Here is a 107,497-nt window from a genome sequence, read left to right as displayed (position 1 = left end):
AGTAGCAATGTGGCCTTCCTGGGGTGTTCTTTATTTTGTTGCCTGAATTTTTCTGTGGTGAAGAGCACTCCTTTTTGTTTCTTGGAACGTGCCATCGCCATTTTCCAGTTTCTCCATCACCTTGTTTATCCTGGGCTGATCTCTCCACCACCGTCAGTCCAGAATTCAACAGGTAGAGCTCTCAACGCCTCTCAAACTCCTTCTTCTGAAATGCACCAAACTCCTAACAAGCTAATGATCATGTTCTGCACCACATTGCCTGCAACCCTGTACTTCTTCCAACCACACGTAAACAACGGAAGGCACTTATTTGCTTTTGAGATCTCGCTGTCCCTGCTAAGTTGGCTGCAGTGTTGTTGGACAACGCAACTCCCATCTTCCCTTACCTCCCCCCCCCCCGATGGGGGTGTGGTGGGCATTGATGGAAATGGAAATCCAACATCTAGAAGACCACAGGTTATCCAGCTCTGGAACTAGGGAAAGATCTGCATTCAATTCCTCTGCCTGGAAGCTCACCCTAAACCTATGAATGCTACCATTGAGCTCAGTATCCAACAGGGCAAGCTATGATAGCACGTTGCAGCATCTGAAAGAGGAATGGCTTTATTACGGCATAATCTTTCGCGGCGAAGCATAATCATTTTTTAAAAATCTTCTTTGGTGATCACTCGTAGCCGAGTGAGATTGTCTTCCATGAACACGGTCTTAACAGTGAGTCCGTGACTGTGGAGGCCAATTCTGGACCCACACGTCCTTCCACAATGGGGACATATGTTTCTGGATGTGAGTTGATCACGGTGAGGGTTTGCCAAGAGTGCCTTCCTCTTAGCATGTTTCTCCCTTTTGTCCTGAGTTTGTGCTTTTTCAAAGTCCATGACACCTTTGGTAAAGGCTGTTTGCCAATTGGAGCGCTCGCAGGCCAGTGTTTCCCAGTTGTCAGTGCTTATACTGCATTTTTAAAAGATTTGCCTCAAGAGTGTCTTTATAAACCTCTTTTGTTGTCCACTGGTATTTCGCTTTCCATTCTTTGGAAGATGACAATCAGGCATCTGAACATCATGACCAGTCCAACGAAATTGTTGTTGAAGAATCATTGCTTCGACATGGGTGATCTTTGCTTCTTCCAGTACTCTGGCATTAGTTTGCTTGTCTTCCCAAGTGAATTTGGGGGTCGTGGGAACCTGACGCCGGGTTTCCCAGGGACAGCTCTCTGGGCAAGAGAATATTGTCCAAGCTGCACTTTTGACATAGTTAATTTCCTTTTATTAAAAAACAAATAAATAAAAGGTCACTTATTAACTTCTTGAATGGTAGCAGTCCTGTTTGGAGAAAGATGCCATTTTAATTCCACAGAATCTCTTGTAAGATTCTGATCCAGTTAACAATTGTTCATTGGAATGAATTGCTGCAGCTGGATTTATTTGGGAATAAAATAATAGTAGTAGTTTTATTATTTATATGCCGCTCATCTGACTGAGTTGCCCCAGCCACTCTGGGCGGCTTCCAACAAAAAGACATTTAATAATAAAAATCACACCTTAAAAACTTGGCAGGGGGTTGGACTCGATGGCCCTTGTGGTCTATTCCAACTCTATGATTCTATGAAAACTTCGCTAGACAGGGCTGCCTTCAGATGTCTCCTAAAAGTTTAGTTATTTATCTCTTTGACATCTGAGAAGAGGTCCCACAGGTGGACACCACTACCGAGAAGGCCCTCTGCCTGGTTCCCTGTGACCTCACTTCTTGCAATAAGGGAACCGCCAAAAGGCCCTCAGAGCTGGACCTCAGTATCCGGGCAGAACGATGGGGGTGGAGATGCTCCTTCAGGTACAAAGGGTTGAAGCCCTGTATGTAAATATTAATGATAATATTATCCATGCATCTATCTAATCCCATTTTTAAAGCCATCCCAGTGTGTGACCATCACTACCTCCTGTGAGGGCAACCCCCCCCCCCAGCTCTTTCCATAGTTTATCTGCAGGTAAACAGCTGCAATTCTGATAACGTCAGCAGCAGATGCACAAAAAGGCTTCGCCTGCAGCTCAACCCCAACATCTCCGAAAAGGTGCCAAAGGCAAAGGTTGAAGGACCCCACCATCACACAAAACCCCCCCACCTTTATCTGCTGGAGACACACAGCGAGACGCAGTTGCAATGGTGGGGGCTTGTTTGAGGGTCTTTATTAAAAGCAGGAAGGTCTTAGGAACATGGACTTGGTGATGCCCCTTTTACCCGTCGCCCCTCCCCACATCGACGCTCCCCCGACATCAACAGCCCCCCCTGGAAGGGCATCTGGCGGGAGGGATAGGCAACTGGGTCTCCAACTAGGGAGAGGACAGAAATATATCGGGGGGGGGAATTCCCCAAAGGCAGGAGAGGAGCAGAGGCAGCAGCCCCTCTTCCCCCCATAGCAGGGAATATTTGGCAAAATCCCACCCACCCCACGAACAAGCGCACACTCCCTGAAACAGCTCCCCAAGCACGCCTGCCCCCCCACAGTAGAGGGGTCTCTCATCCCAAAATTATAGCCTCTCCCCAATCCTAATGGCCCACCCTCATAAAAAATATAGCTGCACACAGAAATCCACTCCAGTCCCAGGAAGCACGCACAGGAAGTGCAAGCATCTGACTGCCCCCAATTTGTCTCTCCTTCATCCCAGGCCTTATGGGGCACCAACATGGCACCCTCCCAATCATCTGGACTACAACTCCCATCAGCCCCAGGGCTAGAGAGAACAGGTCCGGGAAAGGCTTTTCCCTCCGCCTGAGGCCTTGGAGTAGGCCAGGCAACGAGGTGCCCTCCAGCGGCTGCCGTACCCCAGCTCCCATCAGCCTCAGCCAGTGTGGCCCGTGGTGAAGGATGATGGGAATTGTAGTTCAGTAATAGCTGAAGGGTGCCACATCAACTACCACCACCACAATTTAATTCCTGCTTGGCCCAATTGGCTAAAGGGCACCAGCCTCATGCCACTAGCCCCCCCTCCATGTTGTGCACCCCTTCCCCCCCAAAAAATTCAGCCTAGTGACCCCGCACCCAAACACTGGTTGCCCTTCCCCAATGCCCTGTCCCAAGACCTCAGCCTTCCTGCCATATTTTGCCTCAGAGGGAGCACACACACGTACCTCCCCTCTGCCCATCTCCGAGACCAAAAAATGAGAGTTTGCAGTGCCCAATGCCTCCAAATGGAACCAGGAAAGCAGGCTGCCACGTTGACGCAGCTTGGATAAGGGCAGGCTTGCTTCCCCCTTCGCAGGGCAGTTAAAATATTTTAACCAACACAAAAGTAACAGGACCAGAGAGGCCGTCAGGAAACGGGCGTCTTCTCACGTTCCTGCTCTCGTTTCCCCCCAAAGTAGCATCCCTAATTTCTGCCCCACATCAATTGGGTCGAGGGCTGGTCCCATAAACTGGGTTCCACAGGGTCAGCCCATATTATTTTAGCCCCCCCCACCTCCCCGTGAGACACACCGCAACCCCCCCTCCCCGCAAAGCTGCTCTTTCGTTCCCTCGTTTCACCCACCGGGTGACTGAAAAGAGCCAATACAGAGTCACATTCTTTCTGTGTCCCCAGCCCCCCCACCCCGCCGCAGTTCCCCCATTCGCCGTGCCCCTTTCACAGAGGGAGGTAGTCTTGTCCACCGTTTTATTAGAGCTGCTGATCAGTCAGAGGCCTGGGTGGGTCGTAGTCCGCACACCTCCCCTCCTTGGGGAGCTCTGGAGTGGTTCGTCGCCGCCTCGCTCCCACCGCAGGCAAGATGTAGCGGATCGATCAATCGTGTCCATTCCCTTATCTCACACGCAAACACATACACACACACCCCTTCGTGAAAGGCCAGCGGGGTGTTTGCAACCAGCTAGCAACCCGGCTTCACATTTTGCAGTGTTCGCACTCAGAACCTGCCCTGCGCCCATCTCGTCCCCCAGAGGAGCGCCGGGATGAATCTTCCCTCTGCAGGGTTCGAGGAGTGGTTCTGTTTATACGTTGCCTGTGGGTCAGCCCACAAAATGCTCCCTGACCCCGGAACAGGGGGCTGGAGTGGTCCAGTCCGAGAAGCTCAAGCGGAACAGTTCACATCGACAGAAACGGTTGAGGGGAAGAAGACCTGGCGGGGAGAGGGCTGCGCCATCTACCTGGTTGTGGGAGGGGAGAATTCTGGTCCGAAAGGTGGAAGCGGGCGTGGCTGGGATCAACTCCGCCCCTGCGGCTCCTTGTGGGCGTGGCCAGGCGAAGCCCACCCCAGCTTGAAAATCTCCGAGTTTGGTTGTAGCGTGGGCCGCTCCCATCACCGCCTCTGCCACTCCTGGTCCTGGCTTGGCCGCTGGGGAGTTAACGCTGCCCTCTTTTGCCGTGGCCCCCGTCCCAGTGGGCGCAAAGCTGTTCCCAGTCCCCACCCCATAAGCTCCTCTCTGTCTCTCTCTAGGGCCGGATGTTGGGAGGGAGGAAGTAGTAAAAGGGGGTCACTGCGGGGCACCCAGCTCCACCGAGAGCCCCTCAAAGGCAATGAGCATGGCATGGCGCACGCGATCTGTCAGTGCCGGCACATCTTCAGCCACCAGCTCCCGCGTAGGCATGGGAGGCAGGATCTGGACCGTGCAGCGCCCTGCGCCGGAGGAGGAGGAGATGGAGGCAGTGGAAAGGGGCCGTGGTGATGTAGCCGGACCAGGCGGGGGGCAGAAAGGGAGAGAGAAGGAAAGAAAAAGAAAAGTGTTAAGTGTGCAGGCTGCAAAGAGGCAGGGCGGGGGGTATTTAATTAGTCATTCCTCGGGTTGAATGTGCTTTGAGATGAGCGTGTTCAAGTTGTGCTCCGCAGCAACCTGGAAGTAATGGAGCGCGTTACTTCCGGGTTTCGCCACTTGCGCATGCGCGGACGCTCAAAATGATGTCACGTGCATGCGCAGAAGTGCCGAAACGTGACCCGCAGATGCGCGGACACGGGTTACGTTTGCTTCTAGATGCAAATGGGGCTCCGGAACGGATCCCGTTCGCATCTAGAGGCACCACTGCATTTTCATTTATTTGCCTGCTAATTTCATATTCCCACTTTCCTCCCAGGTCAGCTCACAACGTAAATTAAAACAGCTGGGGGGGGGGTTAAAATAGGTAAAGCAATCATACATTTTTAGTTGTACAGTCATACCTCGGGTTACAGACGCTTCAGGTTCCGTTTTTTTTGGGTTACGGACCGCTGAAACCCGGAAGTACTGGAACAGGTTACTTCCGGGTTTCAGCAGTCACGCATGCACAGAAGAGCCGAATCGCAACACGCGTGTGCGCAGACGCACTGCTGCGGGTTGCGAACGTGCATCCTGCACGGATCACGTTCGCAACCCGAGCATCCACTGGCCACATGACCTGGAAGCTGTACGCCGGCTCCCTCTGCCAATAAAGCGAGATGAGCGCCGCAACCTCAGAGTCGGCCACGACTGGACCTAATGGTCAGGGGTCCCTTTACCTTTACCTTTAAGAATGTGGCCAGGGAAATAAAGCATATGGGGTCCTGCCCCACAAACTTCACTCTTCACTCTGCCCTCTGCCAGCCCCCACCTGCCTGCCTGCAAGGTCTATCTGGCCCTTGAGAATTTCCGCAGGTCACACCCCTTTTCAACAGGCCACACCCCATTCCAGCTATGTAGCCCTATTGAAAGCAGCACTGAAATCACTCAAAGCCATTTAACCCCCAAAATTACATCACCCATCTTCAGAAGACCCTACCACAACAGCCAGTGAGTGGCCACAGGTTTGTCAGAACCAGCCTCGTCCATGTGGATAAGGGAAGGGGAAGGGAGGGAAAAGGAGCCAGACGGCTGGACTCACCCGTGGTGAAACGCCTTTCCTTCTTACTGTAGAAATCCCGATACGATGAGATCACAACTGGGATGATAGGAACCTGGAAAGGTGGGGAGGGAGGGACAGAGGGAAGAAGACAAAAAGGTAATACACTTCAGGGAGGGCTGTTAAAAAAAAAAAGGTGTCTAAACGTCTTTTAAAAGTTGTTTTGATTTGGTGGCTGTGGTGACATCTTTTGGGAAACGAATCCCAGCGTTTAGCTGTGTTCTGCATGAAAAGGGTTCCAGCATTATGAGAAAAACCTTCCTTCCTTTCTCCCTCCCTCCTTTTCCAGCTCTTTCTTCCCTCTTTCCTCCTTCCTCTCCTGTCATGGTGGTCTAACCTATTAAAGCCTTTGCAAGAACTGGTAAAAGGGCACCCGATTCTCTGAATAGTGCCATAGGATTGCTAAGTTTTTTATTATGAAAACACACCTCTTTGGACTTTTTGACTCCTCAGGGGCTTCACTGAATGGTGCCCAACTCTTTTCCGCCATCGACTCTGTTCCGTTCGACTTGGAGCAGTTTTGTTTTAGAGCAGCACTGGTTTCATCTGCTTTTATAACCATGTGTTGCATGGCTGAGATTCCTGCGTTGCAGGGGGTTGGACCCTGGGGGTCTCTTCCAACTCTGAAATTCTATGAGAGGAAAGGACTCTGCCTCTGAAACCCTGGATACCCACAGTCAGTCCGTTTAGGCCAGTGTTTCCCAAGCTTAGGTCTCCTGCTGTTTATGGACTACAATTCCCATCATCCCTGACCACTGGCCTTGCTAGCCAGGGATAATGGGAGTTGTAGTCCAAAAACAGTTGCGAGACCCAAGCTTGGGACACCCTGGTTTAGGCAATACAGAGTCAGGCAGACCAATATTCTGACTCTTTCTAAGACACCTTTCTTTGGCTTAACAAAAATAAAAGCAGCGCTCCTGGTTCATGCTTTGCATACATCTTCCTGCTAATCTTTGGTGTAGTGGTTAAGAGTGGTAGACTCGTAATCTGGTGAACCAGGTTTGCTTCCCCGCTCCTCCACATGCAGCTGCTGGGTGACCTTGGGCCAGTCACACTTCTCTGAAGTCTCTCAGCCTCACTCACCTCACAGAGTGCTTGTTGTGGGGGAGGAAGGGAAAGGAGAATGTGAGCCGCTTTGAGACTCCTTCGGGTAGTGATAAAGCGGGATATCAAGTCCAAACTACAAAACAGCCCTGCGAAGTACAATTATCCCTGTTGGGAGAGGTCAAGGCCGAAAGAGAGAGGAAGGGGTGTGGCAGACGCGCTTGGAAAGTCAGTGGCGGAGGAGAGACTTGGAGGTGGCTTCCTGGCTCTTAACCTGCTGCTCTGCAACCTTAACAAGACACACACGATGTGCGTTGGGCTCAGAGGTCACCCCCCGCCGGATTTCAGAGGCCAAAACCGCACAGGGGTTTGCAGCTCGAGTCGCCCCCACGACTAAGTAAAGAGGAAAGGACTCCCTACCTGGGCTTGCACAGCCAAATGGAAGGCACCCCGCTTGAAGGGCAGCATGGAGCCGTTGTGGTTCCTGGTGCCCTCGGGGAACACCCAGACCCGAACCTGCAGGGGGGTCAGAGGAGAAAAGGAAGGAGCATAAGTAGCTGCAGGCTGCACAAATACAGCTAAAGGGGTTCCTTTCTGTGCCCTCCATTCCCCAAGCCGAAAAAGCTTTCCCCAGTGGCTGCTAGAGACCCAGCACAAGAACCCACCATATCCGGCCCAGGATATGTTTCCCAAGCAGAAGCACATGGGCAGAACATCCCTCCACTGTCGTTTGGGTCCCAGAAACTTGTATCTGGAGCTACACTGCCTCTAAAAATGGACAATCCGTTCGGCCAAATAGATGTCGCAATCCACACACTCCGCCCTGTGGCGGCGTCGATTTAGCAGACGGCTAAATCGGCACAGAGCAAATCCAAAAAGCCCTTCTCTGTGGAGAGAGCTTGAGGCCGGTTTGTTTTCCCAGAAAAGCGTCTCCCTCCGCCTTGTGCACTCCAAGATGGTGTGTTCCACCCACTGAGGAGACAGTACCAGTACAGTGGTACCTTGGTTCTCAAACTTAATCCGTTCCGGGAGTCCGAAACCATTCGAAAACCAAAGCGCGGCTTCCAATTGGCAGCAGGAGCTTCCTGCACTCAAGCAGAAGCCGCAGCGGACATTCGGCTTCCGAAAAACATTCGCAAACTGGAACACTTACCTCCAGGTTTGGGGCGTTTGGGGGCCGATTTGTTCAACAACTAAGCCGTTCAGGAACCAAGGAACCACTGTGATTAAGAGCTGAACGCTACAATGGCAAACTTCCCTCTCTCCCACTCTCTGCCCAAAAGGGCTGTACCAGCAAGTTAGCATTTAAGCAAGGTGGGAAAGTCCAAGAGGCCAGCACCCAGGCGCACGCCCTTGTGAATTTTGGGGAAAATAGTCAATATTAGCTCTCTTGCTGCATCCTGTACACCCAGCCACGACACAGACACAATCCCACTTCGCAATCCCTCCTACCCCGCCCCCGTGCCTCCAGATCCCCCACAATTCCCCAAAATGTAGGCAGCCCCGCCTCCCGTTCCAGCAACACTCACATCCTCACAGAGCATGGTTTGCGCCGTCTCCGCCATGACGCTAATGGCGTCGTCGGTTTTCTTGCGGTTGATGAAGATGATGCCCCCTAGCCAGCACGCCAGCCCCACCGTGCCCATGTACATCAGCTCCTTCTTGGCGATTGGCACACACCGGTCAGGCAAGACTTCCATCATCCCTGCAGGGCGGGGCGGGGCAGCGGAGAGGGAGGAAAGCGGGAAGGTTAGCCACGGCAACAGATCAAGGCCGCCCAGCCCACTATGTGCCAGAACACCGGTCGGGGGGCGACCATGGCCTGGTGGCACAGCAAAGGCCCAGCCAGAGTACACCAGAGGTGGGGAATCTGTGGCAATTTGTATCTTATTGACTACAACTCCCATCGTCCCTGACCACTGGGCCATGCTGCCTGGAGGCTGTTGGGAGCCTCAGAACCTTCTGCAGGGACACAGCTTCCCCACTGGGATGTAAAAGCAAATTTTTAAAAACGTTTTTGCACTTCCTGGACTCCGTTCCTGTGCAAAATTCTTTCTAAAAAGGTCAACCAAAATTTGAGGCAGCCAATGCAGTCCCCTCTGGATGTAGTTTGACTCTCAGCAGACGGCGGCCAAGAGGAACAGGAGTTATGGTTCAGTCACATCTGGAGGGTTGGGCTATCCCAGACTAGATTACTTTTGATAATCAGGCCTGATTATCGTCTTCCAAAGCAACTCCTCTATTCCGAACTTAAAAATGGAAAGCATAATGCTGGTGGTCAACAAAAAAGGTTCAAGGACTCTCCCAAGGCAAATCTAAAAAATGTAGTATAAACACCAACAACTGGGAAACACTGGCCTGTGAGCGCTCCAGTTGGAGAACAGCCTTTACCAAAGGTGTCATGGGCTTTGGAGACGCTCAAACTCAGGACGAAAGGGGGAAACGTACTAAGAGGAAGACATATTTGGCAAAGCTTCACCGTGATCGACTCCCACCCGGAAACCAATGTCCTCACTGTGGAAGGACGTGTGGATCCAGAATTGGCCTCCATAGTCACTTACGGACTCACTGTTAAAACCGTGTTTATGGCAGACAATCTTACTCGGCTATGTGTGATCGCCAAAGAAGAAGACTTTTGAAGATGCCTTCCCAGCTCTGCAAATCAGGTGTAGGGAACGTTTGGCTCCCCAGAGGTTTTGGGTTGCCAACTGCCACCATCCCTGGCTGCAGGCCACGCTTACTGGGGCTGATGGGAGTTGTTGTAGTTTAGCATGAGACTTTGAACTGCAGGGTCGCAGGTTCGAGCCCCATGATGGTCAAAAGATTCCTGCACTGCAGTGGGGGTTGGGCTAGGTCAATGCTTTTTTTCCTAAAAAAATGTTTAGGGGTACTCTCATTTTCCTTCTCATATTGAAATACTGCCCCTCAATGAGGCCAAACTTAGATGCACAAAATGTTTATGGATATGCGTCCCCCCAGGAAAAAAGCACTGGGCTAGGTGAAGCTCATGGTCACTTCCAACCTTACAATTCTTTGAACATCTAGGGGTCCAAAGTCTCCCCGCACCTGCTTAGAAACCAACGTAAGGTAAAGGTAAAGGGACCCCTGACCATTAGGTCCAGTCGTGGCTGACTCTGGGGTTGTGGCGCTCATCTCGCTTTATTGGACGAGGGAGCCAGCGTACAGCTTCCAGGTCATGTGGCCAGCATGACTAAGCCGCTTCTGGCAAACCAGAGCAGCCCATGGAAATGCCGTTTACCCTCCCGCCGGAGCGGTACCTATTTATCTACTTGCATTTTGGCATGCTTTCGAACTGCTAGGTTAGCAATGAGAGCTCACCCCGTCGTGGGGATTCGAACTGCCGACCTTCTGATCGGCAAGTTCTAGGTTTTGTGGTTTAACCCACAGCGTCACCCGTGTCCCTGGAAACCAATGAAGATTGCTTTAAAGTGGGCAGGAACTCTTAATAATTTGGTGGTATGGTAAAATGGACTGACGGAAGCGGCCACAAGGGGTTTTCTACTCACATTCTGGCCACCTACCCAGACCCCCTTTCCCCCTGCCCAGGCGTACCAAGCAAGTCAAGCGAGCTCTGATGGTTGGACACGATCACATAAGGCTGCTTGATGTTGAAGTTCTCTGTCCCCCGCACGTCAATCTTGATCCCGTACAGGTACTTCACATGAAGCATCATGGACCGGATTATCCTGGAGATGGAAAAGAAAAGAGGAGAAACTTGTTCACCTGCAACTTCCGCACCTCACTGCACCGCAGTCGCTGATGATGACAACAACAGTTTGCCATCTTCCCTTCTCCAAGGTTTACCTAGTGGCTTCATTATACAGTGGCACCTTGGTTTTCGAACGTAATCTGTTCCAGAAGTCCGTTCGACTACTGAAACGTTCAAAAACCAAGGCGTGGCTATTACGGCTATTGGCGCAATAGCCGACAGCAGCATCGGACGTTCGGCTTCCAACAAACATTCGAAAACCGGAATACTTCTGGGTTTCGGGAGCCAAAATGTTCGAGAAACAAGGCATTTGAGAACCAACGTTCCACTGTATATTTTTAGGTGCCAGGCAAAAACATTCCTCTTCAACTGGGCTTTTGGCTGATTAATTTGCCACAACCTTTTAAATACCTTTGTGGGAGCGCGGGTTACTGTTTTGTTGCTGTTGTTTAGCTATTTATTTGTGTTTTTATCTTGTGAACTGCCCTGAGATCTTTTAATGAAGGGTGGTGTAAATATCAAAATAAATACAAATAAAAATAAAATAATAAGCTGTCAGTCATAAATAATTTTTGAGGCACTGAGGTGTCTGGAGTGCTCATGCTCCCTCTAGAGGCCAGTGTTGTTCAATGCAGCTTTCAGTTTTCAAAATACCAAAGCAGCAAGAAGTTGCTTTTATTGGCTCTCCTCTTTCTAGCAATACAGTAAAGGTAAAGTCCACAGGAGGCCAACCTGCATATAACCATGTAAGAAGCAGCTGCCACAAGACATTTTGCTGCCTCAGGTGAAGTCCAAGATGCCTCCCTGTGGCATTCCACTAACCTAAAAGATCGCCTCATCCCCTACTACGCAGTCTCAGATATGTATGTTAATCGTCAAATGGCACCTTAAACCCAGGTTACAGTGGCCACAATGGAATGTCTAGGTACCTCTTTGTTTACAATGAATTTTGGTGTGATGGTGGTTCATTTTATTTTTATACTGCTTTATATATATATTTTTTTAAATCTCGAAGCTTCCTTGGAGGTATTTAAGCAGAGGTTGGATGGCCCTCTGTCATGGATGCTTTGGGTGAAATTCCTGCATTCAAGGGGGGTGGGCTAGATGACCCCTGGGTCCCTTCCAACTCGTGATTCTATGATATCCTCCAAATCTGCCCCTAAGACTCGCCTTCAGTCCTTAAGCCGCACTGCTAGCTAAAACCAAGCCACAGGTCCATGTAGCCTGGCATTCCGTTCAGAGCAAAATTCCAGGAGGCCAAATGTCAGCGGTGGGCAGGGCCAGAGACAAAGTTGGCAAATAAAATTAATGCGAAATTTACCTTTGTGCAGTAGGCTAGTTTACCCTGTTCTATCCTTAATCTAAGGAAAGAGGCATTGTCAGAGTCTGTGGGGACATTCCAGCTAGGCCAAAAGCTATCAAGGAAGGGTGCAGAGCAGAACCGCATTAAACTGATTTTATCTATAGATAATCCAGAAACAATGGAAACGTTTAAATGATTATTTATGTAGACAAAGATTAAATGTAAGGTATTGGTTGTGTTTAGAATAGATTTATGAACGATTTAGAAAACTTATTAATTAGAATATTTGTATGAGATTGTATGGGGAAAATACGGAAAAACAGATACAATGTTGCTTAAAATGTATATAGGAAGTGCAGTGTAAGCGATGGAAGTCAATCAACAAAATTTTATTATTGAGATATTTGTAGAATAAATTTGGAAGAAATTCTTCCAACTTTTCTTCTTTTCCTTATTTTTTCTTTTTCTTTTCTACCTTTTTTCTTTTCTGTTCTTTTTTATATATGTGTACTTATCTGAAGTCAATATGCCAGCAAATTTGGAAAACTCAGCAGTGGCCAGAAGATTGGAGAAGATCAGTCTACATCCCAATCCCAAAGAAGGGCAGTGCCAAAGAATGTTCCAACTACCACACAATTGCACTCATTTCACACGCTAGCAAGGTTATGCTTAAAATTCTACAAGGAAGGCTCAAGCAGTATGTGGATAGAGAACTCCCAGAAGTGCAAGCTGGATTTAGAAGAGGCAGAGGAACCAGAGACCAAATTGCAAACATGCGCTGGATTATGGAGAAAGCTAGAGAGTTCCAGAAAGACATCTACTTCTGCTTCATTGACTATGCAAAAGCCTTTGACTGTGTCGACCACAGCAAACTATGGCAAGTTCTTCAAGAAATGGGAGTGCCTGATCACCTCATCTGTCTCCTGAGAAATCTCTATGTGGGACAAGAAGGTACAGTTAGAACTGGATATGGAACAACTGGTTGGTTCAAAATTGGGAAAGGAGTACGACAAGGCTGTATTTTATCCCTGCTTATTTAATTTATATGCAGAATACATCATGCGAAAGGCTGGGCTGGATGAATCCCAAGCTGGAATTAAGATTGCCGGAAGAAATATCAACAACCTCAGATATGCAGATGACACAACCTTGATGGCAGAAAGTGAGGAGGAATTAAAGAACCTTTTAATGAGGGTGAAAGAGGAGAGCGCAAAATATGGTCTGAAGCTCAACATCAAAAAAACAAAGATCATGGCCACTGGTCCCATCACCTCCTGGCAAATAGAAGGGGAAGAAATGGAGGCAGTGAGAGATTTTACTTTCTTGGGCTCCATGATCACTGCAGATGGTGACAGCAGCCACGAAATTAAAAGACGCCTGCTTCTTGGGAGAAGGGCAATGACAGGCCTAGATAGCATCTTGAGAAGTAGAGACGTCACCTTGACAACAAAGGTCCGTATAGTTAAAGCCATGGTTTTCCCAGTAGTGATGTATGGAAGTGAGAGCTGGACCATAAAGAAGGCTGATCGCCGAAGAATTGATGCTTTTGAATTATGGTGCTGGAGGAGACTCTTGAGAGTCCCATGGACTGCAAGAAGATCAAACGCATCCATTCTTAAGGAAATCAGCCCTGAGTGCTCACTGGAAGGACAGATCGTGAAGCTGAGGCTCCAGTACTTTGGCCACCTCATGAGAAGAGAAGACTCCCTGGAGAAGACCCTGATGTTGGGAAAGATGGAGGGCACAAGGAGAAGGGGATGGCAGAGGACGAGATGGTTGGACAGTGTTCTCGAAGCCACTAAAATGAGTTTGACCAAACTGCGGGAGGTAGTGGAGGACAGAGGTGCCTGGCGTGCTCTGGTCCATGGGGTCACGAAGAGTCGGACACGACTAAACAACAACAACTTATCTGAAATATATGTGCATGTATGTATGTATTTGCAGTATTTTGTTTGTGTTTTGTAATCATTATGTTAAATAAAATAAATAAATAAAAAACAAACAAACTGATTTTATCTATAGATACTCGTAATGGGAAAAGCTTAAACTGCAAATAAAACTCAGTTCTAGAGTAAAGGTAAAGGTACCACTGCCCGTACGGGCCAGTCTTGCCAGACTCTAGGGTTGTGCGCTCATCTCACTCTATACGCCGGGAGCCAGCACTGTCCGGAGACACTTCCGGGTCACGTGGCCAGCGTGACAAGCTGCATCTGGCGAGCCAGCGCAGCACACGGAACGCCGTTTACCTTCCCGCTAGTAAGCGGTCCCTATTTATCTACTTGCACCCGGGGGTGCTTTCGAACTGCTGGTTGGCAGGCGCTGGGACCGAGCGACGGGAGCGCACCCCGCCGCGGGGATTCGAACCGCCGACCTGACGATCGGCAAGTCCTAGGCGCTGAGGCTTTTACCCACAGCGCCACCCGCGTCCCTCAGTTCTAGAGAGTAACACAAATAAGGCAGGAATTATTCTTTACAAAGTGCAAGGAGATAACAAGTGTCAGTATTGTTCTTACTATTTCAAGCAGCACAAAGAACTATAATTTCTACATAGCAACATACTGAGATGGGGGCTATTCTGTCGTGAATTTCCTCGTTCAAATATATTACAAAATCACACCATTCAGATCCAGAGGTTTCACCCCTCCCATTGCAAGAATCTGCTGACAATGTTTCAGAAAGGAGGGGGCGGATTTTGCTCATTGCTGCTTCTGCTCCAGCCTGACTTCAAAGGGAGTCTGAGTGTTATCTGTATATAGATAAGGTGACTGCTCAAGCAGCTGTAACAATCAGTCCAGGTCTCCAATTAGTCGTGAGTTTATGCAGTAGCTGTAGAGAATAAAAGAAGTTATACTTCATTGTTTGTGTGGTTCATACTCTGCTGTGCTCCGCTGACTTTTGGAACTGAGTTTGGTGCTCACAGCTCTGAGTTGTGAGTCCACAGCACTTAGACCTGCTCCCTGCAGTGGAAGGTTCCTGGAAGTGCTTCCCAGCTCACCTGGCTCAGTCCGGGCTGAAGAGGTTGAGCCCAGTCGTTGGCACTGGCTCAAAGGTGAAGCTGACACTCCCCCCCCCCAGCCGCCCTGTCCTCTTAAAATTTATTCCCAAGCTTTTCAACCAAAGCTACATCCCAAACCTTTTTAACATGTGTTTTATTCTGTGTTTGTATTGGTTACAGGTTTGTATTTTGGCGACATGGTTTTTTCCAGATTGCATACCCCTTAAGAGGTTTTTAAAACATTAAGCGGTTCATAAATGCTTTCGGAATAAATCGCTCAGAGATGTACAGTGGTGCCTCGCAAGACGAAATTAATCCGTTCCGCGAGTCTCTTCGTCTTGCAGTTTTTTCGTCTTGCGAAGCACGGCTATTAGCGGCTTAGCGGCTATTAGCGGCTTAGCGGCTATTAGCGGCTTTAAGAAAAAGGAAACAAACTCGCAAGAACTCACAAGACGTTTCGTCTTGCGAAGCAAGCCCATAGGGAAATTCGTCTTGCAGAACGACTCAAAAAACGGAAAAGCCTTTCGTCTAGCGAGTTTTTCATCTTGCGAGGCATTCGTCTTGCGGGGCACCACTGTACCAGTAGAACCCAATTTACCTTCTGCCCATCCCTCCTCCAAAGTATCGTTGTACAAATATGAAAAATGCTCTGTGTAACTTAAGTCACATTATACAGAGATACCAAAGTTATGGAAACTGAAACGAATAGCCGCTTGGAGCTCTTTGACATGCAGAGTGTACATTGTACAACGTGTGAATCTGGTTAGAGAGTAGACGTCACTTGTTGAAATCGCACACAGAGTAGAGTAAGAAAATAGCTTTATTCTGGGAATAAATCAGAACCTGGATAGAAAAGTGTTCTAGCTCTAACCTAACTAATCGAAGACAAAGGAGGCATGCCTGCTTCTCTGTTTTCCGATGATAGATTCAAGGTGACCTCTCACCTTGAGGTCTGAGGAGGAAGCGTTAGAAAGTTGTAAACAGGATGCAACCTAAGACATAGCCGTCTGAATTTTTAAAAGGACAGGGAGGCCAGAAAATAGGTCAGAGGCTACATAAAATCAAAGCGTTGGAAGGGACCCCACGAGTCATCTAATCGGTTTCCTGCCCACAGCCGTCCCTGGGCAGTCTCGAACCACCAACCTTCCGGTTAACAGGCACAGGGATAGTCTGGGAGTCTGGAGGTCCATTGCTCTGCCTGCCTTAAAGGTCCAGTTGTGACCAACTCTGGGGTTGCGGCACTCATCTTGCTTTACTGGCCGAGGGAGCCGGCGTACAGCTTCCGGGTCATGTGGCCAGCATGACTAAGCCGCTTCTGGCGAACCAGAGCAGCGCACGGAAACGCCGTTTACCTTCCCACCGGAGTGGTACCTATTTATCTACTTGCACTTTGACGTGCTTTAGATCTGCTAGGTTGGCAGGAGCTGGGATCAAGCAACGGGAGCTCACCCCGTCATGGGGATTCAAACCGCCGACCTTCTGATTGGCAAGTCCTAGGCTCTGTGGTTTAACCCACAGCGCCACCTGTGTCCCATCTGCCTGCCTTAGCCCCATGCAAAAAAACTATCTCTTTTCTTCTTAAGTTTTAATTTATACTTTTCAAGTCTATACAATTCATTAGCTTTGCAATCAATTTAACATTTCTAAGTTGGACTTCCTTCCCCCTCTTCCCCCTCTCTCAGCAAGCAGAGTCATGCCCAATCTTCCAACAAAAGATTTATGAGTTGTCCCGTCCCGTTCCCCCCGGCCAAACACAATGGCTGCACCCACCATTGCGCTGGCTTTGTGAACATCCCGCCAGCACAGTGACTTCCTTTGGCATGGAAGAACAATGTTCCCCAAGCCTCTGTCCCCCATGGGCCCCCTAAATCTGTTCTAGGGGGTTCCCCCCAAAAAAACACACTCTGGAGCAGATTTGGGGAAGGTGGAAGGGAACAGGGGGAGTCCCACTGCACAAACGAAAATCCTTGCTCTCGCAGAATGAGATAACTGAATACCTCCCAAAGAGCCTAATACACACAAACAAACAAACAAACTCTTGTACTTACTTCATATTCTCCACGTTGCGCCCACGGACTGCGCAAATAGGGATGACGATGACGGCCAGGAAGAGGATGTAGCTGTTGTAGAATGCCATCTTGCAGAAGTACTTGAAGGTGGCACTCCATTCGTAGAGAAGCGGGACCACCACCAGGAACAAAATGAGGAGCCCCTGGCCCAGCGAAATCTCCATTGTCCCTGCAGGGGGGAGGGAAAGAGTTAACTCTGTTTCTATTTCAGCAGCCATTTTAAAGCCATTCTTCCATTTTATAGCTTGCTTTTCATTGGGTTTTGTTTTCTTTGTTACTTGTTACTTGTTATTTGTTACACTTATCATACACTGCTGAGAGATGGCTGCAATTAAGCAGCATATAAATTTTCATAATATTTATGCACGGCTTGATCATTGTTGTTGTTGCTGTTTTTAAAAAACCCCTCAAGGAAGCTTTCAAAAAGTCACGACAAATTAAATTAACAGCAATTCAAAACTGTCAAAAAGTTAGCATAGCAATAGACTGAAATGGATTAAAACTCATAGATTAAAATGGTCAAACCAAACATCATTAATAGATATTTTGGATTCTTGTAAGCACTGCATGCCAAACACAACCCGCTAAAAGCAGTTTCTACAAAAATGTATATTTATAACAAAATCATGAAATTAAGTTATAGCATACGTCTCCACCCCCATCGTTCTACCCGGACACTGAGGTCCAGCACCGAGGGCCTTCTGGCGGTTCCATTCACTGCGAGAAGCCAAGTTACAGGGAACCAGGCAGAGGGCCTTCTCGGTAGTGGCGCCCGCCCTGTGGAAGGCCCTCCCACCAGATGTCAAAGAGAACAACAACTACCAGACTTTTAGAAGACATCTGAAGGCGGCCCTATTTAGGGAGGCTTTTAATGTTTGATGTAGTACAGTATTTTAATATTTTTGTTGGAAGCCGCCCAGAGTGGCTAGGGAAGCCCAGTCAGATGGGCGGGGTATAAATAAATTATTATTATTATTCTAATACATAAAAATTCATAACACTGTGTTTGTTTCACTTCTCAGGTTGGCACGGCCGTCGGTTGGGATATGGGGATTGGCCAAAGACGTTCAAGTGAGCTCATAGCTGCACCGAGAAAAGTCTTGAACTAGGGACTCCCAGCACCTCGTGTGTGATCATGACTCCGACATACCCTTCTGCATCTTCACTGCTTAAGCCTGGTGCATGGCAAAGCGAACTACAGCTAGAAGGCACCATTCCCCACTCAGAGAAGACCTATAAGCCCCTCTTGAATGGGCAGACTTTTGCTGTGCTGTCAAACCATCAAAATTCTGCCTTGAGGCCACCCAAAGTTGACACCCAGAGATCTTCTCTGATAAGCAAGCGTGGCAGGTTCCTTAATTTACACCATTTTGCAAGCTTCTGTCCTAAGACTGCAAGAGTAGGATGTTTTTATGCAGTTCCTTGCAAATACAAGAAGAAGAGGAGTTTGGATTTGATATCCCGCTTTATCACTACCTGAAGGAGTCTCAAAGCGGCTAACATTCTCCTTTCCCTTCCTCCCCCACAACAAACACTCTGTGAGGTGAGTGGGGCTGAGAGACTTCAGAGAAGTGTGACTGGCCCAAGGTCACCCAGCAGCTGCATGTAGAGGAGCGGAGATGCGAACCCGGTTCCCCAGATTACGAGACTACTGCTCTTAACCACTACACCACACTGGCTCTCAAGTACAAACACACAAACAAACACACAAATGTGGCACCTGAGATTTCACCAGGAGTGGATCCACACACAGGGGAAAAAACGCTATGGAAATTCGCATAGAATTTTTTTTTGCTCTCCAACGCCATCTGGTGTTGCATGTTTCTAACACATTCAAAATGCTGTTTTTTGACTAATGTAGTTGAGTCCCAGACTTATTCTGGACCAGTGTCTCGCCTTAGTAAAGGACAGGATGAGAGCCAGCAGACTGCAGCTCAATCCAGAATATGACTGAGGCACTCTTAGGGGGTGGTTCCCTAGACCAGATGGGTGGGAGGTTGCCTGCTCTTAATGGGGTTACACGCCCTCTGAAGAAGCAGGTTTGTAGCTTTAGGGGGGGTACTCCTAGATCCTTTGCTGTCACTCGAGGCTCAGGTGGCCTAAGTGGCCCTGAGTGCCTTCCATCAGCTTTGGCTGGCGGTCCAGCTACGCCCCTATCTGGACAGGGATAGCCTAACTACCGTGGTCTAGACTCTGATAACCTCAAGGTTAGATTACTGCAAAGCGTTATACTTAAGGCTGCCTCTGCGGAAGGTTCAGAAACTTCAGCTGGTGCAGAATTCAGTGGCCAGCGGCAAGACGGTCTGAGCATATTACACTGATCCTGGTTTGACTGCAATGTGTCGGAATATCAAGCCTTATCAGAGGAATTGGCCATTCTCCAGGCACCCAGCTTGATTTCCTTGTTGACCTCCCTGTCTGCGACTCCCGGCAAGATCAGGCGAGGTCTCAATCGGCGATCCTCCTCAACGTGAGAAGAACACACCACTCCTCCCCTCTCATCCCCAGGGAGGGGAAGGAGACAGACAGAAATGTATTTACATGCCTTTATTCCTGTCTTTCCAGCAGTACAGAGAAAATGTGACTGCACTCTCTCAGCATCAACAGCAGAGAGAGAATTACTCCTCCCATGTACTTCCAGTACAGGTCAGATGACACTCTGAGCTAACATCCGGTGCTCAGTACACTGAATAGACTGTCCTTTGTTCCCACGGTACAGTCCCAAAACATCAACATCCTGTTTGGCTTTCCAGCCACCTGGAGCACTCTGCTGCATTGCTCCTTTCTCGTAACACAATGGCTGCCAATTAGTTTCCGAGCCCGATTCAAAGTGCTGGTTTTGACCTATAAATCCTTGAACGGTTCAGGACCACAACACCTCAAGGACCGCCTCTTTCCATATGAACCTACCCGGACCCTGAGATCACCTTTATGTGCCGCCTCGAGAGATCCGGAGGGTGGCAACTAATGTTTGTGCCCTATCTCTCTCCACCCACCCACATACGTGCCTTTTCCCAGCTCCTGAGAGTTTGCCACTTGGGGGCACAGATACTTGGCCACTGTGCTGCATGCTGCAGTAACTTCCAGACTAGATTGCTGCAGAGTACCCTACATGGGGCAGCCCTTGAAGACGGCTCAAAAACTCTTAGGTGGTACATGACACCAGTTAAGCTTGAAAAAATTTACCATTTGCCCGATAATAAATGTTGGAAATGTAAGGAGACTGAAGGTACATTCTTTCACCTTTGGTGGACATGCCCAAGGATTAAGACATTCTGGGAGATGATTTATAATGAAATGAAAAAGGTATTTAAATATACCTTCTTGAAGAAACCAGAGGCCTTTCTCCTGGGCATGGTCGGCCAATTGGTGCCAAAGAAGGATAGAACTTTTTTTATGTATGCAACAACAGCAGCAAAAATACTCATCGCGAAGTATTGGAAGACACAAGATTTACCCACCAGGGAAGAATGGCAGATGAAGTTGATGGACTATATGGAACTAGCGGAAATGACTGGCAGAATCCGAGACCAGGGAGAAGAGTCGGTGGAAGAAGATTGGAAGAAGTTTAAAGATTATTTACAGAAACATTGTAAAATTAATGAATGCTAGAAGAACGTTGGAGTGAAGTGATATGGCTTTAGTAGAAATGTTATAAGGAATTAAGTATAAATAGATTAATAGAGTATTAAAGGAAAAATAAGGTTAAAATGTGTTAGGATAATTATAGGATAGAAAACAGGGGAAGATGGAAAGGAATTGCTGAAATAATTAATAGAAGTGGAATACAAAAAGGGAGGTGTGAGGAGGTCGTGGAAATAGGGGAAAGGAAGATAAGATATAGAAATATTTTTTTTCCTTTTTCTTCTTTTTTGTCTTTCTGATGTGTTTTTAAATTGCTTTTGTTATGTTTTGTTAGTCTTTTTTTGCATTGCATTGTATTGTTTTTTTTGGTCTTTTTTTTGTTCTCTCTTTGTAGTGTTTAAATTGTTGTAAAACTAATAAATATTATTTTAAAAAAATGAAGATGGCTCGAAAACTCCAAGGGGTCCAAGATGCAGCGCCCAGATTACCAGCTGCGGTTCCGTTTGCATCTCGCACAACATCCGTTTTAAAACAGTGGCAATGGTTGTTTCCGGGCTCAATTCAAGGTGCTCACATGTTAAACAAACCCTCTTGGTTGTTTCACTACTCTCAGAGGCTTGGAGGGTAGGGGTGGCCCAGGAGAGGGCCTGTTTTGTGGCAGCCCCTAAGTTGTGGGGCCACTGCCCCACTGAGGGGTACCTGGCAACTTCCAGATGCACCTTGGTAATACAGCTATCAGTGAATGTTATAGACACACTGCTAATCCTGGCTTTCAACACAGAAGATGTCTATTTTTAGGGGGGGGGAATTTCTTTGGTTTTAAATTGTTGTAGCCTATTTCTGCCATTGCTTAGTAATTTGTTTCCACGAACAAGCATTCTTCAAGTTATGCCTGAAGGCAGAGAGCCTTCTCGGTAGTGCGCCCGCCCTGTGGAACGCCCTCCCATCAGATGTCAAGGAACTATCCGACTTTTAGAAGACATCTGAAGACAGCCCTGTGTCAGAAAGTTTTTAATGTTTGATGTTTTATTGTGCTTTTAATTTTCTATTTGGAACTGTCCAGAGTGGCTGAGGAAACCCAGCCAGATAGGCGGGGTATAAATAATAAATGATGATGATGATGAAAAAGATCTCAAGGCTATTTCATACTGTCATGAGCATTGTTTTTTATTAAATTTGTATACTGCCCTTCATCTGTCAATCTCAGGGCGGTTCACACCATACTAACAGAAGATAAAAACATAAAATGCATAATAAAAACAAGAACAAACCAAACCAATAACCGCCCACCCTTGCCCCTCCACAGTTTTTCCCTTATTCATTTGAGGCGGGGGGGGGGTAGTATAGGGAGCCAAAAGGAGCTAAACGATCTCAAAACACAAACCAAACCAAAGTAATAATTAAACACAAACACAGCTAAAAAGATTTCAAATCAAATTGGTGATGGGGGGGAAAGAGTATAATACAATTCGATTCATGCAAAATGCATACATATTAGGTCAGTTTCCTCAAAACCAAACATTTCCCTAAATAAGTGGCTAAACAAGTGACTGTCACAAGACCCTATAAGCGGACACACTGAGATTAGTATAGCAGTGGCACAGGGTATACAGTTAAACTTTTGTATTTTATTTCATAGAATCATATAGCTGGAGGGGACACCAAGGGTCATCTAGTCCAACCCCCTGCAATGCAGGAATCTTTTGGGGCCCAGACACATGATTAGGCGTCTCGGGTTCAATTAAGTAAGTAAGTAAGTAAGTAAATAAGCAAGCAAGCTGGGCTCAGGATGCCTAACATCAGCAAAATTACCGTAAAAACATAATGGGGGGTGCGGACCCAATTTAAAATACAGTGGTACCTCAGGTTAAGAACTTAATTCGTCCCGGAGGTCCGTTCTTAACCTGAAACTGTTCTTTACCTGAAGCACCACTTTAGCTAATGGGGCCTCCCGCTGCTGCCGCGCCGCCGGAGCAAGATTTCTGTTCTCATCCTGAAGCAAAGTTCTTAACCCGAGGTACTATTTCTGGGTTAGCAGAGTCTGGTCAGACCTCACCTGGAGTACTGTGTCCAGTTCTGGGCACCACAGTTCAAGAAGGACATTGACAAACTGGAACGTGTCCAGAGGAGGGCAACCAAAATGGTCAAAGGCCTGGAAACGATGCCTTATGAGGAACGGCTAAGGGAGCTGGGCATGTTTAGCCTGGAGAAGAGGAGGTTAAGGGGTGATATGATAGCCATGTTCAAATATATAAAAGGATGTCACATAGAGGAGGGAGAAAGGTTGTTTTCTGCTGCTCCAGAGAAGCGGACACGGAGCAATGGATCCAAACTACAAGAAAGAAGATTCCACCTAAACATTAGGAAGAACTTCCTGACAGTAAGAGCTGTTTGACAGTGGAATTTGCTGCCAAGGAGTGTGGTGGAGTCTCCTTCTTTGGAGGTCTTTAAGCAGAGGCTTGACAACCATATGTCAGGAGTGCTCTGATGGTGTTTCCTGCTTGGCAGGGGGTTGGACTCGATGGCCCTTGTGGTCTCTTCCAACTCTATGATTCTATATGATCCTATATGATTCTATATGTAACCTGAAGCGTATATAACCTGAAGCGTATGTAACCCGAGGTACCACTGTACAGGTTAAAATGCAATTTAAAATGCAGCCTCATTTTAAAAGTAGCCCATAGATCAAAACCATAAGGGGAGGGAAACATAAGGGTCAGGCTGAGTCCAAACCAAAGGCCAGCCGGAACAGCTCTGTCTTGCAGGCCCTGCGGAAAGATGTCAAGTCCCGCAGGGCCCTAGTCTCTTGTGACAGAGCGTTCCACCAAGTCGGGGCCAGCACTGAAAAGGCCCTTTCCGGAGCTACCCCTTCCTCCAAGGAGCTTAAGTTCATCCTCACATACCTGAATGGCACCACACGGCTTAAGAAAAACGTCTCTTCCCCACCGGAAGGAACTGCAACTCCCCACTCCGACTGAGGCAAGTGAGGAAATGAATACCTGTATATCGGACTGGGGATCCGGTCTGATCAAAGAGAATGAACCTTCTGACCAACTGGAATAAGAGGAGGAGCCGCCTCTGGCTTTTAGATTCCAGGTGGGCAGGACCAGGCAATAATAATAATAATAATAATAATAGGCTTTGCCTGGAGACTTCGCTTCTGGCCGAAGCTCAGGTCCCGCCATTATCCTGAGAGCAACAGAGGCTTCATCAGAGTGGCCAGGAGAAGAACGCAGAGTTCAGTGTCATTTGTCTTGGGTAACCAAGCTGGAAACTTGCCCCAGCAAGATCCCAGCATGCCAAAGGCATGCCAAAGGCAAAGTAGGAATGGGGAGAGGAAGAGATAAGTAGGGGGCGGGGGATACACACATTGGGATGGAATGTAGGAAACAGATTCCTGCTTCATGCCAGAGATAGTGAGATTTCCACCTTATCCCCTCCAGCCCAGAGGCGGCATTTGAAGCTGTAGCTTCCAGCCCAGAGCTGCCGCTGAAAGAGTTAGCAGAACTTTATGGCAGAAACGTGGAAATATTTGGTTGGTTAACCAAAGGCTAAAAAAAATAAAATAAGGCAGTGGCGAGGATGAGCATTAAGGACACCGTAATTTCTCTTTGAAAACGAAGATCTAGCGCCGCACAAACAATTTGAAATATAATTAATAAATAAATAAATAAATAAATAAATAATAAATAAAAATAATAATAATTTAATTTATACTCCGCCCACCTGGCTAGGTTTCCCCAGCCACTCTGGGCGGCTTCCAACAAAATATTAAAAATACAATAAAACACCAGACATTAAAAAAACTTCCCTAAACAGGGCTTTGTAGCATTTTGCAGTGCAAACTTCGCGTTTTGCAGCCGCCACCCCGCCCAAAAAACACCCCCAACAACCACCCTGAGCAACTGATATATCAAACCGGGTTTTATATTTAACACCCAAAACCCCAAAATGATCTGAATTGCTCCAAACCGGGGCCAAAGTTTTGTAATAGTTTTGCAGAACAAACCCCACATTTTTGCAGCACGCCACAACCTGAGCAACGGGTAGATCACACTTGATTCTGAATGGGAAAATGGTGAGCATTCATCAACTTTATCCTCCGACGAGTCCGAAGACAACAAGGAGGAGGATGAATGCTTTAGGAGCTGGAAGGGAGCCCAAAGGTCATCTAGTCACAAAGAAATTCGCGGTCGCATTTCCTAAAGAGCATACACTGGGATTTCACCAGACCATGTTTCCCAGTAGTGATGTATGGAAGTGAGAGCTGGACCATAAAGAAGGCTGATCTCCGAAGAATTGATGCTTTTGAATTATGGTGCTGGAGGAGACTCTTGAGAGTCCCATGGACTGCAAGAAGATCAAACCTCTCCATTCTGAAGGAAATCAGGCCTGAGTGCTCAGTGGAAGGACAGATCCTGAAGCTGAGGCTCCAATACTTTGGCCACCTCATGAGAAGAGAAGACTCCCTGGAAAAGACCCTGATGTTGGGAAAGATGGAGGGCACAAGGAGAAGGGGGCGACAGAGGACGAGATGGCTGGACAGTGTTCTCGAAGCCACTAAAATGAGTTTGACCAAACTGCGGGAGGCAGTGGAAGACAGGAGTGCCTGGCGTGCTCTGGGGTCACAAAGAGTGGGACACGACTAAACGACTAAACAACAACAAATTAGTGCCTGGAGAATAAGGGCTTGGTCCTTTCCTACTGAAGGAAACAAGAAGAGAATAAAATGTTTTACCTACAAAGACAACCAGAGAGGGGACACACAAACCTCAGTCAGGCCAAACTTACACCCTCTTGGAAAATGGCAACAGAGACACACTGAGCCCATGTCTAGGGAACAGCAGCAAATGCATGTGCCTTTGATTCAGTCTCGCATATCTTCTGTGGAACAAAGGGCAGGTGCTTTTGTCTCTGGCAAACATTATTCCAGCGTGAACCACTGTCAGGCGGCATGGATAAATCAGTTGTGAAACTGCAGCGTGCAGCTCTGTGCCAATACTACTGGGGGCGGGCGGAATTGCTACTACTCTGTGCCAATACTACTGCGTGCGTAATTGCAAGTAAGAGCAACTCAACAGTGGAACAGACTCCATTGGGAGGTTTTAAAGCAGAAATTGGATCGCCATCTGCCATGGGTGCATTGCAAGGGGGGTTGGACTAGATGACCCCCCGGGGTTCCCTTTCTTCATTGGACTAGTCATGTTGTGCGGATGCCTGGTTATCCTCTTCCGAAGCAACAACTCTATTCCGAACTTAAAAACGGAAAGCATAATGCTGGTGGTCAACAGAAGAGGTTTTAAGACTCCCTCAAGGCAAATCTAAAAAAATGTAGTATAAACACCAACAACTGGGAAACACTGGCCTGCGAGAGCTCCAGTTGGAGAACAGCCTTTACCAAAGGTGTCATGGGCTGTGAAGACACTCAAGCTCAGGACGCAAGGGAGAAATGTGCTAAGTGGAAGTCACGCTTGGCAAATCCACACCGTGATCAACTCCTGCCCGGAAACCAATGTCCCCACTGTGGAAGGACGTGTGGATCCAGAATTGGCCTCCACAATCACTTACGGACTCATTGTTAAAACCGTGTTTATGGAAGACAATCTTACTCGGCTACGAGTGATCGCCAAAGAAGAACTATTGTTTAGTCATTTAGTCGTGTCCGCCTCTTCATGACCCCATGGACCAGAGCACGCCAGGCACTCCTGTCTTCCACTGCCTCCCGCCGTTTGGTTAGACTCATGTTTCTAGCTTTGAGAACACTGTCCAACCATCTCATCCACTGTCATCCCCTTCTCCTTGTGCCCTCCATCTTTCCCAACAAGAACTATGGAAACAGCAAATGCTCAGGAGCAGGTTGTCCAGAGAAGCAAAGGGCAGAGAACAAGGCAGCCATGTTCACCTAGGCATCTACCAGGACCACAACGGGAAGAACTCGAGATGTTACTGGTGGAAACCACACAGGAGAACCACAGCTGGTGGCCTGGGACTCAGGGCGGCTGGGACACGACCATCACACCGCCGCCTGCATGTGGCCCTTGAAAGTTTGCCTAGGAAGGAATACGGTCCTCGGGTGAAAAAGGTTCTCCACACTGGAAAATTTCTGTTTCCTTGTACACCAAGGGCAGAATCCAGTTCTGGAAGTGGAGTGGGAAAGAAGGAAAGGACTGGAATAAGGAAACGTTTAAGGCTGCAGTCCTAGACACCAGCCTGATGTCTTCACTGACCTGACGTCCTCCACATACTTTGGGCTGCAACTCCAATGGAGGGAGCCCAAAACATTATGGAGCTGGCAAAAGTGACTGCATCAATCAGGGGCTGCGCCAATCAAAAATTCTATACAGAATGGGAATGCATAGGGGGAAACTGTACATGAAGAAATATGGTGTTAAAACAGAACTCTTAATAGGCAATTGTTAAGTATGTGAGGACAAAAGTAATTATATTTAACAGTTTTCATGTTATTCTATTTTATTAAATAAAGCAACCAGAAAAAATATTAGGATGGGAAGATCTCACACAGGTGAAGGGAAGCAGTGGGGAGGGTTAGGTTGAATTTGGGAAATAAAATACAGTGGTACCTCAGGCTTCATACGCTTCAGGTTACATACGCTTCAGGTTACAGACTCCACTAACCCAGAAATAATACCTCAGGTTAAGAACTTTGCTTCAGGATGAGAACAGAAATCGTGCTCTGGCAGCGCGGCAGCAGCAGGAGGCCCCATTAGCTAAAGTGGTGCTTCAGGTTAAGAACAGACCTCCGGAACGAATTAAGTACTTAACCCGAGGTACCACTGTAATATATGGGACAGCAAAGGATATAATTGATTCTTATAGAACAGTAATATATTGTAACCAGAACAGAAGTTCAAAAGGGGAAGTAAATGTATTTTTAGTATTTTCATTATTGTAATCGTTATTATTATTTCTTATCGGTAGAAGGCAATGTTCATTTAGGCTTCTTCGTTTTGCTGTCTGTATAATTTTCTTAAGTCAATAATAATAATAATAATAATAATAATAATAATAATAATAATAAACAAAACAATATGGAGCTCACCCTGCTGGGAGAAGGCCACAACCCACATTTGGTTAAGCCCCACTGAATTTAATGGGGCTTTGAATTCACAGGCTAGTACTGCAGATTCCTGTACCGCCATGAACCCCTTTTTGGAGACACCCTGCCAGTAACTGGAACTCTCTCACTTCCCTGCTAAAACAACTGTTCTCAGAAAGGCACAGAATGCAAAAAAAAAGGTGTAGGGACAGGCAAGGACCCTTGGAGTTCTTAGAGAGAAGAAGAAGAGTTTGAATTTGATATCCCGCTTTATCACTACCCGAAGGAGTCTCAAAGCGGCTAACATTCTCCTTTCCCTTCCTCCCCCACAACAAACACTCTGTGAGGTGCGTGGGGCTGAGAGACTTCAGAGAAGTGTGACTGGCCCAAGGTCACCCAGCAGCTGCATGTGGAGGAGCGGAGACGCGAACCCGGTTCACCAGATTATGAGTCTATCGCTCTTAACCACTACAAGTGGCCCAAGAAGAAGAAGAACTGGGATCCTGGGCTTCGCGTCTTCCATTTTCCAAACACATTTCTTTCCTTTTTTCCCCTTTCTTTTTTAAAGGATTAAGATTGGTAAAGAGACAGAGACACTTGCCAGAAATGAGATACCGCGGGCAGGTGTTAAATGATTTGTGCTCTTATGATCATGTTAATGAGGCAGTTTGGAAGAGGAACACACACAAAGTGCGGAGCAGCTTGTTCCTCCACCAAACTTGCCCAATCCAATTCCTGAGCGCAGACAGAGGCCTGGCCTTTCCCTGTGAGTCCCAGCTCAGGATTTATGGCCAGATGCAAGAGAGAGGGGGGGGGGGAGAAAGAAAAAGAGAGAGAGAGAGAGAGAGAGAGAGAGAGAGAGAGAGAGAGAGAGAGAGAAAGAGAAAGAAAGAAAGAAAGAAAGAAAGAAAGAAAGAAAGAAAGAAAGAAAGAAAGAAGAGAGTTGGGGACCAAAGCTTCTGCACTTGTTACGTTCACAACTGCCACTGAGGGCTCCAGAGAGGGTAGAGGCCTGAGATCTTGGGAACAGAGCAAACCATCGCAAAAAGCAGCCTTCCCCCAGCGTGAAGTCACGGGCTGGGTGGACGCAGAGGAATGATGGGAGGAACCAGCTGAGGAACCACCAGGGGCGGGAAAGCACAGAGCCCGGGGAGAGATGGTGGGACAACGATGAGTGGTCAGAGGGAGAAGACTGGGAGGTGGGGGTGTCTGAAGCTGGGGAGGTACCAGGGCATAGTGAGTGGGGGGAGTCGGTGGCAGAAAGAATTCCAGAATCAGAAGCAGGAGAGGAGGTCAAGAGGCAGAGGTGAGTCTCCCCATCCTGCTGCGACAAGCTCTCCTCCCCTCTGGTTTCCCAGGACCAAGAGAGGCATGAAAAGAGCAGAGGAGAGGTTGGCCCGTGTAGGCGCAGTCTCCGATTGCTTGGGGAAAACCCTGGAGAGGAGGCAACTTTTAGACGGCTGTGGGGAGACCTTCAGTCTCAGCAACTGATTCATGGGGCCAGACCCACTGAGAATGAGCTGCTATGCTCTTCATTAGTCTGGGAAGACTGCCTTTTTTCTAATAAAGAGCTAACTCCAGTGTTGACGGTATGTCTTGGCCTTAGACACCTGGTGACCTCCTGATGCTTTGAACCACATCTTCTGCCAAAAACATCTGGAGGGTACCCAGCTGGGGGGAGCCAAGGTAGACAAATCTGACCACTAATTTTTTTATTTGTGGGCTGCTTCTTGATAAACAAACTAAGATTTCTCAAGGAGCTTTCGGATAAGCAGGGATTCAAAAGGGGCATCTGTAAGAAAGGCGGAAAGAGGGCAGTCTGGGATTCCCTAGCTGTGATTCCTGAATTCCAGGGGGTGGACTCGATGACTCTTGCAGACCCTTTCACCGCCAAAATTCTATAATTCTATCACTCACGGGAAGAGTAGAACAGAGGACACATTAATGGGCCGACTCCAAGAAAGCCATTACATGAGTCGAAAGACTTCCTCTCGTGCAAAAGGAAAGATTCCTTCCTTTTCCTCACCTCACCAATCTGGAGATTTGTTAGAAGGCTGTGGCAGCCTCTAAATTTGCAGCCTTCTGGCATTCCCACCACACAGCCGTATGCTGAAGACACGTCCCGAACCCCAGCCTTTGGCCGTTAAGGCATTGCGGATTGCATCAAACGCTGCGCCAGCCCTGTTTGCGCAATGTATATAATAAATAAATAAATAAATAATTATTTGTGTCCCGCCCATCTGGCTGGGCTTCCCCAGCCACTCTGGGCGGCTTCCACAAAGACCAAAAATACAGTAATATGTCATACATTAAAGACTTCCCTGAACAGGGCTGCCTTAAGATGTCTTCTGAATGTCAGGTAGTTGTTTATCTCTTTGACATCTGATGGGAGGGCGTTCCACAGGGCGGGCGCCACTGCTGAGAAGGCCCTCTGCCTGGTTCCCTGTAGCTTCTTGCAATGAGGGAACCGCCAGAAGGCCCTCGGCGCTGGACCTCAGCGTCCGGGCAGAACAATGGGGGTGGAGACGCTCCTTCAGGTATACTGACAAAACGTAACTTTTGTCTCCTCCTCTTTCCATGCCCAACCAAGTGCAGATCTCGAGGGCACACAAGGGATGGAGGGCAGTTCTTGCCGCTTTACAGCAGATTGTCAACACGTGTCTGTCAGGGAATGGAAGGCAATGCACTCTGCCCATAGCTGTCAACCATCCCTTATTTGGCAGGAAACTCCCTTATTCCAGTGCCGTGTCCCGCTGCTGTCCCTTATTGATGATGTCCTTTAAATTTCCCGGGTTTCATGCTCGGGAGGGAAGCAGCGGCTCAGGGTCCTCCGCCGCGCGAGAGAGCGCGCGCATGAGCTGCCGTGTCTCCATCTCTCCCTTTCCCCCCTCAGGGGCGCGTCATGAGGAGACGGGTGGTGGTGGGCGGGCAGACAGCCCCTCTCTTGCGAGACATCCGCCGCATTGCCAGGGGAAGCTGGAGGCGGTGGCAGTGGCGGTGGCTGAGGAGGCAACCTGAGGGAAGAGGAAGAGGAGGGGATGGGGAGGGACGCAGAAGGGCGGCGCTTCAGCGGCACCGCAACCGCCTCATCCCGGGCTCACAGGCGGCGTGGGCGAGAGTCTCTCTCCCTCCCTCTCTCTCGTGCAGGGAAGGGCCGATGGAACTCCTCACCCCAGGACGACTGCAGCCCCGACGTGCTGCTCAGCATCCCCTCCAACCAGTGCAGCATCTTAATGTAGTGATTTCCCCCTCTGCATCCCTTTCATAACTCTATTTTTATAAATCATTTGTCCATCCATAGTTCAAATTTTTACTACAAGTTTTCTGTCAATCCTACCAATGTCTGTAACTCTTTACGACAGCTTTTCAACTAAATTATAAATTTTCCTCATTCTTTATGAAAGAGGTCCTCTTCCTGGTTTCTAATTCTGCCTGTAAGCTTTGCCATCTTGACGTCGTTCATCAGTTTTGTCTGCCCCTCTTCTTTGGTGGGAGTTGTAGACCCTAAGGATCATCTAGTCCAACCCCCTGCAAAACACTCAGTGGCAGCCAAAGCAGCATGGCTCCATCAGTGCCGGATTTCTGTATACGTTAAGCAAAATCCCTTATTTTGGCTGCTGATCCCTTATTTTCGAGGCTGCTGGCCCCTTATTTTCAAATCTGTAAGTTGACAGCTATGACTCTGCCTAGTCACATAAGTTTAGAAGAAAGAAAGAAAAACACAAGAAAACCCAAGGGCACAGAGAGGTTGCAGCTCGCTGGGAGAGCATTCGCTTTGTGTGCCAAAGCCCCAGGTTTAGAGACCTTTGTCTGAAACCCCTGAATAACCTCTATCAGTCAGGACTGACAGTTCTGAACTAGGTCGGCACAGTACAAGGCAGCGTCCTTGTGTCCAAGCTTAACAAGGTCTTTGATGACAGTGGAAAAGCCCCAGCAGGCCAGATCCAAGGCTCGCCATACAAACACATGAACAGCCTGCCCCCAAGCAACGCATGCATTGCACTCTAGAAATAAATATATTAATTTTCAATTACAATAATCCAATAATAGCCTCATTATAACAATGCCAAATTATAATACAATTACAGTGGTACCTCGGGTTAAGTACTTATTTCGTTCTGGAGGTCTGTTCTTAACCTGAAACTGTTCTTAACCTGAAGCACCACTTTAGCTGATGGGGCCTCCCGCTGCCGCGATTTCTGTTCTCATCCTGAAGCAAAGTTCTTAACCCGAGGTACTATTTCTGGGTTAGCAGAGTCTGTAACCTGAAGCGTATGTAACCTGATGCGTATGTAACCTGAAGTGTATGTAACCCGAGGTACCACTGTACTGATACAGCGGAACCTTGATTCTCGAATGCCTTGGTATTCGAACATTTTGGCTCCCGAACGCCGAAAACCCGGAAGTAAGTGTTCCAGTTTCTGAACATTTTTTGGAAGCCGAACGTCCGGTGCCAGCTACTGATTCCGGGGCGCCTGTGCAAATCAGAAGCTGCCCCTTAGTTTTCAAACATTTTGGAAGTCAAACAGACTTCTGGAACGGATTATGTTCGAGAACCAAGGTACCACTGTACCAATCATTCAGATGCCAAATTATATAATTTAGATGGCCTTCTGAGTGCTAGAATTGATGGTTTGATTTACTTTATGTCTGCATTCCTAATATTAATTTCAATTGCACTCCAGTCAAAATGACAATCCCTTATACAACAACTGCAATATGAACGACTTCTATTCGTACTGACACATTAAATGATTTCTAAATCTACAGGTGCAGCATTCAAACTATATTCTTGCTTTACCTGTGTGTGGCAATTATTCGATCCATGGTGTTTCTTTCTGTCCTCGTAAAATATTATGTCTATCTTTTCCAATCATGCCTTGGGCAGAACTAATATTCCACTGTGATTTTAGAGGTTCTCCAGTGCTCCATTCCCATGCTTCATTGTTTTGCAACTTTAACAGCAGCTGCATAGATCACACCGTGCCAATAAATAACCTGTTTTTGCCCTTTACCTCTCCGCCTTGGACGGATCTGCGAGCTTGCCAAGGACTTGGTAAGGTTCATTACTGAGTTATTTGAAGTTCGACAGATCACTCTCCTGCACTCTAGAATTCAGATCTTTAGTTAAACTGCTCTGGTTTCGAGTGCCCCGGTGTTCCAGCACGCTAACTAGTCCCCAATTAAACGAATGACAAGCAAGTTTACAAGCTGAATTCACGAGGCCACCTGAATGAAAGAAACTTAGGGAACCTGCTCAGCATCCCAGGTCCAATCCTGCAATCCTCATCCAACCCAATGCAATGCAGGAAAAAAGCAACTGTTTTCAACGACCCCATTGCCAGTTTCTATGCAGGCCGCAAATGAGGATTCAACCAGGGCCAGGATTGAAACGCAAGCTCCTAGTCTCTAATAACAGGTGGGTTTACGAGGCTGAGTAAACAAACAAACAAACAAACAGCCTCTGCCCCCGGGGCTCCTGGCTCCCAGATCCCCTGGCACATTTGTCCAAGCAGGATTTTACACAAGGGGGGAGCGGGGGGGGGAGAGCGTGAAAGCACGCTTTGTGGATTTGCCAAAAAACGCCAGGCCAGCGCTCGCCAGCTGGGGCATCGAGGGAGCAGTTCCGATTCACATGCACGTAAACACAGGATTCCTCAGAGCACAGACATGCACGGCGCAATAATGGTGCACGCACTCCCTTTGCCCAGACAGGGACCTCAGATGGCAGGCCTGACGTAAACCTCTCAAGGAGCCAATCCCGTTCCTTGCAAACCTCCGGCTCAAAAATAAAAATGCGCAAGGACACCCACACAGCATCCTGGTGCTCATGCAACCATATCCCAGGCAGCAGGTCGCCGGAAAAAACAATAGGAAACAAACTGGTCAAAGCTCAGGCATTTAATGCAGTTTTTTAAGAACAGAGCAGCCCTGAGAGCTCCAGGTATAGGGCAGTATATAGATTCAATAGACAACAACTACAACCACCTCCCTTCTGCTCTACCTGCCTCAGTGATACTGAAAAAAATATTATAAAAAAACCAGAGGCCTTTCTTCTTGGAATAACTGGTCTGGAATTGCCCAAGAAAGATGTTAAATTATTTTTGTATGCCACAACTGCTGCTCGAATTTTGCTAGCTAAGAAGTGGAAAATGCAAGAAGTACTAACCATAGAAGAATGGCAGATGAAGATGGTGGAGTTTTCAGAGCTAGCCGACCTGACCGGAAGAGTCCGCGACCAGGAGGAGGAGGAGTACCAGGAAGAATGGACGAAATTTAATGATTATTTAGTTAAATACGTGAAGTTAAATAAATTGGAAAAAGCTTGCAAGTATTAGATTGGCCTAGGATTTATAGAAAAGTTAAGTGATGAATTAATATGTTTAATGCTGAATGGGTATGATAGAAGGATGTTAAGAGATTAAGTTTACAAGAACTCTGTTTGGAAAACCGTTAAAAGGATATGCATTGAAATTCAACCATGGGGAAGCGAGGAAGTCGCTTAACAATGTCAATAAGATTAATTTTAATAAGGTTATGATTTATGTTTGTATATTTGTTTGTTTGTTTATAATTTTGTGAAAACCAATGAAAAATTTGGAAAGAAAAAAAGATACTGAAAAAAATAACAACCCAAGACTCTTAATAACTCCCAAGATGGTTGTGAGCGAGGGAGTGCCCAGCACCAAGAGCGTTGAAAAGGATTTTGTGGTTGGCTGCTAATGACAGTAATCTTAACCACTGCTAGCGGCAAATAACTGCCAATAGCAGCAGCAATAATAATAAGACCTAAATTGGAGATTTCTCTGCTGGACAGTTTCCGGATCTGGGATTTCTGCACAAACGCACAAACACACCCCAGCAACATGCCAGTGTGTCAGATCTTTCAGGAAGAAACAAGGGGTCTTTCTTCATGGGGAGCGAGCTCATGCCAGCGTCTGAAATTTACCAGGTGCATTTTGCGACCAAGTGAAGATGTCTGGGCGCCAGGATGATGCCCGACATCTCCACCATCTGGAGCTGCAAGCCCGGGGGACTGTTTTCTCACACTAATGCCACATCCTGTAGAGTTCTATCCGTGATATTTTAAGTGCACAATCAGAATGAATTTCAGGAACCCAAAAGCCATCTGTTTTGGCGACCGTAACCCTGGTTTAAGGACCCATTTGGCACCTAGCTTATTTATCTGAGTTTCCACCGCTGCTCATGACCCGTGGGCAAGTTTTGCACACCAAAAACCCCACAATAAATCCCTGGAAATTTCCAGTGAAGTGGCTTTCGTGGAAGCGGAAAGGGGTCTTGCCCACCACCTGCCAGGACCCTGGAGATCCACTCCCGGAGAGAGCCTATCAGCCTCCCCCAACTTGGTTTTCCCCAGATGTCTTGAACTACAACTCCCATCAACCCCAGCTAGCCTGAGCAGCCCTCAGAGATGATTGGAGCTGCATATGGAGAGCTTTGGTTGCTAGGAGACCCCTATTTCCTTCCCAGAGTAGTTTAACAACCAGTCTTCCCAGGGAACTCTGGGGATTATAGATTTGGGAGGAGAATGAGGTCTCCCAACAACTATCTGCACCCTTAAACTACAGTTCCCAGAATTCTTGGGGGAAGCCATGAATGTTTTGAGTGGGACCACAGTGTTTTAAATAAATGATGTGGATGTGGCCTCAGAGAATGCTACTTAGCACCATCTTACAACATGATACAGTGGTACCTCGGGTTACAGGCGCTTCAGGTTACAGACTCCGCTAACCCAGAAATAGTACCTTGGGTTAAGAACTTTGCTTCAGGATGAGAACAGAAATCACGTGGCGGCAGCAGCAGGAGGCCCCATTAGCTAAAGTGGTACCTCAGGTTAAGAACAGTTTCAGGTTAAGAACGGACCTCCAGAACGAATCACGGCAAGAAAAATTGATGGACTATGCAGAACTGGCAAAACTGACATACAAGCTACGGGACAAGGATAACTGTGACTTTAAAGACGAATGGGAACCCTTTACAAAGTATTTGAAGACGCAACAAAGCAAACTGGACTCCTTGGCTGGTTTTGAATAAACTTTCACTAACTTTTTGTTGATAATAATCAGCTAAATAGTTTGAGGATCTATGCAACTGTGTAACATGCAGAAAACAGCATTTTTAGAGAAATCAAAGACTGGAACTGAGGGAAGTCGGGGGTGGGGGGTGGGCTCTGTGGGGGGAGGGGGGAGGGAAAAAAATGGGGGGGGAATAAGGATGATATGTTTCTGGATAATATGTTTTGTTTTAATTTTGAATAAAAAAGTTATTTTTTTAAAAAAAGAACCGACCTCCGGAACAAATTAAGTTATTAACCCGAGGTACCACTGTACTTTGCAGGATTAACATAAACCAGAAAGAGAGAGGTCCCCGCCAGGAGGAGATTACAATCTAGATTCTCCACACACACACACACACACACACACACACACACACTTGATAGTGGGAAGAAAACCAGAGACGGGGAAGGCAAATGTGGTAATACAGAGACACAAGCCGGACGACACGAAAGAGGTCATGGGGTTAAATTCAAACATTATCCTTGTATTTCTTTGTCACTTGCTCCAAAAAATTCTCACAGTGACAAACAAAACTTAAAACACACCTGAAAGATTTAAAAAGTGTTACTTAGAAACATAGAATTGTAGAGTTGGAAGGGACCCCAAGAGCCATCAGCCAGAGGTTTATCGGCAACACTGCAGAACATATTTGACTTCTCAGCCGCTTGCAATGCCGGAATCAGAACTGAAACATCCCTGACAGATGGCTATCCAGCCTCCGCTTAAAAATCTCCAAGGAAGGAGAGTCCACTGTTTTCCGAGGGGGTTCTTTCCACTTGACTAAAAGTGCTCATCCTGCAATAACATAAAGAGGACAAGTGCCCTGATATATATGGCAACCATGCCACAAGACCCTAATTAAGAGCCATATGCCTGAAGATGAATGTCATTGCCTAGCACCTAAAAGCAGATAATGGAGATAATTTAAGATTTCTTTACTTAATCAGGGCAGTGGATTCTCTCACCCCCTAGTGCAGGCATAGGCAAACTCGGCCCTCCAGATGTTTTTGAGACTACAATTCCCACCATCCCTGACCACTGGTCCTGTTAGCTAGGGATGATGGGAGTTGTAGTCCCAAAACATCTGGAGGGCCGAGTTTGCCTACGCCCGCCCTAGTGGAAGGACTCCTGGGATAACTCAATAGAGCACAAGAATTTTAATCTCAGCGTTGTGGGTTCAAGCCCCACGCTCGGCAAAAAGATTCCTGCATTGCAGGGGGTTGGACTAGATGACCCCATGGTCCATTCCAGCTCTACAATTCTATGGTTCTATGATTGCAATTCTATGATCCAGGCTGTGATGTCTTCCTCCAGGAAACTATAAGCTTGTCAGGGGCATTGCACGTCACCCAAGCTTTCCATTTTATTTCCTTACAATAATTATGACCAAAAAACCACACTCATATAACAAGACAGTGCTTTAAACCAATAAATAAAACACAGCAACCAGCAGCAATATAACTTAAAACTGCAGAGCAAATAATACTTTAGGACACAAATGCCTAGAGATGTGAAAACATCCGTAACCATTTATTTACAAAATACTTTTGCAGTGGGGAGCATTTTAAAAGGGCAGTACATTTTTTAAAAACATACAATGAAATCCACATTGCCACCCTACCACAATTCAAAATATGACTAGAAGTTCACAGAACAAAGCTCAAGAAACCATTTTCCACATAGTACAAGGCAAAAAAAAAAGTTTGTTTTTTTAGACTGCGCACCACTTTCCAAAAATCATTAAGTGTTTTACAACATACCTTAAATCACAACGCTCAAGTACAACAAAAACCCCCAGAAAAAGTCTACATTATAGACCGCAACGGACAGCTAAACAGGGCATCCTCTTAAATTATAAATAAAAAATCAACTCAAACAAAATTCAGTAAAAACCACACATTTTAAAATAGCATAACTAAGCAAAAAATAAAAATAAACTCACTCTTCCTAACCCATCATATGCTCAATCATATCATTAAACAAGGCAATCTGATTACATCCGCAGCCCTAGATGCAATGAGAAACAAAACTTGAAACTGAAACTAAAACTGCTCTCTGATTCGTATGTGACCCTTCTCCCCAAAAAACCAATAGGTATCTGACCACCTGCGTTCACTATTAAAGAGTAATTTCTATTTTTCACTTTTATTCCAAAGAGTTCAGAGTTTCTTCCCTCTTCCCATTTCATCCTCACAATAGCACTGCGAGGCTGCTCAGGTAGTGAGATAGGTCGGCCAAGAAGCTTTGCAGCCATTCCTGGTCCAACATCCTACCTAACCCATGTATGGGGAATTTGAGTGGCCCTACAGTCTGCTGCTGGACTACAACTCCCATCATCCCTGACCATTGGCCAAACGGGCTTGGGCTGATGGGAGCTGGGGTTTTACAACATCTGGAGGGCTCCCATCCCTGTTCTAACCACATCAAAGCAGCTCTCCTTAAGAAAACCTTCCCCAACTTGTATTGGACTACAACTCCCATCAGCCACAGCCAGCTATTGATGGAAGGTGCAGGACTAAAGAGTTTTAATGAAATTAATATATATTTACAAAAAAAGCCATGCATGGGTGTTGGCTCACACAGGAAGTGAAAATCACTCCCCAAGATTTTATTTACGATTGCAGTTTTAAAAAGTGGGAGGGAAAATAATTTTAAGCAAACAGAAAAGCAAAAATCTATTGCCAGCTGACAATGAACGTAAGAACATTCCATCAATCCTGCTTGAAACGTAGGCATTAATATAGGCAGCCCAAACAGGCGTCTAAGCGAAACGGGGGGTTGTTCAAGTCGCATGTTCTAATGTAAGAAAGGAAGAGCCAAAGTAGAACAATTAAAACCACAGAGACGTTCTTGGCCTCCGTACAAGCCTAACCCTGTTCTGCTTAGGCGGCAAACTTCTCAGCCGCCCCCACTTCTCGCCAAAGGAGAAAAGTAGCCTTGTTAGTCTGGCAACAAGGAATTGTGTGCAGGCAAGTAAGTGGGCTGGAGGAAGATGGTGGGGAGAGGGTGAAGCTCTCTGTCCTTCTCCCAGCACAGGAACCCAGTGGATCGTAAGGCTAGTCCAAAGGGGTTTTTGTTTTGTTTTGCAGGATGAATACTTATGGGTGCATGGAGTGGATGAAGCATGCCTTAAGTCCATCTCCTGGTTCCCAAAAATCTTTTCAATATATATATGGTCCTCAAACAGAGGACGTATCAGCTATTAATGATATTAACCCAACACACTTCAGCTGCAGGGAGCTTTCTCCAGGGGCTTATCTCGCTTGTTTCTTTGAAAGCTGCTCAAGGACCATCCAATTTTAAGAGACCTTACAGGGCAAGATATAAGCAGCTTGAAGGAGGCTCACTTGAGCCAAAACACACTGGGCTAATGTATAAAACAAATATTTATCCTTTCCAGCATCTCTGGGATCATAGAACTGTAGAGTTTGAAGGGACCACAAGGATCATCTGGTCCAAGAGCTTCAAGCCATGTTTTTCCCTTTTAAAAAGAAAAAAAATAAATAAAGCATTTTGATACCACTGTCCCTAGCTGAAGATAGTTCCAAAACAGGCTCAGGTTGCAGCTATGGATAACCTCCTGGGAAAGGCAAGTTCCGCTCTCAGCCAAAGTTTAAATCAGTGGTTTCTGATTTTTTCCCCAACCACCACCACCTTGGTTCTATAAACGTGCCCCCTACCCTAATAAAAAGCATTATTCGGAATTGTAGTTTGCACAGCCCCCTATGGAAGATAACAACACATCAAGTTCAAAACAGCAGCAATTATTTGCATTTATTCAAAATCCAACTGGAACTGTTTAGTTTAATTAATTCAACAAAATGGATTAACTTGACCCAGCGAAGCCAGCTTTTTTTGAGTCCTATGGTCATTTGGTCTCCCTTTGCCTCCCAGGGGGGCGAGGCACCACCCACAACTGGTTCAAATGGGCTACCTGCCAGTCAATACTGGAATAAAGGATGCTCAGATCTTAGGGACGAAGTATTCCTCGCTGCCACCTCCATAAGAGCACACCTGTGTGCACACTATGTCAATCATCCTGGAACAAAAGCTCATAAAAAAGCACACTATTGCACTTACCACTGCAGATGTGGGTTTGCATCCAGTCCCTTGAATGATGATGCCATCTCAACCCCACAATGGCCAGTCTTAGGAGCAAGGGATAAATGAGCAATCTGTGACAACAGCACTTGGAAGGAAGCCACAGAGAGAGGCGCTCTCTATTTCTCTCTCCTCCCTCGCAAAAATGACCCTCAGAAATTAAGGCTTGCTTGAGCAGCAGGAGCTACTGAAAGAAGAAAGTCAGGGTGTGTGTAGTAGAACAATCTCCTTTCAGCCATCTTAACTGCATTACAGCCACTGACAACAGTTTTGAGAGCTAACTAACGCATAGGGAAACTGAACTTTTAATTATCTTCCACACACACCCTTAAAAGGTAAAGGGACCCCTGACCATTAGGTCCAGTCATGGCCAACTCTGGAGCTGCAGCGCTCATCTCGCTTTATTGGCCGAGGGAGCCGGCGTACAGCTGGTCATGTGGCCAGCATGACTAAGCCGCTTCTGGCAAACCAGAGCAGCGCATGGAAACGCCATTTACCTTCCCGCCGGAGCGGTACCTATTTATCTACTTGCACTTTGATGTGCTTTCGAACTGCTAGGTTGGCAGGAGCAGGGACCGAGCAACGAGAGCTCACCCCGTCACAGGTATTCGAAACCGCCGACCTTCTGATTGGCAAGTCCTAGGCTCTGTGGTTTAACCCACAGCGCCACCCACGTCCCTACACACACCCTTACAGTACAGTATGTTGCCAAACCCTTTGGCAAAGCAAGATGGCTTGAGAGCAGTACATGTGAAAAGGATCTAGGAGTCTTGGTTGACCAAAAACTTGACATGAGCCAACAGTGTGACGCGGCAGCTAAAAAGCCAATGCAATTCTGGGCTGCATCAATAGGAGTATAGCATCTAGATCAAGGGAAGTAATAGTGCCACTGTATTCTGCTCTGGTCAGACCTCACCTGGAGTACTGTATCCAGTTCTGGGCACCACAGTTCAAGAAGGACACTGACAAACTGGAACGTGTCCAGAGGAGGGCAACCAAAATGGTCAAAGGCCTGGAAACCATGCCTTATGAGGAACGGCTAAGGGAGCTGGGCATGTTTAGCCTGGAGAAGAGGGGATTAAGGGGTGATATGATAGCCATGTTCAAATATATAAAAGGATGTCACATAGAGGAGGGAGAAAGGTTGTTTTCTGCTGCTCCAGAGAAGCGGACACGGAGCAATGGATCCAAACTGCAGGAAAGAAGATTCCACCTAAACATTAGGAAGAACTTCCTGACAGTAAGAGCTGTTCGACAGTGGAATTTGCTGCCAAGGAGTGTGGTGGAGTCTCCTTCTTTGGAGGTCTTTAAGCAGAGGCTTGACAACCATATGTCAGGAGTGCTCTGATGGTGTTTCCTGTTTGGCAGGGGGTTGGACTCGATGGCCCTTGTGGCCTCTTCCAACTCTATGATTCTATGATTCTAAGATAATGCTGTGACTAGCCCTGTGAAGGTGTGTGAAATATTCCAGTTATGCCCACAGCAGACTTCCTGGCCCTTATCTGAAGAAGGCTTCTGTGTGACTCCATGGCATCCGCCAAACTAAGAAGGTAATTTGAGCCCTTTGGAATGTTTGCCTCAGCTACCCTAAATTTCTTGCCTGGAAGCTTGGATATTGTAAAACAGGAAGTTATCTTCACTGCGGCACAGAAGGACAAATGTCAAAGGACACTGGTTCTCTTCAACCGGTCCCAAAGGAGTAGAAAAAGTCACTCTGCTACAAAATCTACACTCCTGTCTCAGCGACGCCGACTTGGAAATGTCCACAGGATGGAAGATAGCAGGATCCCCCAGGGATGTGCTCTGCGGGGAGCTGGCCTGAGGCACCCGGTCCACTGGCGGACCAACTCTGCGATACTAAGATGTCTGCAAATGTGACCCAAAGGCTGGTGACATCAACCCCGCCATGTGGGAATCCCTTGCAGACGACAGACCATGCATCCAGAGAAGCGGCCAGAGGAATGACCCCTGGGAGGAGCGCAGAGAAAATAAATGCCATGGTGCATTTGTAACAGCAAAACCGGACACCTTCATCTGCCTCGGCTGCAACAAAACATGTCTCTCCCGTATCAGTCTCTACAGCCACAGCAGGCGCTGTAACTCTCCAACAGTTTCAACTTCGCCCCCGGAAGCCGCACTCTTCCATTGTCTCCCGAGACAGAAGGATGCCAAATATTTACCATAATTTGAAAGGCTTCTCTTTCCACTTTGGGAGCTGATGACATTTGCCTTATGGCAAGTTAGGCCATTGTTCCTATCTAGCTCTGCATTTTGTACCCTGGCTCCTGGGCTTAGGGGGATAGTACTCTCCTGGAGACTTAACCTGGGACCTTCTACATGCAAAGCAGATGTCCTGCTACTGGCCTACGGCCTTCCCCATTTCCTCTCCTGACCCAACACTTTATAACCCCCAAAAAGCCTTTCCCACCACCCTGCACAAAGACACTCACTTCTCATTCAATGCACAAAGACCTCTATCAGGAACAGTGTTAGAAACTCAGATATATAAGCTAGGCGCCAAACAGCCCCTTGAACCTGGGATGCGGTTGCCACGACAGAACGTCCGTACGCCGGGGGTTGGACTAGATGACTCTTGGGTCCCTTCGATTCTACGATCTCAACAACATTGCTTGGCTGTAGCTTGCGCTGACAACAATTCACTTGCCCCAGTGTGCAAAGAAGAGAAACACACAAGGTGAAAATGGAAATGGTATTAACCATGGACTAAGGCCAGGGGTTCTAAACTGTGGCCTGTGAGCTCCACTTGGTTGGCCTGATGTGACGGAGGACTAAGATGCCCAGCAAGGTGCCCATGATCTGTGCCACAGCGCAGGAGCAAAAGGCATGCATCTTTTGCTGCGCACAAAATCAGGTTGCCCGATGAAGATGCCCCGTGCCAACCTGGCGCCCAGAAATCTCCACACCGTCACTACTGGTTTTGCTCAGCATCGAGATGGCGTTAGGCAAGGCCAAAGGGGTTCCCCAGTCAATTATCCCACAGAACAATGGTGTCAAAAATCTTGATAGGATTAGATTCCTGCGGATTAGATTAGATTCCTGAGGTTGAATCCTGACAAGACAAGACTGTTTTGGGGGGACAGGAGGCGGGCAGGTGTGGAGGACTCCCTGGTCCTGAATGGAGTAACTGTGCCCCTGAAGGACCAGGTGCGCAGCCTGGGAGCCATTCTGGACCCACACCTGTCTATGGAGGCGCAGGTCAATTCTGTGTCCAGGACAGCTGTCTACCAGCTCCATCTGGTACGCAAGCTGAGACCCTACCTGCCCACAGACAGTCTTGCCAGAGTGCTACATGCTCTAGTTATCTCTCGCTTGGATTACTGCAATGCGCTCTACGTGGGGCTACCTTTGAAGGTGACCCGGAAACTACAACTAATCCAGAATGCGGTAGCCAGACTGATGACTGGGAGCGGCTGCCAAGACCACATAACACTGGTCTTGAAAGACCTACACTGGCTCCCAGTAAGTTTCCGAGCACAATTCAAAGTGTTGGTGCTGACCTTTAAAGCCCTAAATGGCCTCGGTCCAGTCTACCTGAAGGAGCATCTCCACCCCCATTATTCTGTCCGGGCACTGAGATCCAGCGCCGAGTGTTACGAAAAAGGAGCAATGCAGCAGCGAGCTCCAGATGGCTGGAAAGCCAAACAGGATGTTGATGCTTGGGACTGTACCGTGGGAACAAAGGAACAGTCTATTCACTGTACTGAGCACCGGATGTTAGCTCAGAGTGTCATGTGACCTGTACTGGAATTACAGGGGAGGAGTTTTTTTCGCCCTCTGCTGTTGGTGTTAAGAGAGTGCAGACACGTTTCTCTGTACTGCTGGAAAGACAGAAATAAAGGCATGTAAATACATTTCTGTCTGTCTCTTTCCCCTCCCTGGGGATGGCAGGGAAGAGGGGAGGAGTGGTGTGTTCTTCTCACGTTAGAGGAGGATCGCCGATTGAGATCTCGCCTGCTCTTGCCGGGAGTCGCAGACGGGGAGGTCAACAAGGAACTCAAGCCGGGTGCCTGGAGAGTGGCAAATTCCTCTGACTAGGCTTGATTCCTACACCGAGGGCCTTCTGGCGGTTCCTTCGCCGCAAGAAGCCAAGTTACAGGGAATCAGGCAGAGGGCCTTCTCGGTAGTGGCACCAGCCCTGTGGAACGCCCTCCCACCAGATGTCAAAGAGAACAACAACTACCAGACTTTTAGACGACATCTGAAGGCAGCCCTGTTTAGGGAAGCTTCTAATGTTTAATAGATTATTGTATTTAATATTCTGCTGAAAGCCGCCCAGAGTGGCTGGGGAAACCCAGCCAGATGGGCGGGGTATAAATATATTATTATTATTATTATTATTATTATTATTATTATTATTATTATTTATTATTATTATTATTATTATTGCAGGGGGGTTGGACTAGATGACCCTTGGGGTACCCTTTCAACTCTACAGTTCTATGAACCATACTCTGGTTGTCAACAATCAAGCCTTCAGTGTTATGGGCCCAGTCTCGTGGACGGCTCTTCCAACGGACATAGCAGTTTCAACAAAAATGTATATCTATAACAAAATCATGAAATTAAGTTATAGCATACATCTCCACCCCCATCGTTCTACCCGGACACTGAGGTCCAGCACCGAGGGCCTTCTGGCGGTTCCCTCACTGCGAGAAGCCAAGTTACAGGGAACCAGGCAGAGGGCCTTCTCGGTGGTGGCACCCGCCCTGTGGAATGCCCTCCCACCAGATGTCAAAGAGAACAACAACTACCAGACTTTTAAAAGACATCTGAAGGCAGCCCTGTTTAGGGAAGCTTTGAATGTTTGATGTATATTGATGTATTTTAATATTTTGTTGGAAGCCACCCAGAGTAGGTGGGGAAGCCCAGCCAAATGGGCAAGGTATAAATATATTATTATTATTATTATTATTAACCTCTCTGGCAACCGTGGCTCTGGAACAGGGGTCTCCTAACAATTCTCGGCACCCTCTACAAACTGCATCTCCCAGAATTCTTTGGGTAAAGTGGTATTGTAAATGCTTTAATTCTGTGCTGCGAATGTGCATTAAGTAGAACTTAGCGGGAACCCACCCCAAAATCCTTAACATTGGCCATACTGGCTGGGGTTGGTGGAAGTTGAGCCCCACCACCTAAATTCCCCGGGAGTTATTGCAAGGGTTACTGAAATAATGGTACAAGAAGCACTCTGAAGAGTCAAAACAGCAGTATGTAGACAGCTGAGTACTGTGACCACTTTCTCCCCACCTGTGCAGTGCAGCCAATCTAAACTGATCAGCCAGGACTCTTCCTTGCACCCCCCGAAATCTGCAGAAAGTACCATAAAGGAGATGGCACAAGGTTGTGGACATAGACCTTTCATTCCGGAATACCTCTGCCAAGACCCCAGCCTTCCTGGTCTTTTACAAACATGGAAACTCCAGAAGGCCTCACCAATTCAGTTTTCAAATACTCCTTATGGGAGGTCCAGATCCAGGAAGCCCTGGATTCAAGTTCTTAGTCCAGCCATGGCAATTCAGCCCGTTTCACCACTGGCTCAAATGGGATTAATAAAGGCCTCTCACTCTGGGCTGCTACAGGAATGTGATAAAGATTATCATCATCACCATTATATATTTATTTATATCCCACCTTTTCCCCCAACAGGGACTCAAGGCGGCTTACAGATAAAACAAAAACAGCTAAAAATGTTTTTTTAGGGGGGAGGGACAATTATAAAAAAACCAAATTAAACTTTAATAGAATTAAAACTCTCTGTAGCTTAAAGGACCTACTAAAAAAAGAGATAATTACAATAAAAGCGGCATGGCACCAGCCCTTTCCTTAAAATCAGTCAGTTCCCAAAAGCCTGTTGGAATAAGGTTTTCACCTGCCAGTGGAAGACCAACAAGGAGGGAGCCAGTCTGGCTTCTCTAGGAAAGGAGTTCCAGAGTCTGGGGGACACCACCAAGAAGGCCCTCTCCTTCAGCAGGGCTGTGAGGGTGGGGGGACCCAGAGAAGGACACCCCCTGAAGATGTCGGAACCTGGGCTAAGTCATATGAGGAAACACAGTCTTTCAAAAAGCTTGGACCCAAGCGGTGCTGGGCTTTCTAGGTCATAGCCAGCACTCTGCTTTGAACCCGGAAATATCATTATCATTATCACTATCACTATCATTATCATTATCATTATCAGTGGTAGCTATTGGAGCTGTTGTCGTCTGCTCCATGTAACCAGCCCTGGGCGACAATCTGGCTGCCGCTTTTTGAGGCAGCTGGGAGTTTCTGAGCACTTTTCAAAGGCAGCACTACATAGAGCAAGTTGCTGTAATCCAAACAGGAAGTAACTAAGGCGTGTGTCACCGTGGCCCAATCAGAACAGTGATAAAAACCTTTTGAAGGCTGCTGCTCTTAATCCCCAGAATGGCACCATCATCAGAACAGGGGAGGGAAAACAAGACAGAAGCTGCTAAAGCAAAAAAAAAAATTAGGTTGCATAAACACTATGCATTTAAAGAACATGGCTTGCCCCAAAGAATTCTGGGAACTGCAATTCACCCCTCACCGAACGATGGTTCTCAGGACCCTTAAACTACAGCCCCCATTATTGCTTTTTTGTGGGGAGGAGGACTTTAAATGGACGGTGTGGATGCAGCCTAATGAGGCCTTTGCTCTCTGGTAAGGATGAGCCCAGAGCAAGCCTGCATGCTCAGCTCCGCCTGGCCTCAAGCCCTTTTCACCCACAACCTGTTCACAAAAAGCTTGTTCACAAAAAGGTTTGCGAGATGGCAGCCACACTCCCACTCCCACCAGCCCTGGCCAGCATGACCAATGGTCAGGGCTGAGGGGAGCTGTGGCCCAGCAATGTTTGGAAGACCAGATGCGCCCTGCCCCTGCTTGAGCGTTCCTCTGGCCTGGTGCCTTGAAAACTACCACACCCCTCACCCCTGGCCATTGGTCATGCTGGCTGGGAGGAGAAAGCCAACAGCATCTGGCTGGGGGCAGCCGGCCTGCATCGCATCCTGTTTCCCATGCCCCTTTCCCAGACTATATATTCAGTATATTACACCTCCCGCTTCCAGAAGCACCCCATCGCTTGCGCCGTATCATAGCCATGTGCTCTTCCAAATTCCACGAAACCCTTCCGCTAGGCCCCTCGCCCTCCTCCCAAGACACATATCAAGTTATATCTTCCCGTTCCCTCTCAGCAAGTATCCCCACTGCGCTGCCCCTCTCGCAACCAGCTGCCCCATCTCATTATACTTCCCTCCTCCTCCAAAAAATAAAAATAAAAAAACAACTCCTTGGAAACCCCCTCCTGGTACCCATCCCAAATCTCTATTTCTCCCCAGCACAAAATACCTCCCCAAAAAGTAGTCTCCCTCAGAAAGCCAGTTCCCATCGCCTCCATATTGTAGACCCCATTGCAGGCACCCCAAACCTACACACACACAGGCTCTTACTTTCCAGGCCAGGGCCCTGCCCCCCAAGTTATACCTCCCAGCTGCTCACCACCACAAGCACTCCCTATAACCCCACAGCAGCCCTTCAATTGGAGCACCCCCCCAAAAAAAACCCTATACACAGGCTCTTACTTTCCAGGCCAGGGCCCTGCCCCCCAAGTTATACCTCCCAGCTGCTCACCACCACAAGCACTCCCTATAACCCCATAGCAGCCCTTCAATTGCCCCCCCAAAAAAACCCTATACACAGGCTCTTACTTTCCAGGCCAGGGCCCTGCCCCCCAAGTTATACCTCCCAGCTGCTCACCACAAGCACTTCCTATAACCCCATAGCAGCCCTTCAATTGCCCCCCCCAAAAACCCCCTACACACAGGCTCTTACTTTCCAGGCCAGGGCCCTGCCCCCCAAGTTATACCTCCCAGCTGCTCACCAGCACAAGCACTCCCTATAACCCCACAGCAGCCCTTCAATTGGAGCACCCCCCAAAAAAAAACCCCTGGGCACTTTGCAATTACCATTATTACCCCCAATTGCTACTCGCCCATCACCGGCGGCTCCCAGGGCGGGTTACAACAATTCCCCCCCTGACGAGGTTAAAAGGCTTCTGAGTTCCCAGCTTACCTCCACCGCTGCGAAACATCCTCCCCAAATTCAGCTTCCTTGGCCCCTCCCACCCCAACCCCTTAAAACTCTCTCTCCCCGCCCCCGCCCCACTGACCAAGACACCCAACGCGATTTATACCTCGCGTCGCAGAGGAGGACCCACTCCCAGCCCCATAGCGCACCCGCACCCCCAAAACACACCCCTCCTGGGGTGGCTTGTAGCGGGACGACTCCCTCTCTCTCTCCCACCCACCCACCCACCCCGCTCTGCGGCTGCACCCCAGCCCCCCACCCCAGCCCCCCATTACCCCCTTACCTGGCTGCGCGGGGCCTCCCCCTTCGTGGGGGAGGAGGGAGGCGGGGGGGCTCCTGAAGGCCCCTGCCCGGCTACCCCCCGCGCCCCCAGGGCCAGGCCATGGTGGAGGAGGAGGAGGAGATGGAGCTGCTGCAGCTACAGCTGCTGCTGCTGCTGCTTCAGGGATGCGCTGCAAAAAGGAGGAAAAGTGGGATGGGGGGGTCTTGTTGGAAGAAGAGGAAGGTGGGGGGGACGAATCGGATGCTCGAGCCCGGCTGCCTGCTGGTGGCTCTACCGGCGCGGGCCACTTCCTCAGGGCTGGAGTCAGTGTGGGGCGGGGGGGGGGCGCCAGAAAGGCAGGAAGTGGGGGGCAGCTGATGGGCAGCCCCGGCCGCCAATAGCAGCAGCTCCTTCCTCTCTCGTCCCCCCCCTCTCTCTCCCTCTCCCCCTCCCCACCCCGTGACCACTGTGCTCGCTCTCCGCGCCCCCCCCCGTCTCTCTCTTGCTTCCTCTGCTGCTGGTGCTTCTCGCGCATTCTCGCGGCTCGCCACCCCTCCTCTTCCTCCCGCCGGCCTCCCACCCGGGGCTCCCATTCATTCATCCGCTCGCTTCATTCATTCCTGCCAACCATCGCCCCCTTCCCCCCGCCAGCGTTCTCTCTCTTCTTCCTTCTTCTCCGCGGGGGAAAAGGAATAGAGATAAGGGAGCGTTTGTCTCCTCTCCGTTAGCTTTCGGAGCGGTTTATGTCTACTCGGAAGGAGGAAAGCTGGTTTTGGATGTGATGCCTAACAGGGCCCTATGCCTTTGGAGGGGGGGTGCGTAGGGTTGGGAATGTACAAACGAACATGTTTGTTTCAACATACATGACGTATAAATGATTGTTTATACTGTAATCCTCCCTTCACCAACAGCGGGTCCCAGGGCAGATTACTACAATTACAAATTAAAAACAGATTTATGTACTGTATGTGTATATATATATATGTGTGTGTGTGTGTGTATACAGTGGTACCTTGGGTTACATACGCTTCAGGTTACATACGCTTCAGATTACAGACTGCTAACCCAGAAATAGTGCTTCAGGTTAAGAACTTTGCTACAGGATGAGAACAGAAATCAGGCTCTGGCAGCGCGGTGGCAGCAGGAGGCCCCATTAGCTAAAGTGGTGCTTCCGGTTAAGAACAGTTTCAGGTTAAGAACGGACCTCCAGAACAAATTAATTACTTAACCCGAGGTACCACTGTATATATATATATATGTGTGTGTGTGTGTGTGTGTGTGTGTGTGTGTATGTATTCTGTATCTTTACTCATTGAAGCAACCTTAGTGTCACATGAAAAGTGTTGTGAAAAAGCTTCAATAAAATGTTTATTTTAAAAAACCATGCAAAATAAAAGGTAACCCTTTGAGTTCACTAGTGCTTACTCTCAGGTGTCTTTTATGGGCATAGGTCCCATGCATGTTTACTCTGGAGTAAGCCTCACGGGTGGTGGACTAGCAATGTAGTCCTGTGCATGTGCCCTGTATTTGTAGGATTGCTCCCAAGCAGCGTGATCCTATACCTGTGTACTCACAAGCAACCCCAGGCTTTTTCTTCAACAGGGCTTACTCTGTAGTACAGCCTTCACCTGCCTGAGCCCTCTGAACTGCTTATGCATCTTCCATTTAAACGCACCCGGCCGGCTGGTGTGCTTCCTGTGGGTCTCTGGTTGGCCACACTGAGAAATGGATGCTGGACTAAATAGGCCTTTGGCCTAAACCAGCAGATTTCTCATGTTCTTATAGCATGTCCCCTGCTCCCCAAAGAATCCTGGGAATTGTAGTGTACCCCTCACAACTGCAATTCCCAGCACCCTTAACAAACTACGATTTCCAGGATTCTTGGGGAGGGTGTGTGTGGAAAATGTGCTTTAAATGTATGCATCCCAAGCTGGGCTTACCTTGGGCCCAGCAGCAACGGCTGGAGATGATGGGAGTTGCAGTCCAACAACATCTGGAGGGCACCAGGTTGGCTAACGCTGCGGTAGCAAAAGTGTGCTTAGGTTTGTAATGAAAGCTGCATTGAAAGGTTGCAGAGGGAATCCTCCAAGTGCCACGTGCAGACAGGCTGGCAGTGCAACTCCATTGCACGCTTACTCAAAGGTTCTGTGGAACACACTCCCAAGTAAGTATGCCTGCAACTGGAGCCTGAATTATTCTATATTTTTATGACTATCCAACATATGATAAATGTTGACATTTCACATTTATATGCTAACAATCCCAGATGGATTTTTTGAATGTTAACACACACATCATTATACCTTATTTAAATCCATGTAAGTGCAATCATGGCATATTCTTCCTCAGTTTCTCTGTATCCATTTCCCCTTCCTCTACTGCAGATGTGGAAAGCCATGCACTCCCCAAATAGTGAAAGACTTCCATATTTACTCACACTTTCCAAGCAAACATTGGGGGATTCTGGCAGTCGCATCCACAACCTGATTCCTATGCAGTGTTCGGTATGTCAAAATCTATTCCAATCAATAAAAAGTATGCAGCCAAGGAGTTGGCTGGTTCCCTCAAATCAATGTGTGAAATTCAGCTACACACACATACACACATCCTGTTTTATGACCTTCATTGGCCCCTTGATGTTTCTAGCGCCTAACATTGCCGTAAAAGATGCCATGACTGGCAGAATTTCAGGGTGAGTGGGGGAGAAACTATATGTCACACAGGAGACCATTGGATCACCTTATGTTAAAACATGCATAAGCAGCCAGCCTCGGAGAGGGGACAATTTGGATGGGGATATTAAGTGTCTGGAGAATAAGGGCTTGGCCCTTTCCCCTAGTGCTGTTTTTCCAACCAAATTCCACCCCCCCACCCAGCTGCTGCTAGCCCAGGTTGGGGTGTGGGTAAAGACAGGTATCTATATTGTAGCTGTACCGTTTTTATCCACAGTCACCCGTACCAAAGAAGGCCAAATGTCAGCTTCAGGGGGTGATTGTGATTGGGCAAAATAACAGGGGAAATAATTTAAAACCCTTCCCCAGTGAAGTCAAGAGATTCAAGCTATGGATCTCCCATGCCATGCTTAATCTGGCCCTCAACAGACCAAGGATGGGGGGACATGTGGCTCTCCAGATGTGTTTGGGCTCCAACTCTCAGCCCCAGCCAGCAAGGCTAGTAGCCAGGGATTATGGGAGCTGTAGTTCAGCAACACCTGGGGGGGCACAGGTCTCCCATCTCTGGTGCCCTCCAGATGTTTTGGTCTACAAATCCCACCATCCCTGCCCATTGGCTATGTTGGCTGGAGCTGATGAGAGTTGAGGGCCAATGGCACCTGGAGGGTCCCTGGCTGGGGGTGTCTGCTGTAGATACAATTATACCCTCCCTTCAGTTATGTCCCTTGCATGCCTCCTTTTTCCTGATCTCATGCTCTGTAAAATTTCTTCGGAGACCTATCTCAGGTAACTTCCTAGCTTCAATTCCCTTCCTGCATTGAGCTTTCCCGACAGCTGCCCACCCTTCCTCAAGGTTCCTCTTTCTCACCCCATTCCCTTCTCTGCATCCTTCTTTTCACCACCTTGTCCCTGAGTTTCCTGCATCTCGGGACTGTTTGACTGGGCTCCCCCCCCCCAATATTAACGCAAGAGGATCCCTGCTGGATCAAACCAAAGTCCCATCTAGCCCAGCATCCTGTTCTCGCAGTGGCAAAAATATATGCCCCTGGGAAGCCCGAAAGATGAACATGTTAGTTTCTTCCTTCTGTCTATATCGGTGAAACAGCCCTCTCCCCACCTGGGATTCCCAGCAACTGATGTTCAAAGGTGTACTGCCTCCAATGCTGGAGGCAGAACAGACCTCTGCCGGACTCTGTGTGAAGCTCCTAGCCCAACTGACAATTGTCCATTCCCTTCCGGAAGTTGGATGGCAAATTGTTTCGTTCCCCGAGAAATCAGAACCATTCCCGGCCACCAAGCCAGCCACCATCGCAGGTTTCACTTTCACCGATATAGACAGACGGAAGAAACTAACATTCTAGCCTAGTTCAATGTCTAGAATTGTAAGGTGTGTATACCACTTCTGATGTACATATCATAACACATCTTGCATCTACCCTAAATTTGCTGGAGCCACTGTGGAAGAGGGGAAACAAAACCCCACTGTATTACTTTTCCGTACAGTGCAATCTTTTACACGTCTATTCCAAAATAAGCTCAGCTGAACTGCCAGGTAAGAATGTAGAACTGCATAGCAAGTGCTCTCAATAAGTTGCTGAACTCCAGCTCCCACCTTTCCTGGCTGTTGTTCGTGCTGACAGAGGCTGATGGGGGTTAGAGTCCAACACCACCAGGAAGGCACCAAATTGGCAAACCCTGATATATTGCATCGCAGCCACAATCTGCTTTAAAAATGAGTGTTGGCATTCCCAATCCGGTGCCCTTCAGACATTTTAAACCACAATTCCCACCAGTTCCAGCCAACATGGTCAATGGTCAGGAATGATGGGAGTTGTAGTCAAAAATTGTCTGGCAGGGGAAAACCAGGTTGAAAAAGCCTGAGGCACTGTCTTGCTTGTGCTACCCAGAATGAGAGACCGCCCCCCCCTCCATGTGCCTAGAAAGAACAGCAGCAGAGTAAGCTGAGTTTCCTTTGCTCCCACAACCCTGAGATTAAGAGTCTCATGCTCTACCATCTGGGGCTGCTGTGACATTGGCAGCAATTGTGATGGCTGTGGGTTGCCATGGCGCAGGCAGGGATGATTCTCAGTCTTAATAACCCAATCCTAAGACTGGTGGCAAAGCCAGAACTTACTTCCTAGTAAGTCTGTTCACAGGGTGGCTGTAAATTGTCGCATTAATCCCAGGAGCTCTGGCTGAGTGCAGATATGCATTTGTAGATGGCTAGATTTGTGGTGACTCTGGCTTAGGGACGGGTAACATCAGTTGCTGGGGTAATGGGAAGTGTGTGTTGTCATGACAATGGTGGTAGCAGCAAGGGAAGTTTGTGATTAGTGTATGGCTTATTGTGGTAACAACAGAATCCTTGGAATGGTTTGGTTGATACCAAAAACCAAAATTGTGGTTTAAATGGGGCGGGTAAAATTACCAACATGGACCACAGTGGCACTGATGGATAGCAGGTTGCCATGCCAACAGCATCACTGGCAAGCAGGTGTCTGGTTGCTATGGTAACACCTCACTTTCTGCAGTTAAACCTGGTTGAGGAGTAGTTGACTTATCCAGGTAATAACTGTCTGCTCCATAGCTCTGGAGGGCTCTGGGCTGACTTTTACTACAGACACCCTTATATCTTGATAGCTGCCATGACAACATGCTAAGATCTAAGGAAGAAGCAGTAAACTTAAGGCCCGAGGCAGGAAGTGATGTTTCACCTCCCATGAACCTTCGCCTCATAAATGGGCAAGCTTGGTACAGCTCAGCACGAGAGCAGACTCCGCCCTTTGGCCAAAGAGCTCTGATTGTTCATTGGCCACCCTATAATGCAATCGTGATTAGATCCCGCCCCGATCTAGGATTCTGGCCAATCACAAAGCTTGGGCTTTGTAGAGGGCGTGTGCTTGCCTTTCGTGCTTTCAACTGCATTCCAGACGTGCCCATCGTGCACCCGCCCCCAATCCTTGCTGTCTTGCTCTCGACAGGTTGGCTTTCCAGTCAATCAGGCTACGCCCCACCCCCACCTCTCTCTTTAAAGTCACATGACATCTTATTTTGCTCGACGGCGGGAGGCGGGAGAATGAGGCCTCTCTTAGCCAATAACGTAACCTCACATTTTGACACCCGAGCGATGCAGCCAGTCAAAAAAGTTTCGAGCGCCCCCTTAGAGCTGTGAAGGCGGGACTAACTCGGACGTGCGCAATCATCTTCGCCAGGTGCCACAACGGACTGCCTCTGCCTCCAATGAAATATCGGCAAGGCGAGAAAGACGGGCGCCGGGGCCAATTGCTGAAGAGCGGGCGTGTCCGGCTCCCCTCCTTCAGTTTAAGTGAGGGCGGAAGATGGCGGCGGCGGCCGGGATGGGTCCGGGGGTCCCGGACGGGGAACCCGAGGGTTCAAACCGCGACCGCAGCGCTTTCGAATGCAATATCTGCCTGGAGCCTGCCAGAGAAGCTGTCATTGGGCTCTGCGGCCACCTGTACTGGTGAGGAGGAGTGGGGAGCAGAAAGGGGCGTGGCCCTGAAGAGTTGGGGGGCAGCCTTAAAAGGGCGGGGGGCACAGAACAAGGTGCCCGGCAGGGAGAGCTGCTCTTGTTCTTACTGGGTCTGGCAGGTGGAAGGTTTGCTCCATTGCAAAGAAGCCTGGGAAAGAAGCTTCACCTGCTGGATTTCTGCCTGTCGGGGGGGCCTTAAAGCTGCAGGCGCTGCACCAGATTTCGCTTGACTTCGACTGCCACTTCACCACTGTCTAAAAACCAAAGAGGGTGGGTGGCGACCTCGAAGGACAGCCCATGTGGCATCACACGCTTAGGGTGTGCGGATCAGAACCAGGCTCTGTGAAGCTCCCTGTGCGTGATGTGTGGCCAGTTGCAGGATTAGCTTTCCGAAGGTATCTGGGGTGGGAATTTCAGAACCTAGAGCTTTTCTCTGTGTGGCCTTAGTCAGGCATATGATTCTTGCTTTTTAAAAAACAACAACCCGAAATTGCATTATTATTCGAGGTTTTAAAAGGGTCACTCGCTTTTTCTTCTCTTTTTTTCCCTAGCTGGCCGTGTCTGCACCAGGTGAGTGTCTCCCTTTCCTCGGCTGCTGACCTCTAGGGCGAGGAAAGGTGAAGGTGTCAAAAGACGTCGTTGAGGGAACCTGCCCTGGTGTGTGAGCCTACCTGCTATGGTGTCGGCTTGGCAGGTGGCCAATCTAGATGCCTACGGGAAGCTTGCAAGCAGGACCTGAGTGCAACAGGGCCAGTTTGCGGAGTCCCCATAGGCTACTGGGAGAACAGGATGCTCAAATAGATAGGCGATTGGTCAGATCCAGGCATGGCCAAACTTGGCCCTCCAGATGTTTTGGGACTACAATTCCCATCATCCCTGACCACTGGTCCTGTTAGCTAGGGATGATGGGAGTTGTGGTCCCAAAACATCTGGAGGGCCGAATTTGGCCATGCCTGGTCAGATCCAACAGGTCTCTTCTTATGTTTTTATGGGAGGCAGGCTTTTATAGGAGGCTTTAATAATATTTGTGCCTATTGAGGATGCTCGAGGAAAATGCAACCTCCATGTGCAGAAGCCATATATCTTTTTTAACTGCTGAAGGCAAACCACAGGAGAAGAGAGCAGGTTTATCTGTGTTCTACCTTGTTTGTGAGCCTTCCTTTTGTTTCTAATCTGGCAGACTTCTGTTGAGACAGAATCCTGATCAAGATGGACCATTGGTCTCACCTGGTTAAATATTTCCTATCGGAGCAGCTGGCCTTGAATTGAACCTTTCCACCACCAATAAGAAGTCTGTCTGTGCTTAATTAGTAAAAAATAACTGCAGAGTTCTGTTGTGCTCAGATCCTGCTTGAGGCCATTGGCCATTGTGAGAAAAGGAGGCTGGGCTAAGATGGGCCGCTACCTGATCAGGGGACCTTGGGCAAAGCCAAAGTGAGCAGAGTCGCAAATGTGAGTTTTGCCTGCACTCAGCTCTCACCTGTGGTTCCTAGAAGCTTTTCAGCGTGTGACAGCAGCCACAGCCCAGGAGCAGCTTTGCCTGGCAGGCTAAACCAGATGAGGGCAGCCGATGGGTCTCAAACCCTCGGTGAGTTAGGGGCTTCCTCTGCGTTGAAGACAGGCTTCAGCGGATTAGACCAGTGGTGGGTCCAGCAGTCAAAAAGGCTGTAGAGGAAGTGAGGGGCAGATGGGGCTCATCAACCTCCAGACACACTGCCCAAGCTTACGCCCTAGGGAGGTCATTTTGGTGCTGCTACCGCAATGGTTTGACTTCACCCCCAGATGCAATCTCTATTGTCTCTTGAGACAGATGGATGCAAACAACAACAACAGCTCAGTTGTGCAACCTTCTCTGTCTTCCATTCAGACAAGCAAGAGGCATGAGCAGAGTTCAAGGGCTCATTCCAGCCAGGCAAAACATTTAGGTTTGAAGCAGGGTCAGGGTGAGGGGGATGGCCTGGAGAGAGTTCTGCATTTGTGCCCACCTGCCTGCCTGCTCACCTGCCCTGGGTGCCTGAGATTTCCCTGCCCTGGTTACATATGATCTGCATATCTTTGGGGACAGGTGGGAGAAACTCTTCCACATTCACTGCCATCTTTCCCCCCTCCATAGTGGCTAGAAACTCGGCCAGAGCGCCAGGAGTGTCCTGTGTGCAAGGCAGGAATCAGCCGGGACAAAGTCATCCCTCTCTATGGACGTGGAAGCTCCGCCCAGCAGGATCCCAGGTAATTGTTTCCCTATGCTAGGCTCCCTGCTAGTTTGGCAATCCTCAGTGATAGAGGAATTCTGGGCTAGAGTGGCATTTCCTTTTCCTGTAGGCTAGTTGGTCTCCCTTCCTCTCTTCTGCAATATCTCTCGCCGTGAGTCCTTTACTGGCTCTGAAGCGTCTCTTATTCTGATAAAAGGAAAGATTTGTAACTTTCCAGGTCCCAAGCCCAGTATCTCTGGGCAACTGCCTAGCCCAGGAATGTGTGATCAATACAATCATAGAGTTGGAAGGGACCAGTAGGGTCATCGAGTCCAATTCCCTGCAATCTCAACTAAAGCATCCCGGCCTCTGCTTAAGGAAAGAGATTCCACCACCTTCTGAGGGCGTCTGTTCCTCTGTCAAACATTTCTTTCCATCAGAAAGTTCTTCCTGGCATTTAGTCGGAATCTCCTTTCCTGCCATTCAAATCCACAAGATGGCCACGAACTTGAATTGCTTTAAAAGGGGTTATGACAGTTTCATGGAGCAGAGGGCTATCGATGGCTAGTAGTCATGCCTCTGAAAATCAGTTGTTGAGAATCGCAAGCAGGGAATGTGCCATTGCTTCCCATGCGTATCCAGTTGGCTGCTGTGAGAACAGAATGAAGGACTAGGTGGGCAAAACACTTCTGAAAGTGAGGATGCTCTTCTTCCAATGTAAACATGTTGCCTCTCGGCTGCATTGAATTGCAGGCTCAGGGCAAGGACCTGCCCCATCCTCTGTAGATCTTCCAAGCCCAGCCACCACCTCCCCCAGTGTTTTGTAAATACTACATCCTTATCCTAATGTGTTTTTAAAAATTCCTTCTGCGCCCTGTTATGGGGAAGACAGGGGGTGATGGTGAAAATACTGCATAGCTGTCAAGTTTTCCCTTTTCTTGCGAGGAATCCTATTCGGAATAAGGGAATTTCCCTTAAAAAGGGGGAAGCGTTGACAGCTATGAAATACTGATGAACGGGAGGAGTGTCTGCCTACCTGCCAGTGCTGCTTATGCATATTCCCCCCTTCCTATCACAGGTTGAAGACCCCTCCTCGGCCACGAGGGCAGCGCCCAGAGCCGGAGTCCCGAGGGGTGAGTGCCGCTTGCTTCTAGCCCTCTATAGACTGATCCCGGCTGAAATGCTTTGCAGTTTGCAGCAGACTACTAAACTACATTTTCCCCCTTTCTTTTTTTTGCCCCCTGCTCCCCCTCCCTCCGACAGGGCATGGGCGCCTTTCCCGACGCGGCCACTGGCTTCCACATGGCATTTGGCATTGGCGCGTTCCCCTTTGGGTTTTTTGCCACTGGCTACAGTACCCCAGGAGAAAGGGCAGGTAATGCACTACGTTTAAAAACAGGTCTAAGCTTGTTGCACAAATCTGCCCATAAGGGCACACTCAAATTCCACAGCCGTTCTTACTCGTCCTATCAACCAAGCTCTTGGATTAATAATAATAATAATAATAATAATAATAATAATAATAATAATAATAATTTATACCCCGCCCATCTGGCTGGGTTTCCCCAGCCACTGGACGGCTCCCAACAGATTATTAAAAATATGATAAAACATCAAACATTAAAAACTTTCCTAAAGAGGGCTGCCTTCAGATGTCTTCTAAAAGTCAGATAGTTGTTTATTTCCTTGACATCTGGTGAGAGGGTGTTCCACAGGGCAAGTGCCACTACCAAGAAGGCCCTCGGCGCTGGACCTCAGTGTCTGGGCTAAACAATGGGGGTGGAGACACTCCTTTAGGTATACTGGGCCGAGGCCATTTAGGGCTCTAAAGGTCAGCACCAACACTTTGAATTGTGCTCGGAAACATACTGGGAGCCAATGTAGGTGTTATATGGTCTTGGCAGCCACTCCTAGTCACCAGTCTGGCTGCTGCATTCTGGATTAGTTGTAGTTTCCAGGTCACCTACAAAGGTAGCCCCACGTAGAGCACATTGCAGTAGTCCAAGCGGGAGATAACCAGAGCATGCACCACTCTGGCGAGACAGTCTGCAGGCAGGTAGTTGGTAGTTGTTGGCTTCTGTCTGCCTCAAGAGACAATGGAGGGCACCTCCAGGGGTGAAGTCAAACTGCTGTATTAGCAGCATCAAAGTGACCTCTCTGAGGCATCTTCGCTGATGTGGTCCAAAGGAATGCAGAGCAAGTGTTTTGACACCAGCTTGGCTGCAGCAGTTGCCAGAAGAAGGCATGCAAAGCACCATCCAACTGTCTTAGGGATTTGTGTAGGGTTTACTCCCTTAGCCTTTTCTACTTCTGAAGCTATCCCGCAAGGCAGCAGAGGCTTAGGATCAGACTTTTCCTTCTCCTACCTTCCCAGGTGGGTGAGCTTCACCTGTCCCTCCCTTCCGTGTATGGCATGTGCAGAAACTGCCTTCTCGGCGGTTGGACCCACTATTGGTCTCATCCACCGAGTCTGCCAGAGCCTGTCTTCGCGTGAAGGGGAAGTCCCTAACTCACTGAGAGTTTGAAATCCATCAGCTGCCCTCACCTGGTTTAGCTGGCCCGTCAAAGCCATTCCTGGGGTGTGACCACTGTCGCACGCCAACAGCTTTTAGGAGCCGCAGGTGAGAGAGCTGAGTGTAGGATGGGGACCAAAGGTGGGCAAACTACCCCCAAAGGAGCATGATTTTCCTCCACCAGAGGTACTACCCCTCCCCTAACACCCTGTACATCCCTGGGATTAATCTCTTGTGTTTTCCCACGCTACCCTTTGTGGGTTTTACCCAGGTAATAGCTGCGTCCTCACTCTGATTTGCAGTGTCTGTGCTAAGTTCAGGTGTACCATTTTTTTGCAGCTGGGCTTGGGCAAGCCGCCATGTCTCTCCCTGCTAAGCTGCCACTAAGAGAACTTGGCAGCAGCCCTGCGCTGGGTCACGTTTACACAAGCAGGTGCTTGAGTCTTAACCTGTGCTTGAAATCCTTACCGTTCCGCTTTACTGGCTTAGAGAAGGGGTTGTTCCACCATCAGGCTCTCACACGTGTCCCTTTCATGTTCCTCTCTCTCCAGTGCTGCGTTACTTCCTTCTGAGTAGTTGCATCTGTTTCCTTCTCTGTATTTGGAGAGGGATTTTAGCTCGGCATCAGAGCACTTGCCTTGCATTCACAAGGTCCGAGGTTCCATCCCATACTGGTATCTCCAATTACAAAAGGATTGCTGGTGGCATGTTCTGGGAAAGGATCTCTCCTTCTCTCTCTGCCAGAGATCCTGGAGGAGCACTGCCAGTCAGAGCAGACAGTACTAGTCTAGATTGTCTAGCCTTAACCAGTATCAGGTCACCTCCTACCTTCTCTTCCTGTCTCAAGTCTTAGGGTAGGGAACCTCTGATCTGCAGGCCGTGTTTGGCCCTCAAGCCTGTTTGGTCTAAGCCATGCCCACCCACTCTACAATCAGCTGATTGTTGGGGGCTTGCATAGTTCCAGGCAGGATGTTTTGCAAATCCTGAGCACTATAGCCTTTGTAGTTCTAGCAGTGCATGGAGGTCTGCCCTGATTATCGTGATACATCCATAATTACCGTATTGGCCTGAATATAAGCCTCACTCCCCCCCCCCATTCCGACTTAAAGTGCGACTTAAATTCGTGACCCTACAAAAATTGGCTTTTACAATATCGCTGCTGGAACAGGTAAAACGGAATGGGTGTGAGTGCCTGCAGAATTTTAAGGGAGAGGCTTATATTCAGGTATGTCTTTTTTCCTCTTGAATTTTAAAGGTGCAGCTTATATTCGGGTGCGACTTATATTTGGGCCAATATGGTATTATTATTGTATAATTATAAGATTATTGTATTAGGACTTGTCATTTTGGTGGATCATTCTTAATTTTTGCAAATTTCTTCAGTGAGTGGTCATAAAAAAATTGTTTTTGGGTATGAAGAATTCAAATCAACTATTATTTTTGTTATCAGACAGCACTGAGATTGGTAAGTCTATGTTCGATGAAGAAGCCCATAAGCTGCTTTCGGCAAACCAAATAATTTAAATTTTAACTTCTGAAAATGTCAGGTAATGCCAAACAATGATAATAATAATTAATAATAATAACAATAATATATGAAATGGAAGATACTTCTATTCCACCCCCAACTCAATAATCTCTGTGGATACTTGAGGTGATAATACATAAATAAATATATTGTTTGTGTACTATGCACTGCATATGAAACATTAAAAATGTACCACTAGACATGTTACAGTAGTTATATGTTCTTGTATTTAAATGCAAAACAGTAAAAATTGTTGGGGAAATAATATGAATAACAGTAGTAATAATGATAATAAAAATAGTAATAGTATATTACTGTAAGTACTTGGCAATCATTTTTAATTATTTCTATGCAGTCTTACACACATTTTGTTTACCAAGCAAAACTAAATTATTATTACTATTACTACTACTACTACTACTACTGCTGCTGCTGCTGCTAATATAATAATTTTATATGTACCCCTCCCATAAGGCTGGGTTGCCCCAACCACTCTCGGCGGCTGCCAACACATATAAACACATAATAAAACATCAAACTTCAATAATAACAATCTGATCTGATATAAAAAAGTCACAATAACTTTAAAACAAACAGCTTTTATCAAATAATGCAATATTCAATCATCCATTAGAAATTATATTAATTTAACCAAAAGATCTTTTGAACTCCCAAGTCATGTTGCAACTTTTTTAGCACCCCTCATGTTTGGAATTTGAAAGCTGAATTCTTCAAATACGTCCCAATGTACCATCTTATTAGAAGGGGTGTGATGGCTGTGACTATCATGGAGGAACCCTGCACTTTTGAATTTGCCACTACACTTATTGCCCGGAAATGGATTTCTATGAAAATGTATCGGCTACCTTGACTTTTGCATCTACCTGTAATGGTATATGGTGCCTCCTTCTAACCTTGAGCTCCTCCATCTCTCTTTTTGCTTAGACGCAGAAGCTGCCCGCCCATCCAGCTGGCAGGATTCGCTCTTCCTCTTCATTGCCATCTTCTTTTTCTTTTGGCTGCTTAGTGTCTGACCGGCTGGACTCCGCTGGACTTGCCCTGTGCTAAAAAAAAGAAGAAGTCTATCAGAACAGGATAGAAGGACTTTCAAACTATGGGGAGGGGAAGGGGCAGCTGCGGGGAGGAGGGTGGAATCATTTCCTGCCTGCGCCCAGGCGAGGCAGGAGGGGGCTGACCTGCAGGGTGGAGGGCAAGATGGCAGAGCTGGGGCCTGGCGTTTCTCCCCCCCTCAACCTCCCTCCTTGATCCCCCTACGCAGAATTAAAAGTATAATAGGGTGACTTGGGGAGCTGATGATGCAAAAGAGGTGTATATTTGTGTTCAAAGTGTAACTGTGTGTATGTGGGGGGGCAGGTAGGGAAAGTTGTAATTATCAAGGTGTTTTAATTGTTTCCTCTTAATCACCCTTGACTGAAGCTTTCCAAAGTTTGCCTGAATTGCAGGTGGGCTGTGTTAAAAAAAAAATTGAGAAGATGTAGAAGAAGGTAGCCGTCAGGAGCTGTGGGGCCCGGGAGCCAAATCCGGCCTGTCAGTCCTCTGCTTCCCCCCTCCCCATGATATTTTGCTCACCTGCGTTCTCCCTCCTCACAGGCCAGAGGGGTTTGGGGTGGGGGCTATCACTTACTCAATAGCATTAGTGGGACAAAATCCCACATTTGCAGCCAGACCACCCTCTTTTAACGGCTTAAATGCATCTCTTGGCAGCTAGGCCTCAAACAACGACAACAAAATCGAGATTCGTTCCTACCTGTAAGCTTACAATGGCATGAAATGCTACATAATGGGGGAAAGGGGGCATTTTTAGGAGGGGAAGAGAGCTGTGGTCTCCCTCCCTCTTTTCTTTATAGGGGCAAAAAGCCCACCGCACCCACCTACCTCAGCAGGTGTTGCGGTAGGGGGAGCAGAGGCAAGAAAAGTAGGGCAGTGGGGTGATAAAAGCAGGAGGTGGTCTATGGCAATGGAGGGCACCACAGGAAAAACATCTGGGCTTCTATCTCTCCCCCCCCCCCCCGCATTCCTGTGGCCAACCACTGGGAGGGAAATGGGCCTCAGGTGTGTTAATTTAGCTGCTCACAATGAAGTTCCTTGTGGTTAGTTTTACATATAATAATAATAATGTCCCGTCCCACCCCTTTAAAAAAATTGACTTCCAGAGATGTAAGAAGCCATGTGCTTTTACAGACTGTTTTATTTTCTAGGCTGATGACGAAGGACTAGTCAACTGGCTGTATTTCTCTCTTCCCCCCCGGTGCCCTCCCCTCAATCTTCTGAGGGCGTATGGTACAGTCAGCGCTGGCGGGATTTGTTACTGCTTGGGTTGGGATGGGGGGGAATAGCCTTGGCTGGACTAACAGTATTTAATTGCCCAGAAATCTCTGTTGGGGGGGGGACTCACCCACCCACTTCCTTTTCTTCCCATGTGGGTGACAAGAGGGAAGATGTGATGTAAATTAACCGATGCTGTAATTAAATTAACCTGTGATTCATATCCGCTTGCGAGTGCAGAGTCTCCTTGCCGTTTTCTGGTGGCGCGAGAGGTGTGCGTGTGGAGAAACGTTGGGAAGGTTGATAAGAGGTGATTTGCGCAACTCATTCCACTGACTTGCGTGATGTGGTGGTGGGGAGTGCTTTATGGAAGAAAACAGAAGTCCTGCAGCCAGGTCAGGCCAAAGGCCCTCGTCAGCCAACGTCCTGTTCTCAAAGTGGTCCACCAGATCGTTTCTGGGAAGCCCTCAAGGTTACCTCTCTCCATATGAACCTACCCAGATCCTGGCATCATCATCTGAGGCTCTTCTTCATGTACCTTCTCCAGGAGAGGTTTGGCGCATGGCAACACGAGAACGGGCCTTTTCTGCGGTGGCACCTTGTTTGTGGAATGCTCTCCCCAGGGAGATTCAGGTGGCACCTTCATTATACATCTTTAGGCACCAGGCAAAAACATTCCTCTTCAGCCATTGGCAGACTGACCTCCTATGCCCTTTTAAATGTGTTGTGGGAGGGGGGATTATTGGTTTATGTTCTTATTTTTATTATGTTTTATCTTGTAATTTTATGTTGTGAAACGGCCTGAGATATATGGATAAAAGGCTGTATACAAATATTAATAATAGAATTGTAGAGTTGGAAGGGACGACAAGGGTTATTTAGTCCAACCGCTGCAATGCAGGGATCGTTTGCCCAAGTTGGGTCTCGAACCCACAACCCTAAGGGATACATGATCTACCAACCAAGCTGTCTATTTGCTCCCTCTGCATGTTGCATTATTATATAAGCCTGTTTTCCTTTTTCCCTGAAAAGGCCCCAAAGTTGTAGCTTTATGGCTTTGAGGTGTTCCAGTCCCTTGTTTTCATTACCTTTTCCCAACTGCTGTGGGAAAACACAGGGATGGACCAATCTGGGTGTCTCGTATTAGATCAGCAAAGGCTCCTTGTCCCCCAATTATTTTATAGTAGCAACAACTTATTTCCACCCAATTTCAGCAGCTGAAATGAAGCTACTTTGGAGTGCATGTTTTTGTGACAGGACTACGAGTTTGGTTGAGTTCTTGGTACCGAAAACCAAGTCTTGAGCTCAGAATGTCCTTAGTAACATCCTGTTCTTTAATCCTAAGTGAATTCTAAGTCTCTTGCACCAGCTTCCGGTTGGTAGATCTTGGGCTTTTATTATTAAATTTATATACAGTGGTACCTCGGGTTAAGTACTTAATTCCTTCTGGAGGTCCGTTCTTAACCTGAAACTGTTCTTAACCTGAAACTGTTCTTAACCTGAAGCACCACTTTAGCTAATGGGGCCTCCTGCTGCCGCCGCACCGCCGGAGCACAATATCTGTTCTCATCCTGAGGTAAAGTTCTTAACCCGAGCTACCACTGTACTGCCCTATACCCAGAGGTCTGTTCTGCTTAAAAAAACAACCCACAGGAGACCCAACAAAATAGAACTCTCCCCCCCCCTTGCTTTTAATAGGGGAAGACACAAACTATTCCAAATTTGAATGCACCAGGAATATAAATAAAATGGAATACTGTTAAATTATTTTCAGTCCCTGGCAATGGAATTTGCCTTCCCACCCCCCATCCACTGCTACTGCATTGAGTTGTTAAAAAATATTCAAGCCATTGTCACGCAAGCCCTCTTTCCTGTTTGGTTACAGCCCAGATCCCATCAGCTTCTGAAAAGTTTGCCCTTGCTTACGTTAGGAACATAGCATCCGTGCTGTGTCATGCCAAAAGCCCATGAGGCCCAGCTATGGAATTCACACTCAATGAAGGTGGAACAGCCACTGATAAGACTCATCAGTCACAAATGTGTCTAAATCCTTTCAAACTCACCCAAGTTAGTGACATTTGAGCGTGAATTCCATAGTTTTAACTATGTGCAGTGTGAAGCACTTTGTCTGCCCTGAATCTTCCAACAATCAGCTTTGTTGGGTACCCCACCTTGAGATCTAGTGTCACGAGGAAGGAAAAAAACCGTGATCCTCTTTCTCTCCACAACATGCAGATTTATGCCCCTCTTATCCGGTCTCCTTATTTGCTCGGTTTGGGGAAATCCTTTTGGAAGGCTTCACAAATCTGCACAGATTTCCATCCTGAATAACCGGGTCTACGGTGATGGCAACCATGCCCTATGGAACACAATCATCTAGCCCAGCCACCTGCAATGCAGGCATCTGTTCGCTCCTAACTCCAGGTCACCCATGAACATGTTAAATAGCAACAGCCCCGTCCTTTGTGTGGGTTGGGGGACACCTCCAGTTTATATTGCGTTTACTCTATAGTTCCTATTCTTTAGCTGAAGATCTAGAGGGCACACCCTTTCTGTAGTATGCCTGCTAACTCGGAACTCTTTAAGTTCTCTAAAGTAGAAATAATGGGAAAGCACCAGTGGAAAAAAATATATTTTATTGTTTAGGCAAAACTGTACAAGAGTGATGGGGGAACCTCCAGAGTATATTTCCCCCCCACAATTGAAATCCATCCTTCCTCTGAAGCCTCCAAAGGCCCTCTGTATTTGTGGATCCCTTTGCTTAGGCTTCTGCCTGCAAGGAAGTAAAGACTCCACCTCAGGGAAGCCAACTTTGGGGGTGGGGACAGGACCTCTGTGACTTTTGACAGTAAAAATCCAACAGATGCTTTCTTTCTGCATCACTGTCATTACTACACTGGGAAAAAGGCAGTCACACCACCCAAATTAAACAATTGCATCCATGCCAAAAGGGCAGGGAGCCAGTTTTGGTCTAATGTTACTAAGACGGCTACTTAGCCCAGAAAAGAGCCCATTTTGATCTTTGGGTAGTTAAAAATGCAGGTGAGTGGGACATTCAGTGTTATAACGGACTCTGTGATGCTTGGGAATAAAAGGGACACCATAGCCCACTCCGGGAGATGAGTGTTCCAAAAGCATAAATAAAAATGTGGGGAAACGGAACCACGATTTTATACCACATTACTTATCCTTTTATGCATGTTAAGACATGAGAAATCTTGAATATGCACCTTGAAAGATCCTGTGTGTATACTCTTGCCCAGACATCTTAATTAACTCCATTTAACTTCACCGCCACCAAGGTAGCCAAAAGTTAGTCTTCTGCACATACTTGGGAGCATAACGTATTAAACTCAGCAAGACTTGCTCCCGAGTAAACATTTAATAGGCATGGGCTGGGTGTGGATGCTTCAGTTCTGTCAGGGCGTAGTTTGGGGTTTGCAACAGAATCCTCAGAAACATTACCCAATGACAATTCCCAGAATGCTTTGGGGTGGGAGCCATGACACTTCTGCTGGTAAAGCCTTGCTTCAGATTTGCAGTGGCAATTCCCTGAGACTTAGGGGGATCATCGCAACGGCAAATCTCAGTCATGGCTGTACCAATGGAAGGATCCCCAGCCAAATGAACTGGGGTTCTCCATTCCTCCAGTGTGGCTGGAAAATCTATGGTCCTTTCAAACTCCCGTCAGCCATGATGGGGGTCACAGCCTAACATCACACGGGCCATTGGATCTTTATCATTGTCCTAGTGACTCCTCAGTCCCCTTCTGCTGTTCTTTCTCTTGTTAACATGCCTCTGTGTGCCTCACAAATGCCTTTGTTCTCTCCCTCCAGCTCACCTATGCTTCCATGTGGGTCATGGGTTTTTCCCTTGGCTTACAAAGGGGCTTTTTATTTCAACACCACCGTGGTAGGGCCATGGGACAGAGCTGGAGGCAGGTTAGACCCTGACATCTTGTAGCCTCCAGCAAGAGAGACGCAAACAGCAAAAGCTTCCTGTTTGCTCCTGTGGCTGGGCATGTTGGGTGCGCACATGCACCATATTCCAGTGAAGTAAGTGCAGAGGCATATAAACCACTCCACAAACAGCACTGGTGCACCTTTTTAACAGTCTCAGAAGGGGTGGAAATTGCCACAATGGTGGTTTCCATTACAGGTACATCATGTTGGGACCTCCTGAAATATTAAGCCTGCCCCAAAAGAGTCTCAAAACCTGCGTCTTAAATGGTGTATAAACTGGGCAGGGCTGACAACCGGCTAGTCAGGTCAGCCGTATTATTTAGTGCAGTGGTTCCCAAACTTCTGCACCTGTTTGTTAGATGTTAAGGTGCGCACCAAAAAAAAACCCCCAAAAAAATTAAAAATGGGGAAGAGCCACCCCCCAATCATTGGTACCAAATGACAACCACCAGAAATGGGAATCTGGCTCACTCATTTTATCATTCTCATAAGTGTGCCATTCAGGGCCTTTCCTGGCACTGCTTTAGTTGTTAAAAAAATAAAGAGGTGCCAGTACTCAAAAGAAATGCTGAGGGTGCCAGCACAAAATGGCTGCCATGGGCATCCAAAAATAAATGAATGACATGGCGGTGCTCTGTACTGGTGAGCACTGTCACACACAAAAAGCACTGCTTCTAGCTAATCTGGACGGGTTGGCAGGAGAACCAGGTTCTGGAAATCTCCTTTTGTATAACTACACCAGAAGGCTGCATATTGGAATGGAGGAATGTCGTGTGAATCCTTCTCCATTCACACAGACCGTTTTCCCAGTCACATACTAAACCACCCCCTCACCCCACTTGCGTCACCTGGTAAAATATAGAAGTTACAAAACATACAATCACACAGAAATAATTAAGCCCACCCCCACTATTATTGTTAAAAAGAAAAGAAAATACTGTGAGAGAGAAAAAAACTACACGTCTAGTTTGGCCTTAAGGCTGTAACTTATGTTGTCAATTCAAGTAGATCCAATTGGAATTTGTGTGCGGGAACTGTTTCAACATGGGTGTCCTAACCTCATTTATCTTTCCTCGTGTTGGCAGACAACCAGCCATTGTTTTAGGATTACCACTTAAAAGAGAAAATCAAAACCATAAGGAATAAGCTGCAGGGCCTGGTTTTGTTTTGTAAGAAACAGAACAGGTACATCAGTCAGAAATTGGCCAAGTGGCAATCCTAACCCCTTGGCCTAAGAAACAAAATGGCTGCCGTCAGCCACCAAGGACCAGAACAGAGATTAAATGTTGAGCTAGGCAAATTGCTCGAAACAACTTTGTAAGCAGCTTCATGTGGCAAGCTGTGTGAAGTGGTTTCTCATATGGTTCAGGTGCTTTCACCAGACAAAGCTATTCTAACCCCCTCCACTGTGGACATTGGCATGGTGGAAAAAACCCCAAATAAGAGTGGTTCACAAAAATGTATTGGCACGTAAGTGCTTCTGCCACAAGACATTTTGAGCTTTCCCACACACACTGCAAACTGGTCTGAATGGTGCAAAGTGTGGTTTGGTCTCTGTGGTTTGGGCTTGTATAGATACCCAGCAAACAGGTGTGTGTGTTTTGGGGGTGAACCAGACTTTCCTACCCACTCATTTCCTCCTCCTTTTACCCAAATGAATCCCAGGGCAAAAACTGTCTTCAATTTTATAGAAGAAAAATGATAATAAAAGCAAAGGCAATCTAGAGCAAGAAAACAAAACAAACCCAAAACAGAACAAGTCAAAACGGCCAGTCAGGGTGATGAGCCCCAATACCCTCAGTCAAAGGGAACGGGGCAGGGAGGTTTTTTGGGGGGGGGTGTCTCACAGCACTGTTCTCCCCCCAAAAAACCCCCACAGGGCACACAGAGGTAGCAGGTTCAAAAGGTCTCTGTCCCAAGACTCTATTGGTTTCTTGCGCCATGAGGTAATAAAGCTATTGGACTGACTAGCATGGAGCCCTCCCTGCGAGCAAGGGGGAGAGCAACTTGAAAAGTCTTATGTGGGTTTCCGTTGCTCCTGATGGGTCTCTCGTGCCATCAGGATTTGCGCCTGTCGCACCCAATGTCCACCCTTGGGTCTGAATCCCTCCGGCTTTGGCAACTTCCACAAGCAGGCCTTTCCTCCGTCCTTTGGACCATTCCTTCGTCATCTTTTGCAATCCGATTGCCTTTATCCACATTCCGTCTTTCGAGTCTTATTTTGGTATCTTCTGACGTCCAAATCCTCTTTTCTGATCCAAGTACACATTCCTCTTGTGAACAGGTGCCGCTGAATGCGTGTTTTCTCTCCCCCCCCCAAACTACTGGATCTTTTCTACTTTATAATCCTTTCCCACTACTCTTCTAATTTCCCTCTTTCCAGCCTGCAATCTCTTTGTTAGTTCCCAACTCTTTCGAGTTCCAATATTCCTGCCCTTCAGATTTGTCTTCTTTAGTTCATATTCTCCCGTCGGGAGATTTTAGCTTATCTCCCTACCATTTCTCCTTTCCCACTGTGTTTCATTCCCACCTCTCACTACTTTTGATATCGCTCTCTCCTATTTCATATCTCTCACCCACTATTTGCTCTTGTGCACTTGGATCCATTCTGTGTGGTTTTTACTAGATTTACTTTACCAGATTTTCCTTGTCTGCCTCCTCAGCTTCTGCCTCTCATTCAGGTCATTCGCTTCCCAAGCAAAACTATTTACACACTCATACCATTTCTTTCCATCACAGTGGGGGAAACGCCTTACTCAATTCTGGATAAAACGGTCCTTTGAAATATAAACTATACTAGCTTCCCAAGCATCGCTAGCGACCCCTTTGGGCTGGAATTCATAGGAGCAAAGGGAGGGAAGGAAATCAATGAAAATGGGATCCTGGAGTAATGCTTTTGGTTTGTTCAAATCCTCCATATTTGCATTGGGCTAAAGGAAAAATGGAAGCATCAACTTGAGTGAGCTTTTCTGCACAAATCAGGATTCTGGAGCAGGTGGTGGATGCACAACAAATGACATTTCCTACTTTGTTCCCAAACCTGCCCTCCTATCTGTCCCTTCCTTTGAAAGACTATTGCGCTGCCAGAGCATTTAACCAGAATACGCTGTCCCTGGCAAAATGCAATTTCCCTGGCTGGTACTGTAGCACTTTCTTTGTTTTCCTACCTTCAGTTTCTCCATCCCTTGCAGATCTGCCACAGAGACTCTACCCAGTTGCAGAGGATTCTGGGAGTGTTCCTGGGCTATCTGATCAATCCACACTCAATCAAGCCATCACCAGATGTGAATTGAGAGAATATACCTTCAACCAAGTATGCTGTCCCCCCCAACACTCTTTTGACTGGTGGTGATGATGGGCAGATTCCCTTTCAAGGACACCCATCCATCAGGACCTACTTTCCAACCACAGGGGCTTCAAACCCCATTTTAAACCATACATTACATTAAGTCCCATCAATTAACCTGGTGGATTTTTAAAAAAACAAAAACTGCAAGCAGGACTCTTGCCAATAAAAAAGCCCCCTGAAGCAATTTCAGTAATGGAAGTTTTCCTTCCAAGGCAAGCAGACATTTTTGGGTGTGGCGGGGGATTTTTTGGAACTGCTCCACATGTCCGTTTTTAAAAGTGAAGAAATGAAATGGTGCATTTAACATAATTTATAGTTTGTCCCAGATACACAGCATATCTATTTAATGGGAAGGGATACTGCTATGCCCAACCTGTATCTCCACCATTCTGTAAACTCCCTTTAAAAAATATATTTAAAGGTCATTTTCTTCATTTTGAACGAGATTAGGGCCTGCACAAATATCACACAAAGAGGACTGTGACATTCAGAAACCTATCTGATTGTGCTTGGGTCAGACCAGGCAGAAAAGCCCTAAGATGGTGATGGGTGGAGAAAGGGAAAAGAACTTAACAGGGGGGAAATATCAAGATTATAAGAAACAGCAGAGAAAAAAACTCGAGAGAGAAACTGTACACACAATAAGAAATGGTTACAATGGGATAAACTGAAATAGAGAGAGAAGAGGCAAAAAAACCCCCAAGCCAGCTCAGAAAGCAAGAGATTTAACAGAAAGAAAAGTAGACCCCCATCACCCATAATGCAGCTACAGTATACAGCATGTGTAATGTGGGGTGTGCTGGGCTCTCTTAGCCCTATGGCTTCCCCCACAACTTCTAGTCCTGCCTAGGAGATAGGAAGCTTGTGCTTATTACTACTTCCCCATCCCTATTACCTTGAACCGCCATTTTGGAAAGCCAGCCCCCACTGTCTTTCTGATAAAAGGTACCATGGTACGTTCTGTCTCTTTAGCGGGGAACCTTTGGCTCTCCAGATGTTGATAAACGACATCTCCCATCAACCCAAGCCAGCATGGCCAACAGCTGCAGCCCAACAACCATTGGAAGGCCAAAGGTTCCCCACTTCTGGCCTAATGGAAGGGCACCAGTCTGTAACATCTTGGGCCCCTCACGACTTCTCTTCATGGCTATACCCCCTTTCTGATTCAGATGGTAGCCATCTTAGATCTTCATACCCAGGGAACCTATTCACTGAGAGGTATAACGGTTTCTCCAGCCTAGGTGAGGGTTTTGCCGTGGCTCCACACAATCTTGCAGCGAGGCCCTTGCATCGCCTTACATGTTCGTTTTCTGCCAAAATATTTCATAAGGATGTTGGTGTCTCTGGTCAGCACCAGCAAAGGAGATGCCCACCTTGAGTCCAGACAGGATCCATGCCTGATTTCCCTTCTCTCTTTCTCTCTTTTATATATACATGCCATGTTCAAATCTCGACAGGAAGACGCCACAGTTTGCTATCTTGGAATCATCCCATCATGGAGAGATGCCAACTTAAGCCCTCTTCGGCCAACGTCTCTGCTCGTCCTACTACCAAGAGACCCGTTGCTGCTGCCATCTTGAGTCGCAATCCCACGATAAGCAGTTTAGATGCCATCTCGATGCCCCTCGGGCAGGTGTGCTTATCTACAAGGCCGAGCCAGCAGATTATGATATCGCATTGCAGGTACATTAGCTCATCTGCCTAGCCCCTCCAAGCAGACGGACCGCTTGAGATAGCCCCTCCCACCCGCTCCCCACCCCACCTCCCACCGTCTTGGGTCCCCTTCACCGCTTCTAGAGTTGCGTCTTGCTTATTAAGAGGTGCCGTTCAGGATCATGGAAGGGTCTTGGATCACAACGGGTGCCATCTTGAATTCATCGTCCCCATGGAGTGTTGCCACCTTGAATGCCAAGAGATGCTGTACTTGCTTCCCTCCCCTGCCCCGGCACTGCGGGTGGTGCAGTGATCTCCTGCCAGGTGGGAGAAAAGACGAGTTCTTTCCCTGCCCAGCCTAGTTCAGCACTAGGGTTAATTCCCTCCCCCCCACTGGAGCCAGGAAGAAAACGACAGAGGAGGGAGCGCAGCCCAGCAGGATCAGTTGGAGGTGTCAGAGTGGACACTACCAGGACCTTCTGTTGGGGAGGTCACAGAGGATGGGGTGGCTGCTTCTTGCCAGCCACCATTGGCCTGGTGAAAAAAAGGAGAGAAACAGTTGTTACCAAAAAAAAAAAGTAGAGGCACGTTAATTTGCAGTTTCTTGCAAAGTTCCAACCTGCTAAACCTCTTTTCCTTTCCGTGGGAGTTCTCCTAGCTCCGCTTTCCCAGAGACTGGGGAGTGTTTGTTCCCTTGGCACCATGATAGACCATTAGGTGCCAGCAACTTGCCCAAGTCTTCTCTGAATCCCTAATTTTGCTATCAAAAACAGTTCTACGGTAGAAGAAAGAAAGAGGTCAGGGGTGGGTGGGTGGGGGTGTATGTATGTGTGTCGACTCCCTTTATTGTATTGGATCTAATGAGCAGTCCGTGCAAACAGCAGATCACGTGATAAAAGCTTCTCCTGGACCTTTAACTACTTTGGACTCAGATGAATCATTTTAGTAAGCTTCACCAAGTAAGAAAGAAAACCTCGTATTTCTTTCTTTCCATTGAGGAACGTGCGCATACCAGAATGTAAAAGTGGGCACATAATTCAGCTCCACAATCGTCTTGGGCTTCTCCCTTTAAACGGGCTTCTAGGTCACACAACTCTACTTGGGAAACATGCTGGAATGCTTGCTGAAATCTCAGAAGCCACTGTGGCATCTGAAGCCACTGACTGGGGCAGGGCTCCCACTACGTTACCTCCCCCATCACTAGCAAGGCCAGAATAAAATATTTGAATGAACTGATATTCAGCCTTTCCGGACATAGAACTGTAATTATGTTTAACGCTGAGCATATGCACAGCTGTGGTTCGAGTCTAGGCTGTCCCCAAAGATAGTGGTTTTCTTTAGTTTTACTAGCAGGAATGCAGTTTATTGATGTGGGAGCATTTAGATATGCAACCACCACAAGCTGCTGTTATACAGTTCACCACACTGGGCACAATCCTCTACCCTCACTTGGGTTCTTGTGAGGTCCAGGAGAGGAATAATATCTTCAGTCCCTGAATCTCCTCAAACCAAATCTTCTTCACACGCAAGGCATAATTAAATGTCAGCCTGGAAGCTGTGGCAATGGCCATCAAGCTCAGATCGTTTTAAAAGGGGATTAGAGGGAGGATTTGCAGGGTGGAATCCAATTGGTGTCCTTGCCACAAGCGGGACGGCTTTTGCCTACGGAAATTGGAGGGAGGGAATTTTTGCAGATATCCCCCTGCAGCCCCAAAGAATCGGGAAGCCTTCCAGAATAGATGGAAGGGCTGAACAAGGAACTGGCAAAATTGCCTTCCCTTCCTCTTCTCTTAGCAGATTCCTCCCCATCAAAAACACACCTCTGTGAGTGCTGGGATACCAAATGGATTCCACCCATAAGAGAATGGCAAGAACCACAACTGGTTAAATGAAATCTCCACATTCAGAAGCAGTGTATCACCGAACAACCTTTGCTAGGCTATTGCATTCCTGCTCTGCTAGTGGCTTAACCACTGTGGAAAACAGGAGTTGGACTACGGTCTATACATTTCAAGCACCTATGATACCACTTAAAACAGTCACGGCTTTATTGAACAGTATTAATTGTTTTGATGACTCTGTCACTGCAGTTTGCTTTATTTATATGCTATTGTGTTGGATATTATAATGATCGCAATGTTTGGTTTTTTTCAGTGCTATTGTGATTACTGTGAGCCACTTTTGAGCTCAGCGCTTGTTGTTGGAAAAGCAGAATGCAAATATTAAACCTAATCAAAATTAATGCCTTTCTGTCAAAATAATTTTGGGAACTGTAGTTTCTTAATGGTGCTGAGGGGCCAGGAGACTGCAATTCCAGCTCACAAAGCTTCAATTTCTCTGTGAAGTAGGACTGATTGCTTGACCGCTCTGGGAATTATAGCTCAGTGAGAAGGAATAGGGGTCTCCTTACAACTCTTATGCACCATTAACAAACTACTGTTCCCAGAACTCTTTCAGGAAAACCACGAGTGCCTAAAGTAGCATCACAGTGCTTGAAATGTTTGGTGCAGATGGGGCCTAGGCGGACCTTTGTCCTAATCTAGCAGGACTCTTGTATAGTGTGAGCCTTGACATGCATGAAGTCTAAAGCAATACATCCCAGACAAAACAAAGTTACCTCTTTGGTGAGAACCAGGTGGGTCAAGTCTCCTGATACACAAACTCACCCTCATTTCTCGTGGACTGTACATCTGGGTGGCAGCCATGCTGTCCCCGTAGCCTCCTGGCCCCATCGAGTGACGCATTGATTCCACCTAGTAGTTGAGGGAAGACACATAAAAAGGGCAGATGACAGCAGGGATGGGGAGAATAAGACAGGAGTAGCAGTTATGCTGGGCTGAAAACTTCTCATGAAGACTTGAGTGGGTGTTAAGAAGGATCGAGCAATGTGGAGTTTACTCAAAACTGTCAACTGATTTACGGCACTGTTTTGCTATGTAGTGTATATTTACCACTTTACATCAATCTTTCCTCTCTCTCTTTTTCTACAGAGGAGGGGGAAAGTTTGTTAAAATTGCCAATTTCCTTCTCTTTTCATTTTTACAGAAAAATAAGACTTCTGCTAGTATTTAGGAAAGTGTTCTTTTCATTTGTTCTCTGTAGGTTTGGACGTCTCATTGCCAAACTCAGCAAATGGGTTTCCAAGGCGAGGGCAGCAATTTTTGTCAACTCTGGGGCACAGGACGCCATTTTGAATCAAGATGGCAGATCAAGACATCACTTTCAACATGACTTCACTCATGTTTTGGTGAAGTTTGGCTACCTATCGAGATACCGTTGCCAAACTCAAAACAAGGGTTCCTGAGATGAAGGCATCTGTCTCCGCTGATGTTTGGATGCCAGGCACCATTTTGAATCAAGATGGCAGACTACAACATGGCTCTAGTGCAGTTCCACCTGGTTTTTGGCATGATGGGTCTAAACACACAAATTATCCATTTAAAAACCACAGCATTTTTTGGTTTCTACAAATTCCTGAGCAGCACTGGGCACTCTCAGCACATTCACTAGCAAACAAGGAAAAATGGAGAGGGCAGAAAAATGCAAGTTGGATCTCTCAGGATTGCTGAGCAGGTCTTGAACGGGAACTAACACTGCAACCATCTCACAGTGGTGATCAGCAGGAAAAAATGAAACGGGCAAGCTTTGCAAACAGTAACCTTCCAATTAACGCTGGAAAGAACTTTAAGTAATGGGGAATTGCTGGATAATCTGGCACTTTATTAAGTGTTGTGTGGAACCTCCAGCTCAACTCCTCTTCCAGCTAAGTTGAGAAAAAGCAGCATCTCAGTGGTGCTAAATGGCCTCAGCATCATGAGATAACTTAAGCGGAAGTAACAGTGGCAATGAACAAAAGCGGCCATGGAAAGGTTCTTTTTCGCTCCCTATTACACTGCACTGAAAAGGGCTCCCCAAACAAACACATACTCTTACCAGTATAGCTCAAACACAAGTTGTTCTCATCCATTAAAATTGGCCCTACCAAAAAATCCAATTTATGTATCATTCTGCAGATTAAACTTACAAGTTTACAGCCCTGTGCTGTTTTTTTTTTTTTAACAGTTAGGCAGGAGTGGGGGAGCTGTGGTCCTTCAGATGGCCACACGCCATGTTCCCTGAAGCTGATGATGGGCCAGAATTTCCCCACACTTGCACGAGAGCTTTAAAAATGATGGAGAAGACCTTTCCGCTTGCCTCCGTATTCCAATTCTACCCTTTTAACTTCTTCAGAAATATTCTACCAAGCCAGAAGGCTGCCATCTTGGATCATGCCTGCCAAGCAGATGCGAGAGACATCTGAGCCATAACTCTCACAAGACTATCACAAGGCAGGGGTTGCTAAAAGGATGAGCCCCGATGCTATTGAACTATAACTTACTGCATGCTTGCTGGCTAGGGCTGATGGAAAATACAGTCTAACAACATTTGGAAGTCGTCATATTAGCCCAAGCTCGGAATAATAATAATTTATTACTTATACCCCGCCCATCTGGCTGGGTTTCTCCAGCCACTCTGGGCGACTACCAACAGAATATTAAAAACAGGATAAAACATCAAACATTAAAAACTTCTCTAAACAGGGTTCCCTTCAGATGTCTTCTAAAAGTCAGAGGGCTGAGTTTTAGAATGCGAGGGTGTTCCACAGGGAAGGTGCCACTACCAAGAAGGCCCTCTACTTTGTTCCCTGTAAGTTCACTTCTTGCAGTGAGGGAACTGCCAGAAGGCCCTCAGAGCTGGACCTCAGTGTCCGGGCAGAACGATGGGGGTGGAGACGCTCCTTCAGATATACTGGGCCGAGGCCATTTAGTGCTTTAAAGGTCAGCACCAACACTTTGAATTGTGCTCGGAAACATGCTGGGAGCCAATGTAGGTATTTCAGGACCGGTGTTATGTGGTCTCGGCTGCCACTCCCAGTCACCAGTCTAGCTGCCCCATTCTGGAGTAACTGTAGTTTCCAGGTCACCTTCAAAGGCAGCCCCACATAGAGCGCATTGCAGCAGTCCATGTGGGAGATAACTAGAGCATGCCCCGAGCCGTCCCAGGAGGGAAAGGAACTGACCTGTGATGTGGGATACGAGTCTCCATTCAGACCCTGAAGGCCCATGAACATATCCCCAGAGCTGGAGAGGTTGAAGGAGCCACCGGAGCCTGCCAGAAAACAGAGGAAGGGGCGGGAGCGAAAGACAGCAACAGGGTGACTGGGGGTGGAACGCACAGTTGCTTCGAGCAAAGAAAAAGGTGAACACCACTGCAAAAGGCAACTAGCTGAAGAAGCAAGCCAAGACGACCTGCCTGCAGGAGGAAACCTTGGCTACTCCAAGGCCGACGGGGGGGGGGGGACGCAAACACCGGCGTGTGGGGGAGCGGGGTGTGAGGGGGCACCTCGCCGCTCTGCGCCCAGGAGGGGGCGCACACACTGGTCATGGGATAGAGGGGCAGAGGGTGCTGGTGTTGGAGGGATCTCCTTTGGGAACTCCAGCGCATGTTGGAGGGGAGGGTTCCACGTTTCTCCAACCCCAGCGAGGAGGACTCCCGCACCAACATGGGGTGTGGCGGAGCTTTCTTTTCGGGGGGGAGGGGAGTTACCCGCGGAGGAGGGGGTGTTGGGGGAGTCGCCCCCACTCTGTGCGGCGCTGACAGCCGTTTTCACGGCGTAAATATTGGCTTCCTCTTGGAACTTGCCGATGTTCTTCTTATAGCGGATGCGCTTGTTCCCGAACCAGTTTGAGACCTGGAAGGAGGGAGGGGGGAAGTGGGGGGGGGGGAGGGAAGGTCAAACATGAAGGGATGGGAAGCGGGGAGGGAATGAGGGGGGGAAAAGAGGGGTGGGGAGGGAAGGGGAGGGAAGGGGATTATGTATTGACAGGTCAGCCAAACAATGAGCTTTTCCTCCCCTCCCCAGCCAACCCTGTCCCATACTCAGGGGCCTCTCTAGCACAGCCTGGGGCCTGCCCCCCCACCCCACCCCACCCAACACACACCCGGGTACCTGTGAGACTGTGATTCCACACTTCTTGGCAAGCTCCTCTTTGGCCTCTTCGCTGGGGTAAGGGTTGCTCAGGTGAGAGTAGAAATACTCATTGAGCACCTCCGTAGCCTGCTTGCTGAAATTGCGCCGCTTCCGCCTGCGAGCGAAAAAAAAAGGATGCGCAGGGTTGGCAGAGGCAGCCATTTGGGAAGAGGAAAAGAAAGGCAGTCGGGGTAAGCAGTGGGGTGGGTGTGCATCATGAGGAATCCAGAATTATTGTTGTCATTTATGAAATTTGCATTTCGTCCTATACCCACAGGTAGCGGGGTGGTGGAACCAAGCTACAGTGGTACCTCGTGTTAAGTACCGTATTTTTCGCTCTATAACACGCACACGACCATAACACGCACGTAGTTTTTAGAGGAGGAAAATCTGTAGGCATGCCACCCGTAGGCATTCCCTCCATAACACGCACAGACATTTTCCCTTACTTTCTAGGAGGAAAAAAGTGAGTGTTATGGTGCAAAAAATACGGTAATTAATTCATTCCAGAGGTCCATTCTTAACCTGAAACTTTTCTTAACCTGAAGCACCACTTTAGCAAATGGGGCCTCCTGCTGCTGCTGCGCCGCCACTGCACAATTTCTGTTCTCATCCTGAAGCAAAGTTCTTAACCCAAAGTGCTATTTCTGGGTTAGCGGAGTCTGTAACCTGAAGCGTATGTAACCCAAGGTACCACTGTATTGTTATTTATTAAATTTGTACCCTACCCTTCCTTCAAAAGGCGCTCAGGATGCCAAGTGATAAAAACAATTCCTGCCCCCACATTTCTCTCCACTGGGTAGGACTCAAACCAATGGCTTCAAGTTACAAGAAAGGAGATTCCAACTAAACATCTGGAAAAACTTTCTGACAGTAAGAGCTGTTCGGCAGTGGAACAGACTCCCACGAGAGGTGGTGAACTCTCCTTTCTTGGAGGTTTTTAAGCAAAGGTTGGGTGGCCATCTGTCATGGATGCTTTGGCTGAGATTCCTGCATTGCAGGGGGTAGGACTAGATGACCCTCGAGGTCCCTTCCAACTCTACAATTCAATGATTCTAAAAGGCTTGTAGGAAGAGGAAGGCGCCACAACGGCAACAGAGACCATGTCTGCCTGACATTTGATGGGAGGGAATTCCACAGGCCAGGTGCTGTCACCCTGAAGGGAAGGCCTATATTGTGTACAGTAGTAGACTCCATAGAAGGTGGCATCTGCAAGAGGCCCTCAAAAGGTTAGAGACGCGAGGAGAATTAGAGGCTGGGCTATATGCTCTGATAAAATGTGTGGCATCCCTCCTAGCGCTGTGCCACTTGACAAATTGCATGATTTGAACATCCCTTGTGGGTTTTGTTTATTGCCTGCTTTTGTTGGAAACTAACATGCAAAAGTCAATGTGTGTCAGGCCGGAGGCTTGGCCAGATACCAGGCCAGATACAAGTATACAGAGGTTTTGCAGGAGTGCTGAAACAGTCCACTGTCCAACCTTGGTGCGCCATTCAGCTTCTTCTGAATCAGATATTTCTATTTTATGTTTTAAGGAGACAGGAATCTAGCCCTTATGGCTACAACATCTTTCCTAAAAGTATTTTAGCAATGCCTGTTGAAATCCTAGTGGGGGAAACGGGGAACCACTGAGGTTGCCAGAGATTGGGGAACAGGTCTTCAGTGTTGTCCCTAGATCGCTGCCTCTCTCCCAGCAAATGCAGAATTATGCTGAGAAAAGGTAAACATTTCAAACACATTTACTCAATTTGTGTAATTAATACAGGTGGAGGAATTAAACTATAACCGATGCAGAATTTTAATTAATGAAGAGTGGACAGCTGCCCTAGAACTCATTCCCCTAACATGCTAGATTTCCATAGGTGGACTACTGCAACGTGCTCTATGTGGGGCAACCCTTGAAGGTGACCCGGAAACTGCAATTAATCCAGAATGCAGCAGCTAGACTGGTGACTGGGAGCAGCCGCCGGGACCGCATAACACCGGTCCTGAGAGATCTGCATTGGCTCCCAGTACGTTTCCGAGCACAATTCAAAGTGTTGGTGCTGACCTTTAAAGCCCTAAACGGCCTCGGCCCAGTATACCTGAAGGAGCATCTCCACCCCCATTGTTCAGCCCAGACACTGAGGTCCTGCCCTGTGGAAATAAGCAGCTATCTTCTCTATAAAAGACATCTGAAGGCAGCCCTATTTAGGGAAGTTTTTAATATTTAATGCTGTATTGTTTTTAACACTCGTTCTGTAGGCCGCCCAGAGTGGCTGGGGAAACACAGCCAGATGGGCGGGGTATAAATAATAAATTATTATTATTATTACTACTACTACTACTAATAATAATAATAATACTGCGGGGGGGGGGTTGGACTAGATGACCCTTGGGGTCATGCTATGGAAAGAGCAGGGGGGTATTGCATTGGAAAGAACATTCAAGGTGAGGCAGCCGTGAAGACCCACTTATGAAATTCTCTCCCCCGCGAGGCTTGCCTAGAGCAGGGGTACTCAACCTGGTCCCTACTGCCCACTAGTGGGTGTTTCAGGATTCCAGGTGGGCAGAAAGGTGTTCTATGCCACATGTTACTGCAGCACTGGTGGGCGGTAAGGAAATTTTACCATCAAGAAAAAAATGCATTGGTGGGCGCTAGGTATAAAAAGGTTGGCTACCCCTGGCTTTTCTGTGCAAAGTGAAATCCTCTCTAAGAATATAAAGGAAAGCCCTGCTGGGTCAAGCCAAAGGTCTAGAGGAAGCCTAGACTGAGTGCAGCAGAGCTCTTCCCACCTGCGATTCCCGGCATCCGCTACTCAGGGGCATATGCTACCTCTGACAATATTATTGATTTCCCCCCGATGAAAAATTCAACCTGGTGGAATGTTTTATCCTGCTGTTTTTCACCCTTCTCATGTATCAAATCCTTCAAGTAGTGTCTATTTATTAATTATTATTATTATTATTATTATTATTATTTTATTTTTAAACTACACCCACAACCAAACACCACAAACTACTCTGGAAATACTTATTGAAAGGCAGTGTGCAACTTAAAAAATCAACAAAATCAAGTTTCAACAGTTCTGCTCGCCACGGCAAGCCTTCCTCCCAACTCTGAAGCTGCGGAGGGAGTGGAAGTTTTGTGCTGACCCCTGCCCCTCTCTCTGGTTCCAAGGAAGGACGAGGACTGGGTTGGCAGCTGTACGGCCACAAGAGTCAAGCCAGCAGACCTCGATCTCTCTTTCCTACTCCTGAGTGTTGCTAACCAGCATGGCCTGAATCCCTTCCTGGTCTTTTTCACAGGGCAGAGAAGCAAAAGGAGCTATGAACCCCTTAAATAGGCAGCAGCTGCAGCTGGCATTCTTCCTGCCTCTCTTAAGCGAGATGTTAGGTGCTGGCGGGATTCAACAACGCACAAGCAGCAGTGGCTTGTGCCCATTTGGAGTGGTAGGGCAGAAGGCAAGGAGACCAACTCTAGGGGGCACCAGAGTCAACTTATTCGAGTTTTGTCTCTGTGCCTCCTGCCAAGTCCCAAAAAAAGCAACACCATAAGAAGGGCTGGCAGTGTTAGAAACTCAGTTATATAAATGTAAAGGACACCTGACTGTTAGGTCCAGTCGCAGACGACTCTGGGGTTGCGGCACTCATCTCACTTTACTGGCCAAGGGAGCCGACATTTGTCCACAAACAGTTTTTCCAGGTCATGTGGCCAGCATGACTAAGTCGCTTCTGGCGAAACCAGAGCAGCGCACGGAAACGCTGTTTACCTTTCCGCAGGAGCGGTACCTGTTTATCTACTTGCACTTTGACGTGCTTTCAAACTGCTAGGTTGGCAGGAGCTGGGACTGAGCAACGGGAGCTCACCCCGTCGAGGGGATTCAAACCGCCAACCTTCCGATCGGCAAGCCCTAGGGTCAGTGGCTTAGACCACAGCGTCACCCGCGTCCCACTGCGTCACCTGTGTCCCTCAGTTATATAAGCTAGGTGCCAAATGGCTCCTTAAACCAGGGTTACAGTCGCCAAAACTGAATGCCTAGTTGCCATTTTTGGGAAAGAAGGCTCCAAAGTCGTATTTTCCCATACAACTTTTTGGTTCCTGACTATGTAGATAAAATACAATGGATAGAATTCTGCAGGATGTGTTGCTCCTGTGAGAAAACAGTCAAGATCCAAGGATCCGGATCCGGGCATGCATCTCCAGATGGGGAAGATGTCAGAAGCCATCGTGGAGCCAAGGCACCTTCACTTGGTCGCAAGTGTCTGGTAACCAGGTGCAAAATGCACCTGGCGCCTGGCAAGTTTTGAATGCTAGTCTAGGGGGAATCAAGGCGGAGGTTGGCGGGGGAGTGCCCCATCAGCACTAAGAGACCAGCCGACCCCGCCCAACAGCACACTCCTTGCCTCTCTTTCCCACAGAGGAGAACGCAAAGTGGGAAGGGAGGTTTCTTCAGCTAGCGCGCAGCACAGGGACCCAGAAACCCTTTGCTGCGCATTAGATGAAGCCAGAATGCATCCCACCTGCCTTTTCTGCAGGGAAGGTTTGTTTATTTATATAAAAAATATATATATGCCACTGTGCCATAAAAATATACATATCAGAACAATGTATACAGCAATAAAAACTTAAAACCGTACAACAAAACCCATAAGAAAGTTAAAAACAGACATCAATTAACCACTGTGTAAGGATGTACAGTCGTACCTCAGAAGTCGAACGGAATCTGTTCCAGAAGTCCGTTCGACTTCCAAAACATTCGGAAGCTGCGTTGGATGTTTGGGTTCCAAAACGTTCGCTCGCAAGGCATTTGAGATCCAAGGTAAGACTTATTATTAATTGCCTCCGCTAGAAAACTCGGAGAGGTGGGCTTTCCTTTCCTGGTAGGCAGAGGTGGCTGGCTCCATCAAGCTGGCAGAAGGCACAGAACTTGGCAGCACCAATTTTTGGCACGTCCAACACAGCCAGCCAACCACTGTACACCCTAGCAACAGCCACTGCATGAAGCTGCAGAGCAGGGAATAGAAAAGAAGTGGGGCCAATCCATTGTCTCTGGTGAGAGACCAGCTTGCCTCAACTGTCATCTAGGGACAGCCATTCCCATGAATTTCTATTCCGCTGGTCATTGCGAGAACTTGTGAATTTAAGACCTGGTGCCTTAGGTTGCTTTCTCCCTTTCTCTCTTCCCTCCCCATCCCTTTCAGCCACTCTGGGAGCCTTCCCAGCTAAGATAAAGGGACCCCTGAACATTAGGTCCAGTCGTGGCCGACTCTGGGGTTGCGGGGCTCATCTCTCTTTACTGGCCGAGGGAGCCGGCGTACAGCTTCCGGGTCATGTGGCCAGCATGACTAAGCCGCTTCTGGCGAACCAGAGCAGCACACGGAAACACCGTTTACCTTCCCGCCGGAGTGGTACCTATTTATCTACTTGCACTTTGACATTCTTTCGAACTTCTAGGTTGGCAGGAGCAGGGACCGAGCAATGGGAGCTCAGCCCATCGTGGGGATTCGAACTGCCGACCATCTGATCGGCAAGTCCTAGGCTCTGTGGTTTAACCCACAGCGCCACCCGCGTCCCAAAGGTAAGGTAAAATAAAAAAGCACTTCAGATATAGGTGAAGTAGTAACCTGGCATCGAGGAAGCGGGATCTCAGGATCATGACAGCCTCGCAGGTGCTTTGCTTCAGCTGCATCTGGATGGAGCTGAACTTCCGGTGGATGATGCTGACCATGCGCTCTATCTCCTTGGGCGACACGGGGCGCGTGCGGCTCTGCTCCCGAAGGAGGTTCATCACATGTGTCGTAAACTCGTTGCAGGCCTGACGAGGAGCAGGTGAGAAAGGGGAAGAGGCTGAGTTGGAGCCCCAATACACAAACCCAAGGAATATTAATACCCCCACACACAAAAAATCCCTGCCCCCAACTCCTAATGCAAATGTAGGGGACCTGTGCCCCACCCAGATGTTTTATTATGTATTTTTAGTTCTCCTTTTGCATTTTTATGTTCTGATGAAGGGTGGTATACAAATTTAATAAATAATAGCAATAATGGTAATCACATCCTTACCTGGTTATGACGTAGAAAACCGTATCTGGTTTTGTCCCAGGCTATCTGAAAGACTGTATCTCTCTATATGAACCTGACCAGGTGCTAAGATCCTTGGGTGAGCCCCTTCTCTTGATCCCCCCCAACATTGGGACTCATGCGCGGAGGTGGCGAGAGCGGAAACCTATCCTAGGTTGCTCCAATATTATGGAATTCCCTCCCAAGCAGTGTTGGAAATTAGCCAAGTACGTTTTGCTACTGGCATGGGTCCAATTGCGACGACGTGGGAGATTCCTGGGCACCAGGTGGGCAACCACCGTTTAAAAGTCCATAGTTAATACCATTTCCATTTCCACTGTGTGTGTTTCTCCTTTTGCATACTGGCTCAAGTGAACTGTTGGAAGAGCAAGCTACAATCAAGCAATGTAGTTGAGCTTACAGAATTGTAGAACGGGAAGGGACCTCAATGGTCACCCATTTCAATCTCCTGGCAAATAGACATTCCATTGTGCTGAGCGTAACCTAGATTTGGTAATTCTTCACAGAACTCTAGCCCAATGATTGCCATCAATTTGATTTGAACTGATTTAATAATGAATTGATTTTAGAATGCTGTATTATTTTACTGTTGTTGGCCGCTCTGAGCCCAGCTTCGGCTGGGGAGGGCGGGATATAAACAAAATTTTATTCTATTATTATTTAAGGTGCCGTTTGGCACCTAGTTTATACATCTGAGTTTCCAACACTGCTCCCAAGAAAGGTTAGAAACATCTGTCTCTCTCCTTGTTACGTATACTAAGAACGTCCTGTTCAGACAGGCCTTTGAAAACTGCTGCACCGCCAATCGGTTCCCAAGCAAGCTGGGTTTTAAACTGGCGCCCCAAACGTGTTTCAGTGTGGTTCCAACTATTCATTGTTAACTGGCTTGCTTTTCCATTTTATAATGGGTGTTCTTGAACATGGTGGAAGCCGCCGCGAGCCCCAACTTGGGAGAAATGCATGGCAGGAATACAACGTATATAGTCAGCACCACCACCGTCCTTACCTGCTCGTATTTCTCCAGCTCCGAGTGGTAGATCTGGCGGATCTGGGAGAGCTTGTTGCGGTAATCGGAGTGCTCAATGGAGTTATCTGGGGATACCCCCCCTGCCGCTGCGGCCGCTGCTGCCGCCGCCGCAGACCCACCCCCTTTCTCTGGGCCGGCCACCCCCTCGGCCAGCAGCATATTGTCCAAGCGCATCAGCTGGGGGTCCACCGGCTCCTCCTCCTGGGAGCTTCGGATGCTCAGTCCTAAAAAGGTAGACGGCAGAGGGAAGGAAGGAGTTAACGGTGGGGCAGCCATGTTCACACACACACACACACACAGGCATTCCCAGCCCCCCCTTTCCTGCCCTTCCTTGGTGGGCTTCCCCTCCTCCCTCCCCCCTCCTGGTGCCTCCTTCCTCTTTTGTCGCTTGGCAGGAGACTAGGTCACCCCGAGGTCGTTGCCACGGCAACGGCGGGCCCAGAAAAGGGGTAGCAACTTTTGGCAGACAGACACAGAGATATGGGGGGGGGGGACGGAGAGAGAAGAAAGAAAGAAAGAAAGAAAGAGCAGAAAAGAGGCCCGAGGTTGAGCCAAAGAAGCAACGTATTGAGGATCCCTAGGAGAGAAAGGGGAAAAATAGGGCCCCCTAACTCAACCCCCCCCCAAGCACCACCTTCAATGTCAAAGCTGCCTCCGTTTAGGGACTGGCTCTGTTTTGGCTTTGAATTGCCACCTGATCCGCATTTTCCACGGAGGAAAAAGAACCAAGACTCTGGCGGCACCCCAGGCTTGATTTATTATGGCACTGAGCTTTCAGGCCCTAATTATTTTGCTAAGTCACTCTAAGGCAGGGGTGGCAACCTCAGTCCGGCCCACGGAGCGTCTCCTGCCCTCTCCCCATCCCAAAGACCCTGCAAATGTTGGCGATGGGAGGCAAAGCCACACAAAAATTCAAGGAGGGTGACTGGTCGTTCCACCCCTCACCCTGAACAGCGATATGATCAAATACTGTATCAATCATTTGATAAGCAAAGAGGGGAGCGACAGGCCTCTTCCCGGCATGCGGCCCCTGCCCCGCAAGGTTAGCGGCCCCTGGTGTCGCAAGACTCTTTGTTGATCTCGCATATATTTAGCAGCCGGGTGTCTTCACCAGCCAAAACGTCTGTAGGTCAGGCCGACCCTAAAACACAGCACAGCAGCAGGGGGCCAGTTTAATGTTTAAAAAAGGAGTAACACGGCTGCCCACAACAAAACCCGAAGCAAGAAACCACCTTGCCTACTCCTGTCCCTTTAAGAGAACTTTGCTGGGCAGAAATCCATGGCCCAGCGCCAGACAGGATCTCCAGGCCTATAGCTGCGCCTCAAAGTCCTGTTAAAGAGACCAGCCGCGTTCACACCGAATAGCTGAAGCACTCTCAGACCACTTTAAACACTCCCCAAGAAAGCTGGGAACTGTAGTTGGTTACTGGGAAGAGGGATAAGCCCTTAAACCACTCTGGCAATTGTAGCTCTGGGTTGCAGGAAGCCATGGCTGTTTAAAGTGGTATATTCCCCTCCCAGAGCTACAATTCCCAGAGTGGCTTAAGAGCTCATCCCTCTTCCCAAGTACTGCTGGGAATTCTAGCTCTCAGCACCCGTAACAAACTACAGTTCCCAGGGTTCTTTGAGGGATGCCACGACTGTTTAATGTGGCATCTATTGCAGTGCTTTAAACGGATGGTGTTGAGGGGGCTGCAGGCCCTAAATATTGCTTATGTACCGTAGCTTTCGGGAGGCAGTTGGCATAACATAGTAAACTCACTTTGGGGCGGGGGGACATGACAGAGTGTCTGACAAACTGCAGAGATTAGGTGGTGGAGCAGGGGTCAGCAACCTTTTTCAGCCGTGGGCCGGTCCACTGTCCCTCAGACCTTGTGAGGGGCCGGACTATAATTTTTTGGGGGAAATGAACAAATTCCTATGCCCCACAAATAACTCAGAGATGCATTTTAAATAAAAGCACACATTCTACTCGTGTAAAAACATGCTGATTCCCGGACCGTCAACAGGCCAGATTGAGAAGGCGATTGGGCCGGATCTGGCCCCCGGCCCTTAGTTTGCCTACCCCTGTGGTGGAGTTACCAGGCAAGCCTAAGCAATGAAAGCAACCATACCAGCTATTTTACACACACCCTAACTCCTCCAGAGCCTCCCCTCCAATGCAAGAGGAAAAATGGGGCTTAGAGCCAGGGAAAATACTCTCCATCTGGTCAGGCCTCAAAGTCCCATGTGAGCCGCAGAAAAAGACAGAAGGAAATTGGGAGGCAGACAAAGTGCCCTCTCCCATGGGGAGTGGGGCTTGAGAAGTTTTGATGCCTGAGGCCAATATGCCCACCCCAATATGGCAAAGTTTCTGTTGGAAAACATGTGTTTCCCCCTCATACATATTAACACGGGGCAAGATTGGGAAGAGGCGGCGGGAGGGCCCTCGCGAAAACGACTAGCCATAGGCACAGTGGAAGGACGATGTCAGCCACCATGGACAGTAGCCACTGGTAGCCTTAAGGTAAAGGTAAAGGGACCTCTGGCCGTTAGGTCCAGTAGTGACCGACTCTGGGGTTGCGGCGCTCATCTCGCTTTATTGGCCGAGGGAGCCGGCGTACAACTTCCGGGTCATGTGGCCAGCATGACTAAGCCACTTCTGGTGAACCAGAGCAGCGCATGGAAACGCCGTTTACCTTCCTGCCAGAGCAGTACCTATTTATCTACTTGCACTTTGATGTGCTTTTGAACTGCTAGGTTGGCAGGAGCAGGGACTGAGCAACGGGAGCTAACCCCGTCACGGGGATTCGAACCGCCGACCTTCTGATCGGCAAGTCCTAGGCTCTGTGGTTTAACCCACAGTGCCACCCGCGTCCCTTCTGGTAGCCTTATTTGTCAATAATTTGCCTAATCATATACTAAATGCATGCATTTTTAAAAAGCAAGGCAGCCCCTATAGAAGCATGAGGTGGGGAGGTGCACCACTGACAACTGCTTGAAACACTGGAAAGTGCATCTGTCAAATGCACTGGCAAAGACTGGGAGAAACTGAACTCATCCCACGGGAGAAAATCCTGTAGCCAAGTACATGGGTTTTTTGTTCGTTTTGTTCTTAACACAGTTCTAATAAGATTATTGGGACGCGGGTGGCGCTGTGGGTTAAACCACAGAGCCTAGGGCTTGCCGATCATAAGGTCACTGGTTTGAATCCCTGCAATGGGGTTTGGTCCTGTTGTTTGGTCCCTGCTCCTGCCAACCTAGCAGTTCGAAAGCACGTCAAAGTGCAAGTAGATAAATAGGCACGGCGTTTCCGTGCGCTGCTCTGATTCCGCCAGAAGCGGCTTAGTCATGCTGGCCACATGACTCGGAAGCTGTCTGCGGACAAACGCCGGCTCCCTCGGACAATAAAGCAAGATGAGCGCCGCAACCCCAGAGTCGGCCAAGACTGGACCTAATGATCAGGGGTCCCTTTACCTTTACCTTTAGTAAGATTATAAAGAACTATACAATATATTATGCTGAATACAGCGACTTTAACCTGACAAGATGTAGAGGACAGCATTTTGAAAACTGTGCAGTTGTCCAGGATTTTTCCAAAACAAAACAGGTAAATATCACTTGACTCGTGAAGAGAGAGAAAAAAGGACAAGCGTTGATCCTTCCGGCACCTCTCACTTTAAGCTCCCAAAGTCTTGTTTTTACAGGACATTTGTGCACACCCCTGTGCCTTTCACCCAACCCTCTTTTCTGGTTGAAGAGGTTTGGTGGGTTTCTGAAGCCACAAAAAAAATATGTTTAACCAGTAGGAGAACCGGGAAGGGCGACCCAATTTGCAAACCGCCTAGAACTCTTGCCAGTAGAGTATTGCCTTAAGTATGCTCATGATAGCAGACCTTCAGGTGGTGTGGCAGATTATAAGGAGAGAGAGAGAGAGAGAGAGAGAGAGAGAGAGAGAGAGAGAGAGAGAGAGAATGAATATGCTTTGCATATGGCTATAAGGCTCAGGGTGGAGGTGATGGGGAAAAATGTTTGCTTGAGATCCCAGAGCCACTGCCAGTCAAGAGGTGGCAATATTGGGCTAAACAGACAAATAAGTTTACCTGGCATAAGGTAGGTACTTTCATTGAAGCAGTAGTTTCAATGTATTAATGCCCCTGTATTAACTTCTACTATAAAGTACCCAAATTCTGCTCCTTGAACGTTCATTTCAGAGGGGAGTAAATTCGCTGCTGTTTCCCTACAGTTTTTTCCCCTGGCAGTGAAAACATATTTAAGTTAGAGGAGGAGAAGTGGGGGGGGGGGGGGATAAATCATTTTCTGTTCAGGAGAGTGAACAAGGTTCAAAGTCCCACTCGTAACCAGGGATGAATTGCAAAAATAAGTAAATAAAGTAAGTAAGTAATTTAAGTAAGTAAGTAAGTAAGTAAGTAAGTAAGTGGGCTATCCAGCTACATCACTTAACCTGAGGTACCACTGTACTCTCATTGCCAAAGGGCACCTTAAACCTAGGTTACAATCGCCTCAATTGAATGTCTAGGCGCTATTATTACTATTACAGTGGTGCCTCGCAAGACGAAAAGAATCCGTTCCGTCATTCTCTTCGTCTAGCGGTTTTTTCGTCTTGCGAAGCAAGCCCATTGACAGCTTAGCGGATTAGCGCTACAGCGGTCTAGCGGCTTTTCGCGATCAGTTGTTAAGCGGCTTATCAGCGGAACAGCTGATAAGCGGCTTAGCGGCTTAGGAAAAGCGAAAAAAACCCGCGGGGACTCGCAAGATTTTTTTGTCTTGCGAAGTAACCCCATAGGGAAATTCGTTTTGCGAAGCGCCTCCAAAACGGAAAACCCTTTCGTCTTGCGGGTTTTCCGTCTTGCGAGGCGTTCGTCTTGCGGGGCACCACTGTATTTCTATACCACTTTATATTTTAAAGAACAAATCTCAAAGCGGTTTACGACACATTAAAACATCAAACAAAACAATCCAGAATAAAACAAATTCAAGTGTCAAGAAAAATATATTTCGCATCCTTCTCTAAGTGACATTTGCTTCCCCCACTCACCAGCCTGGGACCTAGGGATTTCCACATGTTCACAACTGGATCCGCACCCGTCACAAAACATGCCTAATTTCTAACACTGGTCCCAGGTTTGATCCCCAGCATCTCCCTTTCCTGCAACCCTGGAGAACCACTGCCGTTCAGTGTAGACCTGCGGTTCCCAAATATTTCCCCTTAGAAATTGCTGAGGACCACTAAATGATTTTTCTGACTGTTATGGTAGCTGTAATGCACTGTGCTAGATGCTGCGTGGTTTTTAACAGAGTTAAGGTTCAAACTTTTATCTCCAGCCTCCTGTTAACTTGGCTTCCGATCTTCTCCACTTCTCTCCAGTGCTTCGTCCCCCTATTATTTATTATTTGTATTATTTTTATTTATTGAATTTATATACTGCCCTGTACCCGGGGGTCTCAGGGCGGTTCACAGAATAAAATCAAGATATAAAACCACAAAATACCTAATAAAAATTAAAAAACCACAACTCAATAGTCCCCCCTCTCCAAAAAAACCCACCACATTTTAAAAGGGCATAGGATCAACCAAAGGCCTGGTTAAAAAAGAACATTTTTGCGTGGCACCTAAAGGTGTGTGATGAAGGTGCCAGGTGAACTTCCCTGGGGAGAGCATTCCACAGACGGGGAGCCACTGCAGAGAAGGCCCTGTTCTCGTGTTGCCACCCTCCAGACCTCTCAAGGAGGCGGCACACGAAGGAGGGCCTCAGACGATGATCTCAGGGTCACTTCCCCCTAGTCACTTCCAGGCCATCCTGTTCACCTTCCCGGAAGATTTCTGGATTCCAAGAATGATGAAGCAGCAGCAGAGCCCACCATCCTTCACAGACATGCTGTGGACCCTGAGCTAGATGCACCAATGATCTAAGGCGGCACCTTTTGCTCCTAGCGTGCTCCCCGCCTTTCCACCCACTGCATGAGGTGTTAGAACACATGGATGGGGCTTACACCAAAATCTCCCGTTCACAGTCCCCCAAGATGAAGAGAGGATCAGCTATCCCATAATCCCGTACACCGGTTAAGAATGTATGCAGGGACGTTACTTTAGGTCTCTGCAATGTTTCCACTTGGTCCTAATAAAAGGTATTTCCCCTGCTGCTCCCTTTTAAAGAGGATGCTCTATAAATAGCCACCTCTCTCTGGCTGCGAAGATAAAATCCAGAGCCATCCCGACTGTGTTTTTCAAGCATCCTTGGGGAGGTAGCTGCAAACGACCGCTGGACTTCCAGCAGTAATTCAACACCAAACTACGGCTGAGTGTTAACAGCTGAGGAGTGGCAGGAACGCCCAGAGGAGGCTGAGCGATAACTATCAGGGTGAATCTACCTCTGCAAGAGGCCTCCCCAACCTGGCGCTTCAAACTACAACTCCCACCAGCTCCGTCCAACTTGTTTTACCTAAAAGCATGTTATTTTGGGTCCCTGTATCTTAATGAAATCCATGTTTGGGTTTTTCGTAAGAGCTGGTTTGAAGAGCCTCACGTGGATTATCTCAGTAATGCTTTCAACAGACTCTGCAAATTTTGTTGGCAACCATCAGTCTCGACATACAATGGAGTGCGCCACTAAGGGTGAAGTCAAACTGCTGTGAATTAAAAGGTAAAGGGACCCCTGACCATTAGGTCCAGTCGTGGCTGACTCTGGGGTTGCGGCGCTCATCTTGCTTTACTGGCCGAGGGAGCCGGCGTACAGCTTCCGGGTCATGTGGCCAGCAGGACTAAGTCGCTTCTGGCGAACCAAAGCAGCACACAGAAACACCATTTACCTTCCCACTGGAACAGTACCTATTTATCTACTTGCACTTTGACATGCTTTCGAACTGCTAGGTTGGCAGGAGCAGGGACTGAGCAATGGGAGCTCACCCCGTCGCAGGGATTTGAACCGCCGACCTTCTGATCAGCAAGTCCTAGGTTCTGTGGTTTATTATTGTATTATACAATTGCGGAGTCAGAAGGGATCTCAAGGATCATCTAGTCCAACCCTCTGCAATACAGGAACAGCAGAACTATGTCAACTGCTTTGATACGCTTATTGTATGTGGAGGGAGGGCTGGGGGTTTACGGTGGTTTGTTTATACAGTTCAGATTACTGTTTGAGGCTTCACAAACCATGGTTTATGTCGCCGAAGGGTCTCGGGGCTGAACACTCCTCCCCTCCATCTGAACCAGGGAACTCCAGCTTAAAAACAAGCCAGGATCTTTGTGCAAAGTGCGATGGGGGGAAGAGAGGAACGAGCTCTCTCCACACCAGTGCTCCTTCCTGGCTTCACAGACCGCAGTTTATGTAGCCCCAAAGGCCCATCTGAACTGGGAGTTAATGGCCAAGCACTAAATTTTATCAAGAAAGTCCCTAGCCGAGGCTCTTTGCCACTCCAGCCCAGCCTCTTCACAACGTCTCCTTGTAATAAATCAATTCTGCTTCCTTGGAGGTTTTTAAGCAGAGGTCAGGTGACCATCTCAACTCCTTCCTCCCCCCACCCAAAAAACCCTTTTTTGCTTCTTTCCCCCCGCAGCATTTGCCTGCAGTTCCCCCTTTTCAAATTCACAGAATCATAAGAGTTTGAAGGGTCAGTTAAGTCCCACTCCTTGCAATGCAGGAATCTTTTGTCCAATGTGGGATTCGAACCCACAACCCTGAGATTAAGAGTTACCTGTCACAGCCTAGCCTCCTTCGCAGGACTGTTGTGTGGACAAAAAAGGAGTGGGGCAGAGGGGAAACCACCTTGATTGAGCACCTTGGGAGAAAAGGGGGAGATAGAAATGGAATAATAACTAAATAAATGCTAAACTGCACTAAGTCCTACCCCAACCCCGTCCTGTCTATTTCTGCCTGGCCTCTCATGTCAGACATCCAAATTATTCACACATGACCACACTCTCCCAATTACAGGCCTATAGGACCTGTTTTATGTTCAATCAAAAGAGGTGCGTTGATTTAAACAGGCCCAATTTGCATTTATTTTGTTTTATTGCAACTTGCACAGCCTTTGCAGCTGCCAGATCTCCTCAAGGGCGCCATTTCACAACCACAGCTGCCAAGGGCACCAATTTAACTGCCAGGTTTCGCAGGCTAAAGATAAAGAGGGGGAACAAGCGAAATTCAGCAAGATCCAATGGAGTGCCACTCTTGAACACATTCAAGATTGAACCGTGTTTTTTATTTTAAAAAGTGTCCTCCATAAAATAGAAGGGGTCTGTGGATCCTGCCTTCCACCATCCCATTCCTCCTTTCAGAAAGGCACTCTTCCCTGGTCTACAGGGTTAAATATACATATACTGGAATCACAGAATTGTAGAGCTGGGGTGCCAAGGGTCATCTAGACCAACCCCCTGCCACGCAGGAATCTCTTGCCCAACGTAGGGTTCGAACCCACAACCCGGAGAATAAGAGTCTCGTGCTCTACCAGCTAAGCTACATTACCTTGTTTTGAAAATCGTTTTTGGGCTGTGAAAGTCGTAATATACATGGTAGCTCAGTACGATTTTCTTCCATCCGACTAGATGACCCTCAGGGTCACTTCCAACCCTACAATTCTATGATTTCTAGATTCAAAAAGGTTCCACTCCAAGGATAAGCCCAGGCCAGGTGTGAGGGAACTTTGGCTCTCCTGAGGTTGCTGAACCACCTCTCATGAGCCCCAGCAAGAATGGTCCAGGACAAGGGATGATGGGAGTTGTAGTTCAGCAGCACCTGGAAGGCTGAAGCTTCCCCACATTTGATCTAAAACAAATAAATATATAAAGCCACTTCTGGGCACCTCTCACCCTTGGGCAACTGGCCTGTCCTATCTGAGCCAAAACAAGGCCTGAGGCCTGTGCTGCTGGGCCTGCGAAGCTTCCACTGACAATAATACTTGTATTTTTCTTTCTAAACCCTAATAAAAACTTTATTTATTTTTTTAAAAAGAGCTCGCATTTTAAATATAATGTTAACTCTGGGGTGAGGATGCCATCATGGGAGATTCAGATGGCAGCCTCGTTTTTAAGTCTCTTTTACTATCAAGGGGCCCAGCTCGGCTTCTGTGAAGACGCCGCGGACCCCGACAAGAGAGCAACGTTCACCACGAAATAACAGATTCCCATGTATGCACTGTGAGGAAAGCTACTGCAGCTCCTCCAGATGCAGGCAAGCATATGGATCTCTAAAAATAAAGGAGCCGTGGCACATTTTGCCTCCTGTGGAGGACGCCGGGCCTTGCCTCCCACCTTAACAATGAAAGCAACAGATGCTCTTTCCAGCCATGGGAAATGCATCTAATTTATGTTCTTTCTAATTTATGTCTTTTGGGGAAGCGCTGCAGCCCAGCGGAGAAGCATCTGCGCCCCGTGTTGAAGGCCCAGGTTCAATTCCTTGGCATCTCCAGGTAACAGGCGGGGGGGAAATGTCTCCTCCCTGAAATTCTGCGCAGCTGCTGCCAATCAGTGTAGACAATATTGACCTGGGGAGTCGATGGTCTGACTCAGAATGAAGCGATTTCTTATATTCCCCTATCCCATCCACGCAGCCTAAATCTTTAGGTGGGCAAACCACATGCTTTTCCTAATTTTTAAAAAGGTACCACCAACACTCATGTAGGTCAGGAGTAAGGAGCCTTTGGTCATCCTGATGTTGCCAAACTACAACTCCCATCAGCCGCAAGAAGGAAAGCCAACGATGAGGGAAGATGGGAGTTGTAGTTCAGTAAACATCCGGGACAGCAGCCACGAAATTAAAAGACGCCTGCTTCTTGGGAGAAAAGCAATGACAAACCTAGACAGCATCCTAAAAAGCAGAGACATCACCTTGCCAACAAAGGTCCGTATAGTTAAAGCTATGGTTTTCCCAGTAGTGATGTATGGAAGTGAGAGCTGGACCATAAAGAAGGCTGACTGGCGAAGAATTGATGCTTTTGAATTATGGTCTGGAGGAGACTCTTGAGAGTCCCATGGACTGCAAGAAGATCAAACCTATCCATTCTGAAGGAAATCAGCCCTGAGTGCTCACTGGAAGGACAGATCCTGAAGCTGAGGCTCCAATACTTTGGCCACCTCATGAGAAGAGAAGACTCCCTGGAAGAGACCCTGATGTTGGGAAAGATTGAGGGCACAAGGAGAAGGGGACGACAGAGGATGAGATGGTGGGACAGTGTTCTCAAAGCTACCAGCATGAGTTTGACCAAACTGCAGGAGGCAGTGGAAGACAGGAGTGCCTGGCGTGCTCTGGTCCATGGGGTCACAAAGAGTCGGACACGACTAAACAACTAAACAACAACAAAACATCCAGGAGCCCAGAGGCTCGCCACATCTGACGTGCATCTGCATGGGATGACTTTTAAATGTTTTTTGATGAGAAATAATTATTCGTTAAATTTGTATACTGCCCTTCATCCAAGTATCTCAGGGCGGTTCATGAGATAAAATAAACATCGTATTACACAGAGACACGCACAACCTGCTTTTTAGAAATAGCTTAAAAACCGGCCAGGACAGGTGATACAGAGGTGAAGAAGTGACATCATAGGGGCCAGCCAATCAGCACAGGGCACGGCCGGATTCTGATGGGAACATGTGACAGCCAATCAGCATAGGGCACAGCCAGCTTCTGATGTGGACAGGAAGGGATGGGTTTCCCCTGACTCAGAAGGAAAGGCTGTACTTCTGTACAAAACTAGTATATTTATTGCTCTTCTATACACTTCCCTGGTGGGCTGAGTGCTTGTGTTGATGCACCCAGTTTGGAGCAAAAACATGCTTCCCTGGAGGTAGATGCAGCTGCTATACAGATGGGGCTCTCAAACCAACGCCACCGACAGACAGGTTTTAGTGCCTTACCTTCCTGCACCCCTGCTCCCTAGGAGACCAGGCCTTAAGGAAAAGGGTGTCCTTTGTGGATGTGGACCTGGCCTGAAGAGAGACTCAGGTGACCTTCCCAGCTTGAATAGTGCCTGTTGACTATGCCAGCCAGGATGCACCAAACCCAGTAAATCCCTCTACCTGCCTTTGACCTCGCATCTGCTTCTGGCCACTCCAAGCCTTTACTGCCGACTTGGAATTCGACCTTCCGTCTGCCTAGAACTCTGTTCTTCACATCTATCGCTCATCTTGCCTGCTCACACCCAAAGCTGGCCTGCGACTGCGGCTTGTCTCAGAGCTAGGGGAAGGCCCGATGACATTCTCCCCCCATTCCCAGGACTGCACAACTCTGCGCTCAAAAAGGCAGCCTGCAAAAACAAGTTTCTGGACCTCATGGTTATGAAGATGCACATAAAGCAGCCTGGGACATAAGGCCCTAAAAATTATTAGCCTATAAAAATGTTTACTAGCCTACTGAGGACCTGCAGATGGTTTACCCACTGTGTTTACATGCTCATTGTGCAGGTGGGAGCTTTTTTCTTCCAAAACAGGGATGTGAAGCTTTCGGCCCACCGTTCTGGCCTGCAAAGGCCATGTCCCCCAACCCTACCCACCTGTCAATCAGCTGACATCACTCATGACATCACCTGCTGGGTGGGAGGGTGAGGTCCAATTCTGAGTTGCACAGACAAGTTTCCGGCAGCGAACAGGCGCTCACAGCCAAATCCCCTGATGAGCAGGGATTAAATCCTGCTCAGTTTGGCTGTGCATGTCTGTTGTTAGCTAAGCACAGGCCCGCACAGCCAAAGCAAGCAGCTCCAGGTTTTTTGCAGCATCGACTTGCAGGCCCTTTTCCTGCACTACCAAGTGCAGAGCTGGCAACGCCCCTTGCACTGTGGTTTACGAGCGCCCGGCGTGATGTCATTATGATGTCACATGATTGACAAGCAGGCTGTCCCTGGATCCCAAAATCTTCACCCCTGCCCTAGCAGCTCACTCTGGTTTCTGTGCTGGGGACAGGAAAAGAATGGACAATGCTGTCTCTCCTCTGTCAGTCTACACACTCGCTTCCATGCACGTGTCTGCGGTAACCAGACTAGTCCTTAACTGCAAGGTTCCCTTAAATAATATGAGCAATGTGAGCCAGAAGTTTTAGAGACTAGAGACAGGTGTGGCCAATTAGCCTCTCAAGCAATTGTCAGAAGAATGTCAGTGCATTGCATAACTTCCCCCTTCTCCTTGCCAAACCAAAGCAGGATTAATTATGCAAAATGAGCAAATTATGAACATCTGCATCAACTCAGCCTTTTTTTTTTTTTTGGGTATGGAATTAAGCTTTCTTGCGAAGATTTGTTTTTTTAAGCAGAGAGAACATACCTTGCTCTGGATCTTGAGGGAATGAAGATTTGCCTCTGGCAGTCAGGGAGGGGCGCAGCTCTAAGCCTCCCCGAAGGTTCCAGGTACGGCAGGGCAAAGGTTCAAATAATAAATAAAACACCCGTGCAAATGCGCGAGGCAGCCAGTGGGAGGGGAGAATAATTAAAAAATGGCAAGACTTGGCATGCATACACACCCTTTGTACAATTAGCGTGATTTCAGGGCCACTTCTAGACTTTAAATGGCTTGCAGCAAAAACGTTTAAACCGCAACAACACCAAGCCACTTCATTCGAGTTGTAAAACAACCAGAAAATGACCCTGTAATTAATCCTACTTTGCTAAGTCAAGAAGAATACTATCTCTTCCTCGGCATCTCATCCTAATGGGGCCAAAAAGATATGAAGACAAGAGGTTTCACATGAGGAACAAGGATTCCACTAAGCAGGAATGAAGATTCCTCAATTGCTTGGGGGGGTTGGACTAGATGACCCTTGTGGTCCCTTCCGAATCAAATTCTGTGATTCTAGCAAGAAAACACTGCTCCTGGAGAAGGATAGCCCTGATTTTGGTGAGATTCTCAACAGGACATCTCTATTTGGTTTAAATCTCTCTCTTGGGGGGGGTGATATGGGAGAAGGTGCTCAGTCAAATATGCCAAGGCGTCTATTCCTGCATTGCAGGGGGTTGGACTAGATGACCATTGGTGTCCCAACTCTACAATTCTACGAATCACCCTGATAAAACTGGTATAGTGGTACCTCGGGTTACATACGCTTCAGGTTACAGACTCCGCTAACCCAGAAATAGTGCTTCAGGTTAAGAACTTTGCTTCAGGATGAGAACAGAAATCGTGCAGCAGTGGCGCGGCGGTAGCGGGAGGCCCCATTAGCTAAAGTGGTGCTTCAGGTTAAGAACAGTTTCAGGTTAAGAACGGACTTCCGGAACGAATTAAGTACAGTGGTACCTCAGGTTAAGAACTTAATTCGTTCCGGAGGTCCGTACTTAACCTGAAACTGTTCTTAACCTGAAGCACTATTTCTGGGTTCCTAGAGTCTGTAACCTGAAGCATATGTAACCTGAAGCGTATGTAACCCGAGGTACCACTGTATAGTACATTCCTCCCTTGGGGTCCCTTCGCGCCCCATAATTCTATGATTCCAACAGCCAATGCTATGCATTTGAGACCAGCTTCAGTTTCCAGACAGTCTTCAAGGCCAGCCCCCTGTGCAACTGATTGCAGTAATCAAGCCAAGAAACTACCAGCGGATGCATCACAGCAGCAATGCCCCTCGCTATCTAGAAAGAGGTGCAACTAGCTGGAAGAGGTGAAACCTCACACCCGGCTGCAACTACCAGAGCAGTCTTGATCCCCAAGTAAAGTTATGGTCCAGATTGAGATGGGATGCAGAAAATCAATTTGAAAATTTGAAAATATGGAATTTTTTTTGCTGATTTTCAGGACCAAAGTCCTTTCACAGCAGCTTGCAATCACGACAGCATTACCAACCTGACCTTTAAAACCACATACAAATAAGGATTTTTTCCAAAAGGTTAGCAGAACACCATGAAGACAAAAAGAGGACCTATTATAATGCTAGGCTGCTTGGATCCGTCATATAGAGTCGGAATACAGCTAGCCAGCTTGCAAATAACACAAGCAAGTTTAAACCATCCCAGCTACCTAAACAAAAGCAGGTTGAAATGGGAATGTCTCCAAGGCTCAACTATATGGACAGAGCCAAACTATGTCATCTCCAAGGAAAGGAGTCCAATAGATGAGGGGCCACCAGGGTGGATGAAAATCAATGATTTTTTAAAAAAAAAGAAAAATCGGATTTTTAAAATTTAATTTTTTTAAAATTTATATTGGATTTTTAAAATAAAATGCTTTTGGAGGAAAAATCTTCTATTTGAGTTACATTATAGTTCAAAGGCTATTCATCAGGAAATAAGGATTTGTTTTAAGTTTTTCATGTGTGCTAAAACTCAGTCTAAGGTTGTTGTTTTTAAAAAATTGTGTAACCACATCAGTTAACAAACATGGATACATATGCTATAATGTTATTGCTTTAGTTAAATAAATTGTTTAAATTGTTATGACTGAAATGATTATTCTTCTCCTTCCAATAAAATACAGCAGTTGTCCAAATATAAACAGTTAACTTATTAAACCTCACAATAATTATCATAATTATCTATGTATTTCTAATTGTATAACCAAATCTGTAATTTTTTATAAAACTGTAAAAACTACTCTGAAAATTTATTATTCCAAAAATGAAACCTTCCTCTGGTTGTAAATATTAAGATGATACCAGCAAGAAAGAGTGTTTCTGTAAAAAAAAATCATTTAAATCAAGTCTTACTGACTAGTGGTATAATCATGATTATATTGATTTGATTTAAATCAAATCCACCATGGGGCCACCACCAAAAAAGGCCCTGTCTCGTGAATTCACTAACAGGTCTGCACACAGGGCCTCTGCGGCCCAACATTTACAGCAATGTGGGACCCTTAAGGCCTTCACCTGGAATCGACAAAGCTTCTGAGCACCTGTATATGCACACCTATTGCCCTCTTTTCTCCTGGGAAAAGTACAGAGCTGAAAGAGGAAGTGGAAAAAGCAACGCTTTCCCCCACTTCCTCTTTCACCTTTAGGTGCTTTGCAAGGCTCAGATTACTTCTCCTGGCTCCCACCGAAAAGCATTCACACCCTCTCTTTTTCTGTCTCTCCAGTTCACAAGAAAAGAGATCAGAGGGGGTTGCATCCATGGCCCTTGCTCAAAAAATACAAATGTGCCCACAAGCCGCCCCACAAAAAAAGTTTGACACACCCTGATTTACTATGAGAATGCCTGAGTTGTCTAGCTACATTGTCATACGTAGGAAGAAGACTCTTAAATTGGTTTATAATTGTTTAACCCGAAAGGACCCACAACAGGCTTTTTCAATGTAGGCCTCACTACTGTCCTCCATTAAATGCAGCTGGAAATTTTGGCTTCCTCAATGAAGCATTATCTGCAGAACCTGCCTAATTAGTATCAAAAGAGCCCTGGTGGATCAGTACAAAGGCCTACCTATTTTAGCATCCAGATCTTACCCCAATTTAAAGTTTAATAGATTTATGAGCCACTTTAAGAAGACATTCTTCACAAAGCTGTGAGTAATAACAAAAGCCACCAAGGAGAATAGTTTCAAAACATATAGAAAACCAAACTTATTTTGTAATATTCTAGAACAAAAGCCCTTCAAGTAGCGATTTATTTTTCCCATTTCTAAAGTAACAACGAATGGACACAAACTTCAAATAAATATAACCCGGCAGCTTCCAAGTTTTTAAACATGCTCAATTCGTTCTCTCAGAAAATAATTTCCAACGCATCCTGAAAAAATTCCAGTGCGCATTACCCCAATTTCATAGGAACACTTTCCTAATTCAAATTTGTATGGGAAACTCACATCGGGGGCAAAAAATTAAACATACTACCTGCAATTTAGAGCGCTATCTCTGCAGTCCAGTTTGCATCAACCGCCAAAAAATACAAAGAAAAATGTAGGTTCTCAAGGACCACCAAAAGATTTCAAAGGAAGGAGCCAAACTGCCCTCCCAGGCAACTGAATTCCTTAAGTATGGGGCCATCGCCGAGAAGGCCCTGCTCCATGTCCTCACCACACAGATCGCCTTAGCTGTCAGGCACCTGAGCAGATCTTAAGGAACAGATCTTAAGGTTATTTTCCCAGCAACTGGTATTTCAGAGGCATAATGCATCTAAAAACCGGAGGTAGGATATAACCATTATTTCTTGTTACCATGGATACATTTATCCTCCTCAGGATCATATGCCTCTGAACACCAGTTGATGCAAAGCACAGGTGGGGAAAGTAGTTCTGTTGCATTCAGGTCCTTTCCTCGTGGGCTTCCCATCGCAATATCTGGTTGGCCACTGCGAGAACAGAAGGCTGGACCAGACAGGCCCTTGGGCTAATCTAACAGGGCATCCTCTAAGCCAGGTACCCCAACCTTCGGCCCTCCAGATGTTTTGGACTACAATTCCCATCATCCCTGACCACTGGTCCTGTTAGCTAGGGATCAGGGGAGTTGTAGGCCAAAAACATCTGGAGGGCCGCAGGTTGGGGGTGCCTGCTCTAAGCGCTGGCCCACTTATAAGACAAGGTGAGGCGACTGCCTCAGGCGGCAAGATTGACAGTAGATCCAGCCTCTAAGAGAAGCATCTGACAGAGACCGACGCACTGGCAGAGATGGATACAGTACACACCTGGGAGGTCTCCTCCCACCCTTGCTTCCGATGTGGCTCTTTATTGCTCCCTTGTTCCCTGGCAGGGAGGGGACACCATTTTGTGGTTCGCCTCACGTGCCAAAATGTATTTGGGCAGGCACTGGCTCCTCTTATGTCCTTATCAATTTTTTAAATTTAAAGCCGTCTAGGCCAGTGGCCTTGTCACCATTTTATGGCAGAGAATCCCATAGTTTAACTACGTACATGCCCTGTACTTCCCCTTTGTTCCTGAGGACAGATCAACACTATAAAGTACACCCGACACATATTCAGAGCACACAAATTGCCCCCAAAGAATCCTGGGGACTGTGTACAGTGGACGCTCGGGTTGCAAACGTGATCTGTGCGGGAGGCGCATTCGGAACCCGCGGGCTGCGATTCGGCGCTTCTGAGCATAGTGCGATATAGCGCTTCTGCGCATGCGCGACCACCGAAACCGGAAGTAATCCGTTCCGGTACTTCCGCGTTTCGGCGGGTCCGTAACCCGAAAAAACACAACCTGAAGCATCTGTAACCTGAAGTATGGCTGTATTGTCAAGGGTGCTGGGAGCTGTAGAAGAGGAAGTTGCAGTTCCCAGGATTCTGTGAGGCAGGCGGAGTCATGTGCTTTGAATGTGTGTTGGGCATGTTTTAAAGGTATGGTACGGATCTGCCCCAAATCTTCTGTCAGTCACCTCCAGAAGAACAATGAAAATTGAAATTGACCCTCTGGTAGTAGGAGAGCAGGAGAAGATAAACTTCTCCTTATCCATTTTCTTGGCGCCATGCATCAGTTTATAAACACGAACGATGCCTTTTCCCTTCTGACAACAGATTGCAGCGCTCATGTTTCATAAGCAGCCTTTTAAATTGCAAGCTTCCACCCAGCATCTCTGCTTTGGGTGATGTTGCAGAAGCAAAACATCCATCTCATATGGAAACCACAAGGTGCTTTCCCCAACTTGCAATGCTTCAAATACGGTAACACTCCAACGCCCATCAGCCCCAGTGAGCAAGGCCAAAGGTCAGGGAAAATAGGGAGATGCAGCCCAGCGATATCAGGAGCGGACCAGCGGTCGGAGAACGCTGCAGGGAAGGAAGCAAACCAATAGCCAAAACCTTCTGCACGTTTTTTCAGAACTAAATGCCAATGTACTCAGTGGGGCTCCCTCCCAAGGAAGCATGCACAGGCTCCAATTGTCTGCACAAGCCCCACCGAATTTTGTGGAGATGATGTCTGAGCAAACTTAGGACTCGGATGTGACTGCTTGCCTAAACTAGGGACCACTTCAAAGGCAGGAAACTTTTTCAAACCGATTTTCTTGGCGACCTTCTGTGGGTCACATGACATGGATGAGTGGGGCCGAGCAAGAAGACATTTATTAACACACGCCAAAACATTCAGTCCCACAGCTTTCACCCATCGTTTTTTAAACTTCCAGGCCTATCTTTGATCCCGAAATGCAAAGAAATGGGACTCGCTGTTCATATTTTCCTGCATGTCTCTCTCCCATCTATGACTTTTACCCCCTTTTAAAAAACACAACCCACCCTAAAGCAGCTGCTTACAGAAGGGACAAAAATGGGAGGTGCGCCATCGGTGTGACACAACTTATCCCTGAGTACATGATCCGTTTGAGAGTTCCAACCCACTGGTTGGAAGATCAGCAATTCAGAACACACGTTTGAGCAAAACAAAACAAAAAGTATTCACACTCACTCTCTAAAACACAGATTAGTGTTTCCAGAATCCAGCTTAATGCTTTTCTGGCTGCAGTCCCAATCCCAGCGAGGCCTCTGAACTCCTATTGACTTGAGTGGGATTTAAGCAGTTTAAATAAACGTGCAGATGACCAAACGAGACCCTAAAGACAGCTGGCCATTACTTCAGATACATGAGGCCCAAATCCTGGCAGCTTAGACTGGATGAACTTTAATGACAATCCCAACACACACACACAACCCCCTCGCTCTCACTCTCTCCTTTTCACTAATCCTTTTAAGGCTTGGGCTGCTGGGTTCTTTTCACTTTTTAATCTGGGCACAGCACAACTTCCAAGGAGCTGGCAGGAAACTCCAGTTTCTCCTCCCTGCCTCTCTCATGCAGAAACACAGCCTTAAAGGCACTTTGCATATCCTACCACACCACCCCCCTCAGCAAAAGGACACCCCACAGGCAAGCCTAAAACTTAAGAAGCAAGCCAGTCAAGGAAGAATCGCAAAGCAAGGGAGAATTTTGGGGAACACAACAGTGATGGGAGGAAAATGCGGGGATGAAAGTTTCAAAGACAGGAGGGGAGACCGGGGTGGGAGGTATTTATTTCTGTGGACAAAAGATCCTGATGCTACCAGAGACCCCTTTATGGACTAAGCGACCCCCATAACAAGTGAGGCACTGTGAGCAAGGGGGGGGGAGATAGGGGGACATTTCCATCCTTGCACACAAAAATACACCATGATCAAACAGCGGCGGGTGGAGGCAGAGAGAGGAGGCAGGTGGTGGGACAAAGTTGCTACAAAGAAAACCAGGCAGGCGGAAAAAGAAATTTCAGACGCGTCAAGATGGCGCAGGAGACGACAGGCCTCTGGCAAAAACCTCTGGAGGGAAAACACCGGCTCTTCTGCCTTCCTCCTCTCTACCACAGACTCCCCATAATCCCCATTCCAAGCCCTCCTTTTCTTCGCTCTACAATATAGTGGGTTGTGGGGGGTTATTTTGGTAACAGGTTGACAAATATATATGTGTGTGTGTGTGTGTGTGTGTGTATTTGAACAACAACATACAGCCACCCCTCTCAAACCCGGAGCCCAAACAATACAGTACCTGTCTTTTCTTTGATTTCGCAGAGGACGGTGAAGAGAGCTGGCTTCATGCGGTGACAATTCAGGGCATGTTTCCTGCAGTTTAAACAGTGGGGGAGAGAGCAGATAAAGCCGGTGGTTTTTGAGGGGAGGAAATACTGGATTTGGAGTTGTCATAAAGAGAAAGGAAGCCTCTATCCATTTCCACAATAGCTGGCAGGCCTGAGCCTGGCGAATCAATCAATCAATCCATCCTCGTTTATTCGCACATATAATGGAGTCCCCTCTCTGCCCCAGTAATTCCCAGTATAATTCCAGCACCTGAACAGCCTAAATAATAAAAATATATATTTCCTTCAGTTGTTGAATGCTTTCTAAGAATGTGGAGAGGTGTTCAGGTACAGTAAAATGGGCAAAGTTTGGTCAAGTTAGGAAAGGTGGACAAAAGGGGGGGGGGGAATCTTAAGAAATGATCCCTGTTTACCCTTCACTGGAATTACATTTTTGCATTGCTTTGATTCCTCCATCTCTCATCTTTTAAAATCCATTTTATGCAGTATAAAACAAATTTCAAACACTTTCTTCTGATATATAATTGCAGCCTTTGACACAAAACACTGGACTCGGGTTTTGCAACTCAGAAATTGAATAAAACCTGGATATACCAGACAATCAAAGCACACAAGCACATATTCAGAGAAACAATCCTCAAATTATTTTGTTCCCCTGCCCCAAACAGAACTCAGTATTTAGACTATCACACAAACTCACGATTCTCCCCTCAAAACACAACTTCCAAGTTCAGACCAACACAGTGTCCTGAGAGCCCTTTTCTCTCTATAATGCCACAACTTCCACAAGAATTCAGCACAGAAAACCTCTCCGCAGACCTTAATATCTACAATTCACCTCACACTGGATTTAATCCACATAGGTACACGGATCATAGGAAATAAAAAGACACCCCTGAGGATTTTAACTTTCTCAGTATAAAATACCTCTCTTCCCAACAGCCACTTCACAACCCTTAACCACACCAGTCTTGCATTCTCTCTCACAAACACGGTGCCAATTCCCAGCAGGGGGGGAAAACAACCCAGGGGGGAATTTGGATGTCCAGACCTTTTGATACAAACCACTCCACACACAAACGCATATCTGAAACCAAACTTCTGGCAATCGTTCTGTCAAACAGAAACCATCCGAACAATAATATTGCTTCTAATCTAAAGACTGGCCTACAATATAAAGTCTTTTTTATATATAAATAAAAATAAAAAATACAGTAACCACACAAACTTATTATTCAAAGTTAGACAAAAGTCATAACTTCAGCATGAGACCCTTCAAAGAGTTTTATCTGCAAGTAGGTAATTCTTTGCTCCCTGCAGATCAGCACATATCACCAAATATAATCAAAAATTTAACTGTTAATATATTTAACTACGCAACAGAGGCCCTCTAAAATATCAACCTCAGGGGTTTGGGATACCCCTGAACCAAATGTGAAAATCTGGTGGCTTGGCTAAGTGAACAGGCAGGGAGTGAAAAGCCAGGCTACTAAAACATCTGGAAGGGAAGCAAGGTCTAGTGGTTTAAGGAGAAGGTATGGGCCACAGGAATAATGTGAGCAGCAATCCCTAGAATCTCTCTCTTCAACCAAACTCCAGATCCCCCTATTATTTACGCTGGGATTCCACACCAACCACCCCTCCCAAACCAGTTTACCAGCAACACCATCCTGTGCATATGAACACCCCACAACATGCTACAAACCCCAGAGAGCAAGTTCAGTTACCCTAAAATGGCCCAAGTCCCAAATGGAACAGGCCCCAGCAACCCTCTCTGTAATCCACGCTTGGCTCCCCTGAAATCCGAACCTCTCCTTCCCAACTTCTCCACCCAACAAAAACAAGAGCCAACTTGCTCCAGACTTCCAGGCCTCAGGCTCTCCTCCTTTCTGAAGAGGCTCCACTCAAGTTCCCCGCAACAAACAAGGGAATCCATTCTTAACCCACAACCTCATCTTTCTTCCCCATCAAGTTCCCCCAAATAACACCCCCTCCACGTTCAGTTCCTGCCCAATCCAGCTTCCCAAGTCCCAAATCCGGATTTGGGGGAATACCCCAATAAAACTGGAGCACCTCCACCCGAAACCTTGAACTTCCAAGTCTCCACCCAGGCGCACAACATGCGCCCCCGAGATCCGGCACCACCAAACTCCGCTGGAAAGCGCGGGCCACCCCACGGCCCCCAGGTCTCGGTCCCACAGCTTGCATCCCAAACTACTCCCCGCCACACACAAAGGGAGAAGAAACCCTCCCAGGCAACTTTCCAGCACCCCCCTCTCCCCCACCAGCCCCTGCGCCCCGGAATGGCGAGAGGGTAACCAACTTTGCCTGCGCCTCGTCCAAGCTTTGGTCGGTGATGGTCATGATCTGTTGCAGGATGTCGCCGATGTCTTGCTTGCGCGGCTCGCCGTTATCCGAGGGGGGCTCGTGGAGGGAGTGGGGGGTCATGCTAGGCACCCCCGGCACGGCCGGATGGCCCGGCGGGAGCCCCACGGCCCCCCGAGCTTGGATCAGCCTCCCTTGGTCATCCATTCCGCGGGGGCGCAAAAAGCCACCAAGGCGAAAACTGTCCAGCCGAGCGCGAGCGAGCGCGCACACAAAGACGCCGATCCTAACGCTGCCCAAATCCGGAGGCGCCCGGGCGACGTCGTCGAGGCACGGCTGGGTTTTGTCTAGCTATATAGATCTACAGATAGCTATATGCAAGATCTAGAGATCTCTATTATTCCATCTTGGCTGCGCACTCCCACGGCCCCCTTCCCTTGGAGACTTTGGGGCTGGGAAAATGGAGTCCCACACAAGGGCTGGAGGAGGAGGAGGAGGAGGAGGAGGAGCTGGAAAGAGGGAGGGAAGAGGAGGAAAAAGGAGGAGGAGATGGAGGAGGAGAGAGCAGCTTCTCTGAGCTTTCCTCCCTCCTCCTTCTCCTTTCTTCTTGACGCCTCCCCTCCTTTTCCAAGCTAGCGCTGCTGTGTGTATATAGAATACATTTACTGTATATGGAACAGCGCTCTCTCTCTATGTCTCTTTGCTGCCCCCAGCCGGCCCGCTGGAAGAAAAGAACCTGGAGGGGGGCAGCGAGAAGGCGCAAGGAGCCAGCCGGCTTCCTTCCTCTGAAGATTAGAATACTGTATAATCATAGAGTTGGAAGGGGTCCTCCGGGTCATCTAGTCCAACCCTCTACAATATAGG

General features: G+C 47.6%; 3 protein-coding genes across 9 annotated transcripts; 1 reads left to right on the top strand and 2 right to left on the bottom strand.

Moving 5' to 3' along the window:
• Positions 1 to 3,328: 3,328 nt before the first annotated feature.
• Positions 3,329 to 48,525, bottom strand: AGPAT1 (1-acylglycerol-3-phosphate O-acyltransferase 1). Of its 4 annotated transcripts, none has more exons than XM_053379367.1 (7): positions 48,180 to 48,525; positions 16,955 to 17,144; positions 10,452 to 10,585; positions 8,408 to 8,583; positions 7,299 to 7,394; positions 5,817 to 5,889; positions 3,329 to 4,602 (listed from the first exon to the last, which is right to left on the bottom strand). In XM_053379367.1, the coding sequence occupies exons 2-7, from the start codon at positions 17,137 to 17,139 to the stop codon at positions 4,460 to 4,462; spliced, it is 807 nt and encodes a 268-aa protein (XP_053235342.1). In that variant the 5' UTR covers positions 17,140 to 17,144; positions 48,180 to 48,525; the 3' UTR covers positions 3,329 to 4,459. The 4 variants fall into 4 exon arrangements, with proteins under 4 accessions (XP_053235342.1, XP_053235341.1, XP_053235340.1 ...); XM_053379366.1 differs by lacking the exon at positions 48,180 to 48,525 and adding an exon at positions 47,882 to 47,917; XM_053379365.1 differs by lacking the exon at positions 48,180 to 48,525 and adding an exon at positions 39,776 to 39,812.
• Positions 48,526 to 53,873: 5,348 nt separating this feature from the next.
• On the top strand, positions 53,874 to 63,059 carry RNF5 (ring finger protein 5). Of its 2 annotated transcripts, XM_053379402.1 has the most exons (6): positions 53,916 to 54,311; positions 54,872 to 54,890; positions 56,434 to 56,546; positions 57,588 to 57,642; positions 57,773 to 57,884; positions 61,496 to 63,059. In XM_053379402.1, the coding sequence occupies exons 1-6, from the start codon at positions 54,169 to 54,171 to the stop codon at positions 61,582 to 61,584; spliced, it is 531 nt and encodes a 176-aa protein (XP_053235377.1). In that variant the 5' UTR covers positions 53,916 to 54,168; the 3' UTR covers positions 61,585 to 63,059. The 2 variants fall into 2 exon arrangements, with proteins under 2 accessions (XP_053235378.1, XP_053235377.1); XM_053379403.1 differs by lacking the exon at positions 57,773 to 57,884 and having other exon boundaries at positions 53,874 to 54,311.
• A 5,410-nt stretch (positions 63,060 to 68,469) lies between these two features.
• On the bottom strand, positions 68,470 to 107,155 carry PBX2 (PBX homeobox 2). 3 transcript variants are annotated; one of them, XM_053379295.1, is made up of 9 exons: positions 106,632 to 107,155; positions 104,260 to 104,345; positions 84,882 to 85,126; positions 83,419 to 83,609; positions 77,790 to 77,925; positions 77,387 to 77,531; positions 76,860 to 76,948; positions 74,467 to 74,553; positions 68,470 to 72,334 (listed from the first exon to the last, which is right to left on the bottom strand). In XM_053379295.1, the coding sequence occupies exons 1-9, from the start codon at positions 106,838 to 106,840 to the stop codon at positions 72,242 to 72,244; spliced, it is 1,281 nt and encodes a 426-aa protein (XP_053235270.1). In that variant the 5' UTR covers positions 106,841 to 107,155; the 3' UTR covers positions 68,470 to 72,241. The 3 variants fall into 3 exon arrangements, with proteins under 3 accessions (XP_053235270.1, XP_053235271.1, XP_053235272.1); XM_053379296.1 differs by having other exon boundaries at positions 104,260 to 104,336; XM_053379297.1 differs by having other exon boundaries at positions 104,260 to 104,333; positions 106,632 to 107,153.
• Positions 107,156 to 107,497: the final 342 nt, after the last annotated feature.

Source organism: Podarcis raffonei, chromosome 2 (assembly GCF_027172205.1).
Source record: "Podarcis raffonei isolate rPodRaf1 chromosome 2, rPodRaf1.pri, whole genome shotgun sequence".
Classification (NCBI taxonomy): domain Eukaryota; kingdom Metazoa; phylum Chordata; class Lepidosauria; order Squamata; family Lacertidae; genus Podarcis; species Podarcis raffonei.
This window is presented reverse-complemented; position numbering and strand designations above follow the sequence as displayed.

Bases quoted from the DNA above. Each gene is read 5' to 3' on its own strand.
- AGPAT1 (XM_053379365.1), bottom strand. From the start codon at position 39,797: ATGCAAACCCACATCTGCAGTG. The intron at 17,145-39,775 runs GTAAGTGCAATA...TCCCCCCTGCAG, and splicing joins GCAAACCCACATCTGCAGTG to GGACAATGGAGATTTCGCTG. The intron at 4,603-5,816 runs GTGAGTCCAGCC...CCTCCGGCGCAG, and splicing joins GGAAAGGCGTTTCACCACGG to GGCGCTGCACGGTCCAGATC.
- RNF5 (XM_053379402.1), top strand. From the start codon at position 54,169: ATGGCGGCGGCGGCCGGGATGGGTCCGGGGGTCCCGGACGGGGAACCC. The intron at 57,643-57,772 runs GTGAGTGCCGCT...TCCCTCCGACAG, and splicing joins CAGAGCCGGAGTCCCGAGGG to GGCATGGGCGCCTTTCCCGA. The intron at 57,885-61,495 runs GTAATGCACTAC...CTTTTTGCTTAG, and splicing joins TACCCCAGGAGAAAGGGCAG to ACGCAGAAGCTGCCCGCCCA.
- PBX2 (XM_053379295.1), bottom strand. From the start codon at position 106,840: ATGGATGACCAAGGGAGGCTGATCCAAGCTCGGGGGGCCGTGGGGCTC. The intron at 83,610-84,881 runs GTAAGGACGGTG...GCTCCTCGTCAG, and splicing joins AGCTGGAGAAATACGAGCAG to GCCTGCAACGAGTTTACGAC. The intron at 76,949-77,386 runs GTAACTCCCCTC...GTTTTCTGGCAG, and splicing joins CAACACCCCCTCCTCCGCGG to GCTCCGGTGGCTCCTTCAAC.